Source organism: Epinephelus lanceolatus, chromosome 2 (assembly GCF_041903045.1).
Source record: "Epinephelus lanceolatus isolate andai-2023 chromosome 2, ASM4190304v1, whole genome shotgun sequence".
Lineage (NCBI taxonomy): Eukaryota > Metazoa > Chordata > Actinopteri > Perciformes > Serranidae > Epinephelus > Epinephelus lanceolatus.
Window position 1 is genome coordinate 741,394 of NC_135735.1, and position 144,179 is coordinate 885,572.

Genomic DNA, 144,179 nt, shown 5'->3' on the forward strand with positions numbered 1-144,179 from the left:
TAAATGATGGTCCAACTAAACGCAAACCGGATGGGATGGCATGTCGCTGCAGGATGCTGTGGTAGCCATGCTGCTTCAGTGTGCCTTCAATTTTGAATAAATCCCCAACAGTGTCACCAGCAAAACACCCCCACACCATCACACCTCCTCCTCCATGCTTCACAGTGGGAACCAGGCATGTGGAATCCATCCGTTCACCTTTTCTGCGTCTCACAAAGACACGGCGGTTGGAACCAAAGATCTCAAATTTGGACTCATCAGACCAAAGCACAGATTTCCACTGGTCTAATGTCCATTCCTTGTGTTTCTTGGCCCAAACAAATCTCTTCTGCTTGTTGCCTCTCCTTAGCAGTGGTTTCCTAGCAGCTATTTGACCATGAAGGCCTGATTGGCGCAGTCTCCTCTTAACAGTTGTTCTAGAGATGGGTCTGCTGCTAGAACTCTGTGTGGCATTCATCTGGTCTCTGATCTGAGCTGCTGTTAACTTGCCATTTCTGAGGCTTGTGACTCGGATGAACTTATCCTCAGAAGCAGAGGTGACTCTTGGTCTTCCTTTCCTGGGTCGGTCCTCATGTGTGCCAATTTCGTTGTAGCGCTTGATGGTTTTTGCGACTCCACTTGGGGACACATTGAAAGTTTTTGCAATTTTCCGGACTGACTGACCTTCATTTCTTAAAGTAATGATGGCCACTCGTTTTTCTTTAGTTAGCTGATTGGTTCTTGCCATAATATGAATTTTAACAGTTGTCCAATAGGGCTGTCGGCTGTGTATTAACCTGACTTCTGCACAACACAACTGATGGTCCCAACCCCATTGATAAAGCAAGAAATTCCACTAATTAACCCTGATAAGGCACACCTGTGAAGTGGAAACCATTTCAGGTGACTACCTCTTGAAGCTCATGGAGAGAATGCCAAGAGTGTGCAAAGCAGTAATCAGAGCAAAGGGTGGCTATTTTGAAGAAACTAGAATATAAAACATGTTTTCAGTTATTTCACCTTTTTTTGTTAAGTACATAACTCCACATGTGTTCATTCATAGTTTTGATGCCTTCAGTGAGAATCTACAATGTAAATAGTCATGAAAATAAAGAAAACACATTGAATGAGAAGGTGTGTCCAAACTTTTGGCCTGTACTGTATATACATACATTTATATATATATACACATATATGCTTCAAATAAATGTATTATGCTCTTGTGTTGATACAGTCATGTATTAACAGTGTAAAAAAAAAGTACAAAAATACAGTAAAATGTAAATTAACACGTTTGGTATAATTTCTGTTTTCAGCAACATAATTTGTGGCAGTACTTCAGTTTTTAGGTATTTTTAACATCATATAAAATCATTTTCATGATATTGTTATAATATAAAATCATTTTTCTCAATAAATATTAAAACATAATTACAACTGTATTTTTTTTAAGCTGTTTTATTGTGAAAATCTGGCAGCGGAAGTGTGTCGCAGTGTATTGTGGGTAGCTTGGAGAGGGAGTGTTTCCTGCTTCTTCTCGGTCCTGTCCCAGTAGAACCAGTACAGAACCAGTGTTCCCACTGAGCCCAGTCCGCCCAGCAGACAGAGACAGAGTCCGGGCAGGAGGCCGGAAGTTCCCCCGGGACAGACGGAAGGACAGACGGAAGATGGCGAAGACCTACGACTATCTGTTCAAGCTGCTGCTGATCGGTGACAGCGGCGTCGGTAAGACCTGCCTGCTGTTCCGGTTCAGCGAGGACGCCTTCAACACCACCTTCATCTCCACCATCGGTGAGTCTTCATACAGCGCCCGGTAACATCCGGTAACACCCGGTAACATCCGGTACACTGCTGGATAACAGGCCCCGGTAACGGCCAGAGAATAGTTGGTTTTCTGTCAGCTGTTAACGGGACAGAGTGATGTTAGCTGCGGAGCTAACGGAGTTCACCGGGAAAGTGAAAGTGTTCGTCGTCGGAGGAGGAGGAGGAGGAGAGGAGAGGAGAGGAGAGGAGAGGAGAGGAGAAGGAGGAGGAGGAGAGGAGAGGAGAGGAGAGGAGAGGAGAGGAGAGGAGAGGAGAAGGAGGAGGAGGAGAGGAGAGGAGAGGAGAGGAGAGGAGAAGGAGGAGAGGAGAGGAGAGGAGAGGAGAGGAGAGGAGAGGAGGAGATGGTACAGATGTTAGCTTCACCTCAGAGCCATCTCCCCTTTGACCCCAGCGGCCAGATACAGTCAGGACTCACATGTGAACACTGTCAGTAACAAGTTCTCTGTCAGTGGTGGAAAGTAACTGAGTACATTTACTTAGTTACATGTTACAGGTATTACTTTACCTGAGTATTTCCATTTAATGCAGATTCATAGCAAAGACTCTAACTACACAGAACACGTGAGACAAACTACAGACGGGACAAACAACAGACGAGACAAACTACAGACGGGACAAACAGACGGGACAAATGACAGAAGGGACAAACGACAGACGAGACAAACTACAGACGGGACAAACAACAGACGAGACAAACTACAGACGGGACAAACTACAGACGGGACAAACAACAGACGAGACAAACTACAGACGGGACAAACAGACGGGACAAATGACAGAAGGGACAAACGACAGACGAGACAAACTACAGACGGGACAAACGACAGACGAGGCAAACGACAGACGGGACAAATGACAGACGGGACAAACTACAGACGGGACAAACTACAGACGAGGCAAACGACAGACGGGACAAATGACAGACGGGACAAACGACAGACGGGACAAACAACAGACAGGACAAACGACAGACGAGGCAAACTACAGACAGGACAAACTATAGACGAGGCAAACTACAGACGGGACAAACGACAGACGAGACAAACAGACGGGACAAATGACAGAAGGGACAAACGACAGACGAGACAAACTACAGACGGGACAAACTACAGACTATGCAAACGACAGATGGGACAAATGACAGACGGGACAAACGACAGACGGGACAAACTACAGACGAGGCAAACTACAGACGGGACAAACGACAGACGGGACAAACGACAGACGGGACAAACTACAGACGAGGCAAACTACAGACGGGACAAATGACAGACGGGACAAACGACAGACGAGACAAACTACAGAAGGGACAAACGACAGACGGGACAAACGACAGACGGGACAAACTACAGACGAGGCAAATGACAGACGGGACAAACGACAGACGGGACAAATGACAGACGGGACAAACTACAGACGGGACAAACGACAGACGGGACAAACGACAGACAGGACACAACGTCCTACAAACTTGATTTGATAAATTAACAGGTTAAATAACATTTATGATTTTTTTATAAATTTATTTCATGTTAAAAAGTTTTATATCTGTTGACGAGTGCGTTATGACTTGTTTCAGACTCAGGACTTGAAATTCAAAGTTCATGACTCAGGACTAGAGACTAGAGACTAGAGACTAGAGATGGTCCGTCCAGTGGGGAGCTCTGTGTGACAGTAAATATACGCCTGAACAGGAAGTGAGAGTTGGGTCCATCGACAGTGTTTCCAGTCTGATCCAGTCAACACCTTGTGGCAAATTAAAAAGTGACATCATCAGCCTGTGCTGACGGCGTCACGGCACTAAATCCAACTCCTATAGAGTCTGCCAGTGATGATGTTTTTCTGTAGTCCAACCCTGAAGTTAGCGTGGCTCTGGTTCCCTCGTCAAACAGCTGATGGGATTTTTACCATGAAGTGACGGCTTTGTTCGTCAGTGTCTGACGAAAGAAGTCACTGCCAAAGCGCCGGTGTTTGACAACTTTGGAGTGAGACTGGGTTGTTGCCGTTGCCACGTCACACCCAGGCTGTAAAGGCGTGTTTGGTGTGATGACGTTCTGTAGTCTCGTTTAGACACTTGTCAGAGACACATGAACATGCTAACATGCTAACTCATGTCTGGGTTTTAGGACTTGTTCCTGACAGACTGTACTGTGTTAAGGCCTGAACATACTCGGGTGGAACGTACGCGGAACGGACTCCGCGGAGGTCCGCTCGGACTCAAAGCAGACGTCTGCAAGGCCTGTGCGCGCAAAGCTCAGATTTTACGACCGCGCGGACTCCGCTCCGCACACCAGTGACTGCTCGGCATGTATTTTTCACATCGCGGGGATTTTTCACAGACATTTTTACAGGAAACTACAACGCGGAAGTGCACTCGACTATGAAAGCCCGAATGAATGCGGACATTCCTGGCGGAGTCCGTTCAGCATACGTTCCGCCCGAGTATGTTCGGGCCTTTAGACCTGCACCTGTACAGCTCCTCTCTAGTCCTCACACCTGCATTTTACTCTACATGTCACATTCACACACACGTTCACGCACACGTTCACACATACTTTCACACACACGTTCACGCACACGTTCACACACACGTTCACACACATGTTCACGCACACGTTCCCACACGTTCATACACACGTTCACGCACATGTTCACACACGTTCACACACACATTCACGCACACGTTCACACACACGTTCACACACATGTTCACACACACGTTCACACACAGGTTCACACACACGTTCACACACAGGTTCACACACACGTTCACGCACATGTTCACACACACGTTCACACACAGGTTCACACACACGTTCACGCACATGTTCACACACACGTTCACACACATGTTCACACAGGTTCACACACACATTCACACACACATGTTCACACACATGTTCAAACACACAGTCACACACACATTCACACACACATTCACGCACACGTTCATACACACGTTCACACACACATTCACACACATGTTCAAACACAGTCACACACACATTCACACACACGTTCACACACACACGTTCACACACATTCACACACACGTTCACACACACGTTCACACACGTTCACACACACATTCACACACGTTCACACACGTTCACACACACGTTCACACACATGTTCACACACGTTCACACACACATTCACACACATGTTCACACACTGGTGGCCGAGGCTACCACACAAGGTGGCCAGCCATCAGGAGTACACACGTTCACACACACATTCACGCACACATTCACGCACACCTTCACACACACATTCACGCACACATTCACGCACACGTTCACACACACATTCACACACACATGTTCACACATGTTCACACACGTTCACACACACGTTCACACACATGTTCACACACACATTCACGCACATGTTCACACACGTTCACACACATGTTCACACACACATTCACGCACATGTTCACACACGTTCACACACATGTTCACACACACATTCACGCACATGTTCACACACGTTCACACACATGTTCACACACACATTCACACACATGTTCACACACGTTCACACACATGTTCACACATACATTCACACACATGTTCACACACTGGTGGCCGAGGCTACCACACAAGGTGGCCAGCCATCAGGAGTACACACGTTCACACACATATTCACGCACACATTCACGCACACCTTCACGCACACATTCACGCACACGTTCACACACACATTCACACACACATGTTCACACATGTTCACACACGTTCACACACAGGTTCACACACACATGTTCAAACACACAGTCACACACACATTCACACACATGTTCACACACGTTCACACACATTCACACACATGTTCACACATACATTCACACACATGTTCACACACTGGTGGCCGAGGCTACCACACAAGGTGGCCAGCCATCAGGAGTACACACGTTCACACACATATTCACGCACACATTCACGCACACCTTCACGCACACATTCACGCACACGTTCACACACACATTCACACACACATGTTCACACATGTTCACACACGTTCACACACAGGTTCACACACACATGTTCAAACACACAGTCACACACACATTCACACACATGTTCACACACGTTCACACACGTTCACACACACATTCACACACATGTTCACACACGTTCACACACACGTTCACACACATGTTCACACACACATTCACACACATGTTCACACACGTTCACACACATGTTCACACACACATTCACACACATGTTCACACACGTTCACACACATGTTCACACACACATTCACACACATGTTCACACACATTCACACACATGTTCACACACACATTCACACACATGTTCACACACTGGTGGCCGAGGCTACCACACAAGGTGGCCAGCCATCAGGAGCACTCAGTATCTTCGACATGCACAGTGGAGGAGCTGGGGATCGAACGACCCACTGTGCCTCTGAGCCACAGCTGCCCAACGATACAACAACACGTGACGGGCTGTGAGTCGAGCACGCCATGATGAAGGAGATGATGTTTGGGTGGAGGTATGAGGAGGGCGCAGCGGAGTGGAGCACGCTGTGTTTGTTTAGAAGGAGGTTGGTGTGTTTTTTTTAGGTGACGACAGGACACATGTCAGAGGTCATCTGTCCTGAACAATAAAACTGCACCAACATGGCAACAGTTTGGATTTGATGCTGGTTAAAGAGGCGTCTGACCCGTCTGCAGGTGATGTGGGCGCCGTTTAGAGCAGAGCTTTGGCCAGATGGCCTGTTTGTGTTCATAGCCTCCATGTGACTCGCTCTGAAGGAGGAACAGCTGAGATATGACATCACAACGAGGAGTGGGATGTGAAGGTAACGGCCTGTCGTACAGCGCTCCACACTCACGTGTTACTGTGTTTATTTAAATGTGCACGTGAGATAGAAGAGACAACTGTCTGTCTGTGTGTGTGTGTGTGTGTGTCTGTCTGTGTGTGTGTGTGTGTTTCCGGTGCGTCATAACGAGCTGAGCTCAGTGTGCGTCGCTCATCTGTCTTCCTGGTGGAAACAGGAAGTGGGAACTGTCTTTTTTTTTTGTCTACACCGTGCTGCTGGTTCTGTGTGTGTGTGTGTGTGTGTGTGTGTGTGTGTGTGCGTGTGTGCGTGTGTGTGTTGTTCAGACTCAGATACACAGTGAAACTGAAGTGACAGCAGAAGTGGAAACACTTAGATTTTCAGCTGACGTTATATTTTCTCATGTTTTATTAACAGTTTGAGCTCCAAATCAAACTGAAGTCATTTAAACTACAGACGTCAGTTTGGTTCGACACACATTATAACTGGTGACTGACTGGTTAAACTAAACTAACAGGTTCATTTTGAAGAAAACAAAATGACGTGGTGTGTTGTGTTGTGAAATAGAGGAGGCTCAGGGCTGAACATGAACACAGGAAGTCAGCTGTGTCAGAGCGCAATGACTCGTGCAGATGTCTGATTGGTTGTGTGTAAAATAAATATGATGTGTCAGCTGAATATAAAGTTGGGTCTGTATCACTGAAGCTGTGTGAGTGTGTGTGAGTGTGTGTGAGTGTGTGTGAGCACCAACAGGACTGATGAGACAAATGTGACATGATGATGATGATGATGATGATGATGTGTCCTCCAGTCTCTCCCTGTTCAGCTGCTGTATGAATGTTGAATGAGCTCCCACAATCCTCTGCTGCTGTGTCAGACAGAGGATGCACTGTCACCACGCTGCCAGGGGTCAGCTGACCTCCGACTGTGTGTGTGTGTGTGTGTGTGTGTGTGTGTGTGTGAGTGTGAATGAATGAAGAGTTCATCAGTGATGTGAAACCAGATCTCCTGGATGGAGTTACAGACACATTTGGCTCTATCAACACAATAACACAGTAATATACAGTAATCATAAACAAATATTCAGTAATATAAAATAATATAGAAAAACAAACAATAATAAACAATAATAATTAATAATAGACAGTATTAGCAAAGCTCTTGAGATCACAGACCTGTGCACAGGGGGAGGCTCTACATGTATCTCACCTCCCATCACCTCTGTCGGCACTGTTAGCATTGTTAGCATTGTTAGCATTGTCAGCACTATTAGCTGTTAGCTGCCGGCTCAGCCTTCTCCATGTTGAGAGCCATTTGCAGACAATCCTGCCTCCAGTCCTCCTTTAAATCTGGACTTTAAATAGACAGAGCTCAGCAGCACTGTGGTCACCTGTCAGTCACCCTGTTTATCTGTTGTTATGATTACATCACTGTCATCAACATGTCAGCAGTGTCGCTGCTGTAGCTGCAGAAGGTGGAGAAAGATCAACAGAGAAACCAGCGGAGCTAACGTCCAATCACAGAGACGTGTCTGATTAGTCGTAGCCAATGACAGCACAGTAGGTGTTTTTGCCAGAGTGCTCTGAACTCCTCGAGTTGAAAAAACTTAAGCTCAGAGCAGAGAAGTGCCCCATGTCATCTACGCCTTTTCCACATTGTCCAATGGGATGATTTGAGGGGCGGGGCTTCTGTGGTGGCCATGACAACAACTTTACAGTTGGTAAACAATGGAGGAGAAACTGGTGGTAGTGGTTGCTGGATACCCAGAGCTATATGAGCCGATGATAGACAGCAGGTTGTAGTGCTGCACGATTAATCTAATCGCAGTCGCAATGTCAGGCTGTGCGATGACATAACCGCATAAAAGGCTGTGATTTGTGATTTAATGTAAATAAATGTTAACGTGTGTGCCTGTGAACGTGACTGCCTCTCCTGTAGTGTGTGGAGTTTGTTGACATCACGCCCACAAGCTATCCTGGTGCATGCAGCCGGTGTGCAGCAGTGACCAACACAGACGCTGAAGAAGAGCATGAGCTCGACCATGAACAGGCTGAGTTGGTGGCGAAAAAAACGCCTAACGTCTATCACATGGCGATACTTTGGATACAGGTACGGCGACGTTGAACAGAAAGACGTGCTGTGTAAAAGTTTAAAAGTTAAAGTTGCCACGTCCCGCGGCAACACGACCAATCTATATCAGCACTTGAGACAGCACAGCACAGGGAAAAGTAGGAAGAGTGCATGTGAGAGAAAGCCGAGCCGTGTAACGTTCAAGACAAAGAGACAACTGAACGCCGCTAGAGCCTCATAAACAACATCCAAGCACAGTTACGCAAATGTGTAAGTGTCACAGGGAAATCATGGACTCCATAACAAACTATATAACAAATGAAAAACTGAGCAACTTTGCTCAGGTTCGGCCCACTTGACATGCTGCTGTGTTGTGCTATGGCGCTGGAATTTGTGATTTACGTGACAACGCCTGAAGCAACACAGGCTCGCTCCGCTGTGTGTACAGTGTCGTGCTGCGCTGCTGTGTGAGCAGCGTGTTTGACTGTGCTCAGTCTGTTGATGGTCATTGACTCACTGTCTGTCCATAACAATAACTATGTCAGGTCAGTGCCCCCTGATATAATGTAGGGAAACACTGAGTCAAGCAACAAGACTCATGATACCATTTATTTATTATATTGTAATCGCAATCGCAAATCGCGATATTGTCCATTCAAATCGCAATTGCACATTTTTATCAAATTGTGCAGCACTAGCAGGTTGTCAAACTGCCCCTGAGTCGTCCTAAAATCTGCCTGTAAACGTCCATGATGGAGGAGAAGCTCCTGGACCAACTGGTGGTACTCCCCATGATCCAGCCTCTTTTTTAGGGTCTCATGTAGCCACACAGATCTCTGTTTATCTGCTGACAGCCTACTGTCCGACTGTTTGTTTTATGTGATGGATTGTATGTCTGGCGCTGTGATGTCACTTTTTCTGACATGGACAGTCAATCAGCTGAGAAAAATCTGTCAGAACAGTCAACAATAAAATGAGCTGTAGGAGGGAGGAGAAGGGAAGAGGAGAGGAGGAAGGAGATGAGGAGGGAAGAGGAGGAGGTCATTGACCTGCTCTGCTGCACGTTTCCGTAACAACCAGCAGCAACTGAGTTTCACTTCCTGATAACAGTGTAAGAGGAGAAAAAATAAAAGAGGGAGAAGTTCATAGGAAATGAGAGAGTGAAAGATTTTCTCTCTGCTGGGAACACGAGTTTAGTTTTTTACACTTTAGGCCTTTTTTAACAATTGTTTGATAAATGAGATTAACTTGTGATTAAAGTTAGAATAAGGAGAGCAGACGTCAGTTATGAGTAGATTTAATTACAGTTTGCTCTTTGCACTGTGTTAAACAGGATAACTCTGCCAGTCTCTGTCGTCTGTCGCTGTAACAGACCTCATTATTAATTAAAGTTAATCATGTAGCAGAGTTAGAGCTAAAGTTGATCACTTTTATGTCGTATTTACTGAGACTGGCCCTTCATCCACACAGTGATATACATGAGCCAGTCTGTGTCCCTCTTCCTCTGATTGCTTCTGATGGCATTACATTTTATGTTTTTATTCATGTAACCAGGAAGTCCCACTGACATTGAACATCTCTTTTACAACAGAGACCTGGTCGAGGCAGCAGCCAATCAGAACACATTTGAAATGCAACAAATACAACATATAACACAAAAATCCACAATAAAACAACACTGTTTCAAACCTCAGGAAAAACAAGCTCATGTCTCTGTCACATGTTCCGTATGATGACCTCACATTCATCCATGTGTTTCTCACTTTAAATCTTTTTGAAGATTGCTCCATGTCCAAGGTGCAGAGTAGGAAAATGCAGTTTTTCCTGGATCTGTTAAAACCCTGGGTGAATAGAGTCACGAGCGCCGCACTGAAAACAACCAATCAGAATCGAGCAGTCTTTAACACAGCTGTCAATCATGTTAGTCACTGTCATGAGTCATGAACTGAGGTCAAAGTGTTAAACGAGACAGCGCTGATCACATATTATAAGAGTCTGTGTCGTTTTGTTTCAGCCCTGGCTCGTCTCCTGTCCCTCTGCAGAGACACTTTCAGACAGTTTTCTTTATTAAAGTTATTAACTGCAGTTTGAAATAACGGCTGAGCTGCTGTTAATGATGGTATTTATTTCTTTACTCACACTGACATCATCTCTTCAGACCTCTGTTGACTCTCAGCATGCAGACGGGTGCCTCAGTCACTTTTAGTTTAACATGGGGATACATGATAATATCAGCACGTCATCAGTATCGGCCGATATCAGCTTTAAAATGAACGATCAGAATCAGCCCTGTGTCTTTTTCTTATTCAGCACAATGAGTGAATATCACAGACACTGAACAATGTTTCATGTCTCCATCTGCTGGTGGGCCGTCACCATCATAGTCTGCAAGTATGATATGACGTTAGTTCACCACAGAAGAGACTTGGTGATGATCACTGACATCAGGTTGGAAATAGTGGATATATCGGTATTGGTCACATAATTTGTTACATATCGACACATCAGATATCTGCAAAAAAAAAAACAATATCGTGCATCCTCCGTTTTACAGCTGGATCATGACGTCCACAGACCGACTTCAGATCAGTGAGAGCTACTGTTGTGGTTTCACCTTCATCTCTACAGCTCTGTGTCTCTGCAGCAGCTCTGTGCCTTTGCAGCTCTGTGTCTTTGCAGCTCTGTGTCTTTGCAGCTCTGTGTCTCTGCAGCAGCTCTGTGCCTTTGCAGCTCTGTGCCTTTGCAGCTCTGTGCCCTTGCAGCTCTGTGTCTCTGCAGCAGCTCTGTGCCTTTGCAGCTCTGTGTCTCTGCAGCAGCTCTGTGCCTTTGCAGCTCTGTGTCTTTGCAGCTCTGTGTCTCTGCAGCTCTGTGCCTTTGCAGCTCTGTGTCTCTGCAGCAGCTCTGTGCCTTTGCAGCTCTGTGTCTTTGCAGCTCTGTGTCTCTGCAGCAGCTCTGTGCCTTTGCAGCTCTGTGTCTTTGCAGCTCTGTGTCTCTGCAGCTCTGTGCCTTTGCAGCTCTGTGCCTTTGCAGCTCTGTGCCTTTGCAGCTCTGTGTCTCTGCAGCAGCTCTGTGCCTTTGCAGCTCTGTGTCTTTGCAGCTCTGTGTCTCTGCAGCAGCTCCATGTCTCTGCTGTAACTCTGTGTCTCTGCAGCAGCTCTGTGTCTCTGCAGCTCTGTGCCTTTGCAGCTCTGTGTCTTTGCAGCTCTGTGTCTCTGCTGTAACTCTGTGTCTCTGCAGCAGCTCCATGTCTCTGCAGCAGCTCTGTGTCTCTGCAGCAGCTCTGTGTCTCTGCAGCAGCTCTGTGTCTCTGCAGCTCTATCTCTGCAGCAGCTCCGTGTCTCTGCTGTAACTCTGTGTCAGGGTGTATGTTCACTATTTTCTTCAAAGTTTTAAACTATTAATTAACTGAGAAAATACTTGTTTTCTTTGGTTGGTTTCAGTTGTTACATGTTTAGTTTTTAGTGTTTCTTCTTGTAATCGGACTACTTGTTGTTGACGTTTTCTGTCATTGGTTGAACGTGTTGCTGGAGGACACTGTGGAAGGTCGATCTGTTCAGGGAATCAAACCAACATCCAGCTGGGCGAGCTGAGGACAATGGACCAGAGACGGTCAGTGTGACGAGGGGGGAACATGGACAGAGCTTCAGACTTCAGCAGCTGGTTCTGGGATTTGAACCAGCATCACAAGCAGCTCCTCCATGTTTCCTCCTCTGAGCCCGCCTCAGGAAACGCAGGAGGAAACAAAGCTGTCAGACGTTCAGACTTCCTGTCAGCAGCTTCTTGGAAACAGAGTTATACTTCTCAGAGGCAGAAAGGAACGTTTGCTCCCATTTGTTTGTTAAAAATATCTGACTTCCTGTCAGAGACACGCCCGGTCAGCTGACAGCTTAAACACACAGGGCTGAGAAACAAGCGCACCTAAGGCGGGTGGAGTCAACCGTGTCAAGATTTATTTCACTGTGAGAGGAAGAAACCTGAAGTGTCCCTCAGCAGGACAGAGTTCTGTCCACAGCCACAGACATGATGTCATAACTGAAGACCACATGTAGGAAATCAAACTCATCAGGCTCCAGGAGGCCGTTTGTATTTTTACGAGTCAGAAACTTCAAACTGATGCTGACGAGCTGTGTTTGGACACCCAGCATGCTTTGCTGCACAGCCTCAGGTGATAGCTGTGATGTTTCTGGGGGTTCGTATTATTTAGCATCATGATGACGTAGCTGATGTTTGTCTCTGACACAGACGATAGCTGACAAGTCTGAAGTCAGTTTCTGTGAGTTCAGAAAGCCTTTATTGTCACTGCACATTAACACAGGTGCTGCCTATACAACAAAATTGCGGGGGCTGCTTTTAAGGTGCAGACGAGAAATACAGGTGATAATTATAGGTGCTGCGCAGCAATGGTCGGGGCCGGGCAGTTTTAGGCAAAATTAGGCAATTCTGAGCAACACACACACTAAAACAAAGCATATCACAACATAGAAGTTACATCATATAATTATGGCATGCCCTTCAAATTGTGGATGAGTGGCTGAAGTGATCAGACTCATAATATACAAAGGAAAGAAAAAACTCAGAACAAGAAAGTAAGAATAACAGTAACTGCTAGCAATTATGAACAAACTGGCCTGATCTAGCTTAAAGCTAAACATTATCCATGGTGACAAAGATGAAAACATTTTTTAAAATGTAAAAGTAGCTGTTGGATAGACTCTGCATATTGACTGATAGCTAAGCCAAATAAACAGGGAAAAGAGACGAGGGATAACAGGGAAAAGTGTTGATAAAGAGTATTTGTCTCTCTGCAAAACTGCCTGGATCATAATTATTTTAACCTTGGTAGTCTCTAATCCTCATAGCATGATGCCTGAACATAGGACTTTCACATTAGAACGTCCGTTCTGCCTTAGCTGAGGCTTAAAGTCACAACTTCTGAGACTGAGGTCCGTCTTCTATCTCACTGAGCTAACTGGCAAGTGACAGTTCATGTGTGGCTTCACAGATTGACTAAGCCAAGCATCAGGGTGCCAGACAGCAGCCGTCCATGTCATGGAAAAGCACATTTCAAAGTGAAAGTTCACAATATAGAATAAGGAGCACAGAATACAAGTAATAATAATTCTATCCTCATGCATTGTTGTGTGGATTACAGAGACCACATTGCAGTTGTGTGTGTTTGGGGTGGGGTGGTGTTAGTGTGTGTGTGTGTGTGTTTTTGTGTGTGTGTGTGTGTGTGTGTGTGTGTGTGTGTGAAGAAGCTGTCTCTGAGCTTGTTGGTCCTGGTTCTGATGGACCTGTGGCGCCTGCCTGAGTGTCTCTGATGACTTATGTGATGGTTTACATGTCATCCTGGACACTGACAGCATCTGTAAGAAGGCAAACCAACAGCTGTTCTTTTGAAGGACGCTGAAGAGTTTTGATGAAGATCGGACGATGATGAAAATATTCTGTTCTGCTCTTATTGAGTCCGTTCTTTCTTCTAACGCCATCTGTTGGTTCGTTAATCTGAAGCTTAAAAACACAAACAAGTTGTGCTGTAACATCACTGGTGTTACTTTGATATCCCACAGCATCTGTGTGAAGAGAGGGTCGTCTCTACAGCTCTGTCAGTTGTCTCAGACCTAAGCATCCGCTCCATGTTGAGGTTCAGATGCTTCATCAGGGTCAGCCTCTCTCAGCGCTGTATATATGTCTTTAGTTTGTGTCTTATTGTGACCTTGGACTGTTAATATTTGTGAATAATGTTTTTCTTTCCATGCTCACCACGTTAGCTTAGCGTCGCATGCTAACATGTTGAGGCTACAGTGTTTGTGCTGATGGTATGTGTTGTTAGTCCTGAAGGTGGCGCTGCAGCCTGACATCAGTCTGTTTCTCTGACTTGTGTTTCAGGAATCGACTTTAAAATCAGGACGATCGAACTGGACGGGAAGAAAATCAAACTTCAGATCTGGTGAGTTCGATTGATGAAACACTGATCAGTGATTGTGTCAGTCAGGATCAATACATCAGATCAATAGTCTGTGCTGTCACAAGTTAATAACATGTTGGTGCTTTGTGTCCCTGCAGGGACACCGCTGGTCAGGAGAGGTTCAGGACCATCACCACAGCCTATTACAGAGGAGCCATGGTAAGACACGCCCCCTCCTCTTGACCTCACTGCTGCTGGACACATGAAAACAACAACAACAATAATAATGATAATAATAATAATTAGAACTGTATTTGTACAGCACACTTCATACAGGAAGTGCAAATCAAAGTGCTTCACATATTAAAATGAGTAAATTCAGATGAAAGAGAGAAAAGATTCAAATACACATTCACATACTTAGAAAATACAAATTAGTTACGTAAATAAATCTACATAAATACAAATCTAAAAAGAGGTTTTGACAAAATGCATGAAATGTAAACTTAAATAAAACACAATTTGATAAAGAAGATGATTTAAATCAGGAGGTGTTCGTTGAGTCTGTGCATTGAAAGTATGAATGTTTGGCTCTGAGCTCTGATGATGTCACGTCTGTGTTTAATGATGGAGGGCATTAAATTGTTTTAGCTGCTCACAAGTCACAGTGTTGATATTTGATAAACAACCACATTAAGATTAAATTAAAATGTGTTTACAGGCGTTTTTATTCAGATTCAGATTCAGATTCAGATTCAGAATACTTTATTAATCCCCGGGGGGAAATTGTTTTTGTTCCAATGCTCCGTGCAAAGTAGAAATAGAAATACAGCATGAATGGAAACAAGAGATAAAGATGAAGATATAAATAAGATACTAAAATAGACAGTGAAATAAATAAAATAAAATATTAAAGTAGACATTAAAATAAAATAAAATAAAATAAAATATTAAAGTAGACATTAAAATAAAATAAAATAAAATAAAATATTAAAGTAGACAATAAAATAAAATAATAAAATAGTAAAGTAGACAATCTGAAATATATACAATATACAATGAAATGGTTGTAGCGTTATAAATGAAATAAGAATGAGTAATTATATTGTGTGTTTTGTTTTATAAATAGCCAAATGAGTCCGATCATCAGAGGGAGGAGTTGTACAGTTTAATGGCCACAGGTAAGAATGACTTCCTGTGGCGCTCAGTGGTGCATTTAGGAGCAATCAGTCTCTGGCTGAAGGTGCTCCTCTGTTCGACCAGAGCGTTGTGGAGAGGGTGAGAGCCATGCTGAAGTATCGCCCACACCTTTGACAGCATCCTCCTGTCTGACACTGCTGTCAAAGGGTCCAGCTCCACCCCCACAACGTCACTGGCCTTTCTGATCAGCTTGTTGAGTCTGTTGGCATCGGCTACTCTCAGTCTGCTGCCCCAGCACACCACAGCAAACAGAATAGCACTGGCCACCACAGACTCATAAAACATCCTCAGCATAGTCCGGCAGATGTTAAAGGAGCGGAGCCTCCTCAGAAAATAGAGGCGGCTCTGTCCCTTGTTATAAAGGACTTCAGTGTTCTTAGTCCAGTCCAGTTTATTGTCGATGAACGCACCCAGATACTTGTAGTGTTCTACAATGTCCACGTTATGCCCCAGGATGGAAACTGGGGTCACTGGTGTCCTCGTTCTCCTCAGATCCACCACCAGCTCTTTTGTCTTTGTTGTGTTGAGCTGCAGATGGTTCAGCTCACACCATGTGACAAAGTTATTCACCGCAGCCCTGTATTCAGCCTCCTCACCCTTGCTGATACATCCAACTATAGCAGAGTCATCAGAAAACTTCTGAAGATGACAAGACTCTGTCTGGTAGCTGAAGTCCGTGGTGTAAAGGGTGAAGAGGAAAGGAGAGAGGACAGTACCTTGTGGGGCCCCGGTATTGCTGACCACTGTGTCTGACACACAGTGCCGCAAGCGCACGTACTGTGGTCTGCCAGTGAGGTAATCCACAATCCAGGACACAAGGGGGGGATTCACCAGCATTGCCATCATCTTGTCACCCAGTAGAGCAGGCCCGATGGTATTAAAAGCACTGGAGAAGTCAAAGAACGTGACCCTCACAGTGCTCCCCGGCTTGTCCAGGTGGGCGTAGACGCGGTTCAGCAGGTAAATGAGGGCAAATGAGGCCAGCGACTCAACTCTGCAGCACGTCCCTCATTAAGAACAAAACTGACTGTGAGCATGTTAAAAATGACTCGGGGTGTTGGTGGCTTAGTGGTAGAGCAGGCGCCCCATGTAAAAGGCTGTTGCCGCAGCGGCCCGGTTTCGACTCCAGCCTGTGGCCCTTTGCTGCATGTCACTCCCTCTCTCTCTCTCTCTCTCTCTCTCTCTCTCTCTCTCTCTCTCCCTCTCCCCCTTCACACTTGTCTGTCCTGTCCATTCAAGGCTAAAAAATGCCCCAAAAAATATCTTAAAAAAAAAAAAAAAAAGACTAATGGTGTAACGGTACACACAAGTCACGGTTCGGTACAACGGGAAAAAGCAACAAAAACTCACACATGTATTACACTTTGAATAAATACTTGAAGCCGGGCTCCTCTACTCTGGCATATGGGCGCATAGATGTGGATATGTATATGCCAATAGCTGCGGTGATGTTTTTGGCCCTGTCTGTGTTCATGTCAAGAGGCTGCTTAAAAGCAGTGGGGATAAGTTGTTGCACACAAGTTGTTTTCTGGAGGGACAGTTTGTTTGAACAGCTTGTCATGCACACGTGCTATAGTCTACTAGAACATGTAGACACATAAAGAGATGAGTCATATTTGTATTTATATATACAGTACAGGCCAAAAGTTTGGACACACCTTCTCATTCAATGCGTTTTCTTTATTTTCATGACTATTTACATTGTAGATTCTCACTGAAGGCATCAAAACTATGAATGAACACATGTGGAGTTATGTACTTAACAAAAAAAGGTGAAATAACTGAAAACATGTTTTATATTCTAGTTTCTTCAAAATAGCCACCCTTTGCTCTGATTACTGCTTTGCACACTCTTGGCATTCTCTCCATGAGCTTCAAGAGGTAGTCACCTGAAATGGTTTTCCAACAGTCTTGAAGGAGTTCCCAGAGGTGTTTAGCACTTGTTGGCCCCTTTGCCTTCACTCTGCGGTCCAGCTCACCCCAAACCATCTGGATTGGGTTCAGGTCCGGTGACTGTGGAGGCCAGGTCATCTGCCGCAGCACTCCATCACTCTCCTTCTTGGTCAAATAGCCCTTACACAGCCTGGAGGTGTGTTTGGGGTCATTGTCCTGTTGAAAAATAAATGATCGTCCAACTAAACGCAAACCGGATGGGATGGCATGTCGCTGCAGGATGCTGTGGTAGCCATGCTGGTTCAGTGTGCCTTCAATTTTGAATAAATCCCCAACAGTGTCACCAGCAAAACACCCCCACACCATCACACCTCCTCCTCCATGCTTCACAGTGGGAACCAGGCATGTGGAATCCATCCGTTCACCTTTTCTGCGTCTCACAAAGACACGGCGGTTGGAACCAAAGATCTCAAATTTGGACTCATCAGACCAAAGCACAGATTTCCACTGGTCTAATGTCCATTCCTTGTGTTTCTTGGCCCAAACAAATCTCTTCTGCTTGTTGCCTCTCCTTAGCAGTGGTTTCCTAGCAGCTATTTGACCATGAAGGCCTGATTGGCGCAGTCTCCTCTTAACAGTTGTTCTAGAGATGGGTCTGCTGCTAGAACTCTGTGTGGCATTCATCTGGTCTCTGATCTGAGCTGCTGTTAACTTGCCATTTCTGAGGCTGGTGACTCGGATGAACTTATCCTCAGAAGCAGAGGTGACTCTTGGTCTTCCTTTCCTGGGTCGGTCCTCATGTGTGCCAGTTTGGTTGTAGCGCTTGATGGTTTTTGCGACTCCACTTGGGGACACATTTAAAGTTTTTGCAATTTTCCGGACTGACTGATCTTCATTTCTTAAAGTAATGATGGCCACTCGTTTTTCTTTAGTTAGCTGATTGGTTCTTGCCATAATATGAATTTTAACAGTTGTCCAATAGGGCTGTCGGCTGTGTATTAACCTGACTTCTGCACAACACAACTGATGGTCCCAACCCCATTGATAAAGCAAGAAATTCCACTAATTAACCCTGATAAGGCACACCTGTGAAGTGGAAACCATTTCAGGTGACTACCTCTTGAAGCTCATGGAGAGAATGCCAAGAGTGTGCAAAGCAGTAATCAGAGCAAAGGGTGGCTATTTTGAAGAAACTAGAATATAAAACATGTTTTCAGTTATTTCACCTTTTTTTGTTAAGTACATAACTCCACATGTGTTCATTCATAGTTTTGATGCCTTCAGTGAGAATCTACAATGTAAATAGTCATGAAAATAAAGAAAACGCATTGAATGAGAAGGTGTGTCCAAACTTTTGGCCTGTACTGTGTGTATTTATATATACTTATTTTATAGATAAATATATAAAAATATAAAAAAAATATCCTGAGGAGTTCAGTGAAACAAAAGAATCTATGAATAATTAAAAAAATATTTACAGAGAATTTAAAAGACGAACAGCAGAGAGAATAAAAGATTTTAATCAGCGGTTAGTTTTACAGGCAGGTGAAACATAACGATAAGGAGCCTGTATGTGTGTGTTTGTGTGTGTTTGTGTGTGTGTGTGTGTGTGGCACTTCCTGTGGTGATGTCACAGCGTACATCACTTCCTCTGCACTCACTTCCTGTCTCTTGTTTTCCAGGGCATCATGCTGGTGTATGACATCACCAACGAGAAGTCTTTTGATAACATCAGGAACTGGATACGCAACATTGAGGAGGTAAGCCCCGCCTCCTTTCATGACATGACGTTATCACGTCACAGAGAGGTCATGTGACAGAGGCCAGAGGTCATGTGACAGAGGCCAGGTCACAGAGAGGTCATGTGACAGAGGCCAGAGGTCATGTGACAGTAATGACGTTCATGTTTGTTTTCAGCATGCGTCTTCAGACGTGGAGAGAATGGTTCTGGGAAACAAATGTGACATGAACGACAAGAGACAAGTGTCCAAGGAGAGAGGAGAGAAGGTCTGTACATTTCCTTTTATCATAGATATTATTAACAAACTTTATTTGTATAATAAGAGAAACAGGACATTGTGTTGTATATTAAACCTTATTAATGGAACACTTTTCTTAACTTTCTTGACAAAGTGATTTAAATTGACACAAACCAAAACATGATTAGAATCCCCGCCTGTGGTTGTATGACTCCGCCCACCAGTCCACCCTGTGGTTGTATGACTCCGCCCACCAGTCCACCCTGTGGTTGTATGACTCCGCCCACCAGTCCAGTGTCTCTGACAGTCTCCATCCATGTCAGTGAAAACATGGATGCTTCACACACAGAAGATCTATACAATCAGCACAGTTTCAAGATTAGAGTCACCAATTCAGTATCTGACCAAATGTCTCCCCTTCTGTTCCTGAGATATGACGTTAAAACATGATGATGTCACAGTCAAGCTGACCTTTGACCTTTTGACCTTCATTATTTTATCCTGTTAGACATTTGTGTCAAGTTTGGTCAGAATTAGTGAATGAATTCTTCAGTTATGGACAAAACATGTTTTGTGAGGTCACACTGACCTTTGACCTTTTGACCTTCATGAGTTTATCCTATTAGACATTGGTGTGAAATTTTGTTAGAAAGTCATAGTATGCTATGTTGAAAAAATTCAGAGTATAGTATTTCGACAAAAGTCGCAGCTGTTATCATTAATCATACTTCTACTGTTATTATACACATATGATTATTGTCACATATGTATACTAGGTATGTAATGATATGGAAAATTTGCTATCTTGATTATAGTGACCAAATTATCACGGTAAACGATAATATTGCAATATTTTTTTAAGCGCTGTAAAATGTCCAAAAAATAGATACATTGAAATAACTTCACTAAATCTTGTAACTTCCTTATGATACTAAAATGTTAACAGCCAAAATCTTATAATAAAATGAAACTTTCACATTAAAGGGGCAATTGATTGGCACAGCAACAGAAAAATTTATTTTAAATTAACAAAATATGTAAACAAATTACAGGAACAAAGCTTATTTGTCCGGTGCATTTTAACAGTCAGCAAAATATGTAAACAATTAATATATTATTTATTTATTAGCACGAGAGGAAAAATATATATAAAACAAAACAATGCAAGAGTAGAACAAAAGACATACAGTATATAGAACAGATATCACAAATGTGCAGGAGAAACCAAAAAAACCCTAAGGGCAATGGTCATCATTACACAGAATAATTCACATATTAGAAGTGTGGATGTGAGTCAGAGGATTACCTGTATGAGAAAAGGAGTGCATGCTCTCGGTCAAAGGTTAACACGGCAGCGTTTTATGTTGTTTCCTTGAGCTTATGTCGAGAAAGCATAACTGGCCGTCTATATCGATTCTAGCTCGCCATACAATAACCATTAAATCATAGTTGATCTCAATTAGCGTTACGTTACGTCGGTTTATATTCTGTCGGCTCCGCTCAGTGTTTACAGCTCCGTTTTGTTTTGAAACACTTAACGTTAGCAACATAGCTGCTAATACGGCCATTAGCTACTCAGCTAGTATTAGCTCCTAAGTGTCTTAAACGAAAACGGAAAACCTAGTCGCCGTTTAGGAGGACAGATATGGCTCAAATGTCCCGTATACGTCGAGTTACACATTATGACAATCTTAGTAAAACCGAAGTCCCTCACACAGTAACTGACGTTTGCATAGCATAACTTGCATTGGCTGTAAAGCTGTGGATGACGGTCACTGAGATGAGCCAGTAGATTTGTAGTGTTGCTACCCATTGCAGCAACTTTCTTTCTGCATGTTCTGCACACAGGATAGTTGTCCTCCACCAGCTGTCCCTCGGCATTCTTCAGAACCCAAAGTACGCCCAGACCTCAGACTTTGTGCGTTTAGTTGGGGGGGAAATGTCCTGCGTGCCGCTATCACCACCTTCCACCATGTTTTCATTCTTTGTGAAAATGCTACGCATTCACGCAGCGCCTGCAACGCAAGACTTAAATGAGGCTGTTATTACATGTCTTGATAATCCACCGCGATAATGCAATTAATTTATTAATTTAAATATAAACGGTAATTCTTACCGTGTAAAAATTAACCGAAATTTACCGTAATATCGGCAATCGTTACATCCCTAATGTATACTATCAGATATTAATACATACTTTCAACATATTGTACCACAACAGCCAGAATTATAATCATAATATTATTATTTTCATTTATGTTGTTGTAAGCTACTGTCATTACCTGCATCTCTCTCTCTCTGTCTCTCTCTCTGTCTCTCTCTCTCTGTCTCTCTCTCTTTCTGTCTCATTGTGTCATATGGATTACTGTTAATTTATTATGTTGATCTGTTCTGTACGACATCTATTGCACGTCTGTCCGTCCTGGAAGAGGGATCCCTCCTCAGTTGCTCTTCCTGAGGTTTCTACCGTTTTTTCCCCGTTAAAGGGTTTTTTGGGGAGTTTTTCCTTATCCGCTGTGAGGGTCATAAGGACAGAGGGATGTCGTATGCTGTAAAGCCCTGTGAGGCAAATTGTGATTTGTGATATTAAATAAAATTGAATTGAATTGAAAAAAATCATAGTATAGTTATGTGGAAAAAATTCATGTTGTAACATTACGAAAAAAATCATAGTATAAGGTTTGAAAAAAGTATAGTTTGACTAAAAAAGTCAGTATGGCATGGCGAAATGATTCATACTACAGTATGTCAAAAAAGCCAGAATATTGTATGTCGAAAAAAGTCATAGTATAATATGTCGAAAAAATTCAAAGTGTAGTATGTCGAAAAAATTCATAATATAGTATGTCGAAAAAATTCATAGTGTAGTATGTCGAAAAATTCAGAGTATAGTATGTCAAAAAAAGTCATAGTATATGTTGGCAAAGTAGGGCTATACAGCGGCACAGCATTGTGAATCCAGAAGTTAAAACATCAAGCACCGAATCCAAGGATGAAAGAATTTAAAAAACGTGAATCGGAGACGCTCTGCCATTTCCCCTTTCACCAACACACAACTGAACTCAGCTGCGGGTGCAAGGCCTTTTATTAAACACGCCCACAAATGAAATCAGACAGCTGGCCTGTCAGTTAATCAATCAGTCCTCAATTAACTGAAACAATCAGTCATTAAAAATAACATTACATTAAGTTTGCTCATAAACACAAAATAACAAATAAACATTTAATAATTGGGAGCATCAGCTCAACAGTATAACATTTAGAAAAAAGTCATAGTATAGTATGTCGAAAAAAGTCATAGTATAGTTTGTCGAGAACGTCATAGTATCGTATGTCGAAAAATTCATAGTATAACATTTTGAAAAAAGTCATAGTATAGTATGTCGAGAAAGTCATGGTATAACATTTAGAAAAAAGTCATAGTATAGTATGTCGAAAAAAGTCATAGTATAGTATGTCGAAAAAAGTCATATAGTATGTCGAAAAAAGTCATAGTATATATAGTATGTCGGAAAAAGTCATAGTATAAGATTTTGAAAAAAAGTCATAGTATATGTAGTATGTCGGAAAAAGTCATAGTATAAGATTTTGAAAAAAAGTCATAGTATATATAGTATGTCGGAAAAAGTCATAGTATATATAGTATGTCGGAAAAAGTCATAGTATAAGATTTTGAAAAAAAGTCATAGTATATATAGTATGTCGGAAAAAGTCATAGTATAAGATTTTGAAAAAAAGTCATAGTATATATAGTATGTCGGAAAAAGTCATAGTATATATAGTATGTCGGAAAAAGTCATAGTATAAGATTTTGAAAAAAAGTCATAGTATATATAGTATGTCGGAAAAAGTCATAGTATAAGATTTTGAAAAAAAGTCAAAGTATATGTAGTATGTCGGAAAAAGTCATAGTATAAGATTTTGAAAAAAAGTCATAGTATATGTAGTATGTCGGAAAAAGTCATAGTATAAGATTTTGAAAAAAAGTCATAGTATATGTAGTATGTCGGAAAAAGTCATAGTATAAGATTTTGAAAAAAAGTCATAGTATATGTAGTATGTCGGAAAAAGTCATAGTATAAGATTTTGAAAAAAGTCATAGTATAGTATGTCGAAAAAAGTCATATAGTATGTCGAAAAAAGTCATAGTATATATAGTATGTCGGAAAAAGTCATAGTATAAGATTTTGAAAAAAAGTCATAGTATATGTAGTATGTCGGAAAAAGTCATAGTATAAGATTTTGAAAAAAAGTCATAGTATATATAGTATGTCGGAAAAAGTCATAGTATATATAGTATGTCGGAAAAAGTCATAGTATAAGATTTTGAAAAAAAGTCATAGTATATATAGTATGTCGGAAAAAGTCATAGTATAAGATTTTGAAAAAAAGTCATAGTATATATAGTATGTCGGAAAAAGTCATAGTATATATAGTATGTCGGAAAAAGTCATAGTATAAGATTTTGAAAAAAAGTCATAGTATATATAGTATGTCGGAAAAAGTCATAGTATAAGATTTTGAAAAAAAGTCAAAGTATATGTAGTATGTCGGAAAAAGTCATAGTATAAGATTTTGAAAAAAAGTCATAGTATATGTAGTATGTCGGAAAAAGTCATAGTATAAGATTTTGAAAAAAAGTCATAGTATATGTAGTATGTCGGAAAAAGTCATAGTATAAGATTTTGAAAAAAAGTCATAGTATATGTAGTATGTCGGAAAAAGTCATAGTATAAGATTTTGAAAAAAGTCATAGTATAGTATGTCGAAAAAAGTCATATCGTATGTTGAAAAAAGTCATAGTATAACATTTCGAAAAAAGTCATAGTATAGTACATCTGTATCGTCTTCTTCTGTGGTGGATACAAACGTTGACCTGTCTCTTGTTATTCAGCTGGCAATTGATTACGGGATCAAGTTTCTGGAAACTAGCGCCAAGTCGAGCATCAACGTGGAGGAGGTGAGTGATGACATCTGCATCACGTAAACAGAATAAAGACATTCAGACGTTAACATGATGGTCCTCTGCTCCACAGGCCTTTTTCACCCTTGGCAGAGACATTATGACCAGACTCAACAGGAAGATGGTAGGTTATAAGAAGAACATCAGCTGTTAGCAGCTAGCTCAAACACAGGTCCAGGAACAGGGGCACTAAATGATTGGTATTGTTTATAAAGAGCTGCTGACATGTATGTTATATTTCACACTAGGGGCTGGTGCTGTTGTGTTACATGTCATGCCTCATTTGATACTGTGATGTCATCATGCTGTCTGACATCACACACTGGAGTCACATGATGCCACCTTCGTTTGGTTCTGAGTCAAAATGATAAGGAGGCGTAAAGACGGGACCCTCACAGACCTCACAGATATTTAGGGCTCGTAAATGTTGCGTAATTTAATTTTGAATTTAGTTTAGTTCTTTTGAGAACTTAATGTCAACACTGGTAGCAAAGTTTACCGAAGTCAAATTCCTTGTATGCGGTCAATAAAAATAAGATAAGATAAATCTTTATTGTCATTGTACAGCCATACTTGTGTACCACAGCACAACGAAACTGGGATACTGTCCACTTTGGTGCAAAAGAAGGCATGAAGAAATAAAATATACGAAGAGTAGAACAACATATACAAAATATACACTTCAGTGTGACGTAAAGTGCAGGTATTGTTCATTGCACATGACCCACTGATGAAGAAAAAAGGCAGCTAATCAGATGAGGTTTGTACTGATTAGTGCTATTGCCCTGTTATAAAAGCTGCCCCTGAGTCTATTTGTCCGTGACTTCAGCGCCCTGAATCTCCTGCCAGAAGGCAGCAGCTCAAACACCAGGTGTCCTGTGTGTGTGCAGTCTCTCAGGATGCTACGTGCCCTCTTGACACAGCGGGTACGGTGGAGGTCCTTCAGGGAGGGGAGAGGGACAGTAAAGCTGAGTCTGATTCTGTGGCGCCGCCTCTGTGTGAAAAGGGTCAGGAAGAGCAAATGAGTGATGAGGACGAGGACAGACACAAAAACAGGAAGTGACTTTTCAAAGTAAGATATAATTTAAATATAAAAATAATTGAGACATTATAAACTCACAGGTGTCCTCAGGTGTCTCTGACCACTGGTCATGTATGTTCAGGTTACTGTCTCAGAGGAGGTCAGGAGGGACATCTGTCAGTCGTCTGCTGCTTGAAGCTGATTGGTCGACGATGTTGTGACCTTTGAACTGTTTGTGTTTCCTTCAGAACGACAGCAACCCGTCAGGAGGAGGCGGACCCGTCAAGATCACAGAGTCACGTTCCAAAAAGAGCTTCTTCAGGTGCTCCCTGCTGTAGCTGCTCCTCCTGCTCCTGCTCCTCCTGCTCCTGCTCCTCGTCCTGCAGGAGGACACACCTGTGGAGACATGAGGAGTGTCTTCATCAGAACCTTCTGGAACGTTTCTGCTTTTCTCTCAGCTCACAGCTCCTCCTCCTTCTTCTTCTTCTTCTGTTCTAAACTCTGCGTTACTGCAGCAGGTGAGGACGACACCGCAGCCACCACGATGATGATGATGATGATGATGATGATGATGAAGAAGAGCAGCTGGTGTGAGGCTGTGAGACGTCTCAATCTGTTTCATGTTTTATCTTCATTTAAATTCTGCAGCAGAAAAAAAAAACGAACTCAGAGTTGAACCAAAGAAGTGACGTCTGAAGCTGCAGCTCATCGAAACGTCAACACATCCGTGTGTGTGTCATACATGTGTCATTATTATGAGTGACATCACTGACACATTTAATGAGACACACAAGAGCTGATCAATCAATCAATAATCAGAATCTAAAGTTACATCAGTTTCATGTTAACGACTCGTTTCTGTTCATTAACGTGATTTAATTCATGCGTCACAGTGTCAGCTCAGATTATTGAACAAAAACACAACTAATAATTTCATCTTTTAAATTCACTTTAAATGTGTCAATATTCAATAATCAATAATTAAATTGATCTGATTCTGAGCAGAGAGAATTCATCACATCATAAATTAATATCAGACAAACATGTAAACATCCTGTTTGTATATAAACATCCTGTTAAAGGGATCAAACACATCTGATCATGTTAATAATCATGTTCATTGATTGTCTCTTCAGAGACTCCGCCCCCTTCACACCTGTACTAACACACATCAGTGATCTGATCACAGGTGGACGGCTGAGACATACTTACAGCCCTGCCCACAGTTATGACATCACACTTCTGTTAGCGTGCTAGCTTGTCACGTTAGCATCGTGTTGTACAGCTGGTGATATCAGCAGAGTTCAACACAAGGACAAAATAAGGGACGGTCACACAACACTTTGTCCAACTGGACATGAAATAAAATGAAAAGTGGAAGTTATCGAGCGGCAGCCGGCGTCACCAAAACAACTGCCACATTCTGCACCGATGACGTCGTCCTTGTCGGGGACGCGTCAGGACGGATTAGTGGTTACATCACAAAATGTCCAATGTGTCCTTTGTCTCAGATCACAGTGCGTCTTGGTGGTTGCTGACGCTCATATTCAGCCCCGTCCACGTGTGATCGGATCACCTGACGTGTGTTGGTACTAGGTCTGACCTGTCGTGTCCTTTAATCCTTCATCCTGATGCTGTGACATCGGCTTGTTCATGATGTCATGATGTTAAACTGTGACATCATCATGAGCGCCGCTCGGCTCTGATATTAATGATGTCGTGGGTTTGTGTTTATGGTGCAGCAGAGGATCAGGATTAAAACAGCTGACAGGAAGTCTGACACACCTCAAACTGCGACTGACCTTCAGACGAGTCGAAGTTTCTTCCTGTGAGACAAAAAGAAGAGTTTTGTTACTGCGACATGTTTCTGATGTTTCAGTGAACACACAGGAAGTGAACACGTGTTGTAACCAACGCTGTGGCTCAAACGTCAACACTCCGTTCTTCATTTCATTCATTTCTCCTCATGACTCTGACGCTCCTCGTCGCTCCACATCTGATCTCCACATCCCTGTCTGCAGCTCGGCCGTGAGGCGTTTAGTGTCTGCTGTGTTTCTGTGCTTTAACTGAAATAACTGCTGCTTTTCTATATTTTTATATTTGCTCTCGTTTGTTGACATGAAACCACTCGAGGAAAAAAAATTAACAGAATTTTATTTTTTAACATTTTTTATTCAGCTTTTTGTTGAAATTCTTATTTTTGTATGAATCTGAAAAGTTTCAGGTGTTAAAGAGTTTTATTCAGTTTATAACTTTAATCTTTTCTGCAGCGCGTCACCTCAACATTCACTCATTCATCAGAATTATTACACTCATTGTATTAATCATTCATCACTTCATTACAGCTGGATTTAAATGATTTATTAACTCAAAGAAAAATCAATTCATAATTCTGCTTCCTCTGAATTTAAATATAAATATTAATTGTTGAGGAACAAACAAAGAACGAGGATGAAATAAAGAATAAAAAGTTTGAATTCTTCTGAACGAAGGAATCAGAATTATTGATTATTTTAATCACTGTTTTTGTTTGTTTTTGAGTTTGTGTTTGAAATATTTACATTTTTTACAGTGTTGTTTGTTTGTTGTTCAGATGTTGAAGGAAAAAAGGTTTTGTCCAAACTGAAATATCTGACGTGTTAAAACTGTTTCCTGTTTACAGACTCAGTATTATTATTATTAATATAGTTATTATCACTGTTTTTATCTCCTGTGGATTTTTTCAGCTGCACTTTATGTTCTGTGTTTTTGCTTCTTCTGATAAAAAGGTGCTTTAACTTGTCGACACGTGTCCCCCCGATCAATACTGAACCAATACTGAACCAATCAGCACTGACGGCTCAGAGGTGATGTTCGTGTCTTTTTAATTTCAGGTTCATTTATTAATAATTCTCTGAGGATGTTTCCTTTATTCTCCCTCTGATTAATCAATAAGTCGATCAATCAATCAGCTGTTTGTGTTCTTGTTTCATAAATTCATTAAAAATCTGAATTCATTAACTCAAAGTGATGAAGGAACAATCAGCTAAGCAATCAATCGGTGAGTCAAATAAAACAATGAATGACATCACTTACATAAACAAACAGGAAGTCAAATAAAAAAATAAAAAGTTTGGTTTTATCAGAAACACACACACACACATATAAATATATATTTTGGGGAACACAAACAGCTGCCAGTGTTTATAGGTGAGCAGCTGATCAATAGCTGATAATGATCATTTGACTGGTTGTAGTCTTAATCAATAACTGATAATTCTGAAACTGTTTAAATTGAGTTAAAAATGTTTTTATTTTTCAGCACTTTGCTCTGACGCCTCTATGCAAACACCCACCTGTGTTATTGAGCTCTGTTTACCTGTTATTGATTTATTAGTTTATGTGTTATTGATGGTATTATTATCGATACCGTGGTGTCTGATGAGAGATGATCAGATGTATTGATAATTGAACGGAACAGTTGGAGGATCAGAGTCTTTTTTTCAAACCAACTCATAAAAACTTTTCTTTAATAAACATTTTTATATTTGTGAGTTTGTTTGTTTGTTGACGAGCGACAGAAGTGATGAAGACTCGTTTGTCTTCATCAGACTGACGATTATTAAATGTAAAACAGATGAAGGCTCCGATCACAGGAACCGGATGTTTACAGGTTTTATTCTGCCATGAGGAAACTTTATACGAAATGAAATTATATTTCCTCCATGATGACACAGAAAATATAAAGTCTGTAAAAACTATAGAAAGTAAGTAAAGTTTATAGATGTACAGTAAATATAAAGTAAATATATTAAGTCTAATTAAAGTCAATATATAAAGTAAATATATAAAGTCAATATATAAAGTCTCTGACAGCATGTGTTTATGAGACTATGAATATTAATATCGAGCGGTGACGAGTTGGTTTGATAAAAACTTTTCTGTGGGTTTCGTCTGTTTGACGATAAAAGAAGCTCTTAATGTGAAATCATGTCTGTGACATCACTGTGGTGACCCTTGACCTCTTTAAATCTTCAGTTTTCACATTTGTCTTCCATTTCCTGCTCTGTGATGTCATCACAAAGTCAGCTGATTGTACAATAAACAACTTTTTTCTACCTGCTGTCTGATTTTATTTGGACTGAAAACATTTCAATCACCAGACTGTAAATCAACATCAATCACTGATTATTGATTATCAGAAAACTAATCAATAAACAGTTTATAGTAAAAGTCTTTTTGGACGTCCTCTTATTTTCTGTCTCAGTAAACTGAAGCAGTTTGGACAAAAAGACGTCGTGTTGGACTGAAGACTGAAATTCTTGTTTTGATGTTCTGCAGCTGAGGAAATAATCTGCAGATTAACTGATGATGAATCAATAACGAATCAATGAAGGATCAATAACGAATCAATGATGAATCACTGATGAATCAATAATGAATCAATGATGAATCAATAATGAATCAATAACGAATAAATAATGGATCAATAATGAATGAATAACGAATCAATGATGAATCAATAAAAAATCAATAACGAATCAATGAAGAATCAATAACGAATCAATGATGAATCACTGATGAATCAATAATGAATCAATGATGAATCAATAATGAATCAATAACGAATAAACAACGGATCAATAATGAATAAGTAATGAATCAATGATGAATCAATAATGAATCAATGACAAATCAATAACGAATCAATAATGAATCAGTGATGAATAAATGATGAATCGATAACGAATCAATGATGAATCAATAAAAAATCAATAACGAATAAATAACGAATCAATGATGAATCAATAAAAAATCAATAACGAATAAATAACGAATCAATGGTGAATCAATAAAAAATCAATAACGAATCAATGATGAATCAATAATTAATCAATAACGAATCAATGAAGAACCAATAACGAATCAATGATGAATCAATGACGAATCAATGATGAATCAATAACGAATAAATAACGGATCAGTGATGAATCAGTAATGAATCAATGATAATTCAATAATGAATCAATGATCGATCAATAATGAATCATGATGAATCAATGATAATTCAATAATGAATCAATGATGAATCAATGAAGAATTAATGATGAATCAATAATGAATCAATAACGAATAAATAACAGATCAGTGATGAATCAGTAATGAATCAATGATAATTCAATAATGAATCAACGATCGATCAATAATGAATCATGATGAATCAATGATAATTCAATAATGAATCAATAATGAATCAATGATGAATCAATAACTGTTGATGAGTTTCACAGTTCATGTTTCAGTAACAGAACTAAGAAATAAGAGTTGAAATGAAGCGGACTGAACCTTTAAATGTCAAAACAGCTCATCACAACAAACCAGCTGCAGAAGTTATTTATTATTTATTTGTTTATTATTTATCAGGACCCCGAGGACTGAGCGGTGGGACGGCACTACGGAATGATGATGATTTTTATGTCCTGAGCTCAGACACATTATTTTGAAACAAAACTTGACAAACGTCAACAGTGAGAAAGATTTACGTCTGATTTTGGTCTCAGCGGTGCCCTCTAACTTTTCAAAATAAAAGCCCCACCTTTAAATGTCAAGGTGTCGCTCTGTAACAAACTCCGTCCACATTGAATCCGATTGTCTGATGGCAGCCCCGTCCTGAACTCATCTGCATGCTAATGATCAAAGTTACAGCGCCCCCTGCTGGCAACAGGAAACAACTTGTTTTATGATTCATGTCTCAGAGCAGGTCGATCGGATCCACCTCAGACTTGTTTTGACACGTCTCAGAGACCTCGACGATGTTTTCTGATGAAACTGCCAGTTTTAGTTAAACAGTGTTGCCACGGCGCAGCCGCCATTTTTTATGTTTCGCCATTCTTATCTGAAGTTTTTGTAACTTGAGGGAATGCTGTCTAATCTTCCTATAACATGTCACGTACGATGAGTCTCGTCCTCGTTACATCTACGTGTCAGTAATTATCTATAATTATAGCTCCGCCTACTGCCAACAGGAAGTGAGTGTTGTCTGACAATCATCATGATGTACATGTTGTGGTCGACAACTGATGTGTCAAAATAACCTGTGACCTGTGCACAGTGTCTGATGGACATGATGACGTGATGCACCTGTGTGTGGGTGGGGTTCAAACATTTACCTGTCACATGCAGAGGGGGGCGGGGCCTATCAGCGCCACCTGCAGCTTTAATTATTCATGATCAGGTTTTTTTATTCTGCTCATTATGTGTTTGTTGTTTGTGAGACTTCATCAACGTAGCTAAGAATATCGTGGCGGAATATTGCCCACAGGCTAAATGTGTAAGTGACAAAGAAAATTCAGCATTTTGTTCTATAAATCCTGCATCAAAGGGACAAAATATATGTCGATAAGAACACCTGTTAAATCTGACAGTTCAAGTCTGCCTAATGAAATTAACCACATGTGTAAATTAATATTAGTGAAAGACTGTTTATCACATTTATCTACTGATTCCTATGTAAAGTTCAGATGATGCATTTAATCAAACTATTTTATTCAGTCATCACATTTATCACATCATTGATTGTAGATTATGACATTTCTGAAATGATCAGTTTATAGGAAATAATCACAAGACACTGATCTATTGACTGTAGAAAATGACATTTAGTAAATCCATCAGTTCAGTGAAGATGAGGAAAACTATTAAGTGAATGCAGGTGATAGTGAATCAATGATCTATTTCTCATCATGTGGGAGTCACCTGTGAGCTCTATCTCTTATTATATCAAAATAAGGAAAATGTATGGCATGTGCTATAGGATGAGGAGCAGACAGACCACAATGGTGTGTGTCCCATTTTAATGTGGTTGCTTTGTGTCATGGTTAATTCATAAATATAAAAGATAACCATATGTTAATGTGAACAAATCAAGCCCTATGCATGATGTATGGTGATGCTAGAAGACATGTACTCATGTACAATCTTTCTTTAATGCTCAGTTTCATTTTATTATAGTTTTGTTGTTATTAGTTTGATTTTGACTTTGCTGTTGTGTTTTTTTAATTATCTTATTTTTATTACATTTTAATTTGTTTTTTAATCGTTAATGTTTTCTGATTAATGATGTCATATATTTTATGATCTACATCATATTTTATCATCACAGTTGTGAGTGTGTGAAGCTCTGGCAGAACTGTCCTTTATAGTCCAGGGGCCGAGGCAGATTTTGGTGCTTCCTCTGTGTCTCTAGTTTACATTGTGGTATGACAGACCTGCCTATGGAGTAGCTTAATAAAATTTTTGGATGATCTTTGGGTCCACCCCAAAATTGAAAATAGTTAAAACTGAGGCTTCTCCAAAAGGGACAGTGTCTGCCTGCCTTATCACATGAATCTCAGGAAATAATTATCAGAATGTCACCAAATGTGGACTGAATGTTCACAGACAGTTGCTGCACACGATGCAGCAAAGATGTCATCAGTACCTTACTCCTTTTAAAAAATGTATACAAATGTATATTGCTTCGTTAATGTTGGCGTGTAGTCTGAAAACAACATTTTCACTGAGGGGTATTTGGCTGGAATTTGGCAGGCAACCGGAAGGCTTTTGGATGGCGTGGGAAATTTGAAGTGGCTGCATCTGTATATTCATTGGGATCAGTAACAAAATCCCTTGTCCCATGTACCAGACATATGGCACTAAAAATCGTACAAGGTTCACTGACATCAACAAGCTGAGTCATGCACTAGGAGATAGCTACTCCATAGGCAGGTCTGTCATACCAAAATGTAAACTAGAGACATAGAGGAAGTCAAAAATACCAAAATTTTGTGGTCCCTTTAAGTGATACCAATTTGTGAAAGTTGGCCCCTTGGCCCCTGGACTATCAGCTGTCTGTCTGTTGATCATAGATGGAGCTAATCCTCACCTCAACCCTGCTACAGACCAGCAGAAGTTACCATGGTTACTAGGCTGGGATTCAGGTTAACCATCTTGATGGAACGGAAACCAGAATTTAGCTTGATGTCTCAGGCTTAGCCAGAACTATGGTTTCCATGGTTACCGATGTGAGGCTAATCTTAGCCACTTTGATGGAACAGAAATCATCATCATCATCATCATCATCACCATCACCATCAATCATCAGTGTTTTGTATCTATGATTAGTCTCACCTGTCCTCCTGTCCTGGCTGAGTCCCTTTGGACATCTCTGCAGACAGTCGTCCATCTTCTAAAATACAAACTGAATTATATAGAAGATGAAAACAGAAAGTGAACATCTGTCCTCACCGTGGACACAGTCAGGTCTGTCCAGTGACGAGCTTCAGCTTTGCTCTGCTGACAGAGTTCTGAAGCCTGAATGACCCAAGGACTGAGACAGTGACTGAGGGGAGGTGGTTCCTCCTTCTCCTCTTCCTCCTCCTCCTCCTCCTCCTCCTCCTCCACAGAGAATTCAGAGACACGTGTCAGTTTTGAACAAACTGTGTTTATTACTCAGATAAGAAAAGCGACACTTTATTTACACACATGTACAGTTAGTCCACCTGATCCTAGACCAGCTCAGAGACACAGACCTGATCCTAGACCAGCTCAGAGACACAGACCTGATCCTAGACCAGCTCAGAGACACAGACCTGATCCTAGACCAGCTCAGAGACACAGACCTGATCCTGGATCAGTAACAAGCAGCAGCTACCAACATAAACTCTACTGAACCTGAACATAAATAAAACTGAGCTCAGATCAGAAACTACAGATGACAGGTCGACTCTCCCGGTGTCTCACTGCAGCAGCAACACACACCTGGAGACAGAGAGACAGACAGGCAGAGGGACAGAGAGAGAGACAGGCAGAGGGACAGAGAGAGAGAGACAGGGACAGAGAGACAGAGAGGGACAGAGAGAGAGACAGGGACAGAGAGAGAGACAGGCAGAGGGACAGAGAGAGAGACAGGGACAGAGAGACAGAGAGGGACAGAGAGAGAGACAGGGACAGAGAGAGAGACAGGCAGAGGGACAGAGAGAGAGGGACAGAGAGAGAGACAGGCAGAGGGACAGAGAGAGAGACAGGCAGAGGGACAGAGAGAGAGAGACAGGGACAGAGAGACAGAGAGGGACAGAGAGAGAGACAGGCAGAGGGACAGAGAGAGAGACAGGCAGAGGGACAGAGAGAGAGGTGGCTTTAATGACATCATGTGTGATGTAAACAACAACATAAACAGCTGTGTGGACGATGACATCATGGCAGATATAAATAACTGTAACAAACATGATGTCACAGTCTCTGACTCCTCTCATTTTATTGTGAAACATTTGTTGTGTATTTTATTGTGAAACAGTTTCCTGTCACTGTGGAGATGATGTTCCTCCTCAGTGTCAGCTCTGTGCCTGTTCATGATGTTCAACAGATGAAGTCATTGATCAGTTAACTGAAGAGCTGATCAATCAATGATCAATAATCAGTGTGAATGTTTCACACCAATGATCCATTCATGTGTTCACATCATGTGTTCACATCATGAGTCACTCTCTACTGTCGAACTGCAGGTTAAAGAAAAGGTGAATGAGAGTCAACAGGAAGTGGACAGGTGTCACACTCTTGTTCGAGGTGAGGTTGAGACTGAAGGGCTGTGACATCATCGCTCAGTTTAACAAGAGACAATCAACAGGTTTAATGTGTATGTGTGTGTGTGTGTGTGTGTGTGTGTCTGCAGCTGGAACATTAACATCAGCTGATCACTTCATCCTCTGTGTCCTTTGATCAAGGTTTCACAGCAGCTGTTTTTATGACATCATCATCTCACTGTGCTCCTCTTCCTCTGCTGGAGAGTTAGCGCCACCTGCTGCTCACCTCCATCAACTGACTCCACATATTGTCATGACAGAGGAGGAGAGATTATTGACGATCATGTTACTGACACTAACGTGACAGACGGGAGGAGGAGTCTGTGTGTCAGTGTCTAATGATCACATGTTGTTTAGAGCCTGTGAGTCTGTCAGCGCCCTCTGCTGGTGACTGTAAGGTTACACTGATGATGTTTGATGTTTCTCATGTGACACATGATGATGATGATGATGATGATGATGATGATGATGAGTTGACTTACAGTCGAGTCCATCAGGTCAGCTGATTACACGATGGTGGCCGGACTGATGACCGGAGCTGCTTTCTGAGGGGACACACACACACACACACACACACACACACACACACACACACAGAACACATGGAGAGTTCAGTGGTCACACCAACAGCTGGAGCGGAAACTTCCTGTCAAACTGTGACAGGAAACAAGATTCACCACCCTGTGGTTGTATGACCCGCCCCTTGTATGGCTCCGCCCCTTGTATGACTCCGCCCCCTGTCTGTCTGTCTATGTGTCTGTGTGTCTGTACTCACAGGTGAAATGTACTGGCTGTTGAGGTGCTGTTTGTTGGAGGAGATGGAGGAAGAGGAAGAAGGCTGGCTGAGGGGGCTGGGCTCCTCTGGCAGCGCCTCCTGCAGGTGGGAGGAGACACAACCGCTGTCAGAGCCCGTGGAGCCGGAGAGACATCGAGACGACGAGCCCGAACTCTCTGTGGCTGAGAGACAAACATTATTACTACATTATTGTTAAGTATGTTAATTGTGTGTGTGTGTGTGTGTGTGTGTGTGTGTGGTGCGTGTGGCGCCTGTGTGTGTGTGTGTGTGCGTGTGCGTAGTGTGTGTGTGTGCATACTCATGGAGGGCTGGCTGCTGGTCTCATGTTCCTGCTCGTCTTCCTCAATACAGGAAGTGATGAAGGAGCTCTCAGCAGCAGGAGAGGAGGACGAGGTTTGACTGCAGAAGAGACGACACGTGGTTAGACAGATGTGTACCTGTGCAGGTGTGTGTTGTACCTGTATCTGTGCAGGTGTGTGTTGTACCTGTATCTGTGCAGGTGTGTGCTGTACCTGTATCTGTGCAGGTGTGTGTTGTACCTGTACCTGTGCAGGTGTGTGTTGTACCTGTACCTGTGCAGTTGTGTGTTGTACCTGTACCTGTGCAGGTGTGTGTTGTACCTGTATCTGTGCAGGTGTGTGCTGTACCTGTATCTGTGCAGGTGTGTGTTGTACCTGTATCTGTGCAGGTGTGTGTTGTACCTGTATCTGTGCAGGTGTGTGTTGTACCTGTACCTGTGCAGGTGTGTGTTGTACCTGTATCTGTGCAGGTGTGTGCTGTACCTGTATCTGTGCAGGTGTGTGTTGTACCTGTATCTGTGCAGGTGTGTGTTGTACCTGTACCTGTGCAGGTGTGTGTTGTACCTGTACCTGTGCAGGTGTGTGTTGTACCTGTATCTGTGCAGGTGTGTGCTGTACCTGTATCTGTGCAGGTGTGTGTTGTACCTGTACCTGTGCAGGTGTGTGTTGTACCTGTACCTGTGCAGTTGTGTGTTGTACCTGTACCTGTGCAGGTGTGTGTTGTACCTGTACCTGTGCAGTTGTGTGTTGTACCTGTACCTGTGCAGGTGTGTGTTGTACCTGTATCTGTGCAGGTGTGTGCTGTACCTGTATCTGTGCAGGTGTGTGTTGTACCTGTATCTGTGCAGGTGTGTGCTGTACTTGTATCTGTGCAGGTGTGTGTTGTACCTGTACCTGTGCAGGTGTGTGCTGTACCTGTATCTGTGCAGGTGTGTGCTGTACCTGTATCTGTGCAGGTGTGTGCTGTACCTGTATCTGTGCAGGTGTGTGTTGTACCTGTATCTGTGCAGGTGTGTGCTGTACCTGTATCTGTGCAGGTGTGTGCTGTACCTGTATCTGTGCAGGTGTGTGCTGTACCTGTATCTGTGCAGGTGTGTGCTGTACCTGTATCTGTGCAGGTGTGTGCTGTACCTGTACCTGTACATGTGCAGATTGAGCGGTCCCAGCAGGCTAGTTGAAGATGGTCCTGATGTCATGGGGTCAGAGGTCACCGCTGCTCGTTTGAAAGGGTTGGAGTGATCAAAGACGGAGACAGCGATGGATGCCCGCGTTCTAGCACCTGAACACACACAGACACAGACACACAGATCATTAGCAGCTGTATGACATATTGAACACAGAAACATCTTGAGTCAAACGTCTCAGCGTGCTCCACGTCGTCAGATGGAGTTATTGATAATTAAATGATCAGATAAAGATTAGTGATGCGTGCTTTTATTTTGAAGGGTCAGACCTCTGCTCTTCATGATGTAATGAACGGCTCGGTCACTGATGGCGGCATCGCTTGGCTGGATGTCCAGAAACGGTTTGTTTCCCACTCCCATCGACACCATCTCCTTCAGACGCAGCTCTGAAACACACACACACAGGTGATAATGATGATGATGAGGATGAAGGTCGCAGGTGATGACAGACAGTCCTCTCCTGTCTGTACCTTTGTTCCTGGTGGCCTGGGTCCACAGGATGCGGGCGATGTCAGAGGTCCAGGCGTGTTTGACCTCTGACATGGGGGCCTGAAGGATGAAGGTCTGGTTCTTTGACGTCCTCCTCCTGAACCAGATCTCAAATCTCAGCCCGTTGTCTCCGGTGGACTCTGTGAGACCGACGTCTGCTGTCTGAGGGACACAGAGGAAGAAGAGCTCAGTCTCAGTGTCCTCTGAAGACATGCAGCTGTGACGTCCAGCTGGTTTTACCTTGAAGGAGTGTTTGTAGATGAAGACGTCCAGACCTCCCTCCATCTTCTTAGGTTTACTGAACAGAATCAGCTCCTCAAACAGGAAGATGTGACGCTGACATTTCCTCCTCCCGCTCCAGACCGTGAACTCATCCTGACGCATCAGCTGACCCTGCTCCTTCAGGTTCACCTGGAGACACAGAGACACACAGTGAGACATAGACACACAGAGAGACAGAGACAGAGACAGCGACACAGAGACACACAGAGAGACAGAGACAAAGACAGAGAGACAGAGACACACAGAGAGACAGAGACAGAGACAAAGACAGAGAGACAGAGACAGAGACAAAGACAGAGACACACAGAGAGACAGAGAGACACAAAGACAGAGAGACAGAGACAGACACAAAGACAGAGACACACAGAGACACAGAGACACAAAGACAGAGACAGAGACAGACACAAAGACAGAGACACAGAGACACACAGAGGGACAGACAGAGACAGAGACACACAGACAGACAGAGACACAGAGACAGACACAAAGACACAGACAGACAGAGAGAGACAGAGACGATCAGGGTTCAATCGGGGCTGATCAGGTTTGTCTTCATCATAAACGGAAACAACAAAAAAACAAAAACATTTTCTACTTTTAATTTAAACGACTTCCTGTTCGTCTCTTTGAGTGTTATCAAACTTACATCACAGTCTCTGATGGCGTCCATGGCCAGAAGGTCGTTTCCGTGGCGAAGCTGAAACTTGACCATGTCGGTGGCGGCCTGCAACGCCACAAGCTCCGCCTCCTGGGCCCCGCCCACCTCCTTGATGAGGTCAGTGAGCAGGAGAGCGTATTTACTCATCCTCTGGATGGGCTTCAGCAGGTAGGAGGACAAGTCCATCTTATCTCCTAACTCCATCTGCTTCCTCTGCAGGAGGAGGAGGAGGAGGAGGAGAGGGTGGGGGGGGGGAGGAGAGAGGAGGGAGGAAGATGATGGTCAGTGTGTGCCGTGTGTAGAGTCAGCTGACAGTCAGAGGTCAAAGAAGAAGATGATGATGATGATGATGATGATGATGATGCGTTCTCACCCTGAAGAAGGAGTTCCCGTGATTGGCCAGAAGAGCGTCAGACTTTGGTTTGTTCTTACTGTACAGAGCGTACAGACTGAACTGCTCCTGCTGTTTACACAAACAACAACAATAAACAACAACATCAGCGGCTGATTGGTTCAAACCCACTGAGAACTACAGACAGTGTTTGTGATGCTGAACTGAGAATGTTGCCTCCTCTCTGTGGTGTCCTGTCAGGGCTGATGGGAAATGTAGTCCACTGAAGTAACTGACAAATAAATTGCGAACTCTGGAGTTGTTCCTGCATCCGGTGCCGTCACCTCCTGCTGGAAGCAGGAAGAACTACAGGCTGATTTCTCCTCTGTGCAGCCAGGGGGCGCTCTACAGCACAGAGGGTGTTGTGTTCAAGGACACATTTACTGTGTTCTGACTCATATTCATCCTCAGCAGGAGGCCACAGATACAGACGCTGTGCCGCCATGTTAATGCCGCCAGGTCAGACTGGTTATACTGACTGATGAAGCTGAGCTGTGCTGCAGTGCCTACATGTACCAGGATGCACTGGTGTATCACCACCCGGGCCTGCAGCTGTTACTTTGTTGGTCAGATCATACAGTTGAGTAACAACTTTATTAAATTAAAAAATTAAAAATTAAAAAAAAATTAAATTAAATTAAATTAAATTAAATTAATGTGTCGTACGTGTCGCAGGAAGCAGTGCGGCACTCTGAGCGGGTGTTTCCAGCACGCCTCCAGCTCTCTGAGGAAGAACTGACTGTGGAAGTCCAGAAGTTTCTCCAGGTTCCCGAAGACGACGGAGCGTTTCCCCCGGAGATCCTGAGGAAGGTCGGCTCGGTCCATCTCTGGGAAGTAGTGATGGATGATGTAACGCAGAGAGCGCACGTACTCCCTCTCCGTGGTCACCATCTCCTCCACCACGTGACGCAGCTTACTGCACACACACACACCCATGAAACAAACACACATACACACACAGCAGGCTGTTTACATGAACACATAATATCTCCTCTCTGATCTGTCTGCTGTGAGTCGTCCCTCACTTCTTCTTCTTCTTCTTCTCTTGTACTTAACATGCATCCACACGTCATAACGCTCTGAGCGAGCACATACTCATAGTAATAATTCTACATCCTGAGTTCAGCAGTTACAGGTCACAGGTCACCGCTCTGACAGAATCACTTTATAAAACACTGATGAGTTTGGCGGTCCGTGATGTCAGAGGATCGTTAGTAATGCACTGACAGCTGGTTTCATCTGTGATGTCACATTTTATGAAAAATATTTCCTCTGACATGAAGTCAATGAGAAAAGTATTCGTGCAGTTTTTAGTTGAGTAAATGTACTTAATCACTTCCTGTTTGTGGTGATGATGTCACCACACAGAAGTGGCAGTGTTATTACTCACCTTCCTCGGGGGCGGGACTCTCCTGCTGGGCTCGTTCTGGGGGTCCCGGGGCTGCGGAGCCCCTGTCCTGCCCAGCCGTGAGCGGCGGTCCTGGGACACAGCGTGTGGTCGGCGGCCTCAGAGCTGCTGACCTCCAGGCCGCGGATGAACACGCCCGTGTTTCCACTGCGCACCGGCTCGCTGAGGGCGCGGGGACACGGTCCGTACCGCGACACCTCGGGGGTGGAGGGGCAGTCAAAGCTCTGAGTCTTCCTCAGCTGCTGCCGTCTGCTGGAGGAGAAGAGGGAGGAGGAGGAGGAGGAGGAGGAGGAGGAGGAGGGGGGGGTGGAACTGGCGAAAGAGTCGAGGCGGGGGAGGCTGGGTCTAGAGGAGCAGATATCCCCCCGGTCTGACGACTCCTCTGAGGAGACGCTGCGGAACAGACGCTGGAGGAGCGGCGTGTGCTGGGGGGTGACGGGGGAGGAGGGGTTACGAGGAGGTGAGGAGGCGTTCTGCTCGGGGGGACATGAGGAGGAGGTCTCAAAGATCCCCCAGAGTCCTGACAGTGATCTCCTGGATGAGGCGGAGCTCCTGCTGAGGGCGGAGTCAGAGCGCGGCCTGTGGGCGGAGTCCCGTGTCCTGAGGGCCGCCTCCATCTTCCTGTCGAACATCCTCTTGGTCTCCTGACACTTGGACCAAGCGAAGCTCCACTGACGGAGGCCTCGCTCCCCCCGCAGCTCGCCAGCCGCCACCTTCATCTCCTGGAAGCGCTCATCTGGGATTGGTGGGTGCTGGCGCTGGTATTCTTCCAGGCAGCCAATCACAGCCTGGCATTTGTCTGGCAGCGTGCACTCCTCCATACTGACACCAGCTAGGTGACGCATACCCTCCAATGCCCAGCCATATGCCTGCAGAGAGACAGAGACATGTGACATCAGACCAGGGGGCGTGGCCTCAAGCTGACCTCTGACCTTAAACCCTCCAGTGTGTTCATTATTACATCATGTTTGCAGGGCAGAGCTCGTCTGTCGAGACGCCATGAGAACCTGATGGACTCAGTGATGCAGCTCTGAGGGAACAAACATGGCACGTCCTCCTGTCTGTCCTGCCCACTGACAGACAGAGAGGAGGTCAGGGATGACATCATCACCCTGGACACTGGCAGTGAGAACGCTTTGAAGTGTGTGTGTGTGTGTGTGTGTGTGTGTGAGGGTGCCACAATGGAGCCGACTGCCGACCTCTTTTTAGTTGTGGTCTGGAGGAGCACACACATTACCTCACCACTAAAACACACACAGGTCATGTGACAGCAGCACAGGCTGAAAAGTGTCCAACAGGTGGCGCTCCTCTCACTTCAGATTGATACAAAATGTGTATTTGATGAAATCTGTTCTAACTCCAGAGAGACCACAGGCCTGTATCACAAAAAAAGGAGTGGAAAGAAGTGGAACTTTCATCCCACCCCTTCATAAGAAAGAAACTGATCATTTGCAGACACTTAATAGCACCATTAATTAGTGCCAACATTTTGTTTTGTTGGAGGAAATGATCCCTGTTAAAGATAATGGGCCTAATTGACAGCTTTGCTGCTGGAAATGTGGAAAGTAGCCTATCATGTCTACACTTCATGGTGTTTGAGGGATTTTCCTTTTTGTTTTTTAAAGAGGGACACTAGCTATATTTTTGTGCAGCTAGCCTTCACACACTGAGTCACATTTAGGGCCTTCACACACTGAGTCACATTTAGGGCCTTCACACACTGAGTCACATTTAGGGCCTTCACACACTGAGTCACATTTAGGGCCTTCACACACTGAGTCACATTTAGGGTCGTCACACACTGAGTCACATTTAGGGCCTTCACACACTGAGTCACATTTAGGGCCTTCACACACTGAGTCACATTTAGGGTCCTCACACACTGAGTCACATTTAGGGTCCTCACACACTGAGTCACATTTAGGGTCCTCACACACTGAGTCACATTTAGGGTCCTCACACACTGAGTCACATTTAGGGCCTTCACACACTGAGTCACATTTAGGGTCCTCACACACTGAGTCACATTTAGGGTCCTCACACACTGAGTCACATTTAGAGTCTTCACACACTGAGTCACATTTAGGGTCGTCACACACTGAGTCACATTTAGGGCCTTCACACACTGAGTCACATTTAGGGTCCTCACACACTGAGTCACATTTAGGGTCCTCACACACTGAGTCACATTTAGGGTCGTCACACACTGAGTCACATTTAGGGTCCTCACACACTGAGTCACATTTAGGGCCTTCACACACTGAGTCACATTTAGGGTCGTCACACACTGAGTCACATTTAGGGTCCTCACACACTGAGTCACATTTAGGGCCTTCACACACTGAGTCACATTTAGGGCCTTCACACACTGAGTCACATTTAGGGCCTTCACACACTGAGTCACATTTAGGGCCTTCACACACTGAGTCACATTTAGGGTCCTCACACACTGAGTCACATTTAGGGTCCTCACACACTGAGTCACATTTAGGGTCCTCACACACTGAGTCACATTTAGGGCCTTCACACACTGAGTCACATTTAGGGCCTTCACACACTGAGTCACATTTAGGGCCTTCACACACTGAGTCACATTTAGGGCCTTCACACACTGAGTCACATTTAGGGTCCTCACACACTGAGTCACATTTAGGGCCGTCACACACTGAGTCACATTTAGGGCCTTCACACACTGAGTCACATTTAGGGTCCTCACACACTGAGTCACATTTAGGGTCCTCACACACTGAGTCACATTTAGGGCCTTCACACACTGAGTCACATTTAGGGCCCTCACACACTGAGTCACATTTAGGGCCTTCACACACTGAGTCACATTTAGGGTCCTCACACACTGAGTCACATTTAGGGCCCTCACACACTGAGTCACATTTAGGGTCCTCACACACTGAGTCACATTTAGGGTCCTCACACACTGAGTCACATTTAGGGTCGTCACACACTGAGTCACATTTAGGGTCCTCACACACTGAGTCACATTTAGGGCCCTCACACACTGAGTCACATTTAGGGTCGTCACACACTGAGTCACATTTAGGGTCCTCACACACTGAGTCACATTTAGGGCCTTCACACACTGAGTCACATTTAGGGCCCTCACACACTGAGTCACATTTAGGGTCCTCACACACTGAGTCACATTTAGGGCCCTCACACACTGAGTCACATTTAGGGCCTTCACACACTGAGTCACATTTAGGGCCCTCACACACTGAGTCACATTTAGGGTCCTCACACACTGAGTCACATTTAGGGTCCTCACACACTGAGTCACATTTAGGGTCCTCACACACTGAGTCACATTTAGAGTCTTCACACACTGAGTCACATTTAGGGTCGTCACACACTGAGTCACATTTAGGGCCTTCACACACTGAGTCACATTTAGGGTCCTCACACACTGAGTCACATTTAGGGTCCTCACACACTGAGTCACATTTAGGGTCGTCACACACTGAGTCACATTTAGGGTCCTCACACACTGAGTCACATTTAGGGCCTTCACACACTGAGTCACATTTAGGGTCGTCACACACTGAGTCACATTTAGGGTCCTCACACACTGAGTCACATTTAGGGCCTTCACACACTGAGTCACATTTAGGGCCTTCACACACTGAGTCACATTTAGGGCCTTCACACACTGAGTCACATTTAGGGCCTTCACACACTGAGTCACATTTAGGGTCCTCACACACTGAGTCACATTTAGGGTCCTCACACACTGAGTCACATTTAGGGCCTTCACACACTGAGTCACATTTAGGGCCTTCACACACTGAGTCACATTTAGGGCCTTCACACACTGAGTCACATTTAGGGTCCTCACACACTGAGTCACATTTAGGGCCTTCACACACTGAGTCACATTTAGGGTCCTCACACACTGAGTCACATTTAGGGCCTTCACACACTGAGTCACATTTAGGGTCGTCACACACTGAGTCACATTTAGGGCCTTCACACACTGAGTCACATTTAGGGTCCTCACACACTGAGTCACATTTAGGGTCCTCACACACTGAGTCACATTTAGGGCCTTCACACACTGAGTCACATTTAGGGCCCTCACACACTGAGTCACATTTAGGGCCTTCACACACTGAGTCACATTTAGGGTCCTCACACACTGAGTCACATTTAGGGCCCTCACACACTGAGTCACATTTAGGGTCCTCACACACTGAGTCACATTTAGGGTCCTCACACACTGAGTCACATTTAGGGTCGTCACACACTGAGTCACATTTAGGGTCCTCACACACTGAGTCACATTTAGGGCCCTCACACACTGAGTCACATTTAGGGTCGTCACACACTGAGTCACATTTAGGGTCCTCACACACTGAGTCACATTTAGGGCCTTCACACACTGAGTCACATTTAGGGCCCTCACACACTGAGTCACATTTAGGGTCCTCACACACTGAGTCACATTTAGGGCCCTCACACACTGAGTCACATTTAGGGCCTTCACACACTGAGTCACATTTAGGGCCCTCACACACTGAGTCACATTTAGGGTCCTCACACACTGAGTCACATTTAGGGTCCTCACACACTGAGTCACATTTAGGGCCTTCACACACTGAGTCACATTTAGGGCCTTCACACACTGAGTCACATTTAGGGTCGTCACACACTGAGTCACATTTAGGGCCTTCACACACTGAGTCACATTTAGGGTCGTCACACACTGAGTCACATTTAGGGTCGTCACACACTGAGTCACATTTAGGGTCCTCACACACTGAGTCACATTTAGGGCCTTCACACACTGAGTCACATTTAGAGTCTTCACACACTGAGTCACATTTAGGGCCTTCACACACTGAGTCACATTTAGAGTCTTCACACACTGAGTCACATTTAGGGTCCTCACACACTGAGTCACATTTAGAGTCTTCACACACTGAGTCACATTTAGAGTCTTCACACACTGAGTCACATTTAGGGTCCTCACACACTGAGTCACATTTAGGGTCCTCACACACTGAGTCACATTTAGGGCCTTCACACACTGAGTCACATTTAGGGTCGTCACACACTGAGTCACATTTAGGGTCCTCACACACTGAGTCACATTTAGGGTCCTCACACACTGAGTCACATTTAGGGCCTTCACACACTGAGTCACATTTAGGGTCGTCACACACTGAGTCACATTTAGGGCCTTCACACACTGAGTCACATTTAGGGTCGTCACACACTGAGTCACATTTAGGGTCGTCACACACTGAGTCACATTTAGGGTCCTCACACACTGAGTCACATTTAGGGCCTTCACACACTGAGTCACATGTAGAGTCTTCACACACTGAGTCACATTTAGGGCCTTCACACACTGAGTCACATTTAGAGTCTTCACACAGTGAGTCACATTTAGGGTCCTCACACACTGAGTCACATTTAGAGTCTTCACACACTGAGTCACATTTAGAGTCTTCACACACTGAGTCACATTTAGGGCCCTCACACACTGAGTCACATTTAGGGCCTTCACACACTGAGTCACATTTAGAGTCTTCACACACTGAGTCACATTTAGGGCCTTCACACACTGAGTCACATTTAGAGTCTTCACACACTGAGTCACATTTAGAGTCTTCACACACTGAGTCACATTTAGGGCCTTCACACACTGAGTCACATTTAGGGCCTTCACACACTGAGTCACATTTAGGGTCCTCACACACTGAGTCACATTTAGGGTCGTCACACACTGAGTCACATTTAGGGCCTTCACACACTGAGTCACATTTAGGGCCTTCACACACTGAGTCACATTTAGAGTCTTCACACACTGAGTCACATTTAGAGTCTTCACACACTGAGTCACATTTAGGGTCCTCACACACTGAGTCACATTTAGGGCCTTCACACACTGAGTCACATTTAGGGCCTTCACACACTGAGTCACATTTAGGGCCTTCACACACTGAGTCACATTTAGGGCCTTCACACACTGAGTCTGTTTCTTTCAGATGCATGTTTTAAACCCGTCATTTGAAAATAATCTTTACCCACAGAAATCTCACACCGACTCTGATGTGTTTTATTGTTCTTTGTGAAAATTCACAACAGGAGACAAAATAAAAGACATGCCTCTCCACTGGAGTCACCTATCTGACTGACATCACTTCCTGTCTTTAATTTGCCATCACAGCTGCATGAAGGGGCGGAGCTGTCCTTCACATTCTGTGTGTGGTGCACATCCTCCTCCTCTTCATCATCATCCTCCTGAATATAACTATCTGACCTGTTAGTGAGCTGAGTTATGAAATGTTCCTCTGTCTCGTCTCAGCTGTGTTTCTTCACTGATTCAGTCAAACGTCTCTAAAGGCTCTGATGGACGAGGGAAATGCAGAAATCAAACCTGTTCCAAAATTTTTATGACAGACGAAAGTTTCAGACTCGGTGTTGAAACACGACAACGTGAGGTGGAAATTATTTGTGTGTGAGGCCGAGCGTCTGTTCAATCTAATTAATGACTGAAGGTTCATCAGACTGTGTTTGTGTACACTGACCAACAATCAAACCATATGGACCATCACCATCATCACCCCCCCCCCCCCCCCCCCCCCCCCCCCACACACACACACACACACACACACACACTCCTACAGTAGGCCACTGGGTCAGTGTGTGTGTGTGTGTGTGTGTGTGAGAACTGAGCGGCTGCAGTCATCAGGACACATCAGTCAGTTAATCAGTTTGAAGATCACTCAGCCAACAGAGACACACACACACACACAGCTCTGAAACCTTCTTCAGTGATTAATATCTCCATCTCCAAACATAATATCCTAGTAATATGTGTGTGTGTGTGTGTGTCTGTGTGAGTGTTAACTGAATCAGATGAGGAGGAGGATGAACAGTCTGATGAAGGCTCAGTAAAAGGGTCTCAGCTGTGTAACACAGATCATCAGACAGCATGCTAACAGCATGATAACAGCTATGCTAACAGCTATGCTAACAGTTTCCCTCTGCTGTCAGTCTTTGTGCTGAGTAGCCCCGCCCCCTGAGACTCAGAGATCCCTCTGTCAGAGACCAGTCACTGCTGCTCAGTGTGCTCTACAGTGAACTTCTGAGGACGTTTTGGTCCCCAGATTTTCCTGTAGAGCACCGTCAGAGCAGCAGAGCACCGTCCGAGCACTGTCAGAGCAGCAGAGCACTGTCAGAGCACTGTCAGAGCAGCAGAGCACTGTCAGAGCAGCAGAGCACTGTCAGAGCACTGTCAGAGCAGCAGAGCACTGTCAGAGCACCAGAGCACCGTCAGAGCAGCAGAACACTGTCAGAGCACTGTCAGAGCACCGTCAGAGCACAGTCAGAGCAGCAGAGCACTGTCAGAGCAGCAGAGCACCGTCAGAGCAGCAGAACACTGTCAGAGCACTGTCAGAGCAGCAGAGCACCATCAGAGCACCGTCAGAGCAGCAGAGCACTGTCAGAGCAGCAGAGCACTGTCAGAGCACCGTCAGAGCAGCAGAACACTGTCAGAGCACCGTCAGAGCAGCAGAGCACCGTCAGAGCAGCAGAACACTGTCAGAGCACCGTCAGAGCAGCAGAGCACCGTCAGAGCAGCAGAACACTGTCAGAGCAGCAGAACACTGTCAGAGCAGCAGAACACTGTCAGAGCACCGTCAGAGCAGCAGAACACTGTCAGAGCACCGTCAGAGCAGCAGAGCACCGTCAGAGCAGCAGAACACTGTCAGAGCAGCAGAACACTGTCAGAGCAGCAGAACACTGTCAGAGCACCGTCAGAGCAGCAGAGCAGCGTCAGAGCAGCAGAACACTGTCAGAGCACCGTCAGAGCAGCAGAGCAGCGTCAGAGCAGCGTCAGAGCAGCAGAGCACCGTCAGAGCAGCAGAACACTGTCAGAGCACCGTCAGAGCAGCAGAGCACTGTCAGAGCACCGTCAGAGCAGCAGAGCACTGTCAGAGCAGCAGAGCAACAAGCGCAGTCAACGTGTGATGAAGCTCATTAATTCATGCAGAAACCTAACGCTCTGTTTCCTCAAACAACAACAGCGCTCTCATTTTACCGCAGAGCTTTCTTTACTCATATGAAGTCAGGATAAATCACACAGGACTTGCTGTGTCCGTATGTTGCTGTGTCCGTATGTTGCTGTGTCCGTATGTTGCTGGGTGGAGGCTTTATTGTCTTCACATTTTATTGTTTCTTATCTGTGAGATCAAAGTAAATGAACTCTCTGTTTCCACTGAGGGAAACATGGTTTCAATTTACACAAATAAACAGGAGGTCTGCGTCACCCTGATGTGCGGTTACATTTCTGGGGAGGTGCACGTCAGGCTGAAGCGTAGGCGGAGCTTCTACACAGAGCCTGTGCTGTAGGTGCAGCGTCTGTTCCAAACAGAAGTACAGATCAAGCCAGGAAATCTCCTCTGCTGCTTCTGATGTTAATCTGTTCTGTGACTTTAAAACTGAAACATGAGTTTTAATTTCAACTCCAGTCTGAATGTTTCAGAGGAGGAGAGGAGAGAGGAGAGAGGAGAGAAGAGGGGAGGAAAGAGGAGAGAGGAGAGGAGAGAGGACAGAAGAGGAGAGAGGAGAGAAGAGGGGAGGAGAGAGGAGAGAGGAGAGAAGTGGGGAGGAGAGAGGAGAGAAGAGGGGAGGAGAGGAGAGAAGAGGACTGACCAACAGGCTCTAATGACCATAACATGTGGCTGTTATTGAGCTGCAGAAACTTGAGGAGAAGAGGAGGAGGGGTTAAGAGAGGAGAAGGACTGACCAGGAGCAGTCAGGCTCCATGTTTTTGTGGACAGTGGCACTGCAGGAGTCCAGACCGGGCAAAAACCCTCCAAAACCAGATGAAAGGAGGGGGAGGAGTCAGAGGAGGACTGACACACTGACATATTACTGAGTCGTTGTGTTTGATTTTAAACTTCTTAGGATCCATTTGATTTCTCAGTTCTTTTGGTTTTACAGGCTGTTAGCCACTGTTAGCTGATGTTAGCCACTGTTAGCTGATGTTAGCCACTGTTAGCAGATGTTAGCTGATGTTAGCTGATGTTCAGGACGTTTGTTTTGTTTTTTCTGCTGTTGTTTGGTTGGTTTGTCAGATATGAGAAGAAAAAGAACAACAGAGAACAGGAGGAAGATGAGATGTAAATACGGAGAGAGAAATGTGTCAAACATCAGAAACACGAGTTCACTTTATCTACACATCACTGTGACATGATGAAGATGAAACTAATCTCATCACCATGGCAACAGGTCCTAAGTACAGATCAAACTCTCAGAGGAGGATTCACACCACACACACACACACACACACACACACACACACACAGATCCTTGTGTCAAATCTAAAACCCCTCATGTCACCCCCACTCACCCTGATTACGATGTTACGATGATGTCATACAGGCAGTTGAGTTACATCACCTTCTTCACTGTCTGCCTGTGAGAACCTGAACATCATCATCATCATCATCATTATCATGTTTAGATCTCTGATCAGCATCATCTCCACAGCCTCCTGCTGCTTCTACAAACTGTCTTCAAACTCACTGAACTTTATTTATAAACCCAAACGTGTCAGGATCAGTTCTGAGAACAATCAAACATTGAGTCATCATCAGAGCGCCAGTTCAATGACATCACACACAGTCACCTGTGTGATCCTGTCTCTGCTGATACGATATGATGCTGTCAGTGACCTCACGGCTACAGAGAGAAAAGAGTTTACCAGGTGAATGACATGAAACATCAGTGTCACAGGTGAAGTGATGGATCAGCTTATATTCTCCATGTTGACTGACATCAGCGTGTCAGCAGACCAGATGACATCACAGGTGGTCGATGTTTTTCTGTTGTGTCTCACAATAAAAGCTCCAGACTGACATCGTCCCGTTGTCCCAGGGACAAAAAGAAAGAAAGAAAGAAAGAAAGAAAGAAAGAAAAAAAACAAAATGCAGATCTTCCCCAGGACGCCGTCGGGATGAAAGGACGCAGTGAACTCACTGTCAACACATGACAGGACGCACCTGTTGTTTCCTCTGATAATGTGACATCATGAACAACAAATATGTGATGGCATCAGCAGGAAGAGAGCTAGTTAACATTAGCTGTTAGCTGCTAGTTAATGTTAGCTGCTAGTTGCTAGTTAATGTTAGCTGCTAGTTAACGTTAGCTTTTAGCTGCTAGTTAATGTTAGCTTTTAGCTGCTAGTTAATGTTAGCTGCTAGTAGGGCTGAACGATATGGAGAAAATTTCATATCTCGATATTTATGCCAAATATCTCGATACCGATACGATACAATATGACTATGGGTTCAGTGAAAACTAAGCATTCTTTATAAAAAATTTAAAAAAAAAAAACGAGTCTGAACCATTTTCTGGAAGCCCTCTTTAGTGACTGAATACACGGGAATCATGTGTAGCAATATGGTACGTTATAGCATTTGTAATGTCTTTGTGCCTGCTGGACGTCGATTGGTATGGCATTATGCTACTGAATACATCGGCAATCCGACCTTGCTTGGGCTTGACACAGGAGGACCCAGATGTCCCTGCCGTGTCTTTTAATGCAAGGCACTGTTCATACAGTCCTTGGTAGTGTTGTCACGGTACCAAAATTGGGACCCACGGTACGATACCAGTGAAAGTATCACGGTTCTGAGCAGTGTCAGAAATTAGCAAGGGCCACGGGCCATTTGGCCCGCAATTTATCCAAGAATGCCCCCAAAAGCCATGTTCCGGGGGCCAAAATTGCCCCCAAGTTTTCGAAACAACTATATGTTTTTATATTTTTAACAGTATTACAATCTGACATTAAAGTACAATTTTATTTTCATTAAATTAATTTACCGTCACGTCTCCAACTCATTTTCCAGACATAATCAACAGGATTGCACTGATTACGTGAGCGTAATCTGACAGAGAAGGGGAGGGGGCTTTGCTGTACCATAAGTATAAATTAACCATTTCTTGGGTGATCTGTGTCGACACAATGACAAATTAATGAAAAATTAAGGTAGAATGAATGTTAAATTTTAAATTAACTTACTTCCAGGACTGCATCTAAGGAATTTATAGTAATTTGGCCTTTTTAACAGTAAAAGTAACTGTAATGTGGTGAAACATTAGTACTGCTATCAGTAGATTAATGGTTAAATCATCACATTTAAACTGGTTGAATTATAGGAAATCTGAGTGATATTTTGCAACCATAACTTTATGTAACCCATTATTTATTTCATTTATAGTGGTTTCTACTGAAGAGTGAAGACACTATCTTAGCTGGTTTTGCTTTTCATGTGCTTATTGTTAGAACATAATTACAATTTTTTGATGGCCCCCAAACATTTTGAAAATGCCCCCATTTTTTAGACCGTGGGGGCCAAAATTGCTCCCAAAATATTTTGTTAATTTCATACCCTGGTTCTGAGTAGTATCAGGATACCACAGCCAAAATGAGGCAGATGTGCCTTTTGTCATTTATAAAAAGATAAATCACTTTTCTATAATACATCAATGATATTTCAATGGAATAAATTACTTATTGACTTATTCATACTTCAAAAACAGCATCAATAAGTGATGAACATAGGGGGGATCAAAATAAAATAAATAAATAAGATAAAAATCAACCAGCCACCCTCCTCCGCTGACAAGTAAAGAACAGTCCCTTCATAAGTAAAGAACAGTCCCTAAAGTGCGGTGAGGTTTGTGGAAATGTTAACGGCTCGTTTCTCCTCTGACACGTCACACCTGTGTGCCGCTACGGCTCGGCTGTTCCGGTACTACTGGGCAGTCATGACACCAATTTATTCACCTGGAGCCGGGCTTCTCGGTCACCGGTAGCCTCGCGTCACCAGGCTCTTCACGTACGGCGAAACGCCGGTAAACCACGTTATCTTGCGGCGGCCATAGCGCTCCGCCGTATTCCCGTCTGTGACCCCTGTTCAACCCACAACCGGTAAGTTTCGCCTTTCGTTTCTGCTGCTGGTTGAAATCTGTACTCACACAGCGTGCTGAATGATTTAATTTGCTCGAACAAAACTATTTTTAGTCGCAAATGTGTTGTGTGTACTAGCAAGTTGCTAGCAGCAGCACGTCTCCCTCGCTCAAGGGGATGTTTGTGATTGGCTGGCTTTGTTGTCGATCCAAGGCAAGCAGGAAATGAGGTTTGTGATTGGCTGGCCATAGCTGTACATTTAGAGCAAGCGTAAAAAGGATGTTTGTGATTGGCTGAGCTGTACATGCAGATCAAGCTGGGGAAACTCATGGGGAAATTATATCGTCAATATCGTTGCCTTTTGGGATATTAATATCTTGCATGTTCATATCTCGGTATAGATACGATAACGATATATCGTTCAGCCCTAGCTGCTAGTTGCTAGTTAATGTTAGCTGCTAGTTAACGTTAGCTTTTAGCTGCTAGTTAACGTTAGCTGCTAGTTAATGTTAGCTGTTAGCAGCCGATGGCACTAACACCTAATGGGAGCTGTACTGAGTCACATTATGATGCGTTCAAGCTCTATTCGGTAACAGTGAGTATTGGGTGAAGGTAAGTCATAATGTTCTCATGATGTGTTCAATGTAATCTTGTAAAATGTAGCTTTTTACACTACAGTACTACACAACAACTACTACACAACACTACAGTACTACACAACAAGTTAAGTTTAAGTTAAGTTTAAGTTTAAGTTAAGTTTATCTACTTTGGTTCGGTGCCTTGCTCAAGGGCACCTCGGCAGTGCCCAGGAGCTGAACTGGCACCTCTCCAGCTACCAGTCCACACACCATATTGGGACTCGAACAGGCGACCCTCCGGTTCCCAACCAAGTCCCTATGGACTGAGCTACTGCCGCCTAACCCTAACCCTAACTACACAACACTACAGTACTACACAACAACTACACAACACTACAGTACTACACAACAACTACACAACACTACAGTACTACACAACAACTACAAAGCGTTATGTTTTCTTCAGTTTAAGGTGAATCATTTGACATCAGATCAGAGATCATTCAGTCATGATGGTAACATGTTGACACACCACACTCTAACATCAACCCTCAAACAGCCACAACCCCCCCCCCCACACACACACACACACACACACACACACAGAGGTCCAGCTACAGCCGCTCACCAACACATCAACAGACGCTAACGGCTGTTAGCTCACTAAGACTGTTAACTTTCTGCTGCAGGAAAATCAGCTTTAAGCAACACACACACACAGAGCTAGATGTACATACAGAAAGAAGAGCAGAGGTTTTCTAGTCACAGAGCTCTGAAGTCAAACTGTCGCCAGCAAACAACTGCAGAACTAGATCAAACACACACACACACACACACACACACACTAACTACGGACCTCTTCACTATAAATCTGCACTTCCTCCCAACACAACTCATGAGTGTGTTTGTGTGTAAGTGTGTGTAGATGTGTCATACCTCAGTGTGTGCTGTTGAAGCGCTGCAGACTGACTGAGCTGAGAGCGCCAGTGCGACCACACACAGCCCCCCCCCCCCCCCCCCCCCCCCCCCCCGACCCCCCACCCCTTCATTCACACACTGAATGGCAGATGGGCGGTCCCAGGAGGAGGGGGAGGGGGGGTCGCCACGGCAACAAAGACTTTGTAAAAGGAGTGAAAGCAGGAAGGAGGGAAAACTTGGCACCGGAGTGATACCTGGACTTCACACACACACACTCTCTCACACACACACACACACACACACACACACTTCACATGGACGTTAAATGTTTGAACAAAAGTCCTGACAAATCCATGATGTGGAGATACGAGGTTTCCAGCCGACAGCAGAGCTTCATGCTGTGAGTCTGTCTCTGTGTGTGTGTGTGTGTGTGTGTGTGTGTGTGTGTGTGTCAGGTCAATATTAGCTGTCAGTGTATCAGAGTGGAAACTTCACAATACCCTACAGTCTCTCACACACACACACACACACACACACACACACACACACACGTCTGTGACCTCCATGTCCATCAGCAGCAGAGACAAAGACACTGAGAGGACACGTCCAACACTAACTGTGTTCTGGTCGTGTCCAAAGTTAAATTGAACAGGATGTGTTTAAAGACCGTCTGTAATTCAGAGCTTCATTCTGTCTGTTGGCGCTCTGACACACCAAGACGATGATCTTGGTTTTTGTGGTGTTTCCCACACTGTTGGCACTACACGGCCCTTGTTGGCTGTTTTTTGTCTGATGCAGAAAGTGGACGGTGGCGCCCGTCGGTGAATCAGATCGGTGTCAGCTCAGTGAACGAGAGGAGAGACCAGGAAAGTAAACTCAAGCCTCGTTTCTCTTTCTGAATGATGAATACAGACGACCGGCATCGGCTGCTGTGGAGAGTTACTTCCTCCCATGCAGGCGCAGAACGTACGTGCTGGTTGGCTGTCGGCTGTAGTCTTTGTGGTGAGCTCAGGTGCACCTTTTTGGCCAGGCTACAGACGTTCATCGGGTCAGCTCTCTGGTGTCAGTCTGGTGTGTTGGTGCTAAACCTTCACAGTCGTGTTCTGATCAGGAACTTTTAACCAGACGCCGTTAGCAACATGTGCTGAAGTTAGCATAACAAGCTGATTGGCTGCGAGTCGGTCACACTGTGGACCCGCCTGCAGGCTCCAGATCAGCCTCAGAGAGCTGTGATGAAGACAGTGTGTCAGCATTATGAATGAAAACACGTTCAGCGTCATGACCCAGGTGTTACCATCACCTGGACGAGGAAGAAACAACCTGTGTTTACCATTTTCATTCTGATCTCATCAGAAGTTTTTCAGTCCAACATCCTGCTGAGACCTGATTCTGCCTGACATCACTATGGTTACCGTGATGGTCCATCTGTTAGGAAAGGGTTTGGTTAGTGTTCGTACAGTGGAACACACCATGTTCCTTTAAGATGAAAAGAATCATGTAATACACACACACACACACACACACACACACACACACACACACACACACACACACAGAGCTCCTACAGTACAGGTCATGAGGACAAAGACCGTCCCCCTCATCACAGTCCAGTATACAAAACAATATTGACACTTTGTCCCCCGTCCTCACCCGCCTTCCTCCTGGCCTCAATACCAGCTGTCAGTTTCACTGCAGGAGGACGACATGAGGAGGAGGAGGAGGAGGAGTATGAGGAGGAGGAGGTGGAGAAGGAGGAGGAAGAGGAGGAGGACCGCACAAGAGTGAAGTTTCAGTTCTGCAAATGCACCACTAGATGGCAGTAAACCCTGCACACTGGACCTTTAACAGATGATTGAACACATGAACACATGAACACGTGTGTTGTGCTGCACTATGAGACCACATGTGAGCAACAACCTGTGTTCAAACATCGTGTAACACCATCAGCTGCAGTCTGGATCCTGCTCTGATAGACGTGTGATATCTGATGGATCTAACATACAAACAGTCTGCAGCAGAGTTATGAGACGTCATGTTCACGTTTTACTGTCAAGTCTGAAAACACATACATGAAGTAATGACGTCATGTTTTCATTTACATAAAGATCAGATTCACTCTGGACTCTTTAGAGACTTTGGAGACTCAACTACAGTTTAAATACGTTAATGAAAGAGTTAATATGAATAAATGAAAACAGAAAAATAATGCTGCTCCTCCTCACTGAACCTCAAACTGCTGCTGAATGTGTGTGTGTGTGTGTGTGTGTGTGTGTGTGAGAAGAGTGACAGAGATGAGGGCTGATGGACGGAGCTGGTTGGTCAGCTCTAACTGCACCTGGTCTAAGAAGCTGTAGAGTCGGAGGGCCCGCTCGATGCTCTGGCCCGTAGCGCTGACCCGCTGGGAGAAGTCCTGCAGCTGAGCCCAGAAAGAATGAACTTTGACCTCATAGACTTGGAGGTCGGCTGACGACATGTTGCCCCAACGCTCCAGACGACTCAACAACGCCTCGCCTCGTTTGCAGTACTCCTGCTGAGAGAATAAACTGGTGAAGGTCACTGATTCAAACAGCACTCATCAGCGAATCTGTGTGTGTGTGTGTGTGCGTGTGTGTGTCGTACGTATGCAGTCGTGTGGAAGTCTTTGAATTCTTCTTGTTTCCTGTTGAGAAGCTCCAGAGAATCTTCGGGTTCGTCAAGACTCTTCAGACGAACCTCTCCGACCTCCTGCAGCCACGACGTCACCTGTTAACACACAACATGAACACACACTGTGGGACACACACAGTGACGGACTGGCCATCTGGCATTTGGGCAAATGCCAGAACGGCTGCATGGTCCTGCGGCCGACAAAAAAAAAATAAAATAAAATAAATTAAAAAAAATAAATAAAATAAATAAATAAATAAATCTTTTCTTGGCGGCCTGAAACATTTTTTTCGGGCACAATATACATATAAGTAGTAGCCTAAATATAATTTTAAATAAATATGAGTGAAATGGGGCTACCGGTAATATCAAGTGTTTTTGGTCATCAAGCATTTTCTCGCGATCATTGAGTGATGACATTTGACATGTGACAAGTGACAAATGATGGGTAATGCACTCAACGTCAATGACAACATCACAACAAGAAAAGAAAATGGATCGAGGCACGAAAAGACGAGTGGAGAAGGGTGGAGCGGAGAAAAAGAGAAAAAAAGGAAAGCTATGCTCGCGGAGAGTGAAAAGTATGTGAAAATATCAGATTTGTTTACAAAAAAGTGTTTTCCCGGCAGCGACAGACCGAGCACCTCTGCAGCAAGTGCAGCTAGCAGTACGGCCTCTGCCTCAGAGAAGAGCAAACTCCTTCACAGCCTGCTAACTACTTAAAGGTAAGACATAATAATAATAATAATAATGATAATAATAATAATAATAATGATAATTCAATTTGTATAGCACCTTTCAAAATGGGCTTACAACGTGCTTAACAATAAAAACAATTAGTACATAAAACAATAAAACATCAAATAATTTAAAAACAGTTACAATAATTAATTACCATCAATAAAGAAAAGACCATACGATAAATGTGAGTCTTAAGAAGAGATTTAAAAGAAGACACTGAGAGACACATATTTATTTTTATACTCCAGCTGTGCAGTGCTCTTGTCATGTTTTGCTGAAGCTTTTGTAATATGCATTGTGGTTGGTGTAAGATTTAAATTTGGCTGTGCTGTATTCTGTCCAAGGGGGGCGCCTATGGTTAATGGTGGAAGTAGGCTAAGCCTTCAGGATGAAGTTGTGTGTTGTTTGATTTCAGATTTTCGTGTTTTGGTAGACATAGAGCTAGTATTATTAACTGAGATTATTAGTCTGGCCTTTGAACGTGCCTGAATTTATGGGGGTTCTGCTGCTGCCTTATTATCTTGTGTGCTGTGCATTGTTGTCTACTGTACCAGTGCGACTGTAGTGAGTTGATTGCGTGGTGTGTGTTCTGAATTTCTGCATTCTCATCATATGGTTAGCTTTCCACATGCTCCCATGCAAGCCACTAATCAATTTTATCATTCATACTGACTGTGTCTGTATATCTCCTCTTCTATTGTGCAGCAAGGCAGTGAGTGAGTTTCTATGGTAGCTGTGGAACAGTCTGTGTCTCTGTGGCGCTCTGACACGTTCCGCCAATGGTCGTGTTTTTTATGTTAGTATGTGTAAAATCATCCATCACAGTACCCAGTAATATGTGGGAGGAGGATATGAGACACCATGCCTGTTCTTTCACAAATAAAGAACTGATGATCTAAAATGACGTAAAAATGCATATTTATTTGTAAAATAATATGAAAATTTTTCACCCCTGGCTGGACGATGCGCCGCCGTGGGGCCTCTGTGTCAAAAATGCCAGGGCCTCTTGTTGGTCCAAGTCCGTCACTGGACACACACTGTGGGACACACACTGTAGGACACACACTGTGGGACACACACTGTGGGACACACACTGTGGGACACACACTGTAGGACACACACTGTGGGACACACACTGTGGGACACACACTGTGGGACACACTGTGGGACACACACTGTGGGACACACTGTAGGACACATACTGTGGGACACACACTGTAGGACATACTGTGGGACACACACTGTGGGACACACTGTGGGACACACTGTGGGACACACACTGTAGGACACACTGTGGGACACACACTGTGGCACACACTGTGGGACACACACTGTAGGACACACTGTAGGACACACTGTAGGACACAGTGTAGGACACACACTGTGGGACACACACTGTGGGACACACTGTGGGACACACACTGTAGGACACACACTGTGGGACACACACTGTGGGACACACACTGTGGGACACACACTGTAGGACACACACTGTGGGACACACACTGTGGGACACACACTGTGGGACACACTGTGGGACACACACTGTGGGACACACTGTAGGACACATACTGTGGGACACACACTGTAGGACATACTGTGGGACACACACTGTGGGACACACTGTGGGACACACTGTGGGACACACACTGTAGGACACACTGTGGGACACACACTGTGGCACACACTGTGGGACACACACTGTAGGACACACTGTAGGACACACTGTAGGACACAGTGTAGGACACACACTGTGGGACACACACTGTGGGACACACTGTGGGACACACACTGTAGGACACACTGTGGGACACACACTGTGGCACACACTGTGGGACACACACTGTAGGACACACTGTAGGACACACTGTAGGACACAGTGTAGGACACACACTGTGGGACACACACTGTAGGACACACACTGTGGGACACACACTGTGGGACACACACTGTAGGACACACACTGTGGGACACACACTGTGGGACACACTGTGGGACACACTGTAGGACACACTGTGGGACACACTGTGGGACACACACTGTGGGACACACACTGTAGGACACACTGTAGGACACACTGTGGGACACACTGTGGGACACACACTGTAGGACACACTGTAGGACACACACTGTAGGACACACACTGTGGGACACACACTGTGGGACACACACTGTGGGACACACTGTGGGACACACACTGTAGGACACACTGTAGGACACACTGTGGGACACACACTGTGGCACACACTGTGGGACACACACTGTAGGACACACTGTAGGACACATTGTGGGACACACACTGTAGGACACAGTGTAGGACACACACTGTGGGACACACACTGTGGGACACACTGTAGGACACACACTGTGGCACACACTGTGGCACACACTGTGGGACACAGTGTGGGACACACACTGTGGGACACACACTGTAGGACACACTGTGGAACACACACTGTAGGACACACTGTGGGACACACACTGGGGGACACACTATGGGGGACACACTGTAGGACACACTGTGGGACACACACTGTGGGACACACACTGTGGGACACACTGTGGCACACACTGTAGGACACACTGTGGGACACACACTGTAGGACACACACTGTGGCACACACTGTAGGACACACACTGTAGGACACACTGTGGGGGACACACTGTAGGACACACGGTGGGACACAGTGTAGGAAACACACTGTGGGACACACACTGTGGGACACACACTGTAGGACACACACTGTGGGACACACACTGTAGGACACACACTGTGGGACACACTGTGGGACACACACTGTAGGACACACACTGTGGGACACACACTGTGGGACACACACTGTAGGACACACACTGTGGGACACACTGTGGCACACACTGTGGGACACACACTGTAGGACACACACTGTGGGACACACTGTGGCACACACTGTGGGACACACACTGTAGGACACACACTGTGGCACACACTGTGGGACACACACTGTAGGACACACTGTAGGACACACACTGTAGGACACACTGTGGGACACACTGTGGGACACACACTGTGGGACACACTGTGGGACACACACTGTAGGACACACACTGTAGGACACACTGTGGGACACACTGTGGGACACATACTGTGGGACACACACTGTGGGACACACACTGTAGGACACACACTGTAGGACACACACTGTGGGGGACACACTGTGGGACACACACTGTGGGGGACACACTGTGGGGGACACACTGTGGGGGACACTGTGGGACACACACTGTGGGACACACACTGTGGGGGACACACACTGTAGGACACACACTGTGGGACACACACTGTAGGACACACACTGTGGGACACACACTGTAGGACACACACTGTGGGACACACACTGTGGGACACACACTGTAGGACACACACTGTGGGACACACACTGTAGGACACACACTGTGGGACACACTGTGGGACACACTGTAGGACACACTGTGGGACACACACTGTAGGACACACACTGTGGGACACACACTGTAGGACACACTGTGGGACACACACTGTAGGACACACACTGTGGGACACACTGTAGGACACACTGTAGGACACACACTGTGGGACACACTGTGGGACACACTGTGGGACACACTGTGGGACACACACTGTGGGACACACTGTGGGACACACTGTGGGACACACACTGTGGGACACACTGTGGGACACACTGTGGGACACACTGTGGGGGACACTGTGGGACACACTGTGGGACAGCTCGACGTCTCATCATGTCTAACTGATAAAACAGCAGCAGTGAATTGTGGGAGTTGTAGGAGCAGTTTTGTGACATCACAGTCCTGTTTGTTTCTACAGTCTGATGAACGTCTGAAGACACTTTGTCTCTGTGATGTCACAGTTTCCCTCCAATGACTGAGCGTCACACTGGTATCACAGTCAGTCAGCTGTCAGTCAGATGTGTGTACTGAGCGTGCTCAGACTGACCTCGCTGAAGCCCGTCTCCAGGCTGCTGAAGTTCAGGATGAAGTTGAGCTGTTGCGTCCTGGAGTTGGACAGAGTCACCAGGCGGTGCAGCAGCTCGTCCACCTCGTCGTACAGAGACGACACCGTCTCCACCGCTGCCCGCTGATCTGCCGTCACGCCAACGTTGCTCTCCTCCCTGCGGAGCCGTGACAGCGAGGCCCCGCCCTCCTGCTGCAGCTGCACCAACCGGCTGTCTTCAAGGATGCTGCGCATCACCGCCTGGTACCTGGACAGCAGCTGCTCGGCATCCTGGGAAACAAAGAGACAGAGAGCTCTGTGAGTGTGACTGAATGTGTGTGTGTGAACTGGGAGGACTGGACGTGATGGGATGTCATACTGGAATAAAACCAGTGTTAATATTATGATGACATCTTGTTCAGTTCACTGAGAGAAAAACACGCCATGTTATCAATACGATTACTGATTAGTTCTGTGCGCACTGACTTATTGATCCAGAGATCACTTCAGTGTGTGTGTGTGTGTGTGTGTGTGTGTGTTACCTGGGCTGCAGCAGGTAGAGGTGTGGTCTGCAGGATGTTGATGGTTTTCTGCAGCAGTTTGATGACGTCTTCACACTGATTGGTCAGCTGCTCCACTCTCTGATGGTCACATGATCACACACAGCAAAGATGACTATAGTTTTATATGACAACACAATGACAGCTGGTCTCAGGTCAGCAGGTTCACTGAGTATGACATCATAAAGATGAAGGTCAGAAGGTCGTTTGATCTCCTGATGATGTAAACACTACAGAGGAAGAGGAGGTGATCGATGAAGAGCTGTCTGAGGTTTGGTTTCTGTCATGAACAACTTCACACACTTTATTTATCACTCACCAAGAAAATAAAAACACAGATTCAATCCAACATGAACACACACCACAAATAAACTACACGCACCACACATAAACTACACACACCACACATAAACTACACACACCACTCATAAACTACACGCACCACACATAAACTACACACACCACACATAAACTACACAGACACAAATAAATACACACAGACACAAATAAACTACACACCACAAATAAACTACACACAGACACAAATAAACTACACACACCACAAATAAATACACACAGACACAAATAAACTACACACACCACAAATAAATACAAACAGACACAAATAAACTACACACAGACACAGATAAACTACATACACCACAAATAAACTACACACACCACGAATAAACTACACAGACACAGATAAACTACACACACCACAAATAAACTACACACAGACACAAATAAACTACACAGACCACAAATAAACTACACACAGACACAAATATATTACACACACCACAAATAAACTACACACACCACAAATAAACTACACAGACACAAATAAACTACACACAGACACAAATAAACTACACATACCACAAATAAATACACACAGCACAAATAAACTACACACAGACACAAATAAACTACACACACACCACAAATAAAATACACACACCACAAATAAACTACACACAGACACAAATAAACTACACACAGACACAGATAAACTATACACACCACAAATAAACTACACACACCACAAATGAACTACACACACCACAAATAAACTACACACACCACAAATAAATACACACAGACACAAATAAACTACACACAGACACAGATAAACTATACACACCACAAATAAACTACACACACCACAAATGAACACACACCACAAATAAACTACACACACCACAAATAAACTATACACAGACACAAATAAACTACACACACCACAAATAAACTACACACAGACCACAAATAAACTACACGCACCACAAATAAACTACACACAGACACAAATAAACTACACACAAACCACAAATAAACTACACACACCACAAATGAACTACACACAGACACAAATGAACAACACACAGATACAAATAAACTACACACCACAAATAAATACACACAGACACAAATAAACTACACACCACAAATAAACTACACACAGACACAGATAAACTGCACACAGACACAAATAAACTACACACACCACAAATAAACTACACACAAACACAAATAAACCAACCACACCACAAATATACTCTACACATTACAAATATACTCTACACATTACAAATAAACTACACACAGACACAAATAAACTACACACACCCCACAAATAAAATACACACCCCACAAATAAACTACACACACCACAAATAAACTACACACAGACCACAAATGAACTACACGCACCACAAATAAACTACACACAGACACAAATAAACTACACACAAACCACAAATAAACTACACACACCACAAATAAACTACACACAGACACAAATAAACTACACACACACCACAAATAAAATACACACCCCACAAATAAACTACACACAGACACAAATAAACTACACACACCACAAATAAACTACACACAGACACAAATAAACTACACACAGACCACAAATAAACTACACACAGACCACAAATAAACTACACACACCACAAATAAACTACACACAGACCACAAATAAACTACACGCACCACAAATAAACTACACACAGACACAAATAAACTACACACAAACCACAAATAAACTACACACACCACAAATAAACTACACACAGACACAAATAAACTACACAGAGACACAAATAAACTACACACACCACAAATAAATTCACACAGACACAAATAAACTACACACAGACACAAACAAACTACACACACCACAAATAAACTACACACAGACACAAATAAACTACACACACCACAAATAAACTACACACAGACACAAAGTCACGTGATGGTGGTAATTAACTCCTGTGTGTGTTGAGTACTGACCAATCTGAAGTAGAGCCAGCTGCTCTGACTGAAGCTGAAGGAACCTCCGAACTCTGCAGGAAGCTGATGGAGCTCCATGTGCTTCTGAACTGACTTCAGAGAGCTCAACACCTCCACCTGTGGGAGCACGCACACACACACACACACACACACACATACACACACAGTGTTAGTGTCAGTCAGCGCTCTTCATTCAGTAAATGTTTCTGTGAATAGTTTGAGGACTGATGTGTTCACTGACCTGCAGTTCAGGTGAACATACAGTGTGTGTGTGTGTCCTCTGCTCTGACTGAACTACTGACTGTGTGTGTGTGTGTGTGTGTGTGTGTGTGTGTCCTCTGCTCTGACTGAACTACTGACTGTGTGTGTGTGTGTGTGTGTCCTCTGCTCTGACTGAACTACTGACTGTGTGTGTGTGTGTGTGTGTGTGTGTCCTCTGCTCTGACTGAACTACTGACTGTGTGTGTGTGTGTGTGTGTGTGTGTGTGTGTGTGTCCTCTGCTCTGACTGAACTACTGACTGTGTGTGTGTGTGTGTGTCCTCTACACTGACTGAACTACTGACTGTGTGTGTGTGTGTGTGTGTGTGTGTGTGTCCTCTGCGCCATCTGTCCACACTGCCCTAACACTAATCACATCATCTGCTTCATGATTGGACAGTCTCAGTAAACCTGTCTGTAGCTGCTGAGTTCAGTGTACAGTTTCAGAGCTGCAGGACGAGCAGCCGTCACCTCACACAGTCATTTAGTATACTCACCTGGGAGGTTACCTGTGTGAGGTGTGATCAAGTGTCAGCCCTTACCTGTGTGAGGTGTGATCAAGTGTCAGGTGTTACCTGTGTGAGGTGTGATCAAGTGTCAGGCGTTACCTGTGTGAGGTGTGATCAAGTGTCAGGCGTTACCTGTGTGAGGTGTGATCAAGTGTCAGGCGTTACCTGTGTGAGGTGTGATCAAGTGTCAGGCGTTACCTGTGTGAGGTGTGATCAAGTGTCAGGCGTTACCTGTGTGAGGTGTGATCAAGTGTCAGCCGTTACCTGTGTGAGGTGTGATCAAGTGTCAGGTGTTACCTGTGTGAGGTGTGATCAAGTGTCAGGTGCTACCTGTGTGAGGTGTGATCAAGTGTCAGCCGTTACCTGTGTGAGGTGTGATCAAGTGTCAGCCGTTACCTGTGTGAGGTGTGATCAAGTGTCAGCCGTTACCTGTGTGAGGTGTGATCAAGTGTCAGGCGTTACCTGTGTGAGGTGTGATCAAGTGTCAAGTGTTACCTGTGTGAGGTGTGATCAAGTGTCAGGCGTTACCTGTGTGAGGTGTGATCAAGTGTCAGGCATTACCTGTGTGAGGTGTGATCAAGTGTCAGCCGTTACCTGTGTGAGGTGTGATCAAGTGTCAGGTGTTACCTGTGTGAGGTGTGATCAAGTGTCAGCCGTTACCTGTGTGAGGTGTGATCAAGTGTCAGGCGTTACCTGTGTGAGGTGTGATCAAGTGTCAGCCGTTACCTGTGTGAGGTGTGATCAAGTGTCAGGTGTTACCTGTGTGAGGTGTGATCAAGTGTCAGCCGTTACCTGTGTGAGGTGTGATCAAGTGTCAGGCGTTACCTGTGTGAGGTGTGATCAAGTGTCAGGTGCTACCTGTGTGAGGTGTGATCAAGTGTCAGGCGTTACCTGTGTGAGGTGTGATCAAGTGTGAGGTGTTACCTGTGTGAGGTGTGATCAAGTGTGAGGTGTTACCTGTGTGAGGTGTGATCAAGTGTCAAGTGTTACCTGTGTGAGGTGTGATCAAGTGTCAGGTGTTACCTGTGTGAGGTGTGATCAAGTGTCAAGTGTTACCTGTGTGAGGTGTGATCAAGTGTCAGGTGTTACCTGTGTGAGGTGTGATCAAGTGTCAAGTGTTACCTGTGTGAGGTGTGATCAAGTGTCAGCCGTTACCTGTGTGAGGTGTGATCAAGTGTCAAGTGTTACCTGTGTGAGGTGTGATCAAGTGTCAAGTGTTACCTGTGTGAGGTGTGATCAAGTGTCAGGTGTGATCAAGTGTCAGGTGTGATCAAGTGTCAGGTGTGATCAAGTGTCAGGTGTTACCTGTGTGGCTGCAGGTTTGTCCAGACGCAGAGACGAGTCCTTGTTGACCAGCAGTAACACAGTGTGGATGGATCCTGGGACGTTGTCCTGAGAAAGATACACTTTGTTTTAACTGTCTCCCTCTGCTGGTCACAGACCAATCAAAACACAAGGTGACACTCAGGGACCAATCAGAAGACAGGGTGACAGTCAGGGACCAATCAGAACACAGGGTGACAGTCAGGGACCAATCAGAACACAGGGTGACAGTCAGGGACCAATCAGAACACAAGGTGACACTCAGGGACCAATCAGAAGACAGGGTGACACTCAGGGACCAATCAGAACACAGGGTGACAGTCAGGGACCAATCAGAAGACAGGGTGACAGTCAAGGACCAATCAGAAGACAGGGTGACACTCAGGGACCAATCAGAACACAGGGTGACAGTCAGGGACCAATCAGAACACAGGGTGACAGTCAATATGTTCGTATTGACGATGGATCAGGTGACTGAAGTGTTTCCACAGTAACTCAGTGTGAGAGCAGACACAGACCATCAGTCACTGCTCAGTGTGACATAAATGAGCGGGACTTATTATTGATCTGTGATTAATATAATCAATCTGACATGACAGGACTACCTTCAGCTGTTTGTGTCATAACAAACATCTGGCTCCGCCCACATTATTTACAGAACATATACCATCCAGTTTAACAGAAACAAAAGAACAAACATGTTCCAGCATCATGAAGTTCATCTGTTCTTCAGTGATCTAATGTGGAATCTTCTGTCTTTATCACCATGGCAACACACTTATTCAAGTCGTTCAGTCTGTTTCACTCACAGAAGAAGAAACACAGTGAATGCTAAGCTAACAGTCTGTCCCTCTGTGTGTCTGTCCCTCTGTACGTCCCTCTGTCTGTGTGTCTGTCCCTCTGTACGTCCCTCTGTCTGTGTGTCTGTCCCTCTGTACGTCCCTCTGTCTGTGTGTCTGTCCCTCTGTACGTCCCTCTGTCTGTCTCTCTGTCTGTCCCTCTGTCTGTCTCTCTGTCTGTCTCTCTGTCTGTCCCTCTGTCTGTCCCTCTGTCCTCAGGTGTGTCTCATATGTGTATTCATGTTCCCAGGTGGACTCACCTGCAGGGACCTGAGGGCGGAGAACAGGGCGGGGACAGGAGCAGCTCCGCGGGCGTCCACCAGCACCGTCAGCCCCAATGATCCCACCTCTTTCCTGTTCCACACAGGAAGTGATGTTAAAGAAGGAAGAGTGACTTGAGTTAGAGGGGGGGGGGGGGGGGCCTCCTACCTGAGGGTGGAGGTGTAGTAGAGCAGGAGGCGCAGCAGCTCTGCGCTGTCACAGTCAGGGTTCAACCACACGGAGCTCTTGGTGCAGACGGTCAGCAGAGCTCGACCACTCCGGTCTCTGGATCCTGCACAGACAGACAGACGGACACAGTCAGTCAGAGGTAGGGTTGGGTTGGTTCTCAGTCATACCAGTTCGGATCGGTACTCCTTCTTGCTTCTTGGACCGGGTTTTTTTTTTTTTTTTGGAGACCGACCGGACCGCATACGTCATTTTACAGCCTGTAGGCCCGAACGTACGTGGAGTGGACTCCGCATATTCCGCCCGGACTAAAAGTGGATGTCCACAAGCCCTGTGCGCGCAATGCTCAGATTTTATGACCGCACGGACTCCGTGCACCAGTGTCACATGAAAGACTGCTCGGCATGTATTTTTCACATCGCGGTGATTTTTCACGGACATTTTTACAGGAAACTACAACGCGGAAGTGCGCTCGACTATGGAAGCCTGAATGACTGCGGACATTCCTCGCGGAGTCTGCTCCGCTTATAGTACGCCCGAGTCTGTGAGCACCTGTGTCTGCATCTTCACCAAGCGCACAGCGAGCAGAAGAGAGAGGGGGGTGGGGGCGGGGCAGGGACTGAGCTAGGGGGTGCGAGTGCGCTGCGCTGAGGCCTCTACTGCAGCCTGGAGTTTGTTTAACAGTGACGGGGAGTTGATAATGGCGGACAGTTTAGTCTAGAAGAAATCAAAGAATGCGCCATTATGGCAACACTTTGGTTTTGAGGCAGACGAAGGAGGCAACCCTTGTTTGCACTGATTGAGTAAGCTGAACCTGCACATTTATTTGTAAGGAATAAAAGAAACAACGTGTTACTGTCACTCTGTTGTCCTGTGGTTGTTTTTTATTTTAAATGAGTCAACTGCGCCCCCAAGTGGCGAAAATCCGGTATTACCGACTAGATGCGGTTTGTTTTTTTCTCATGCCGACCCAACCCTAGTCAGAGGAAGCACCTGATGACACCTGATGATGCATTTACAGACTGCAGGGAACTCCACTACACACAGTGCAGACTGTGTCAGTAGTATTATTATCGTCCCCACAGAGCCCTCTGCTTCCGTCCTCACGGTGTGCCGGTGTCAGACGGTGGGTCGCTGCTGCTGCTGACTGTATGTGCTTATGCAACGCCCACACACACACATTCTCACTGACTGATGAATTGGCGCTGGTTATTTATATTATTGTGGTGTATTGATTATGAATACAGTCCATCTGATGCTGGTTTTGTTTCATCACTGTAGCCAGTATCTCACTATCACTATCCTCATTCAGATTTTAAGAAGCTACACACTGGGTCTGAACACGGTTCAGGGTCTGGGTCTGAACCAGGTTCAGGTGAAATCTACATGAGGTTTTTCTCACCAGGCAGACACAGAGCTCCAGATCTTAGCAGCACACTGTAGAAGCTGGACTGGGAGAACTGGGAGGACTGGCTGAACTGTACTGGGACTGTGGGAGCAGCTGACTGGTGTAGCTGCAGAGACGCTGCTGGCTGTTGTGATTCTGCTGAACTGGGACCAGTGGACACACTGACAGGTGACTGGACAGGAGGACTGGTGAGACCTGTGGAGACAAAGAGACACAAACACTGATAAACCTGTACATCACACCTGAGTACTGTCAGACTCTTCACTGTACTTGTGAGGACCGTCTTTCTAAAATCAAATCTCAACCATCATCCTCTGAGGACGGACCAGACATGTCCTCACTGTCAGGGTCTGTCTCTGTGAGGACTCGTCATTGTCACTCACTGACCAGTCCTCCACTCACTGACCAGTCCTCCACTCACTGACCAGTCCTCCACTCACTAACAGTCCTCCACTCACTGACCAGTCCTCCACTCACTGACCAGTCCTCCACTCACTAACCAGTCCTCCACTCACTACCCAGTCCTCCACTCACTAACAGTCCTCCACTCACTGACCAGTCCTCCACTCACTGACCAGTCCTCCACTCACTACCCAGTCCTCCACTCACTAACAGTCCTCCACTCACTAACAGTCCTCCACTCACTGACCAGTCCTCCACTCACTACCCAGTCCTCCACTCACTACCCAGTCCTCCACTCACTGACCAGTCCTCCACTCACTGACCAGTCCTCCACTCACTAACAGTCCTCCACTCACTAACAGTCCTCCACTCACTGACCAGTCCTCCACTCACTGACCAGTCCTCCACTCACTAACCAGTCCTCCACTCACTACCCAGTCCTCCACTCACTAACAGTCCTCCACTCACTGACCAGTCCTCCACTCACTGACCAGTCCTCCACTCACTACCCAGTCCTCCACTCACTAACAGTCCTCCACTCACTAACAGTCCTCCACTCACTGACCAGTCCTCCACTCACTGACCAGTCCTCCACTCACTACCCAGTCCTCCACTCACTAACAGTCCTCCACTCACTAACAGTCCTCCACTCACTAACAGTCCTCCACTCACTACCCAGTCCTCCACTCACTAACAGTCCTCCACTCACTGACCAGTCCTCCACTCACTGACCAGTCCTCCACTCACTAACAGTCCTCCACTCACTGACCAGTCCTCCACTCACTAACAGCCCTCCACTCACTAACAGTCCTCCACTCACTAACAGTCCTCCACTCACTAACAGTCCTCCACTCACTGACCAGTCCTCCACTCACTAACAGTCCTCCACTCACTAACCAGTCCTCCACTCACTGACCAGTCCTCCACTCACTAACAGTCCTCCACTCACTAACCAGTCCTCCACTCACTGACCAGTCCTCCACTCACTGACCAGTCCTCTCTAACTTACTCCTCTATTATTAAACCACCTGACTCCCTGTGCTTCTGTTAGTGCTCCAGTTGTACATCATCTCTACCCAAACAGCAAGTATTAGAGGAGGCTGCTGAGGAGGAACGTGAAGAGGAGGAGGAGGAGGAGGAAGAAGAGGAGGAAGAGGGGGAGGGAGGAGGGGGAAGAGGAGAACTAATTTAGCCAATCAGAGATGAAGGAGGAGGAGGTGATCAGTGAGCACAGACAGATGGTTTGTGGGATGATGATAATCAGGAGGAGGATAAAGAGGTTTCCGTACCTTCAGTCTGAAGATCTGCAGTTCTTCCTCCACCAACCTCCTCACAGTCGCACTCCTCTTCGTCATCCTCCTCTTCATCCTCTTTCTTCTTCTCTTCTGGTTTGTTTACAGACTCCTCTGGTTCAGTCCAAACTGAGTCTGTGTCCATTACTGCAGAGTTGGACTCTTCAGTATGTGTGTGTACAGTCTGACTTTCAGAATAAGAGTCTTCAGAGACTGTTTGTGCTGTGTTCCTTTCAGAATAAGAGTCCTCAGAAAGTGTTTGTGCTGTGATCCTTTCAGAATAAGAGCCATCAGAGTGTGTTTGTATTGTGTTCCTTTCAGAATAAGAGTCTTCAGAGAGTGTTTGTGCTGTGTTCCTTTCAGAATAAGAGTCCTTGGAGTGTGTGGGCTGAGCATAGGACTCTTCCGAGTGTGAGTGCTGTGTATTATTTTCAGAATAAGAGTCTTTAGAGTGTGTTTGTACTGTGTGTTTTTCAGAGTAAGAGTCCTTGGAGTGTGTGTGTAGTGTAGTATTTTCAGAATAAGAGTCCTGTGTGTGTAGTGTAATATTTTCAGAATAAGAGTCCTGTGTGTGTGTGTTCGTACAGTCAGCTTCATCATCTGTGTGTGTTTGTTCACCTCCTGTCTCCTCCTTCCCGTCTTCCTCTTCTCCTCCTCCTCTTTCATCTTGTGTCATCACTTGCTCCTCCTCCCTTCTGTCTTGATTCTGTGGTACAATTATAACCTGCACCTCCTCTTCTACCTCCACCTCCTCTAACTCATCATCTCTCTCCTCATCCAACTCTTCCTCTTCCTCTTCACTTTCATTCAGTAAATCTTCATCCTTCCTGCGCTCTGTGTCCTCCTGCTGTTTTTCTTTCTTCTCTTCACCTTCATCATCTGTCACTGCTGTTTCCTGTCTCTCCTCCTGTCTCTCCACCAGCTCTTTCTCCTCCCTCTCTTCCTCTGTCTCCTCCCCTTTCCACTGCTCCTCCTCCTCCTCCTTCTCCTCTTCCTCTCTCTGTTCTGTGCAGCGTTCATGTTCAGAGTTCAGCCTCAGTCCTCTGTCTGAGTCAGTACCTCCTCTTTGCTCCTGTGACGTCAGGCTGGAGGTTCCCTCCACCTCAAGAGGAGCAGAGAAGGAGGTGGAGGAGGTGATGGGGGTGAGGATGACGGGTCCACAAGAGTCCTGCTTCAACTTCTCCTCAGTCAACCTGGAGCACCGCCCAGAGCTGACGTCCACAGGGGGCCAGGAGGAGTGTGTAGTACCAGCAGTGTGTGTTTTACTGTTGTGAGGTGTGTGTGCAGGTGTGTGTGTGGCAGTGTGAGGTGTGTGTGCAGGTGTGTGTGTGGCAGTGTGAGGTGTGTGTGCAGGTGTGTGTGTAGCAGTGTGAGATGTGTGTGTAGCAGTGTGAGGTGTGTGTGTGGCAGTGTGAGATGTGTGTGCAGGTGTGTGTGTAGCAGTGTGAGGTGTGTGTGTGGCAGTGTGAGGTGTGTGTGCGGCAGTGTGAGGTGTGTGTGTAGCAGTGTGAGGTGTGTGTGCAGGTGTGTGTGCGGCAGTGTGAGATGTGTGTGTAGCAGTGTGAGGTGTGTGTGCAGGTGTGTGTGTAGCAGTGTGAGGTGTGTGTGTAGCAGTGTGAGGTGTGTGTGTTTCAGTGTGATGTGGGTGTGCAGGTGTGTGTGTAGCAGTGTGAGGTGTGTGTGTAGCAGTGTGAGGTGTGTGTGCAGGTGTGTGTGTGGCAGTGTGAGATGTGTGTGTAGCAGTGTGAGGTGTGTGTGCAGGTGTGTGTGTAGCAGTATGAGGTGTGCGTGTAGCAGTGTGAGGTGTGTGTGTTTCAGTGTGATGTGGGTGTGCAGGTGTGTGTGCGGCAATGTGAGGTGTGTGTGCAGGTGTGTGTGCGGCAGTGTGAGGTGTGTGTGCAGGTGTGTGTGTAGCAGTGTGAGGTGTGTGTGTTTCAGTGTGATGTGTGTGTGCAGGTGTGTGTGCGGCAATGTGAGGTGTGTGTGCAGGTGTGTGTGGGCTGGTCCTGGCTCGGTGCTGCTGACTGATGGACTGGGTTAAGGAGCCTTTCTGTGGGGAGAAGCGGGGCAGCTCTGTCAGCTCCGTCAGCTCCGTCAGCTCCACGTACTCGCCCTCTGAGTCCTCGCCCTCGCTGCTGGCTGCTGATTGGAGGAGCTTCACTTCCTGTCTGGAGGAGTCAGGATCTCCATGCAGGTTGTGCGATGTGTTAATTAGCATATCTCCATCCTTAGTGGACGACTCCTTGTCCTCCTTCAGGGAGACCCGGGGCCGGCTGATGAACTGTGGGTAGACCAGGTCCTCCCAGGGGACCCTGAACACGTCTCCGTGTGCAGAGAGGAGGCAGCGCTCTAGCCTGGACGCTCCTCGCTGCTCCCGCTCCCTGTTGACTGAGTCCAGCCACGCCATGCTGAAGAGGGACCGCAGGGCTATCTGCTGCACCTCCTGCTGCTCCACATGACGCACGCCGGCTGACAAGCTGCACAAGAGTAGACGGGGGGAAGACGTGACAGCACTTCTGCAGGAGGCACCGCGTGCTCGGGGCAGAGCAGGAGGAACAGCAGCAGGAGGAGAAACCAGCAGGTAGAAGTCTCCTGGACGGAGGAGGTGCTGGTCCAGAGGACAGAGGTGCACGACTACCTTCTCATGGATGCACAGAGGCCAGCCTTCATGACGAAACAACAGACCACAGTACTGCAACTGAGGAGAGGAGGAGGAGACAAGGAGAGGAGGAGGAAGAGACAAGGAGAGGAGGAGGAGGAGACAAGGAGAGAGAGATTATGATCATTGAATTATTCAGAGTCATGTTTCAGTCTCTCAGCTGATGTGAGTTCAGCTGAGTCACAGAGACATTAATCTCTGCTGCAGGTGAGTGTGACAGATCTGACCAGGATCAGCTGTGCTCTCAGTCTGACTCGAGGAGGCGAGGCTGCTCAGGGAGCAGAGCACAGAGGATCCATTCATGAGGAGCAGATGATACCTGCAGCTGAGTCACCTGTAACTCCCAAACATTCTGCTCCTATCAGAATGAGGCGCGGCGAGGCGCAGCGAGGTGAGGCGCGGTGACGCCCAGCAGCAGCAGGTGAGTGACGATCTCACAGTCACCTTAAATAAACATGACACATCAGCCAACCATGCTCAGCATTCAGCAGGCGAGTACAGACAGAGAGAAGGGGGAGGGGCCTGTTGAGTCATCAGTGAGAGTCCTGACTCAGAGACTCTCCTCCTCCATCATCATCATCATCATCATCATCATATCTATCTGCTGAGTCATGACTGAAGGACAGGTGAGTTCTCTGATGATCTGCTGTGAAGCAGCAGGAACTACTGAATGACATGTCTGAAGACTGTGTGTGTGTGTGTGTGTGTGTGTGAGAGCTGTAATGATAATAATAGAGGTTTAGATGAAGCACAGCTCAGAGAGCTCAGCTCATTATAAAGTGAATATCCTGAGAGAGAGGACGACCTGAGCAATGAGCCTGTGACACGTGTGTCTGTAGTGTCCAAAATGTGAGCACAGCCACAGGTTAGTAAACTGGTACAGTCTCTCTCAACACGCTGTAGAGTTCAATGTGTCAGGTGGAGTTTCTCTCAGTTTCAGGCTCACTGTGCCAAATGTGGAGGTGTGATTGTTTCTGATGGAGAGAGAGTGAAAGTTGTGGGCGTGACATCAGTCAGTGGGAACTGCAGCTATATTTCCACCAGCGGTCCGGTTCATTGTTTGTGTTCCCACAGTGTGAAGATGTGGATGGTACCAACAGAACGGTTCCTTCAGTGCTCATGTTTGGTTCCCCCTCTGTTGGTGGGTTCATGTCATCACCTCACTCAGTGACATCACAGGAAACGTTCCAGCTTAAAGTGAATGAAGTCATTTTATAGTTGTAGTTTACTGATGTATGAACAGAGGTTACATAAAACCAGAGTGAGCGTCCTCTACTGACCAATCAGACTGCAGGGTTTCTAGCTCCACCTTTTAGTACCAGATCTGTGTGCTAGGTACCCCAACAGAGGGGGGACCAAACATGGGGACGCTAAGGAACGCTTCTGTTGGGACCATCCACAACTTTACACTGTGGAGACAGAAACTATGAACTGAACCGGTCTGCTCGGTGGAAACAGGGCTGGACATTGGTCTCTCTACAGAGTGGACATTGGTCTCTCTACAGAGTGGACATTGGTCTCTCTTCAGAGTGGACACTGGTCTCTCTTCAGAGTGGACACTGGTCTCTCTTCAGAGTGGACACTGGTCTCTCTTCAGAGTGGACAGTTGTCCCCACACACACAGATTCAGGGACACTCACGCAAGCATCTTGCTGGATGTTTTCTAAGAACTGCTTAGCAGGCAGCAGGAAGTGGATCAGGTAACGAAGGCCGTCTCCTCTGTAGCAGCTCTCCACCACACTGAGGACCTGACAGAGGACAGTCGGGGACGTGGCCTGGAAGGGCGGGTAGAGGGAGGACAGAGCGGACTGGATGCAGCGGTCCAAAGACTCAGAGTCCTGAGAATGAAACAAAGATGACAGATGAGATCAGCTGTGCAGCAGCTGCAGAACAAAGGAGGACAAAGTGTCAATGAAACATCTGATCAATACTGATCAATAAGATTCAACAAGCACATGGACACAGAGAGACACGTAACCAGCTGACCAGTTTGAGTCACCACTACCTCAAACAAAACCAGTACAGACCAGTGAGGTGACACAACGTGTGTGTGTGTGTGTGTGTGTGTGTGTGTTTACAGGAAATACAGAAACGCATCTGCATCAACATCAAATCTCACACACACACACACACACACACACACCAAACATGTTCCTGTTCCTCTCTGCAGACAATCTGAACACATCTATTCACCACAGACACCAGTATAACACACTGGGACAGACTGGGACACACTGGGAGGAACATCTCAGGGTGTAAACGTTATCTGCAGGCCTACATACAGAAAATAAATCAGACGAGTGTCTCCATCGTCCGTCCTTCTGTCTGAGCTGAATATTGTGGACGTGACTCAGCTGAGCAGAATTCACACACACACCAACTGGCAGCCGAAAGTGTCTGTGAGGCCAATATTAGCAGCAGGATATCAGATGACAGCAGCCGAGGGGATTTCTGTCCCGCTCAAAGGCACCACGACCCACAGACACCACACACATACACACATCACGAGTCCAAACTGTCCACACACACAAACACAACACACAGCGCCTGCCAACAGCCTTTTATACAGCGTCATGAAAGAGCACTGTAACCAGATAAAACACACAGAGTCAGCCAATCATCATCATCATCATCATCATCCTCACACCTTACAGACACATCTGCTGCTCTACTGACACACAAACACACAGTCTGACATCACTGAGCGCCAACACTGAGGGAGTCACATTGTAGGACACATCACTTATAACCTTTAATTATTACACACCAACAGGCAGTGAGTCAGCAAACTAAACAGGCTCTGTAGACCCAATCACAATGTTGGTTTACAACAACTTCCAGATAAAAATCTTCACATCATGAACATCAACTCACAGCGAGCTGAGCAGACGCTGCCTCAGTTAGTACGTCTGTAGCCACATAAAAAAGATACCACCAAAAAAAATAAAAGTTTAAGTGTTCACTCCTGTAACTTGATGTCAGAGAGATTTTACAGACGAGGACCTGGGGCCTGTATCAGGAAGCAGGATTAATGTCTTAGCGAGGTAACTTCAGGGTTAACTCTGGGTTTTCGGTCTCACGAAGCCGGTTCAGTTCTTATCGGGGTAGATCACCATGGTAACTTACTCTGAACGGCTATCCTGCTCCGGAGCAGGGTAAGTTCAGGGTTGAATCTGATCCTATAAAAAGCACCACCCACTGGCCAATCAGCTGTTGATGGCTGACAGAAATGCAGCCCAGTCATGACGGGAAGTTTAATTCATTTGATTGATTTTGATTTGAAAGTTTATTTTGAACATTAAAAAAGAAAAGAAAGCAACAACAACAGACAATGAAAAGATTGTTCAAAAAGGAGTGGAAAGAAGTGGAACTTTCATCCCACCCCTTCATAAGAAAGAAACTGATCATTTGCAGACACTTAATAGCACCATTAATTAGTGCCAACATTTTGTTTCGTTGGAGGAAATGATCCCTGTTAAAGATAATGGGCCTAATTGACAGCTTTGCTGCTGGAAATGTGGAAAGTAGCCTATCATGTCTACACTTCATGGTGTTTGAGGGATTTTCCTTTTTGTTTTTTAAAGAGGGACACTAGCTATATTTTTGTGCAGCTGTTAATTTCTAACACAGCTCAATATCAGGATGATTTTATTCAGACTATCAATTTGGTGTTGATATGATTTAATTGTGGCGTCAGCTTTAAGCTTTATTGTAGCATATATAACGTTATGACAAAGAAGACCAATTTATCAGACGCAATGATGTTAGACGATAATTGTAATACACGCAATTCATCTGCGCAGCATTGATTTCATGGGATTCAAGGGTGTGATCAGTGTCAGATGTACAGGTACAGGTACTGTAGCTACTTGAACCAGTGATGAGTCATTTAACCTACACATCATTTTATTTGCTGCCTTGTTTTGTCTTGATTTTTCCCTCTCTCCTCCTCTATTTCTTCTTTCCTCACCCGTTTCTTTTTCTTCTCTATCATGTGATTTCATTGATGTTTTGACGGGAATTTCTTTGATAAGCTTTTAGTGGCTTCTAACCTCTCCGGCACTTTTCTTTTTTTAGTCTTGTAAATGTTATACTGTCTGTTTTTAACATTATGTGCAAATAAACTAATCTAAACTGAAACTAAACATTATTCATCCCGTTATGCGTTGCCACGCATGTTTCCTCCTCCTGCAGCTGCCACGGTGTTGGCCTTTTCTCTAATGTTGCTTTTCTCCTCCTCATATTTTAGTAGAATTATTGTCTGATCCTCACGAGAAACACTTTTTTTCTCCCTCACATACGGCGCTCTGTGAGGACGCTCAGTGACGCTCAGTGACGCTGCGCTTCTCTCATGATTGTGATTGGTCCGCTGCGTGTGCGTTCACAGCTCTTGATAAAGCAACTCTGGGTTGAGTTACCGAGTTGATATCCAGCGTCGTGACACCGATTATCCTGATTGCCATTGTTAGGGTTAGTCAACCCAGGATAGGTCTGGGTAACCCAGGAAAGGTTGATCTCACTTCGTGATACAGGCCCCAGAGCTGATATTTCACAGCCTCCAGACTCCACTGACACAAAGAAACTGCTGCTGTACAGCTGCCTCCATCAGGGCCTGTGTGAGGCTACGCACAGTTAACAGACAACAGATTTCACCGATCTCTACAAATGTGACCCACTGCCACTTCTCTCCCTGAAGTGTTGTTGTTGTTGTTGTTAGCATGATGTCACAGTGATGCAGTGAGAGCACACAGAGACGTGAGCAGAGACAGTTTCTGACTGTGACAACACACAGACACACTGTGTGTGTGTTTAACATGCTCGTTCTGTCAAATCTTCATCAACCTGATCTATAACATACAACAGTCATATTTACACGGTCAGGTGACCTGGATCCAAACAGCCCGACTCCAGACCAGCCCTCAAGGTCAAAATGAGACCGCTGTCTTAAACCTAATTAAATGTTGTGTTAACAAGGTCATTTAAACAACACTAATCATCAGTGACAGAGAAATATAAATACAGGAAATAAGGGTCAAATACAACTGCAGGAATCACATAGAGCACACACGTGAGGATTATTGTGTCAAGACTGCAGCTTTGCCTCGGTGTAGAGAGGAGGAGGAGGAGGAGGAGGCACATCAAAGCAGGCAGAGAGAGGTTCCCATGGGGGGAGTAAAGAGGCCACCCACTCTGAGGCCCTGCTGAATAATAACTTGATTATCCTCCACAGAGTCCTGTGATAAAACACACACTTCAATTTCACTCAGCTCAGCTCACACTGAACGAACCAACACTGAAAAATAACACACAACATAAACAGGCAATTATACTCAGGTCAAAGGTCAGAGGTCAACATTTAACCCTCGGACAGAGAGGAGACGTAGTTTTAGAGTCGGTAAGCAGAAAATATATGAACGTTACTGAGATAAATCCTCCAACTGAAGCTGGAGGAGTCTGAGTCTGAAGATGAAACTGAACAGTTGTTGACTGATGATGATGATGATGATGATGATGATGATGAAGTCTCATTGTGTTTCTGGCTTTTTACATCAGGCATGTCCTCATCATACAGTCCACTGCCGCCTCCATGTCCTACCTCCATATATTCTCACTGTGTTACCTGTTATACAGTTAAACAATGATCAGAACTGATCAGAGTCCAAACCAACAGACTTCATGTCGTCTCCACGTCAACAATCTCCCTTTGTCACACACGTTAAACTGCCTCACAGCATCGTACCTGTCGTCAATAATTCACATCTGTTCTCTATAAAGTCCATGTGAACCCAACCTGAGCTCAGCCCACTGATACACACTATTCAGGATATAGAGAAACTTTAATAATATCAGACCTGTATGATGTTTCTCTAGATGGCATTGCTCTGGCCTCTAGCACTACCGTAAGAAACCTCGGAGTAACATTTGATCAAGATTTGTCTTTTAATTCTCATTTAAAACAAACCTCACGGACTGCATTTTTTCATCTGCGTAATATTGCGAAAATTAGGCCTATCCTGACCCGAAAAGATGCAGAAAAATTGGTCCACGCTTTTGTTACCTCTAGGCTGGATTACTGTAACTCTCTATTATCAGGTAGCTCTAGTAAGTCCTTAAAAACTCTCCAGCTAATTCAGAATGCAGCAGCACGTGTACTAACAGGAACTAAGAAACGAGATCATATTTCTCCTGTTTTAGCTTCTCTGCACTGGCTCCCTGTAAAATCCAGAATTGAATTTAAAATCCTACTGTTAACTTATAAAGCTCTAAATGGTCAAGCTCCATCATATCTTAGAGAGCTCATAGTGCCATATTATCCCACCAGAACACTGCGCTCTGAGAACGCAGGGTTACTCGTGGTCCCTAAAGTCTCCAAAAGTAGATCAGGAGCCAGAGCCTTCAGCTATCAGGCTCCTCTCCTGTGGAATCATCTTCCTGTTACGGTCCGGGAGGCAGACACCGTCTCCACATTTAAGACTAGACTTAAGACTTTCCTCTTTGATAAAGCTTATAGTTAGGGCTGGCTCAGGCTTGCCCTGTACCAGCCCCTAGTTAGGCTGACTTAGGCCTAGTCTGCCGGAGGACCCCCTATAATACACCGGGCACCTTCTCTCCTTCTCTCTCTCTCTCTCTCTCTCTCTCTCTCTCTCTCATCCTATTACTGCATCTTGCTAACTCGGCCATTCTGGATGTCACTAACTCGGCTTCTTCTCCGGAGCCTTTGTGCTCCACTGTCTCTCAGATTAACTCATATCACAGCGGTGCCTGGACAGCGTGACGTGTGTGGTTGTGCTGCTGCCGTGGTCCTGCCAGATGCCTCCTGCTGCTGCTGCCATCATTAGTCATTAGTCATACTTGTACTGTTATTATACACATATGACTATTGTCACACATGTATACTGTCAGATATTAATACATACTTTCAACATATTGTACCACAGTAGCCAGAACTATAACTATAATATTATTACTTTCAATAATGTTGTTGTAAGCTACTGTCATTACCTGCATCTCTCTCTCTCTCTCTCTCTCTCTCTGTCTCTGTCTCTCTGTCTCATTGTGTCATATGGATTACTGTTAATTTATTATGCTGATCTGTTCTGTACGACATCTATTGCACGTCTGTCCGTCCTGGAAGAGGGATCCCTCCTCAGTTGCTCTTCCTGAGGTTTCTACCGTTTTTTTTCCCCGTTAAAGGGTTTTTTTGGGGAGTTTTTCCTGATCAGCTGTGAGGGTCATAAGGACAGAGGGATGTCGTATGCTGTAAAGCCCTGTGAGGCAAATTGTGATTTGTGATATTGGGCTTTATAAATAAAATTGATTGATTGATTGATTGATATGTCATATCAACAACATGTGATGCTCTTCTTATGTCTCTGACTGATTCAGTCTCTCTTTCAAACTCATTTGGATCGATGTTTGAGCCACTTGGGCAGAGACAGACGGTATTTTGTAGAGGCGTGTCATTGTGTCATTCTGCCAGAGGGGCTAAAATTAGCACGTCCATGTGGGTGCTGTGTTCCCATCACTGTTGATTAGAGCCAAACAGAGGTGGAGCTGATAAATGATCACCTGACCCTGGAGTGAGTTATGACTGAATGAAACAGCCACATGTTGGTGGGTTTACTGTGCAGAAGGAGAGAGACTGCAGTAAACAAATACAGTAAACAGAGCAGGTTGTCGTCGTGCAGTAAAACGCTGTGACACGAGCAGGTGATTAAAGATAATGACAGTTATTACTCAGTAATTTCACTGTAACACCAGACAAACCTGATCAACATGAAAATAGTTTCCACTCAGGACTAATACTACCACACACACACGTGATGTCACTGACAGCGTGCTGCGAGGCGTCTGAGCTGTCTCTGCTCATCATGTGGTTAGGTTGGTTATGTCAGCTCATCTGTTACTATGGTTACCTGCAGTTTACTTACGGCTGCCTTAATGGGAGGAGCTATTCAAGGATTTTATGAATGAAATCCAGTTATTTTTTCTCAGAGACAGGAAACTGCTGAATCATCACAACAACAGAAACATACCAAACATCTGCCAGCTACAGGAAGAACATGACGACTGAAGGGCAGAACTACGACTCCCAGGATGCATCCACCAACAAACAGCCAATCACAGAGCTTCACATTTAACTGAGAGGCTGAGAGGCGGAGACCTCATCAAACATTCAGCAGTTCATATCAGCATAGCAACAGTAACCATGGTGTGTGTGTGTGTGTGTGTGTGTGTGTGTGTGTGTGTGTGTGTGTGACCACGGCAACAGTAACTATGGTGTGTGTGTGTGTGTGTGTGTGTGTGTGTGTGTGTGTGTGTGTGAGACCATGGCAACAGTAACTATGCTATATTTTGGTTGGATGACTGAAATAAAGTCTGTTTAACAGAAGCTGAGGAGACTTTGAATGTTTAGTTCTTCCATGTTAAATACGTCAGTACACACATAGTCTCGTGTGGTGAAACCTTTCTGCTGCGTCAGCTCTGGAGAAAAGTCTGGAATCACTGAGTATCTTTATCAGTAAAAAAAAAACAAAACAAAAAAAAAACGCTCTGGCTAGTTTTTGTTTCTCTAAACCAATCACAGTCATCCTGGGCGGAGCTAAGCCTGGGATGCAGTGACGGTGCCCTTGTGTTGAGGGAAACACACACAGATGGGGCTAACAGTTAGCATGACAGAGTCGAGATGTGTCTGTATCAGTGTCAGTTTGTTGGGACCGTTTCACGACTTGGTGTTAGCTCGTGCTAACCAGGTAGACTCTCCAGGAGGAGAGGGACACCCTGACAGCAGCAACAGGAAGTCTGCTGATCTGTCAGGGTGTCGGGACGTCAGTGATCAGACCACCTGCACAAAAGGATCATATTCTGGAGACGTTTTAAAAGATGAAACAAACAGACTCCCTCTGTCAGAATACAGATCAACATCATGAGGGTCCTGAGAGACGGAGTGTGAGCTGCGTTCACAAGTTGTTTTAGAACGATTCACTGAAACAACAAGGCAGTGTACTGTACTGTAGGTTCTCAGCTCGGAGCGTGTTGTGGTTGTTTCCTGTAGCAAAGAGGATATGGAAATGCTAATGGGCTGACAGAAGAAGGAAGTGAAATGCGGCAGAAATCAGCAGCCTGATGGCAGGTTATTATCACCACAGTCTACGTGACTGAGCCAGACTGAGACTATCTTGATATGCTGAGTGTTACTGAACACAGAAACTCTCCTGCATCACGTGACCATCAAACAGGTTGAATTATTTACACTAGATAGAGCACCGCAGAGATAACTGTATTAGTAGGTCAAACCTGAAATCAGCCTTGCCCTGATTCATGTTTTTGTCACGTTTTCTTTTGAGGAGCCATTTTGATGACAACGCTCGCCTCCTCACATGCACGTTTCACCAAAACAAGTTCACCTCCAACATTATTCACAAAGGTCATCATCACTGCACCCTGGGCTTAGCTCTAACACAAACCTATTCCCTACAGCTGAAAGATGAGTGACTCCAGACGCCTCTCTGACTCTGACACTGCACTGTGCACATCCTTCTGACCACATGAGACTGACATCATCTGTGAATGTGGATATGACATGTAATGTTAAAGGAAACAACTGGTGGTTAAACTACCTATCAGAACAGAGGGGTGAAAGAAACAGACACTTGCCAGCCAATCAGAGAGGAGGGATTTCTGATGTTGTGTCAGCACTAAAGCTTAAAGTGTAGTATGTGTATTATGTGTGTGTTTTTGGCCTGTGTGTTGTTGTGTTATGTATGTTTTGTGCTGCATTAAGTTGAGGGACAGTGTGGCTGCTGTTTAATGACACAGATGGAGCCTCTAAGTTAAACTAATCCAATCTCTCAGGTTGTGCTGGTTCTGATGAATAGTCAGAGGCGGCCTCTCCGTCCCTGGAGGGCCGTGATTCATCAGCTGACTGTTGATGGAAAAACCAGTTCCTGTTGGGTGTGGAGGCCGAGAGCGCAGCAAATAACAGGGTCACTGTCAGACAGGAACCTGAAGGACTCAGCCTACTAATACACACCATGTGTGCTGGTGCACTCTGCGCACACACACACACACACACACACACACACACACACACACACCATCATTATTCAATAGGACGCATCAGACATCCCTCTCTACTCACAGCGTTAAACTAACAGACAGTAAGAGGGGTCGTGGCTTCTAAAAAGCAGAGGTCATGACCTTTTTACTAACCAATCATGGTGACAGGTCACAGGGAGGGAGGAGCTTTAAAGGCCAGCAGCCCCACAGGAGACGTGACCTCTGACCCCCCCACTACTGAGCACAGTGACAGAAGAGGACAGCTGTCCTACAGAGACATCTGGGGCTGAAGATATAAACCAACAGAGTGAAGCGTCTGCTCTCACAGAACATCTCTGATACACAAACACACCTGTTTACTGTGGTTCTGGATCAATATCAATCAGTAATCAGCTGAACATCAGAAGCTGCTGCCTGATTGACATGTGATCCACAGACTCGCCTTTACACCTCAGATTAAAGATGACCTGCAGGGTCGGCCTACAGATCAGTGCACAGACTCACAGTCACTCTGACTCACTCTCAGTGTGGTCGTGGATTTATCTGCCTGAAGTTTATCATTTTCTTCTTATTTTCCAAGTTCAGGACGTTTATGGGCAGGTCGCCTCACAGCGCTCAGGTGAGGGCGAGCTTTATAAAAAGGTGGTGACCAGGTGTCAGACTGTGAGCAGCAGGTATCTGAGAGACACAGCACTGAAACGATGCAGATACGTGAAGAGAAAGACCAAACGAGAGTGAATCTGTGGTTGACTTTACTGTTGAGCATGGTTGAAACAGCAAGGCTGTACTCGACTCAGAGCTGCGTCACTCGAGTCAGATTCAACTGTTCAATACAAATATTTTACTATTTGTTCCCTTCCTCCCTCACAAAGACTGAGAGTTTAAACATGACATTAACTTGATGTAGTACACAAACTAACTGATCTGACCACAGATTGGAAATGTGCAACATGTTTTGCCGACACTAGAAATCAAACTAAAGTCAGACGCTGTTATATAAAAAATGTAATTAAATTAAAATTAAAAAATAAAGTATCTGTGAGCTGTAAATTCTCCACTCTTAAGAAAGCAAATGATAAAAATATCTCAGAGTCTAACCAGGAAAGCTGCTCGTCCTCCAGGCAGCTGCCTCTGTGTCTGCAGCTGTCTGTACTGGACAGCAGTGTGAAAGAGAAGAGCGTCCCCAGAACTACACGGCACACTATCAAGAAAAAGACTTGCGGACCTGAAGGAACCTCAGTGGACTGAGGGGTCTCTGACTGGTGAAATGAATCTCAGACCTTCAACCTGAACAAACAGTAACCAACAATCCTGCAGAGTAAACCTTCAACACCTGGATGAACCTGCAGGGCTTATGAGGTCACAACTAGTCTGAAGCCAATCAGGGTCGAGTGTTAAAATTGTATGTAAACATGAAGCCTCCAGGTGACAGAGTGAAGCAGGAAACATCTTCAGTCCAACAGGTGAACTTTATTTACAGATTCAGATTCTGTGTTTCAGTCAGATCAGTCACAACCGACTGTGTTCAGTGTTCAGACACATTTTCATGGAGAAACTTTCTGAACTTCTACATGATTTTTCACAGACCCATAAAAAAGTTTTTTTTTTCAGATTTAATCTGTGTTGAAACATGAGCCCAGCTGGCAGACATGACGGGGGAGACGAACCCAGGGAGAAAGTAATGAAACGTACCTGAGGGTGAACTAAACACTGTCACACATGGACACAGATCAGAGCTACCTTACATCAACAGCTACAGAAAATTCATCTACCGTTATCTTTCATTACCTGGAAGGTTAACCCCAGAAGACTATTAGAACTACTTCAATATACACAAAAAAACTCCAGGACCTTTCCAGGTTATCCAGGACCATGTGAGCCCTGTCTGAAGCAGACTCAGTGTGTTCACTGACAGGACCACAGTCACTGTTTCTCCCAGGATAAATACAGTCGGTGTTTGAGCTTCATTTGAGCTCTCAGTGCAGATGTTTTCAGACCTCATCACACACACACACACACACACACACACACACACAGCTGCAGCTGTGAGATAAAACATGTCCTGTTTTCTTCTTCTGCAGTGATGTGGCCAACCAGTGGCGGTCCAACATCAAACTAAACAACCTGTTTTTCAGTTTCAGTGACCATCAAACACATGTTCATGTTCTTAGTGTTCATGTTCATGTGAGTGACCATGTCATGGTCAGTTGTCTTCAGACACCTGCTCTCTGTAGTCAGAAACAGGCTTGGGCGGTGTGACCGTATTACCGTCAAAAATACAGACACTCATTTTTAACCTCACACTACAGAGGCTGTACTGAGGATTTCTTTACTTTGACTGCACATCACACACTCCCAGAGGTCAGTCTGGGGCAGCAGGCCGCTGAGCCGACCACGAGCGGAGGAGATAAACGAAACAGGACCGACTGTAAACAACCGGCCATGTCGTACCAACAGCAGCAGAGAGGACAGAGAGAACGCAGGAAGGTAGAGTTTTATTTTGTTTCTGTTGCGCCTGCACTGCACACAAATACTGTCATATTTATATAAAATTCCACAAAGGTATGAAGACATGAGAGATGAGACATGAGAAATGAGACATGAGATACCACCCAGCCTGGTCAGAAACATGATTTCTGTCACTGACAGTTAAACTAAGACGAAGGTGTTTCCATGAGGCGGTCGGTGTAAAGGTGGATCTACAGGAAGAAGGTGAACGTGTTCTCTGATCAGCTGTTTGTCCTGATCATTAGAATTCATGGACACAGCCTGACTGATAAAAAGTTTCCAGCCTCGACACACACAGAGCTGCTGAAACACACACACACAGAGCTGCTGAAACACACACACACAGAGCTGCTGAAACACACACACAGAGCTGCTGAAACACACACACACAGAGCTGCTGAAACACACACACACAGAGCTGCTGAAACACACACACAGAGCTGCTGAAACACACACACACAGAGCTGCTGAAACACACACACAGAGCTGCTGAAACACACACACACAGAGCTGCTGAAACACACACACAGAGCTGCTGAAACACACACACAGAGCTGCTGAAACACACACACAGAGCTGCTGAAACACACACACACAGAGCTGCTGAAACACACACACACAGAGCTGCTGAAACACACACACACAGAGCTGCTGAAACACACACACAGAGCTGCTGAAACACACACACACAGAGCTGCTGAAACACACACACAGAGCTGCTGAAACACACACACAGAGCTGCTGAAACACACACACACAGAGCTGCTGAAACACACACACAGAGCTGCTGAAACACACACACAGAGCTGCTGAAACACACACACACAGAGCTGCTGAAACACACACACAGAGCTGTTGAAACACACACACAGAGCTGCTGAAACACACACACACAGAGCTGCTGAAACACACACACACAGAGCTGCTGAAACACACACACACAGAGCTGCTGAAACACACACACAGAGCTGCTGAAACACACACACACAGAGCTGCTGAAACACACACACAGAGCTGCTGAAACACACACACAGAGCTGCTGAAACACACACACACAGAGCTGCTGAAACACACACACAGAGCTGCTGAAACACACACACAGAGCTGCTGAAACACACACACACAGAGCTGCTGAAACACACACACACAGAGCTGCTGAAACACACACACAGAGCTGCTGAAACACACACACACAGAGCTGCTGAAACACACACACAGAGCTGCTGAAACACACACACAGAGCTGCTGAAACACACACACAGAGCTGCTGAAACACACACACAGAGCTGCTGAAACACACACACACAGAGCTGCTGAAACACACACACACACAGAGCTGCTGAAACACACACACAGAGCTGCTGAAACACACACACACACAGAGCTGCTGAAACACACACACAGAGCTGCTGAAACACACACACACAGAGCTGCTGAAACACACACACACAGAGCTGCTGAAACACACACACACAGAGCTGCTGAAACACACACACACAGAGCTGCTGAAACACACACACACAGAGCTGCTGAAACACACACACAGAGCTGCTGAAACACACACACAGAGCTGCTGAAACACACACACAGAGCTGCTGAAACACACACACACAGAGCTGCTGAAACACACACACACAGAGCTGCTGAAACACACACACAGAGCTGCTGAAACACACACACACAGAGCTGCTGAAACACACACACACAGAGCTGCTGAAACACACACACAGAGCTGCTGAAACACACACACACAGAGCTGTTGAAACACACACACAGAGCTGCTGAAACACACACACACAGAGCTGCTGAAACACACACACAGAGCTGCTGAAACACACACACACAGAGCTGTTGAAACACACACACAGAGCTGCTGAAACACACACACACAGAGCTGCTGAAACACACACACACAGAGCTGCTGAAACACACACACACAGAGCTGCTGAAACACACACACACAGAGCTGTTGAAACACACACACAGAGCTGTTGAAACACACACACAGAGCTGCTGAAACACACACACACAGAGCTGCTGAAACACACACACAGAGCTGCTGAAACACACACACAGAGCTGCTGAAACACACACACACAGAGCTGCTGAAACACACACACACAGAGCTGCTGAAACACACACACAGAGCTGCTGAAACACACACACACAGAGCTGCTGAAACACACACACACAGAGCTGCTGAAACACACACACAGAGCTGCTGAAACACACACACACAGAGCTGCTGAAACACACACACAGAGCTGCTGAAACACACACACAGAGCTGCTGAAACACACACACAGAGCTGCTGAAACACACACACACAGAGCTGCTGAAACACACACACACACAGAGCTGCTGAAACACACACACAGAGCTGCTGAAACACACACACACACAGAGCTGCTGAAACACACACACAGAGCTGCTGAAACACACACACACAGAGCTGCTGAAACACACACACACAGAGCTGCTGAAACACACACACACAGAGCTGCTGAAACACACACACACAGAGCTGCTGAAACACACACACAGAGCTGCTGAAACACACACACAGAGCTGCTGAAACACACACACACAGAGCTGCTGAAACACACACACACAGAGCTGCTGAAACACACACACACACAGAGCTGCTGAAACACACACACAGAGCTGTTGAAACACACACACAGAGCTGCTGAAACACACACACACAGAGCTGCTGAAACACACACACAGAGCTGCTGAAACACACACACACAGAGCTGTTGAAACACACACACAGAGCTGCTGAAACACACACACAGAGCTGCTGAAACACACACACACAGAGCTGCTGAAACACACACACACAGAGCTGCTGAAACACACACACACAGAGCTGCTGAAACACACACACAGAGCTGTTGAAACACACACACAGAGCTGCTGAAACACACACACAGAGCTGCTGAAACACACACACAGAGCTGCTGAAACACACACACACAGAGCTGCTGAAACACACACACAGAGCTGCTGAAACACACACACAGAGCTGCTGAAACACACACACAGAGCTGCTGAAACACACACACAGAGCTGCTGAAACACACACACAGAGCTGCTGAAACACACACACACAGAGCTGTTGAAACACACACACAGAGCTGCTGAAACACACACACAGAGCTGCTGAAACACACACACACAGAGCTGCTGAAACACACACACACAGAGCTGCTGAAACACACACACACAGAGCTGCTGAAACACACACACAGAGCTGTTGAAACACACACACAGAGCTGCTGAAACACACACACAGAGCTGCTGAAACACACACACAGAGCTGCTGAAACACACACACACAGAGCTGCTGAAACACACACACAGAGCTGCTGAAACACACACACACAGAGCTGCTGAAACACACACACACAGAGCTGCTGAAACACACACACACAGAGCTGCTGAAACACACACACACAGAGCTGCTGAAACACACACACAGAGCTGCTGAAACACACACACAGAGCTGCTGAAACACACACACACAGAGCTGCTGAAACACACACACACAGAGCTGCTGAAACACACACACAGAGCTGTTGAAACACACACACAGAGCTGCTGAAACACACACACAGAGCTGCTGAAACACACACACACAGAGCTGCTGAAACACACACACACAGAGCTGCTGAAACACACACACAGAGCTGCTGAAACACACACACACAGAGCTGTTGAAACACACACACAGAGCTGCTGAAACACACACACAGAGCTGCTGAAACACACACACACAGAGCTGCTGAAACACACACACACAGAGCTGCTGAAACACACACACACAGAGCTGCTGAAACACACACACAGAGCTGTTGAAACACACACACAGAGCTGCTGAAACACACACACAGAGCTGCTGAAACACACACACAGAGCTGCTGAAACACACACACACAGAGCTGCTGAAACACACACACAGAGCTGCTGAAACACACACACAGAGCTGCTGAAACACACACACACAGAGCTGCTGAAACACACACACACAGAGCTGCTGAAACACACACACACAGAGCTGCTGAAACACACACACACAGAGCTGCTGAAACACACACACAGAGCTGCTGAAACACACACACAGAGCTGCTGAAACACACACACACAGAGCTGCTGAAACACACACACACAGAGCTGCTGAAACACACACACAGAGCTGTTGAAACACACACACAGAGCTGCTGAAACACACACACAGAGCTGCTGAAACACACACACACAGAGCTGCTGAAACACACACACACAGAGCTGCTGAAACACACACACAGAGCTGCTGAAACACACACACAGAGCTGTTGAAACACACACACAGAGCTGTTGAAACACACACACAGAGCTGCTGAAACACACACACAGAGCTGCTGAAACACACACACAGAGCTGCTGAAACACACACACACAGAGCTGCTGAAACACACACACAGAGCTGCTGAAACACACACACAGAGCTGCTGAAACACACACACACAGAGCTGCTGAAACACACACACAGAGCTGCTGAAACACACACACAGAGCTGCTGAAACACACACACACAGAGCTGCTGAAACACACACACAGAGCTGCTGAAACACACACACACAGAGCTGCTGAAACACACACACACAGAGCTGCTGAAACACACACACACAGAGCTGCTGAAACACACACACACAGAGCTGCTGAAACACACACACACAGAGCTGCTGAAACACACACACACAGAGCTGCTGAAACACACACACACAGAGCTGCTGAAACACACACACAGAGCTGCTGAAACACACACACACAGAGCTGTTGAAACACACACACACAGAGCTGCTGAAACACACACACAGAGCTGCTGAAACACACACACACAGAGCTGTTGAAACACACACACACAGAGCTGCTGAAACACACACACAGAGCTGCTGAAACACACACACACAGAGCTGCTGAAACACACACAGAGCTGCTGAAACACACACACAGAGCTGCTGAAACACACACACAGAGCTGCTGAAACACACACACAGAGCTGCTGAAACACACACACAGAGCTGCTGAAACACACACACACAGAGCTGTTGAAACACACACACACAGAGCTGCTGAAACACACACACACAGAGCTGTTGAAACACACACAGAGCTGCTGAAACACACACACAGAGCTGCTGAAACACACACACAGAGCTGCTGAAACACACACACAGAGCTGCTGAAACACACACACAGAGCTGCTGAAACACACACACACAGAGCTGCTGAAACACACACACACAGAGCTGTTGAAACACACACAGAGCTGCTGAAACACACACACAGAGCTGCTGAAACACACACACAGAGCTGCTGTGAGCTGCATGTTATTATCAGATGACCTCTTGTTGTACTTTACAGATGACACACAGGGTTACCGACACACACACCACCTCTGTGTTCTTCATTAGAATAAATGGAGCCGGTAACATGAGTCTCGTGTGACTCTATTCTCAGGAAGTTTGCTCTGTGCTGAGGTAATTCTGATATTTCCTCTTCTAATGAATCAGGTGTGTTCTCACTCAGCTGGAACCTGCTGCAGCTTGTTTAAAGACACTGATCTTATCTCTCTGTGGACGAGTGACAAGCAGGAATGAAAACTAGATATGAACCCACACAGTGTTCTTACTGTGACAGACCCAGCAGTGTTTAATGTGTCGGAGCTTCAGGGGAACAACACGAGGTTTCCGTTCACACTCCAACACACACACATCAACTCCTTACAGCATGTTTACAGTACGATATCTAAGTGTAGAGCAAAGACTCTGTCTGCCTGTCCTTCACAGATCTACGTCACACTCGGCTGGTGTACGGACGTTCAGTGTTTAAGTTGGTGAGATTTGGACTCACAACATCTTCAGTATTAATAAGCTTTGAAAAACAATCAAACAGCGCCCTGTGCAGCGGAGGGGGCGGGGCTTCAGGGCTCTGCGGACCACACTGTACTGTCACTGCTGGATATTCTGAGGGCAGAATATCACACATGCTGCGTCTTCAACCACATGGAAAACATGAGGTCGGGCGCTGCGTTCAACTCGTGCCAGTTTTCAAGGGCGTGGCAGCAGGTTGCGTCTGAGGTTGCTAAGCAACCTTAACAGGCTCCATGTCACAGCATACTGACATTAAGTCCTGAGGACAGAGCTGATCTACTTCCTGTTTGTCTGTGGGACAGATGTGACGCTCTGACAGCTCTGCACTAACATGATCAGCTTCTCCTCCATATTCATCACACACTGATATTTACTGAAGAAGGAAAGATATCTGTGGGCTGTGATTGGTTGGTCCTCGTCACATGACATTAGCTGCTGCGTTCCAAATGTTGAACTCTGTTTATCTCCGCCGTCGTCTTTTTTTTTGTCCCCCAATAAGGACAAAGCATATGTGGCCACATGCAGCTGCGCCCAGCGTCTTTCTTCAGAGCGCACCAGTGTTTGTGCGGCCGCTCCGAGCACTTCCAGATGAAAATCTCTTAACTTTTCAGACAGGTGCTGATGACATCACTTCCTCTTCTTCAGCGAGGCTGCTGTCACAACAAAGACAGAGTGTCGTACACTTTGTAAGCTTGTCGTCAACTGTGACATCCACCCTCTGTTAACATAGCTTCACATTAGCTACCTATCTAATGTTAATGACAAGATATTGTTGTTATAGAAACAAAACCCAGTGTATCATAAACAAAAGCACTGGGAGCACTGGGATGAAGCGCTCCCACCGCCCTGCCACCATCTTTCTCCTGAGGATTAACACTTTGGACACAGACCCTCAGTGATTTAGAGTCCTCACTGTCCACCCTCCTCTGACTGGGAGTGTTGGTGACGTCAGTGGGAAAAGAGGAACTTAAAACTTTTGCATGTTGTGTCCAGTCTCTGCTTCTTACACTGAAGTTTTCTGTCCACAGTCAAACACCTGAGCAACATGAGGACAGAGTGAGTAAATCTATGAAGAGCTCAACCTTAAACAGGAAACAGGAGGAGAAGAGATTCTGTGTGTCTCCTCTGGTGTGTTTTCACAGGAGTTCACACCTTCATGAGAGCAGCTGGGGCTGATGGGAGATGGGAGGTGGGGGGGTGGACGCAAACGTCTCACCCTGACAGGAAGACAAAGACGTCCAAACCTCAGTGGCTGTTTAGAGGTGGGCGCCACAGAGCTGAGACTGATGACCTTGAAACACAGCCAGTTTCTAAAACAGCAGATTAGATTAGAAGGTTTCACACACACACACACACACACACACACACACACTGCTCTGTAGAAACAAGGAGGAGACGTCTGGGCCCTCTGAGACCTGAGCTGATGTTTGAGCTTAAGCTCCGTCAGACACCTGCATCCAGATCAGGAGACAGTCTGTCTCCAGGAGCAGGTCCCTCTTCAGAGTCCTGCACGGGTCCATTTCTGAAAACCCCGCCCCTCACCATGATCAAACCCCCCAGGCTCCAGTCCCTCACATGAAGCTGGTTCTCTGTTCTTGAATTGGACGTCTCTTTGACTGGATGGTGAAAACATTCAATCACTGCCAGGTTAGGAAACATGTTAGCATGCTCCTTCCACCACCATCAAACCTCCAAAGGATCTGAACTCCATGTAGGCTGCCACCTCATCCTCGGGCTGCAAAGTGTCATGGCTGGAGTCCTCCACGTCAGTGACCAGTGTGACCACGGGGTCAAAGGTTACACTGGTGTCAAAATATTACACACATACTGCACATCTTTTTACTGCACTTTATTATGAAAAATAAAAAGTACACTGTTGTTCTCACCTGCTGCCCGACTGGAGCTCAGTTTTACTTGTGCCTGTACCAGTGAATTTATACACAGACATATTTTTACCCGTTACACAGCTTTGTGTAAGCTTTGGTTACCTGTCGGGTACCTGACCTGGTGCAGAACTCTGGAGCTGCAGCATGGACCCACACATCCTTTAACTGGACTATCTGCTGATACCAGTCTGTTCCCAGTCCTCTCTTCCTCCTCCATATAAAACCAGCACAGCTCACTGGCATCATGTTAACGTTCAGTAACATGGATCAGAGGTCGTGTTCATGAACCGTGACGGGCAGCTCCTACAGCTGGTTAATGTTCACATCTGTGATGGCAGAAGAGGAAACCTCTCATAGAAATATTTCCTCTCCAATAACAGAGCAGGTTGTTGTTACTCAGACGGAGCAACAGTGCGCTTGATGATAAGCTCCGGCTGTTTGCTCTGACATCAGCAGGACAAAAGATTTGTGTTCCCTCTGCCTCCACTGAACAAGGAAACTGCTGAAACAACCTGAAACCTCTGAACACATCAGCACCTCATCTCACCTCGCTCTGTGTGAAGTGGTTTGTGGGTGACGGGCAATCCACAGCTGGCTGCAGTGCACATCTCATGGGTGTGAAGTGATGAATGTTGGTGTGTGAATGTGTGTGTCTGCGTATGAGGCAGGTTTCACATCACACTGAAGTAGGTCAGAGAATTTGATGGTCTGGGGGGAATCTTCCTCGCTGGGTGTTAGGTTCAGGTTGGGGTGTTTTCCCAGAAGATGTGGGGGTGGTGGGTGGAGGTGGGTGGGGGGGTTGAGGCTTCAGGTTTCAGGCAGGCCGCAGCAGGAAGATGACAGACTGTTTAAAACACTGGCTCATTGTGTCGGAGTCTCCGACTGTGGAGTCCGTCGCCTCAGGTCTGTCCCGTCCAAACAACACAGCTCTCAGCAGCAGGGACAGAGGACACTTCCTGTCCCCGACACGTCCTCAAACATGTCTTTTTCTATGAGTGAGTTGTAGCCTGCAGGTCTGAAGGCTGCGCTCCTTTCCCTGACATGTGACATGAGAGGCAACGTGACAGCTGCTCCCATCAGGATCTGACGCCCAGTGGGTCAGCGTGTTAAATGTGATACAGACGATCAGCTTCACCGAGACGAGAGCGACGGCCTCGCAAATATCTGCAGACTGAAACGTCTCCAAACAACCTGCTCCTCTTCTTATGACACCAACATTACAGTCAGAGGAGACACCGGTTCCTGTTCACAGCTCCTCAGTCTGAATTAAACACAACAAAAATCCTCTTCTTTTCATTTGGAATTAGAAATTAACTTTTTATTTAAGGCAGTGAAATGATGATGGGCGAACGGGACACGTCTGCCGTCTCTGGAGGACAAACAGCTTCAGCCTGGTCTCATTTTTCAGACCCACTGAAATGTGTCCCAACATAGCGTCCATGTGTTCCCGCTGCAGACGGCTCCTCCCACGCCTTCATGATCCTAACATCAGATGTTGTAAACACCAACAGTTATTTTTCACCAGATATCAGAAAACAGGTTGCTCTGATGCTTTTTATTGTCTCTGAACACAGTTTGTGTTGATGTGTGCGTCTCTATCTGAACACACCTCTCTGTGTTTCTGATTATTTAAAGTGAGTTTGTCTTGGTTCAGCTGAAGCTGCTGGTTCCAGTTCAGTTTGTTCCTTGTTGTCAGACAGCAGAGTGAACTGTGAGTGACTGCACGTTGTTGTCTGCATCCATCCATCAGTACGAGTCCATTATCTGAGTGCTGGGAACATTCCTGCGCTCCTTCAGCCCCTCTCAGCCCCTCAACAAGTCTCAACATCTCTGATGTGACAGAGTCTCAACACGTCTCCACACTTCACTCCTCTTATCTGTGCCTCTCATTTACAACCCTGCTGAGTCTGAATCACACACACACACAGACACACACACACACAGAAAAGACTTTTTATTCCGTCCTTGTGACTGTTTATGACACACAGCAGCTCCTCCTCCTCCTCCTCCTGTTCACTCCAAACATTTACAGAGAGTCTTCATCTGCAGAGTACGTGGGAACAGACGAAGTCATCTGAGGCTGCGCTTTGTTTTAGTCTTCACTGGAGCTGCTGTTCAGTGTGGAGGGATTCTTCCTCTGATAGAAGCATCTGAGCTGGTGTGGGCGTGTCCCTGCAGGTACAGATGAGGTGTGAGCTGGTGTGGGCGTGTTCCTGCAGGTACAGATGAGGTGTGAGCTGGTGTGGGCGTGTCCCTGCAGGTACAGGTGAGGTGTGAGCTGGTGTGGGCGTGTTCCTGCAGGTACAGGTGAGGTCTGATGAAGGAAGTCCACCACAGAGCCACTCAGTCAGACTACAGTCCTCTGATGGTCAGGACTACAGTCTACAGTAATAGTATGCAGGGATCAATGCTCCAGTCAGAGTGGGGGGTCAGAGGTCACTGAAGGGGTTAACTATAATAAACCCAGCTGTCACATGTCAGAGACATGAGGGTCTGACATCATTAACATGATGGCACAACAGGACAGGACACCGTCAGCTCAGAGACACAAACACACACTGTGTTTCTTCACAACAGCAGAGCTGATCTGTCACAGTCACACTGACACACCAACTGTGAACTGATCATACTGATCACTGATCAATATTTTATTATCAATTCATCTGCAGATTATTCTGGAATATAAACTGTTGTGATTACTGTTCTGACAGTCCAGATTGAGTTATTATAATCCAACCATAAGATACTGAGCTCATCATGTGACACAGATTTAATGTTTGTTTGGAAAACGATTAAAACCGATTTATCAATTATCAGTAATGACTGATCGACTGATCACTGCAGCAGGATGACTGACAGCACCACACCTCCTGATATAAGATACACACACACACACACACACACAACAGGAATCAAACTGAAGTAGAGACACGTCACCTGTATCTGAAACACACCCAGTGACTGTGTGTATACAATCACTCACTGTCTCCATGGTAACAACAACACAACTCCATCACTGCTCAGGTGTGTGTGTGTGTGTGTGTGGGTGTGTGGGTGTGTCACTGACAGACAGAATAAAGGGACCTGAGGCTGTTTCTGTCTGTATGTACCTCCACACACTTGAGTGTGATGTTCTGAACTCGGCTGTGGGAACAGATCAGATCCAGAATCTATAATCATCAGACTGAATCAATAGAAACATGATGATTATTAATTCACTTTTCCTGTTATGGAAAATTTAGCAGCTGCAGGAAGAGCTGAGTGTGTTTAATTCAATGATGTTATATTGTCATGATACAGCAGATGAACACACAGTGACATGTCCCACACACACACACACACACACACACACACACACACTTAACATGTGTTAAAACAACATGAACAATAAACAGAATCTACACCCCATATTGGTCTGTAGCTACAGTCTCTGTGTCACATCAGGTGATTGTGGAGCTGATGACACGTTGTGAAAGATGACCAATCATTGCTGGTCGTCTTTCACAACGTGTGTGATGTCATCGGTTTATTCTTGTCCTATTTGTATTATTATTTTACACACTGTGGTTGTTCATGTTCGAGTTGAAGTGTTACTGTGGTGCCGCTGTGATGTCATCAGGGACCACTGTGATGTCACCAGGTACCACTGTGATGTCACCAGGGACCGTTGTGATGTCACCAAGGACCACTGTGATGTCACCATACTGATATTTCTAACTTTAAAAAACCTTGATATTAGAAATGAATACTGTTTTTGACACCACAAGGAAAACTGACACTGAGGGCATGAAATGAATGCAGATAAACTTCCTGAGGCTGTAACATGTTAACGAGGACTTTTCTTTTGTTGGCTCGTAGCAGCGATCAGCAGAGTGACTGCAGCAGAGTGACTGCAGCAGAGTGACTGCAGGAGAGTGACTGCAGGATAGTGACTGCAGGAGAGTGACTGCAGGATAGTGACTGCAGCAGAGTGACTGCAGGAGAGTGACTGCAGCAGAGTGACTGCAGGAGAGTGACTGCAGGAGAGTGACTGCAGGATAGTGACTGCAGCAGAGTGACTGCAGCAGAGTGACTGCAGGATAGTGACTGCAGGATAGTGACTGCAGGATAGTGACTGCAGCAGAGTGACTGCAGGAGAGTGACTGCAGGAGAGTGACTGCAGGATAGTGACTGCAGCAGAGTGACTGCAGGAGAGTGACTGCAGGATAGTGACTGCAGCAGAGTGACTGCAGGAGAGTGACTGCAGCAGAGTGACTGCAGGAGAGTGACTGCAGGATAGTGACTGCAGGAGAGTGACTGCAGGATAGTGACTGCAGCAGAGTGACTGCAGGAGAGTGACTGCAGGAGAGTGACTGCAGGATAGTGACTGCAGGATAGTGACTGCAGCAGAGTGACTGCAGGAGAGTGACTGCAGGAGAGTGACTGCAGCAGAGTGACTGCAGGATAGTGACTGCGGCAGAGTGACTGCAGGAGAGTGACTGCAGGAGAGTGACTGCAGGATAGTGACTGCAGCAGAGTGACTGCAGGAGAGTGACTGCAGGATAGTGACTGCAGCAGAGTGACTGCAGCAGAGTGACTGCAGGATAGTGACTGCAGCAGAGTGACTGCAGCAGAGTGACTGCAGGAGAGTGACTGCAGCAGAGTGACTGCAGGAGAGTGACTGCAGGAGAGTGACTGCAGCAGAGTGACTGCAGGAGAGTGACTGCAGCAGAGTGACTGCAGGATAGTGACTGCAGGAGAGTGACTGCAGGAGAGTGACTGCAGCAGAGTGACTGCAGGAGAGTGACTGCAGGAGAGTGACTGGAGCAGAGTGACTGCAGGAGAGTGACTGCAGGAGAGTGACTGCAGCAGAGTGACTGCAGCAGAGTGACTGCAGGATAGTGACTGCAGCAGAGTGACTGCAGCAGAGTGACTGCAGCAGAGTGACTGCAGGATAGTGACTGCAGGATAGTGACTGCAGCAGAGTGACTGCAGCAGAGTGACTGCAGCAGAGTGACTGCAGGATAGTGACTGCAGGAGAGTGACTGCAGCAGAGTGACTGCAGGAGAGTGACTGCGGCAGAGTGACTGCAGGAGAGTGACTGCAGCAGAGTGACTGCAGGAGAGTGACTGCAGCAGAGTGACTGCAGGAGAGTGACTGCAGGATAGTGACTGGAGCAGAGTGACTGCAGCAGAGTGACTGCAGGATAGTGACTGCAGCAGAGTGACTGCAGGATAGTGACTGGAGCAGAGTGACTGCAGCAGAGTGACTGCAGGAGAGTGACTGCAGGATAGTGACTGCAGGATAGTGACTGGAGCAGAGTGACTGCAGCAGAGTGACTGCAGGATAGTGACTGCAGCAGAGTGACTGGAGGATAGTGACTGGAGCAGAGTGACTGCAGGATAGTGACTGCAGGATAGTGACTGCAGGATAGTGACTGGAGCAGAGTGACTGCAGGAGAGTGACTGCAGCAGAGTGACTGCAGGATAGTGACTGCAGGATAGTGACTGCAGGATAGTGACTGCAGCAGAGTGACTGCAGGAGAGTGACTGCAGGATAGTGACTGCAGGATAGTGACTGCAGGATAGTGACTGGAGCAGAGTGACTGCAGGAGAGTGACTGCAGGATAGTGACTGGAGCAGAGTGACTGCAGGATAGTGACTGGAGCAGAGTGACTGCAGGATAGTGACTGCAGGATAGTGACTGCAGGATAGTGACTGGAGCAGAGTGACTGCAGGAGAGTGACTGCAGCAGAGTGACTGCAGGATAGTGACTGCAGGATAGTGACTGCAGGATAGTGACTGCAGGATAGTGACTGCAGGATAGTGACTGCAGGATAGTGACTGGAGCAGAGTGACTGCAGGAGAGTGACTGCAGCAGAGTGACTGCAGGATAGTGACTGCAGGATAGTGACTGCAGGATAGTGACTGCAGCAGAGTGACTGCAGGAGAGTGACTGCAGGATAGTGACTGCAGGATAGTGACTGCAGGATAGTGACTGGAGCAGAGTGACTGCAGGAGAGTGACTGCAGGATAGTGACTGGAGCAGAGTGACTGCAGGATAGTGACTGGAGCAGAGTGACTGCAGGATAGTGACTGCAGGATAGTGACTGCAGGATAGTGACTGGAGCAGAGTGACTGCAGGAGAGTGACTGCAGCAGAGTGACTGCAGGATAGTGACTGCAGGATAGTGACTGCAGGATAGTGACTGCAGCAGAGTGACTGCAGGAGAGTGACTGCAGGATAGTGACTGCAGGATAGTGACTGCAGGATAGTGACTGGAGCAGAGTGACTGCAGGAGAGTGACTGCAGGATAGTGACTGCAGCAGAGTGACTGCAGGATAGTGACTGCAGCAGAGTGACTGCAGCAGAGTGACTGGAGCAGAGTGACTGGAGCAGAGTGACTGCAGGAGACTAGCTTGATATTTGTGACAACACTGGTGCTGCAGCATCTTCATGCAGCACTCTGGAACTCTGAATGTTGTCAGTGAAATATAAAACTGGACTGTTTAAAGCACAGTTTATATGCAAACCTCACCACCTCCCTGCATGTTACACCAACAGGTTTCAAACACTGTGAAACATGTTTATATTAATAATAATATCTGCAGATAGAAACCACACAACAGCAATAGGCTGCTGACTGTCATGACAACCAGTCAGGACTGAAACCATGAAAACACCACAACATACAGAGGACGAAGAGCAGCTGACAGTCAACTATCAAACAAAGACTCAAACTATCAGACAGACTACAGGAAGAGCTGAGGGACAAAATAGAGAGACCACCTCAGTCCAAACCAGCAGCTCTGAGATGTTCTGACAGACCCACTGTGAGTCAGGAGTCATTCACATCATCATCATCATCATCATCATCATGTGTGTCTCTGGGTCCAAACACAAACATCTTCAATAATCTGCAGCACAATCTAGATGTGAAGATGAGATGATATTTCTGACACAACTTCACCTTCTACTGACTCTGAGCTGCACAGAGAAGAAACACGGATCAAGGGTTAACCCTAACCCTATTTCTCTACAGTTTGAAACAAAGCTGCACGAAACACAAAAACAACCCTAACATCATTATTCTAACCCGAGACATGATTTTAGTGGGAATAATGTCTGTGAACAGTGATGATTATGATGTGATTTTCTTCTAGACCTTTATCAAACTTCAGCTCCTGTGATTTTGATCATATTTAGGGGTTCATCATCATCTTCATCATCATCATCTTCATCATCATCACCAAACTTACTTGTTGAATAATAATAATGATAAACGTGTGTTAAATTACTTTACAGTTAGTACCGTAGGTCTGATTTCTACCAAAGTGTCTGTGGTTCATCACGACTGACCTTATCACAAGTTATTAAAAACTTAATAATTAATATGACACTGTGTCATTATGATACTGTCCAGTGAACTTTAAAGGGGGCGTGGCTCAGCACATATACAGACCAGAATCATTGAGCCAATCATCAAAAAATCAGCAGGAACTGTCCACACACACACACACACCAGCTACATATTCAAATTGACCACTGGGGGGTGCCACCAATTTAAAAAATGGACCATAAATCAATGACAGTTTATTCAAACGTCACCAAACTCTGTGGGTTTTTTAAAGTAAGCTCTCGAGGCACTGCCCCAAATTGTTTCTGCAGTTGACGAACAGGAAGTGGCGGTGTTTCCAAAGAAGAGCGTGACCCCACGTTAATGAATGAGCATCTGTCCGATCATCATGAAACCTGTTGGTTATCTTTAATGACGGCGTCCTGAACTGTCAAAGGCCCTGATCCTACCAGCTTTTTACTTTTAAAGGTCTGTGCTGGGTTGAATCACCGTTTGCAGCGTTATTTGGATTCACTATGCAGCCATAGTTTGAAAGAAGGAAACTTGTTTCCTGTTGTTGGAGATCTGTGTTGTGTCCACTGACTCAAACTGTCAAACACACTCTGTGTTTTAGATCTGCATCGCTCCATCAGGTGGAAATCCTGTTCATCCTAACAGATTTGAAACAAACGAGACTTTGTTTACACTCCAGGAATTAATCTGCACCTGCCGAGTCAGTTTCTGTCCTGCAGCCTGCTGTTTATCTGCTGGTTTCACCTCTTTAATTATTCCACTTCTTCTCATGATGTTGTATTATTGTTTCTAAATGATGTTTCTGTCTTTGAACCGTCTCACTGACAATGATTTGGCTGCACTGACTCTGTTTGTGTCTCCAAACGTCTCACTCAGGACAGTAAAGACTGAACTGAACGCCACAGGGTCAATTACAAGTCAATCTGGAGGAAACTTTATTTATTTCACCTGACAAACACTCAGCAGTTTCCTCCCTCTGCAGCTCCAAACCACACACACACACACACACACACACACACTGTAATGACTGTTTAACCAATTGTAGACACACACACCTCAGGACAAACGTTTACAGCAAACACCTTGGTGGAAACCCTACACCCCTGCAGCCCCTCCCCCTCCAAACCTGGCTTCAACACACACACACACACACACACACACACACACACACACACACGCAGTCTGTAGCTATAGCTTGTTGCCCATGCAGCGTGTGTGTGTGTGTGTGTGTCAGTGGTCTTACCATGGTGTGTGCAGCGTGTCTGTAGTTGTTTTATATTCCAGTTTAGGACCATAGCTCCTCCCTGTCTGTCTCTCTCTCTGTCTGTCTGTCTGTCTGTCTCTCTGTGGTGTGTGTGTGTCTCTGTCCCAGCAGGTCTGATTCTGATTTAACGCCGGTGCAGTTTCTCACATATTAAGCCCCGCCCATCAGCTGTCACTCATTCTTCCCTGGCCCCTCCCTCTCCTCTGTCTCCCCCTGCTAGCAGTGTTGTGTATGTGTGTGTTACTCCTTAAATTATTCACTCATGTCTCAAATGTTTGATCAATTCATAAGTAAAAATTAAATCAGAACAAAACACAGAAAACTCCGCAAACAGCAGCAGAGAGCGTCCTGCAGCTGGAGCACATGAAGTGACAGAGTTCCTCCTCCACCAGGAGGTGCATTACTGCACTAACACACTCCACATGGGGACAAAGACCTGAACTGTCACAGTCCAGTCTGAGTCCAGTCTGAGTCCAGTCACAGTCCAGTCACAGTCCAGTCTGAGTCCAGTCTGAGTCCAGTCACAGTCCAGTCACAGTCCAGTCTGAGTCCAGTCTGAGTCTGGTAAACAACATGAAATAAAACTGTGATTTTGTAAAAATCGTACGAGATATCAAAGAGCTGATTTGGTCCAATAAAGTGAGCTGTTTAAACTTTGAATCATGTTTCTAAGTTAAAGCTGGTGTGGCCTCAGAGAGGAGGGACTGTTGCTGCTTTCATGTCGTGTTCTTGACAATCTCCTTCATCTGAACGGGAATTTTATAAAAAGCGATTGGTGAATCTCTTATAAGTCGTAGCACACATTTTGATGTATGTGTAGTGAATGTGTGCAGCGCTGCAGGATGAAGAAGAAGAAGAAGAAGTATGATGAACAGTAACAGGTTGATCCTTGTGTTGTTCAGCAGGCACCTCTAAAGGTGTGATGTTTTCCTGCTGTGAGCTGAGCCAGTGGGGCTGTTGGTCGTCACAGTGAGGACACCGAGGGGTTAATTTAATTTAATTTAATCTAAACACTGACAGAGTTGAAATGTGTGTTTGAGTCTGAATCATCACTTCTGTCTTTATATCTCTTCAGCACAGGAAGGATCTGCACATTTTAACACAACCGTCAGGCTCAAACTGTCCAGTAAAGTTGTAGCGATCTCAGACAGAGAGGACGTCCAGCAGCACCAGTGAAACCAGTAGTGAGTTGGTTTCCAGGGAACTGCTGGGAGCCGGTCAGTGAGCTCTCAGAGACAAACTGGCACAGACACAATGAGTGTGTCTTTAAAGAGGTGACATGTTGGATTAAATGCTCCTCCTCCCTCCTGTCACAGCTTTAATGGGAGCACTGGGAGCTCTGCTGGGTCTGAAGACTCTCTCCTGATCCCAGACCAGCTGCAGGCTCTGACACTACTCTGACCACAGACTGGGAGAACTGGGACAGAAACCTACTCTAACTCATGTTTCTGTTTCCTGCAGCAGCAACTAACCAACTTAGAGTTCACATGTTGAACATAAGCTCAGTGGCCGCCAGTAGAGTGTCCGCCCTGAGACTGGGAGGTCATGGGTTCGATCCCCAGGACCCATTGCCTTCCTGCTTGGCACTCAGCATCAGGGGTTGGAATTGGAGGGTTAGATCACCACATGATGCCCAAGCGCTGCACCGCTGCATCTGACCGCTCCCTCAGGGGATCGGTCAGATGCAGAGAGGTGTGTGACAATCAGTGGGACTTTAACTTTGAACCTGTGGACGCAGAGCTCAGGTGAGACGCTGCAGGACGGATCAAACCAAAATGTGTACAAATCGATTTTATTGATTAATTCAAATTTGTAGTTTAAGTCGATTTGTTTTAATGAAAATCGAGTTTCTCTTTAAGATCCGCCACCGACACTCCCCGCTGGGCTCCCGTAGTTCAGAGTGGATTATTGCAAGAGATATGGTGCCAATATATACCATGGAAAAGCCGAGGTCTATTCACATGCTGAAAGTTTTGGACCCCAGGTACGTGCTACCAGGGCCCAAATATTTTTCTGAAATTTGATTTTAAGTAGAGGAAAAATCGATTTAAATTGTGAATCAGATTTGTTGTTTTTTTTTTTTTTTTTGGGCCATATCGCCCAGCCCTAACTGGGGGACATGTTAACATCAACATGTGTGTAAAGTGTGACCCTCCACAGCCACCGTACAGTCTGACCAACATATGAGGAGCTGGAGCTTCATCACACCAGACAGCTGGAACAGTCCGCTGACTATTAACACAGCTGCAGATTAATATTCATCAGCATCACTGTTACACCACTGTCACCACATCTGCAGCCCCACCTGACCACACTGTGTACACACACACACACACACACACACACACACACACAAACGTCCATGATGATGTAACTGAGTGAATAAATGCTTTAACATAATGTAACTGGCCTCGCTGCTCCTTTGTTGCTCATAGTGTGAACCGGACACAGACGCGCTGACCTGGCTGCTCGTCTCTCTGTTGAGACTCAGCTGACTGATAGGTGGAATCAGTAGGCATGGATGCATGTTCTGTGTGAACAACCCAGCTGGTTAATATGGTCGCTGAGAGGTCGCAGCCCACAGAACACTGGTGCACTGGCCTCCACGTCCAGTCCAGAATAAAGCCGTCTTGAAAACGACTCAAATCCAACTGAGCACATCGTCACATCAAACTGACACCAGAGAATCACATCCGTCACATGACTGAGTTTCTGATCTATTTCCTGTTGAGGGACTCAGTCAGGATCTGGTGTCCTGCTCCACACATCTGTACGTCCTGCTGTCTGTCTGAACATGTCCATCACCTCCATAAAGCTTCAGGGTGAAGTTTCCTTTGATACAGACATGCGAGCTGTGACCCTGAGGAATGAGTCTGTGCACAGAAACACATAATGAGCTCTGTCTGATGGAGAGGACACACAGATCCATCTAAACCCTGTTCAAAACTGCCCACACCAAAGACGGACATTTGAACTAGTTCCATATTACAGTGCCTGCGCGCAATTACCAGGTACTGAGTACTCAATACTTTTAAAGATCAGAGCAGGGTCTGAAATGAACATCCGCAGAGGTTAGTTTGAGCCCAGCTCAGACCAAAGATTCATGACGGGATGAACACGGTTTAGAACATTACAGAGAAAAGTAGCAGCGGTGTGAACTGACCGGTCGGAGCTCGACTCAAGCCGGAGAGTTATCTTTAATAACTCTGTCACAGCAGAGTTATTAAAGATGAGGGAAGGTCATGATGAACCTCAGAGGAGGAACGTCTGAACGTCTGGAGGAAACAGACTCAACACTGATCATCTGAACTGACTGCAGGTCAGTTTGGTCCTTCACACTGAGCTGATACATTCATCACATAAAGGTAGGGTGACCTCTGACCTCTGCTGTTGCCTTTGACCATAGAAGGAGGGACATGAGGGTCTCCAGTGGACTGAACCAGTCTGTTCCTCTGGTTTAAGACCCGCAGGTCAAAGGTCAACACATCAGGGTCAGCTGTAATCACAGAGAAAGCTCTAAACCAGAGCTGCTCCACACACACACACACACACACACACACACACACACACACACTACATAATGAGACACAAAGAAAAGACAAAATGTGTTACAGAGCTGATTTGTGTTCAGCAGCTATTCTCCATCACTCAGTCTGTCTCCATGATAACAGTGAAGTGGAGCTACAGTTCCAGCTGGACGAGGACATCTAACTGGCCTACTGTCCTTGTCCCAGTATACAAGCACGGGAGGGGAATCCATTTATTGAGCCAAGTATGTGCGACTCCTCTACGATAGGTGGAGATATGCCCCCTTTCAGCTTGTTAGTATTGGACCTTTTTCCTGTTGACCTATTACGTCACAGACCAAACAATGGACAAACAAGTTAGCTACGGTTAGCTATGGTTAGATATGGTTAGCTACAGTTAGCTACAGTTAGCTGCGGTTAGGTATGGTTAGCTACAGTTAGCTGTGATTAGCTATGGTTAGCTACAGTTAGCTACGGTTAGCTATGGTTAGCTACAGTTAGCTACGGATAGCTGGGTGAGCAGCCAAGCAGCAATATTGGAGTTTTTTTTAGGACTTTTGACGACGTACCATAAAATCGGATCATCTTAAGCTCGTATGGCGAACCTGACCAGCAGCTGTGTTGTTCCTGTTTTTACCTCCGTTTGTGTCTGTGTGAGTTCACTGAGAGCAACAACAACCAGAGTCAAACTCCTCCTACATGTTCACACCAGGAACACCACTCAGTCTTACAGCTGGATTTTCCCAGAGGCCACTCCTCCACAGGCCGCCATTATAACAGAGACATCTGTAAACTGTCGACACCTCCACCTGTGAACACGCTCAGTTAGGATTCTTTGTATTCTGAATATTTGATCCACGGAGGTTTTATGTTTGTAAAACCTTTCTCAAGCAAAGAAAACGTATTTGACATCATGACAACATGAAGGCTATGAGCGGAGCAGGAACTGGTGGGCGGAGCCAGCAGGAGAAACAGATAGAAACTTTTTTTTGACATATGGACTGAGCAGGCGTCATGTTGGCGTCAAGTATCTAGTTACTATTATAAATCTATGGTTCAGATATTTGGCCAATGAAGCTGATCCAGAGTCAGATTTCACAGAGTAACTCAAACCTCTGTCTGTTAGTGAACGAACCAAAGGAGAACCAGCTGTTAGCTTCTCTCTGATTGGCTGCAGAACATTCACAGCTCCTCTCTCTGTCTCCATCTTCAGTGTGACTTCACGTCCACTCTGATATCTGTGGGGGAGGGGATTCAGTCATCTAAGTCCACACCAACACTCCTCACACTGCACTCAGGCCGGGGCTAACGAATCATTCACACAATTCAAAGTGGCCTCACTCTGACTTCAGACCAGGACTCACTGGTTCTGCTCCTCAGCAGGTCAGACTTCAGTTTGTGGGGTTAAACCTCTGAAAGTCCAACACAGGGCTAGAACTGACCAATAAAGTTATCTATCTATCTATCTATCTATCTATATAGCTATCTATCCATTCTTCCTTCTGTCCATCTGTCTATCCATCCATAAAATTTCCCCGGGTCATTCAGTATATGACGGTATGAGTGTGCAGCACTGTTGTTGGGGTTTAAAGAGCAGAGCAAAGAAAAACAAACTGGGATGTTGGGCAACATTATGAGGACATGTTGATTCAGAGCAGCCTCCACGGCAGCGCCTGTCTCGTCTGCAGTGGTCACCATTGTTGTTATGAGTCCTCATTGGTTCTGATACACCACCTGACCACAGCTCTGGTCCCACCTGCGATGCTGATCGTCTAATCATTAGTCTCCCTACAAAACTCTCTGGACTGTTGGACTGTTAACTGAGTAACTGCTGTCTGATGTCACAAAGCTGGACAAATCAGACAACTTGGTGGAGTGGGCGGAGTCAAAGGTCTGGACCCAGATGAGGTCACATATCATCTGTGAGGAGGACAGGAGACGCTCTGAGGCTTCAGAGGAGGAAATGAAAGAGAGACGGACACAAACTGGAGTTAATATCCTGTCACTAACAGACACATCATGTCTGCCTGTAAGACAAAGAGCAGGTCAAAGTCAACACACAGGTTCAGTTCAACCAAACACAGCGTTAAAATTATTGACGGTGTGTCAGTGTCAACACCACGTCCAACATGTCCCTGTCCTCATCAGAGTCCTTCATACAGTCTAACACCGTCACACTAACACGTCACACTAACACGTCACACTAACACTGTCACATTAACTCTGTCACACTAACACCGTCACACTAACACCGTCACACTAACACGTCACACTAACACGTCACACTAACACCGTCACACTAACACGTCACACTAACACGTCACACTAACACCGTCACATTAACTCTGTCACACTAACACGTCACACTAACACCGTCACACTTACACCGTCACACTAACACGTCACACTAACACGTCACACTAACACCGTCACACTAACACGTCACACTAACACGTCACACTAACACCGTCACATTAACTCTGTCACACTAACACGTCACACTAACACCGTCACACTTACACCGTCACACTAACATGTCACAGTAACACCGTCACACTAACATGTCACAGTAACACCGTCACACTAACACGTCACAGTAACACCGTCACACTAACACGTCACACTAACACGTCACACTAACATCGTCACACTAACACCGTCACACTAACACGTCACACTAACATCGTCACACTAACACCGTCACACTAACACGTCACACTAACACGTCACACTAACACGTCACACTAACATCGTCACACTAACACCGTCACACTAACACGTCACACTAACACGTCACACTAACATCGTCACACTAACACGTCACACTAACATCGTCACACTAACACCGTCACACTAACACCGTCACACTAACACGTCACACTAACATCGTCACACTAACACCGTCACACTAACACGTCACACTAACACGTCACACTAACACGTCACACTAACATCGTCACACTAACACGTCACACTAACACGTCACACTAACACGTCACACTAACATCGTCACACTAACACCGTCACACTAACACGTCACACTAACACGTCACACTAACAAAGGCCACAGCTGAAAACGGTGTAATCTTTGCACTGGAGATTCTGAATGGTTTCTGTAGCACAAAGTGTGCAGAGGTGGATAGTGCCCAAAAAAAGGTGCAAAAAGGAGTTGAAATAGTAGATCATTAGTGCAGAAGCATCCACACTTATTATCAACAGTTATATCTGATTGGACAGACTCTCTCACACACACACACACACACACACAGGCAGGCATCCACCTGCAGCAGATATGCAGCCTCTGGCTACTGACTCTTCACATTTTTTAAACCCCTCAACAAGAATGTAGAGTGTGTGTGATCAGTGAGTGTTTGTGTGTGTGTGTGTGTGTGTGTGTGTGTGTGTGTGTGTGTTGGTGTTTGTGTCATAGTGGTGGGTGATAAAACCATAACATATCATCTCGCAATAAACAGTTATGCACCGTCAATAGAAAAAATGTTCCCTGGTAACCTAGCAACGGTGTCATGCAAACAGCTAACAATGTCAGGTTGACAGGAAGTGACCACCATGAGACGGCGTATCATCTCTAGTCAACAACTCTCTGTGCTTCGTTCTGATTTGTAGCTTTTCAGACTTATTTTGTGGCTGAATATAATTTGTAGCTTCTTAAAATCTGAATGAGGATAGTGATCGTGAGATACTGGCTACACTGATGAAACAAAACCAGCATCAGATGGACTGTATTCATAATCAATACGCCACAATAATATAAATAACCAGCGCCAATTCATCAGTCAATGAGAATGTGTGTGTGGGCGGGGCATAAGCACATACAGAGCATCTGCTGCTACCTTTTGAATTCCTAGTGTTGGAGCTGAACAGTTCATCAGGAGCTGTTGGAATATAAATACAGTTTTCATTACAGAACACTGTCGCAGCACAAACGACTCTGCACGCAGACGAAGCAGCAGAACATCAGGGGCAGTGAAAGTGAAACTAGGTTTAAGTTTGCTTTCACTCACAAACAGCTGCTCCTCTCATCCATCCATCTGATCAGCTCTATTCAGATCAACTGATCAATTATCCACTCCACAACTCAAAACTCCACAAACTGCTGCTGAGGAAAAAATAATAATGAAGAGTTCCATCTGTGCTGCATTCAAGGACCTGAACCCCTGAACAGAACTGACAGAACGTCTGTCTGTCTGTCACTTTGTGTCTCTGCTGCAGTTCTCATAATTTCCAAATAATCCAAAAAACTAAACTGTCAAACAACTCTCCAAAACTAATTTACATTTTAAACCTCAGAGCCAAAACCGAGGACAATTAAAGTAATTCTGATGCTGCATCTTGGCTGCAGCATCAGAATGTAGAGCCAGTTTGTCCCCTTCAGGCCTCAGATTGTGGAAACACTGTCCTTCTGTCTGTCCGTCTGTCCTTCTGTCTGTCTGTCTGTCTGTCTGTCTGTCCTCACCTTCAGTACAAACACACACTGAACATGTCTGTCCCCAGCTCAGCTCAGACCAGCAGCAGGTACGATGTCTCCTCCTCAGCTCAGTCTGACCCTCGGTGTCTCTCACACTCTGTTAGTTAAAGTTTAGTTAGGTAAAGATTCAGATCTCCTCACAGTCACCAAACCATCCAGCTGCTTGTTTACCTGTCCAAAAAACTCCTCTGAAAAATCCCCTGACATTCCAGGAATTCCAGGACCAGTGAATTATGTTCAAAGGGAGTCCTGCAGGTCCCTGACCCGCAGCCTGAGAACAAATGCAAATTAAACTCTGTCTTTTCTTTCTGTTCACTGCAGAACCAACAAAAACACAGCGACTGAGACTGAGACTGTTTAAGATTCTCACAGAGACGACTGCAGCAGAAAATAAGAGCTGTTTTTAATCTGTGAAAAACATTTCTCATCAGAGCAGTGAATTCCAGATGTCATGAAACTGAGTTTAAGACACTACACAGTGTTACTGTTTGCATAAATCTAAATCTAAACTCTATTTCTCCTTCCTTTTAAATTCAGCAGACACAAACATGAAGAAGAGTCAAAGTGAAGTCTGACTCTGTGTCTCTGATCTGTTCACAGGTGATGGACAAAAACATTCCTCTGACTCTGAATCAAGTTTCCAGCAGAGACAAATAAAGCTGCAGAGTGTGACGGCTGAACGAGCAGAGCACTCACCCTCTGAGACCGGAGCCCCACTCCCCCTCAGCTCCTCTCTGTGCTCAGGGAGACTAAATCCAAACAGGACAACAGCGACGGGACAGACTGAGCACCAGGAACAGACACAGTCAGTAGAGCTCCACAGTAGAGTCAGAGGAGCTCCAGCAGGGAGAGTTTAGTCCAGCGTGTGTTCACAGAGAAGCTCCCTGACAAACTCTCAGCCTGCAGGCTCTCACAGCTCCGCCCACAGCTCCCTGTCTCTACCCTCTGTGTGTCTGGTTAAAGCATGTGAGTCTCTATCAGATTCTCTGAGGTCACCAAACAGCTGCTAACACACACACACACACACACACACACACACACACACAGTGTGAGTGTTGGCAGCAGTGTGCAGGACATTCTTTGGACAGTGAGTTAAATCTTAAAATAGTGCAGAATCCTTGTGAACACCTTCAGCACACTGAGAGCTGCTCAACAACAGTCTGATTGTCTGACCCACTGTTTCATATGAACTATGACTGAGTGACGTTCAGGTGTCTCTGGATGATCGTCTCAGGCTGAGAAGATGGAAGTAAACGGCACTTAACCCTCCTGCAGACTGAGAGATCTGCTCAGTTTAGTGCAGCTCCACTGTGTCACATAGATCTAATAAACATCCAGTGTGATGTCAGCAGACTGTACGATGACAGCGCTGACTGAATCACAGGCTACGACGTACGATGTCACAGCTTCATGTACTGAGTGATGCTGCAGGGTTATTACTGAGACTGTGAAGCTCAACATGGAGGCAACATTAATAACATTAATACAGTTATTATCATCAATAACATGTCAGACAAGACAAATTTATCTAAAATATGAAAACTAATATAAAGTTTTGTGGGCACTATCCACCTTATTTTCAAACACGGAAGTAAATAGTGATCAACTTCCGTTTTTTTTGTGCGTGACTTCCGGTCAGCCGCTTTCCCTCATGCTTTCCCTTACCGGAGCTAACGGTGCAAGCTAATTTTTTTTTTCAATTTTCAGTTGTTTATGTTAGTCAATCAGTTAGTTAGTTAGTTAGTCTGTGTATTTTGTATAACGTTAGATAACTGTGCCCACGTTTCCGTTATAACGGAAATTTATTCCCTCTAAACGCGAATAAATCGCACGTCAATCATAAACTATGAACCAAAAAAGCACAATCTATCCCGAGTGAGACAAACTGCTTGATCCCTGTCTCCAGTGTACCAGCAGAGATGGTTCTGTGAATCTGAGTCGCTCTTATATGACGTCAGTCACCAGCAGTCCGTCACTGAACACATGTGACAGGCCACAAGATATAAACAGGAGTCGAACACCAGACACGCTAAATGAGAACTGGTGTGTCACAAACCAGCAGTGAGCCTCGGCACAAAGCACCTGAAAACTTTCAGTAAGAGCTTTGCTTCTCTTTTCTCCAGCAGGTATAACTCATGTGTGACCTGCGTGTTGTTCCTCACTGAAGCTTCCACGCCCAGACGCTGATATTTGGGACTACAGGCTACACACGGACACACACTGACACACACTGACACACATGGACACACTAACACACGGACACACACGGACACACATGGACACACACGGACACACACGGACACACACGGACACACATGGACACACACGGACACACTAACACACTGACACACACGGACACACACGGACACACTAACACACGGACACACACGGACACACATGGACACACACGGACACACATGGACACACACGGACACACTAACACACCACTGCTGCAAAGTGCAGACCATAACAGAATCTAAAACGGGTTTGATGTCATGAAAACTGCAGGATTATCATTTTTGGGACACTTGGGAAAAGAGAGGTTAACACCTGGAGGAACAGTTGAACAGATTTATGGAGCAGACGCATATTTTTAGGAATGAAAAGAGGTTATTTTCAAATCTGAGCTCAGCTATTTTGGAGAGTTGATGGTGTGGTGTGAAAAGCTTTTACAGGACTCCAGGGTCAGGAAATCCACTCAGCACGTCTGAGGAGAAAATTTAGGTTCCAGCAGAAGAAAGAAAAACAGCTGAGGTGTTTTTATTTCTTCTGACAGCAGCTGGAAGAGATCAGACCGACATGTCTCAAACATTCCTGCTGTTATCAGCTCTGTTAGGATTCATGTGTTACACCATCACACCGTGTACACTGACTGTCCTCACAACATTTATATTAATCACAGGACGGAAACATGTTTGATTTAATCACAGATCAACATTAGACACACAGTAAGGTCATCATGATGTCACAGTAAGGTCATCATGATGTCACAGTAAGCCATCATGATGTCACAGTAAGCCATTGTGATGTCACAGTAAGGTCATCGTGATGTCACAGTAAGCCATCATGATGTCACAGTAAGGTCATCATGATGTCACAGTAAGCCATCGTGATGTCACAGTAAGGTCATCATGATGTCACAGTAAGGTCATCATGATGTCACAGTAAGGTCATCGTGATGTCACAGTAAGGTCATCATGATGTCACAGTACGGTCATCATGATGTCACAGTAAGGTCATCATGATGTCACAGTAAGGTCATCGTGATGTCACAGTAAGGTCATCGTGATGTCACAGTACGGTCATCATGATGTCACAGTACGGTCATCATGATGTCACAGTAAGGTCATCGTGATGTCACAGTAAGGTCATCGTGAGGTCACAGTAAGGTCATCATGATGTCACAGTAAGGTCATCGTGAGGTCACAGTAAGGTCATCATGATGTCACAGTAAGGTCATCATGATGTCACAGTAAGGTCATCGTGATGTCACAGTACGGTCATCATGATGTCACAGTAAGGTCATCATGATGTCACAGTAAGCCATCGTGATGTCACAGTACGGTCATCATGATGTCACAGTAAGGTCATCATGATGTCACAGTAAGGTCATCGTGATGTCACAGTAAGGTCATCGTGAGGTCATCGTGATGTCACAGCTAAAGAGACTGTGACACAGAATAAAACAGACTGTTACTAAGATGTGACATGTGTCCTGTTTGTCATCTGACATAAATCTTTGTTTCGTACTGAGGGACGTCGGCGGCAACCTGAGGACTGAAACATGAATCCAAAACCTGCAGTTCCTCTACTGTCCACTAGAGGCTGGCTCCTACAGTGAGTGTGTCATGTTCACAGCCTGTCTGGTCTCTGGAGATCATTTCAACATTCATAACAACTTTTATAAAACTCACCTGTTCACATTTTATTAAGGCTTAAAGTTACACATCATGAAGGGGGCGGGGCCTCTTCCAGTGGTTATCTGCTGACAGTAGACAGCGCCACCCTCTTGCCCAAATATGGTCACTACTGGCTCTAAAAAACCAAGATGGTGACGGCTCAAACGCCGAACTCGAGGCTTCAGAACGGGAGACCACAAACCAGTGGGTGAAGTCACGTTAGCTATGTACATTATTTTTACAGTCTGTGACATCCCTGGTTCCACCGCTGGAACTGCGTCACCAGCTGTAGTAACTGAACGAGCAGCACCGCATGATAGCTCCCACCTGACCCAGGCGATGGACACACTGAGCCAATGGAGCGCCGGACTGAATGGCAACGCCTCGTGTATTTCACATCATTTTAGTTGCCAGTGAAACAAAGAAACACTGAAAGGGAAACAGCCTGGAGCCAAACCTGACGCTCGCCATGTGCCAAATGTGTCTGCCACATTGGCTGGTTAACGTTAGTGACACAGTGTTCTGGTGTCATTAAGACACACACTGCTCCTCTGTCCTGTCCTGTGTACACACACACACACACACACACACACACACACACACGTTGCTACTGTTGTGCGTGTTATTGTTGTGTGCTAACACTAACTGGCAGGTGGGCCTCCTAACATCAGTGACCTTTGACCTCAGAGGGTCTTCAGTGGTCACAGAGGGACTCAAAGTGTCTCTGGGGAGAAGACACGAGGGTGAATGTGAATGAATGAATAATAATCAGTGTCTCACAGAGAGAGGACTCAGCTGTGCTCCGACACTCACTCAGAGTTCACAGTCAAACACATTCAGCTCTCAGACTCATTCAGTCCGTCAGCAGCTCCAAGTTCTGGTTCTGGATCATCTCATCTGATCCACTTCAATATCAATACAAATATAACTTCAGGATACTGACAGTATCATTCAGTCTACAGAATACAGAGACAATAAAATACAGTTATTATGAACTAGAATCCCCGCCCCCTGGTTATATGACTCCTCCCACCAGTCCACCCTGTGGTTGTATGACCAATTCAGTATCTGACCAAATGTCTCCCCTTCTGTTCCTGAGATATGACGTTAAAACATGATGATGTCACAGTCAAGCTGATCTTTGACCTTTTGACCTTCATTATTTTATCCTGTTAGGCATTTGTGTCAAGTTTGGTCAGAATTAGTGGATGAATTCTTCAGTTATGGACAAAAACAGGTGTTGTGAGGTCACACTGACCTTTGACCTTTGAGCACAATATTCTGATCAGTTTATTCTTCAGGTGAACGTTTGTGCCAAATTTAAAGAAATTCCATCAGAGTGTTCTTGAGATATTGTGTTGACAAGGTTGGGACAGAGAGACAGACAACCTGAAAACATAATGCCTCCAGCGGCGTCTGTCGCCGGACGTATTTAAAGTTTGGTTGATTCAGTGATAGCGAGCTGACAGCTCAGCCACGACGATCAGAACTCTGTGTGTGTGTGTGTGTGTGTGTGTGTGTGTGTGTGGAGCTGCACTCACAGTGAAGCAGCTGTTACACACTGAGATTAGACGTAAGACGCAGTGGATCTCTGAAGTCACATGACAATAACAACACAATAACTGTACATTTACCACCAGTGATGATCATCCATCTGTGTGAGGTTAATGACTCTTACCTTTATCTGTAGCTCCGCCTCCAGGGTGGATGTTAATAAACTGACCTGTAAAAAACACAGAACAGGATCATATTAATACACACACCTGAACACACACCTGAGCAGAACACACACCTGAAGAGAACACACACCTGAACACACATCAGCTTCATCTGGCTTCTGTAACATGGTGACAGTGTTCTACATGGATCAACAGCCTGTCACAGGTTAGAGCGAGGCACCAGCCTGCTGTGACCCTGGACGCTGAGGGGGCTGAATCTGTGTTGCTGCAGCCACTTACTGAGGGTCTGTCTCCAGAGCTGTGGCTGTTCTCCACCCAGCAAAGTAGTCTGTGAGGTGCAGTGTGAGGTTGGAGGGTGTGCAGGGTGCAGCTAGCTAACTTATCTCATCAGTGAGGAGGAGCTGAGAGATTCAGCAGTCTGTGAGCAGCCTGAAACATCTCTAAACACTTCACTGTACGTCTCCTCTCACTGACTGCAGGCTGCAGGATCCTGTGAGTGAATGAATGAGTTGGCTGAGAGCTGCATTCATTCACACAGGCCTGGACATGAAGTCATGATGTTGGCAGGCTTCATGTCACCATGTGCTTTGTGTAGTACTGTAGCAGGAATGTGTGGATTCAGCCAAACGGAGCATGAATGTGGAGAACTCATACACATTAACTGTCTGCTGTAACTCCTCCAACACAGCCTGCAGCAGCAGCAGAGCTCGGGCCAACACTGGCACAGCTCGTGATCAACGACTGTTGGCTGCAGAGAGTGAAACTAAACCAAATGACAGACTGTTAACACGCCTGGAGAGGATCGAGTATTGTTAGTGACAGTAAGGAGATAAGGAGAGGACTCACACTGTCAGCAATATGACCACACACACACACACACACACACACACACACACACACACACACACACACGTTTCTAAAGGTTCAAACATGCTGCACATTTTTCTTTCATGCTCTGATGAGCTGCAGCCTATGTGACTCGACCCACTGAGTGCAGGTCATTTATGTTGCTGCGGCACATGAACCTCTGCACATTATAACCATGAAGGTGTGAAGATAAAAACCTGCTGCAGACGGTTAGAGAGGCCATCACACTGAGCATCACATCTGTGGATTCAGATCAGGATTATACACCTCAGGTTCAGGGAGGTTTTCTACAGAACACAGACGTGTCTGTAACTCTGAGAAACAACACGTTTGAGTCATCCACTAGCTCACCTGGTAGAGCGGGCATCCCATGTGCAAAGGCCATGTCCCAGCCACAGGTTCAATTCCAACCCTTGCTGCATGTCCTCCCCTCTCTTTCCACCAATGCTAACCCTTCCTAACAGAAAGCTCAAAACGACAGTCACACATAATTAAGTGGCTGCTCACCACCTTGTTTAGCTTGTTAGCATCCTAGCTAGGGACGTCCCAGTCAAGACTTTGTGCCTCTGATCTTGATACACCGAGTACCTATTGATACAAAGTCCTGATCCAATACTTAAGGAAAGATCCCTGCATCTAAACTGTTTCTACATGAAGTGCCCCAGAAAAGGTCCTAAAACCAAACAGTGAGTTAGCATGTTAGTAGTTAGTTTACAGCCTAACGTTAGCTTCTTACCTCTGCTGATTGAATTCATTCTTCAATAATCATAGAGTGGTGTTCATTAGTGAAGATTATCTCACTGAACAAAACCTGGAAGGATCAGAAACGAGTTTAGAGTTTATTTTCTGTAATAAACAAGAATCCAAAAGAAAAATGTCATTGGCTGTTTGAGGAGGGAACCAGCGCGACGCTGACTTCAGGGTCAGACTACAGAAAAACATCATCGCTGCTGCACTGTATCTTTTATCTTATTTTTCTACAAAATAAAGTATAAAATAATCATTTGGCCTCGTCAATGTCTCAAGGGAATCTGTAACTCTTAGCAGAGTGCTCTCAGTGGTTGTTGCCTCGGTGCCGCTTTTCTTAACTGAATGAACTGTGGTAAATTGACAGTTTATTTTCATCACCTGTACGTCTTTACCATGGATCACATGAACAAACTAGCCCACTCTTATGAGCTCTTTGCAGGGATTGTGTTGAATTTACAGTGGTGCGGTGACAGTGACAAACCGCTGTCTGTCTGTCTGTCTGTCTTCTGCCCGTGTTGAAACACAGTGCTCCAGAGACGAAGGTCAGACACGAGACTCTCACACTGAGCTGAAAGGAGTGACATAAATAAGCACTGCACTGTGCTGTCTTTTACGGCGTGCTGTGTTTCTCAGCAGGCGTGGTGCACAGTGAAGGAGAGACAGATTTTGAAAGTTGACAACAGCTGCACTTGTTGCGTTGCTGTGCACAAAGCTTCACCAGTAAAAACGCCTGTGTGACAGCTGGAGTAAAACAAAGGACCAGATCAGACTCAATAGAACTGATCAGTTCAAAATGCCTTGATCGGCCCGTTATCCATCTTTGAGATCAGACTGAGACATCACTAATTATCAGTAAACACGGTGTCCAGCTGAGGCGGGTGTGAATGTCATCAGTTCTGCAGGTACATATTGAACCAGAGTATTGGACACACCAACATGTTGACCTGATGATGGCGACAGATGAAGGACAAAGCTATTACAGTTCATCCTGAGGGAAACATGAATGATGAACCATATTTCATCTCAATCCATCCTACAGATGTTTCAGCCTGAACAAATCTGCTGACCTGGTTAAAATCTGGAAGATGAGGGTTTGATTTGGCTTCAGTAAAGCTACCTGAGTTTAATAACAGGCCAACGAGCAGAAGATGTTTTTATATTTTAACTCTACACTTTAATCTTAAGCTGACGGATCTGTCTGTGACTTTCTTCTTCTTCTTCTACACCTACAGAGACATTTACTCTCTGAATTAAACAGCTCCCTGCCGTCTCTCTGTTCTTGCTGTGAGTGCAGATTTTGTCCTGCTGTTCTGTTGTGGTGAGCAGCTTCAGGCCTTGAACGGGCCTCTGTGGAGTCCGCCTTAAATCCAAACCTTTGAGGTGCCCGCCAGGCTTCCCTGGAGGACTCCCTGAACCCCACACTTCAACCTGACTGCAGCTTCAATGGCCTCAAACAGCCTCCTTTCAAACAACTGATGAATATGCAGAGAGGAGGACGGGGGCACGAGGTGAGACGGGTCAGCTGACTGACTGCACAGTAAATGACTGTTAACTCTTACAGGCCCAGTTTCACTGATGCAGGCTCGTTCTTTTCACACTAATGTTTGTTCAAGTGTTTATTTTTCTGATAAGTGTTTTTATTTAGCTATCTGATGCTGTAAAAACGGGGAGGTGATGTCATGATTGACAGCTGCATGTATCAGTCAGGTCTGCTTGCAATCAATAGCGTAGCTCACGATTGGTCAGACGCTGTATGAGCGGGAACCCCAAAACACGGATCCACTTTCCAACTATGGGTGTGCCGTATGAACTCGTTCATGATTATACCACAATACTTTTTAATATCACATGAAAAATTCATACCGTGATATTCGTGATATTTGGACTTGTTGACATATTGACATCATACTGTTACCCACAGCAACAACAAGCACGTCTGAAAGTGAAATAAGCGTGGCGTCGTTAGGCCTGGACGTCCTGAATGTTTTATCAACAGTCCCAGATTTCTCAGACTGTCTAAGCGAGTTACCGTGAGTTTCCCTCCCTGCAGAGGAAACTCAGTCAGCGGCTCCTCTGGCAGCAGCACAGCGTCTCTCCTCTCTCGGCATGCGCACACGGGAGTCACTGTCATCAAGTGATTAAACCTTTAGTGATGTAAAGCTACGTCGAAAAACTCAATACATGTGAATGTCTCCTAACAGGCTGTCACAGCCTGATGATCAGAGATGATTTATAGATCCCAGGGGACATTTGTTTGAATAGGTAATTAGTGGCAGATTTAATTTAGTTGAACTATGAATATTGTAACAAAATCTGAATCTGACTCTGAGTTACTGCTGTTGTTCACAAACTGAAGAAATGAAAGAGTGATGACAGGTTATTACTTGTGACGTATTACCAATCAGATGGTGCTGTGAGCGTGACACTGAGCCAGGCTACAGAGTGGTGACATAATTAATCAGCGATCACATTTTCAATTAAAAAACAAAACAAAACAAAGAAAAACGATGCACCTCCATCCATCCATCGCAGACAGGAAGTTACCCATGATGCACCTCCATCCATCCATCGCAGACAGGAAGTTACCCATGATGCACCTCCATCCATCCATCGCAGACAGGAAGTTACCCATGATGCACCTCCATCCATCCATCGCAGACAGGAAGTTACCCATGATGCACCTCCATCCATCCATCGCAGACAGGAAGTTACCCATGATGCACCTCCATCCATCGCAGACAGGAAGTTACCCATGATGCGCCCCCATCCATCGCAGACAGGAAGTTACCCATGATGCACCTCCATCCATCGCAGACAGGAAGTGACCCATGATGCACCCCCATCCATCGCAGACAGGAAGTTACCCATGATGCGCCTCCATCCATCGCAGACAGGAAGTTACCCATGATGCGCCTCCATCCATCGCAGACAGGAAGTTACCCATGATGCACCTCCATCCATCACAGACAGGAAGTTACCCATGATGCGCCTCCATCCATCGCAGACAGGAAGTTACCCATGATGCGCCTCCATCCATCGCAGACAGGAAGTTACCCATGATGCGCCTCCATCCATCACAGACAGGAAGTTACCCATGATGCACCTCCATCCATCACAGACAGGAAGTTACCCATGATGCACCTCCATCCATCACAGCTGCTGGTCCTGGAGGACAGGACGTCCATGATGGACTGGTCAGAGTCCATGTCAGATGAGCTCGAGCACAGAGAAGTGGGCGGAGCCTGGTAGAGTCTGAACTGTCATTGGTCGATGCAGCGACGTGTTTACTGACAGTGGTTTCTGACAAGTGTTCCTGAGCCCATGTAGTGATATCCTATATACAGTCATGTTGGTTTGTAATGCAGTGACATCTGAGGGGTCAAAGGTCACCCACATTCAGCCTTGTCCCTTACATGCAGAGATTTCTGCAGTCTCTGAATCTGTTGATGATATTATGGGATGTAGATGTGAAATCTGTTTCAATTTCAATCAATCAATTTTATTTATAAAGCCCAATATCACAAATCACAATTTGCCTCACAGGGCTTTACAGCATACGACATCCCTCTGTCCTTATGACCCTCACAGCTGATCAGGAAAAACTCCCCAAAAAACCCTTTAACAGGGAAAAAACAGTAGAAACCTCAGGAAGAGCAACTGAGGAGGGATCCCTCTTCCAGGACGGACAGACGTGCAATAGATGTCGTACAGAACAGATCAGCATAATAAATTAACAGTAATCCATATGACACAATGAGACAGAGAGAGAGAGAGAGAGAGAGAGAGAGAGAGAGAGAGAGAGAGAGATGCAGGTAATGACAGTAGCTTACAACAACATTATTGAAAGTAATAATATTATAGTTATAGTTCTGGCTACTGTGGTACAATATGTTGAAAGTATGTATTAATATCTGGCAGTATACATGTGTGACAATAGTCATATGTGTATAATAACAGTAGAAGTATGACTAATGACTAATGATGGCAGCAGCAGCAGGAGGCATCTGGCAGGACCACGGCAGCAGCACAACCACACACGTCACGCTGTCCAGGCACCGCTGTGATATGAGTTAATCTGAGAGACAGTGGAGCACAAAGGCTCCGGAGAAGAAGCCGAGTTAGTGACATCCAGAATGGCCGAGTTAGTGACATCCAGAATAGCCGAGTTAGTGACATCCAGAATGGCCGAGTTAGTGACATCCAGAATAGCCGAGTTAGTGACATCCAGAATGGCCGAGTTAGTGACATCCAGAATAGCCGAGTTAGTGACATCCAGAATAGCCGAGTTAGTGACATCCAGAATGGCCGAGTTAGTGACATCCAGAATAGCCGAGTTAGTGACATCCAGAATAGCCGAGTTAGTGACATCCAGAATGGCCGAGTTAGCAAGATGCAGTAATAGAATACGAGAGAGAGAGAGAGAAGGAGAGAAGGTGCCCGGTGTATTATAGGGGGTCCTCCGGCAGACTAGGCCTAAGTCAGCCTAACTAGGGGCTGGTACAGGGCAAGCCTGAGCCAGCCCTAACTATAAGCTTTATCAAAGAGGAAAGTCTTAAGTCTAGTCTTAAATGTGGAGACGGTGTCTGCCTCCCGGACCGTAACAGGAAGATGATTCCACAGGAGAGGAGCCTGATAGCTGAAGGCTCTGGCTCCTGATCTACTTTTGGAGACTTTAGGGACCACGAGTAACCCTGCGTTCTCAGAGCGCAGTGTTCTGGTGGGATAATATGGCACTATGAGCTCTCTAAGATATGACGGAGCTTGACCATTTAGAGCTTTATAAGTTAACAGTAGGATTTTAAATTCAATTCTGGATTTTACAGGGAGCCAGTGCAGAGAAGCTAAAACAGGAGAAATATGATCTCGTGTCTTAGTTCCTGTTAGTACACGTGCTGCTGCATTCTGAATTAGCTGGAGAGTTTTTAAGGACTTACTAGAGCTACCTGATAATAGAGAGTTACAGTAATCCAGCCTAGAGGTAACAAAAGGATGGACCAATTTTTCTGCATCTTTTCGGGTCAGGATAGGCCTAATTTTCACAATATTACGCAGATGAAAAAATGCAGTCCGTGAGGTTTGTTTTAAATGAGAATTAAAAGACAAATCTTGATCAAATATTACTCCGAGGTTTCTTACGGCAGTGCTAGAGGCCAGAGCAATGCCATCTAGAGAAACTATGTCATCAGATAAAGAGTCTCTGAGTTGTTTGGGGCCAAGAACAATAACTTCAGTTTTGTCTGAATTTAACATCAGGAAATTGGTGCTCATCCAAGTTTTTATGTCTTTAAGGCAGTTATGGAGTTTAGTTAATTGATTACTTTCTTCTGGTTTCATCGATAAATACAACTGTGTATCATCCGCATAACAATGGAAATTTACAGAGTGATTTCTAATGATGTTACCTAAAGGAAGCATATATAGAGTAAATAGGATTGGTCCGAGCACAGAACCTTGCGGAACTCCAAAACAAACTTTGGTACGTAAGGATGATTCATTATGAACGTCAACAAACTGAAAACGATCAGATAAATAAGATTTAAACCAGCTTAGTGCAGAACCTTTTAGGCCAATTAAGTGATCCAGTCTCTGCAGTAGAATTTGATGGTCAATTGTGTCAAACGCCGCACTAAGATCTAATAAAACAAGTACAGAGACAAGTCCTTTGTCTGAAGCAATCAGAAGGTCATTTGTAATGTTTCTAATGTTTGTCCTCACAGTTTGTATCAAAGTGTCCGTCCTGAGCAGCTGAGCCTTTAGAGGGCACTGCGGTCAGAACATTTTGTTGTTGCTCCCATCACAACTTTATTTCAACCTACTGCAGCATCAAATTCAGAGTGAGTGTATGTTTACAAAGAAACAAAAAAAAGAAAAAAGTTTATTCAATTGAACACGGGTCAAAAAGGATTTACAAATCATTGCGTTCTGTTTTCACTCACATTTTTGGAATCAGTTGTAAATGTGACATGTGATGGTAACATGATGAAGATCTTTACTTCATCTTCATGCGTTTTCAGTTACAGCACTTTGAGCTCTCCTGGCCACCGTACTTCACAGAGGTTTGGCACTTTGTATTAGTTGTATTGCTACTGGAAACAGTGAGTCTCTATTTTTCAGATTACATGTTAATCTTTTAATTGTGCAGCAGTTTGTTTTGTAGAGATCCTGCTGCAGGTTCTCATGCTCTCTTATGTAATGTGGCTGTGTACAGCTGTATGTGACATCTTGTGCCTGAGGTTTGACGGCAGCGTTCAGTGAAGTTGGAGCGTCCAGCGTGCAGTCACATGCAGCGTGGCTCAGAGGAAAGTGGTGATTATGCAGCACAGGCTGCCTTGGTGGGCCAGCCTGTGTGTTGTTGTGTATAATTACTGGAGCAGTGTGAGTGTGTGAGCTGAGGGGGACTGAGGCATCGACGGGATGACAACACATCTATAAACACCACATCGCTCTGCTCTGATGGAAAATTACTGCTGTGTGCTCGCAGCTCTCTGAGCGACAATACAACTCATCAGAGAAGAATGTGAGCAGGTTTTCCACCTCACAGAACAATTTACAGGCAGCCAATGAGGATGAGGAGGGCCGGCCTGCAGCTAAGCCCTCACAGAATAGATTCATTCTTGGCCGGCTGGTCCGAGGCCTGCCGTCCTGTTTCCACAGAGACACAACAACCTCCCAGCTGGGCCGCCACATTCCCCTGAGGCTCGAGGATTATTGATAATAGATTATTAAAATGGGAATCATCACCAGAGCTCGTGTTTGCAGATATAACAAGGGAACAAGGCATCATTTGAAACCATCTGGTCCCTGTTACGGCCTGCAGGCATCTTCTCTAATGCCAAATATAACACCAAACATTAACTCCAGTGTTTCCAGTCTATTCACTCTGCAGCAGCAGCAGCAGCGTGCTGTGAATTGCAGCACATCGCTGTGAGTCCATGAAGGCAGCATGTGTCTGTGGTTAGTTCACATGTCTGTAATAACAGCAGGACATTTGACTGACTTCATCAGATTAGATCACAGACACTCGACTAAGTGAAATGAAGATAACGTCATCAACAGGCTCCCAAACACACTCAGTGGTTACTGACACACTGACGTGCTGATGGAGTCAGTGTTTGTGTGACTTTGGGCCGTAACTATTAATTAGATTTTTCTCATTTAATCTGATTATTATCTAATTATCTATCTAATTTTTTTTTTTCAATTAGCCGATCAATTTATCAATTACTCTAAAGATTTTTTTAAATTATTTGATGAATATAAGAATTATTTACCCCAAAATAAATATCAAACACTTGTCTCATTAATAGTTCAATAAAATAATTCAATCATCTCTTGAAAACAAGATAACAGAAGCATATTTTAAAATCAGTCTAACTTCCACATCACTGCTGTGTTACAATGATGTTATTATTATTATTATTATTATCATTATTATTACTGACCCTGTTTGTCAGCGGCCTGATCAGAAAAATCTTGGACCTGAATTTTAAAAGCTGTGACACAGATCAATTTAAAGAGCAGTCTTTTCCCTGAAGTGGAGAATCAGTAAAGCTGCACAATCACAACTTTGGCTTTCTGCAGTTAAATGAACAAGTGCTTCATAAACTAACAGCAGCCTCCACTTCTGAGGAGCCGTCGGGCCGCTCTGTGTTCAAGCATCATCATTGACTGTTAGGACACAGGAGAGACTAAATCATATACAAAGAGTGCATGAGACTGACGTCTGCTCCACAAAGCAACTCCTCTAACTCATTAAACCATTTGAAAAACACCACAATCTGCAGTACGATGAACACATGAAGGCCGTGAGGAATAATGACACTAATGTTACCGTACTGTTGCCGGTAATCTCCGTCTTTGTCCAGCATCAACTGAGACATCTATAACAGCATCGCAGAAGCAACTCACAGTAACGTGACCGCCGTGAAAAACAGACACAGGCTGCACAGCAGTGGAGACGTTTCCTGGAGGACGCATTGTTATCAGCAGAGGAACCTGATTTTAAGTCTTTATTGTTAATTAGCAGGAATGTAGCTGTTAATTTAATTTTGGTTCAAAAGTCTTGGTACAATTTTATTTATATTTTGTTTCTCAGAGATGCTCTGTGATTTATGTCCTGTCTTATTCTGATGCACAGACTTGTACATTAGCAGGACTGTAACACCACACTGAGGTGAAAGCAGTGCTCTGTTTATCTAAATGTGAAAGTGCAATAAAAGTAAAGCAGCCAGTGCAATCTGCTGCAGTCTTGACGAGCGTGAGGAGCAGCTGTTCTGCAGTTTGTTCACCGGAGGAATCCACGCTCTGACCCGGTGCAGTTCACTGTACTGCCACACGCCAATGCACTTTATTCTAAAACAGGGTTATAACAGTATTCCAGTTTCAAGGTATACTATGATATGAAAACGTATGTTTATCACACCGTGTACATTTACTCAGCTCCCATATTAAAGAAAGCAACTGGACAGAGAATCTTCACTTTAGTTTAGTTATTTTTAAAAGGGAGACTTTTAAACAAACGTCATGAACAAGTTTCAATTATAGTAAAAAAAAAATTTGGTCAACCAAAAATAAGTCTTCTGTTTTCAGTCCTTCAAAGGTCATTCTGATGGATGATAATATAAATTCTGGTTCATGATACCACAATATTTTCTGTGACTATGAATCTTACGACCATAATTAAAATAGATCATGTTCTTTAATCTGCTCCAGAGTCAGTCTGAAGCCCACTGACGAGGGAACATCCCAAAACTGACTCTGGTGAAATCTGACTGGTTATTTTGTTTGCACATGTCCTCAGCAGCTAATGTCTGTGGTGGACCTGAATCAGCATCGCTCCTTTATGGCTGTTTGAAACCTGTTTGGATGAGAAAGTATCTCGACACCTGGGCCGTCTGCTCCTGAAGGAGGAGCCATGTGATTGGCTGATGTTGATCCTGTCAACAGTGTCTAAATGTTCCTAATTGTCTGGTGGAGAAAATGTTTCTATCACAATCAGTGTTGATGTGATTTCACCACAGGGTGAATGCCCTGATGTCACTGTGGATGTCTGAGACGTTCACCACAGAGAATCTTTCTATCTGCAGGTTCCTCATGTTTAAAGGTTGTTTTATAGTGATTGTCTGCATCTATCCACATCACAGCAGCTGAATGAGAGAGAGTCTGAGCGGGTGTGTCCTTCTGTTCCTTCAGCCTGCTGTTTATAGCTGCCCTGCTGTCTGACACAACCAACAATTAGCCTGTGATTTACACCCACCAGTCCAGGTGAGGCTGCTGCGCACACAAACAATTACACCCATTTAGCTGCTGTGTAGAAACAAAGAGAGAGGCCCACAGTGACCCTGCTGACCTGCAGCCAACAGGCATCCATCTCTCACCTCCTCCTCCTCCTCCTCCTCCTCCTCCTCCTCCACCTCCTCCACCTCCTCGCTGAGAGGACGGTCTGTGCTGCTCTGGTTCAGGTCCAGACCTGCAGCTTGCTGATGGTCACAGTCCTGCAGGTAGAAAGTGACAAAGAAGCTTCAGGGAGAGCCAATCACAGAGTGCCGAGTCTTCAGCCGCTCTCATCAGTCTTTAAAACACACCCACTCTTCTCCACAGACCAGCCTTCATATAAAACACCAGGAATAAATCTGATCCCTGTTTCTAAGCTCAAACTGAAATGTGTTTCAAATTAAAGGCTGAGTAACACTGAGTGAATTATATTCTTACCACCACTGATTTAAATCTCTCAGCTGACGTCCTCCTCTCTGTAAAGTCTGTGTAGCTGCCTGTGTTCTCTTCTTCTGTCTCTGTTGATTGTTTGTGTTGTTGTTGTTTATTGTCATGTGTTTGTGTTGCCGAACAGGAACCTGCTGGAAACCAGTTTCTAACTGTGTCATACCAGTTTTTACTCTGACACACAATGTCACATTTAATCCCTTCCTGTATAAATAAATGAACTGAAACATGTTGAATTAAAAAAGAGAAACTACATGTCTTTTACAAATCATTTAAAATGTATTGACTAAACTAACAATAATAACTAATACATTAGCACATGATCATTGTTTCTCACAGGAGGGTGAATCTGACTGCAGCCCGACAGTCGCTCACTTTAATGAACGCTACACAACAAACAAGAAAAACAACAAGAAGACTAACTGATGGGGCGAAACGATCGATCCATCTGGATCAAAATATCGATATAATATCGTATCGTGATGAAACTGGTGATTTACACCTCCACTAACTGATGATTAAAATAACAATCAGTTGAAACACTAATGCAACATGTCTTTGCATGTTAATGAGACAGTGAACAGGCCCACCACACACACAACTGTATATTCTGTTAAGATACATCAACATTAAAGACATATTTCACAGCTGACAGATGGTCTGAAATCAATCAGGTTTGTCTCTGCAGTAGAAAGACACAAATACTTTTGAGACTGGAGCGACACGACCAGAGAACATGCACTGCACCACACCAGACAACAGTCCCGCTGTTTTTTCTCCAGGAAACAATATGAAGAGCTGAGTGTGAAACATGTCAAAACACCACACATCATAAATGACACTGAAGTATGAGAATGTTTACCAGAGTTATTAGCATTCATGTCATCTGGAGCTAAATGACCCACAGTCCTAAAGACAAAGGTAAGGTAAGGCCTGTTGAGTCACAGCTCTTCACATGAGAAATTAACTTTAATTAGTAGATGTCCACACCTGATTTTAATCTGACGCAGAGGTGGAATAGCTACAGATCATTCAGTGAAAGTAGTAATAAGTTTGTGTGGTCATCCGTTAACGCCTACAGCGCGTGCTAGGAGCACCACTTGTTGTGTGTAATATGACACGCCGCTGCAGTGCTGGTGTGTTTTCAGCTTCGCTATCAGCCAGCAACAATCACAGCCTCCTCAGAAAACTACAGCCAATCACAGTCAAGCAGGGTCAACCACACATACTTCTTTCCTATTGGCTGAGGCCGCGATTTTAGCAAAGTTCATCAAAGTTTAACTCAATGATGTGAATACGGTTTGCCACCGCAAGTGACTGTTATAATCTCTTGACTTGAAGCTTCAGACTGTGACCCAGCAGCTCAGTGTGAGGAGGAGGAGGAGGAGGAACAGTTTGAGGAGGAGGAGGAACAGTGTGAGGAGGAGGAGGAAGAACAGTGTGAGGAAGAGGAACAGTGTGAGGAGGAGGAGGAACAGTGTGAGGAGGAGGAGGAAGAACAGTGTGAGGAGGAGGAGGAGGAACAGTGTGAGGAGAAGGAGGAACAGTGTGAGGAGGAGGAACAGTGTGAGGAGGAGGAACAGGGTGAGGAGGAGGAGGAGGAGTGTGAGGAGAAGGAGGAGAACAGTGTGAGGAGGAGGAACAGTGTGAGGAGGAGGAGGAACAGTGTGAGGAAGAGGAACAGTGTGAGGAGGAGGAGGAACAGTGTGAGGAGGAGGAACAGTGTGAGAAAGAGGAACAGTGTGAGGAGGAGGAGGAACAGTGTGAGGAGGAGGAGGAGGAACAGTGTGAGGAGGAGGAGGAGGAACAGTGTGAGGAGGAGGAACAGTGTGAGGAGAAGGAGGAACAGTGTGAGGAGGAGGAACAGTGTGAGGAGGAGGAGAACAGTGTGAGGAGGAGGAGGAGGAACAGTGTGAGGAGAAGGAGGAACAGTGTGAGGAGGAGGAACAGTGTGAGGAGGAGGAACAGGGTGAGGAGGAGGAACAGTGTGAGGAGGAGGAGGAGAACAGTGTGAGGAGGAGGAGGAACAGTGTGAGGAAGAGGAACAGTGTGAGGAAGAGGAACAGTGTGAGGAGGAGGAGGAACAGTGTGAGGAGGAGGAACAGTGTGAGGAAGAGGAACAGTGTGAGGAGGAGGAGGAACAGTGTGAGGAGGAGGAACAGTGTGAGGAGGAGGAGGAGGAACAGTGTGAGGAGGAGGAGGAGGAACAGTGTGAGAAGGAGGAACAGTGTGAGGAGGAGGAGGAACAGTGTGAGGAGGAGGAAGAGGAACAGTGTGAGGAAGAGGAACAGTGTGAGGAAGAGGAACAGTGTGAGGAGGAGGAGGAACAGTGTGAGGAGGAGGAACAGTGTGAGGAAGAGGAACAGTGTGAGGAGGAGGAGGAACAGTGTGAGGAGGAGGAACAGTGTGAGGAAGAGGAACAGTGTGAGGAGGAGGAGGAGGAGGAACAGTGTGAGGAGGAGGAGGAGGAACAGTGTGAGGAGGAGGAACAGTGTGAGGAGAAGGAGGAACAGTGTGAGGAGGAGGAACAGTGTGAGGAGGAGGAGGAGAACAGTGTGAGGAGGAGGAACAGTGTGAGGAGGAGGAGGAACAGTGTGAGGAGGAGGAAGAGGAACAGTGTGAGGAGGAGGAGGAACAGTGTGAGGAGGAGGAGGAGGAACAGTGTGAGGAGGAGGAACAGTGTGAGGAGAAGGAGGAACAGTGTGAGGAGGAGGAACAGTGTGAGGAGGAGGAGAACAGTGTGAGGAGGAGGAACAGTGTGAGGAGGAGGAGGAACAGTGTGAGGAGGAGGAAGAGGAACAGTGTGAGGAGGAGGAGGAACAGTGTGAGGAGGAGGAAGAGGAACAGTGTGAGGAGGAGGAGGAACAGTGTGAGGAAGAGGAACAGTGTGAGGAGGAGGAGGAACAGTGTGAGGAGGAGGAAGAGGAACAGTGTGAGGAGGAGGAGGAAGAGGAACAGTGTGAGGAGGAGGAGGAACGGGGTGAGGAGGAGGAAGAGGAACAGTGTGAGGAGGAGGAGGAACAGTGTGAGGAGGAGGAAGAGGAACAGGGTGAGGAGTAGGAAGAGGAACAGTGTGAGGAGGAGGAGGAGGAGGAGGAACAGTGTGAGGAGGAGGAAGAGGAACAGTGTGAGGAGGAGGAGGAACAGTGTGAGGAGGAGGAGAACAGTGTGAGGAGGAGGAACAGTGTGAGGAGGAGGAGGAACAGTGTGAGGAGGAGGAAGAGGAACAGTGTGAGGAGGAGGAGGAACAGTGTGAGGAGGAGGAAGAGGAACAGTGTGAGGAGGAGGAACAGTGTGAGGAGGAGGAACAGTGTGAGGAAGAGGAACAGTGTAAGGAGGAGGAGGAGGAACAGTGTGAGGAGGAGGAACAGTGTGAGGAGAAGGAGGAACAGTGTGAGGAGGAGGAACAGTGTGAGGAGGAGGAGAACAGTGTGAGGAGGAGGAAGAGGAGAAGTGTGAGGAGGAGGAAGAGGAACAGTGTGAGGAGGAGGAGGAACAGTGTGAGGAGGAGGAACAGTGTGAGGAGGAGGAGGAACAGTGTGAGGAGGAGGAAGAGGAACAGTGTGAGGAGGAGAAGGAACAGTGTGAGGAGGAGAAGGAACAGTGTGAGGAAGAGGAACAGTGTGAGGAGGAAGAGGAACAGTGTGAGGAGGAGGAGGAACAGTGTGAGGAGGAGAAGGAACAGTGTGAGGAGGAGAAGGAACAGTGTGAGGAGGAGGAACAGTGTGAGGAGGAAGAGGAACAGTGTGAGGAGGAGAAGGAACAGTGTGAGGAAGAGGAACAGTGTGAGGAGGAGGAGGAACAGTGTGAGGAGGAGAAGGAACAGTGTGAGGAGGAGGAGGAACAGTGTGAGGAGGAGGAGGAACAGTGTGAGGAGGAGAAGGAACAGTGTGAGCTTCAGGATGTCTGAATAATAAATGTTCTGTATGCTTCAGACTGTGACTCAGCAGCTCAGTAACAGTAAAGCTCTCCTGCAGACTGCTGACTGTTGGTATGTGCTGCTTTCATGGACGCTCGCAAGCTTATGGGACTGTTGGGACTGACGGAGGGTGAGGCTGGGATTCAGAGGATAAACTCTGAGCAACAAAAACAGCTGAGGGCTTAGAGCAGACACAGATCTGAGAGCAGTTGTTATAAAACAGCTGTGTCATGCTCCCATGTCTGCAGGACAGGTGGAGTTTCCATTACGGCCAGACGTCCTCCACCTCAGAGCAGAGAGCTGCTCTCTGGAGGGAAACACTGAGAGCAGCTCGTCAGCACTGTTCTCAATAAATCCTTCATGTTCTGCTGATATCACAGCGTCATGCTGGAATTAATGTGGTCATAAATATCACAGTAACCGATATTCTCACAGTCATCATCAAACTTTCCACATGTACAACTATCACAGCTGGAATACAGTGAACAGACCTCACACCAAGTCGGCCTGGAAGTTATTAGAGCTGACATCAAGTATTATAGTTAAAACACCAGGAACAGCAGCAGGCTGCTGCAGGCTGACTGGGATTAGCTCTGAGTGCAGCTCAGCGTCTGTCTTTACAATTTAAAGCACATCCTCATGTTTTCATACATGAAGTGACTTCTTTTAAATGTGTCAGTGGTTCATTTGTAAAAGCATGAATGAGAGATCATGACACAGACAGAACACCGCCACCTGCTGGAACATACAGGAACACATCTGGACTGTATCTGACTCATCATCTCTTTACACAACACGTACACAAGCTCGACATGATTCACATTACAATAAACAACTCTGTGATCTGACAGAAAAACTTCACTTCAACTTTGTGTTTCTCTTCACCGTGAATGGAGAATCCAAAAACGGAGGACAATATTGATGAACTAAAGTAAACAGGGACGAACTTAAACAACAGCGAAACTACATCAACACATCTGTTTACAGCTGTCACACAGCTGGTGCAGAATAATCAGAGTCTCATTTATCCAGGACTTTATAAACACATTAACGTCTCACTAAAATGAATAATAAATAAGTTTAAATAACTCCTACCCTTCCAGCAGCGCCCGAAGCATGGCTGGGCTTCATGTGTGACCTCCTGACCTGAGTGTTTTCAGCTTGAGAGGCTAAAAACAGAAAAGGTTTGTCATTTTTGCCTGATAGTTAGTCAACTGGCAAAGTAGTTGTCAAAAAAATCTGAGAGAAACTCATCAATTAATCATTTTACCTCTTTATTTATTCATTTCTACACTGTAGCCAAAGCAGACAGGAGCCACGTGCTCAACTTGTCTTTAAACCTTTAGGTGAAGTCTGTTTAATTCAAAGCAGGGGCGTTTCTCAGCCACACACACAACCAACAGATCCCAGATTTTAACAGTGAAACATTACAGTGTGACTCTACAGTATGTGAACAGCTCAGGACATGCTGCTACACCACTGACAGAGTTACGCAACACACACACACACACACACACACACACACACACACACACACACACATACACGTACACACACACACACACACACACACACACACACATACACGTACACACACACACACACACACACACACACACACACATGGCCGCAGGGAAAACTGAGGAACCACATCAAGAAAATCACAGACAGTTTCACAGGAGGAGCTGAAAGTCACACCTTCAGGACATTTACATCCTTCTTCCCTCCCTTACATCCTCCTTACATCCTTCTTCCCTCCTTTACATCCTTCCTCCCTCCTTTACCTCCTTCTTCCCTCTCTTACATCCTTCTTCCCTCCCTTACATCCTCCTTACATCCTTCTTCCCTCCTTTACATCCTTCCTCCCTCCTTTACCTCCTTCTTCCCTCTCTTACATCCTTCTTCCCTCCGTTACATCCTTTTTCCCTCCTTTACCTCCTTCTTCCCTCTCTTACATCCTTCTTCCCTCCGTTACATCCTCCTTACATCCTTCTTCCCTCCTTTACATCCTTCCTCCCTCCTTTACCTCCTTCATCCCTCTCTTACATCCTTCTTCCCTCCGTTACATCCTTTTTCCCTCCTTTACATCCTCCTTACATCCTTCCTCCCTCCTTTACATCCTTCTTCCCTCCCTTACATCCTCCTTACATCCTTCTTCCCTCCTTTACATCCTCCTTACATCCTTCCTCCCTCCTTTACATCCTTCTTCCCTCCTTTACATCCTTCCTCCCTCCTTTACATCCTTCTTCCCTCCTTTACATCCTTCCTCCCTCCTTTACCTCCTTCTTCCCTCTCTTACATCCTTCTTCCCTCCGTTACATCCTTTTTCCCTCCTTTACATCCTCCTTACATCCTTCCTCCCTCCTTTACATCCTTCCTCCCTCCCTTACATCCTTCTTCCCTCCCTTACATCCTCCTTACATCCTTCTTCCCTCCTTTACATCCTCCTTACATCCTTCCTCCCTCCTTTACATCCTTCTTCCCTCCTTTACATCCTTCCTCCCTCCTTTACATCCTTCTTCCCTCCTTTACATCCTTCCTCCCTCCTTTACCTCCTTCTTCCCTCTCTTACATCCTTCTTCCCTCTGTTACATCCTTTTTCCCTCCTTTACATCCTCCTTACATCCTTCCTCCCTCCTTTACATCCTTCCTCCCTCCCTTACATCCTTCTTCCCTCCCTTACATCCTCCTTACATCCTTCTTCCCTCCTTTACATCCTCCTTACATCCTTTACCTCCTTCTTCCCTCTCTTACATCCTTCTTCCCTCCCTTACATCCTCCTTACATCCTTCTTCCCTCCTTTACATCCTTCCTCCCTCCTTTACCTCCTTCTTCCCTCTCTTACATCCTTCTTCCCTCCGTTACATCCTTTTTCCCTCCTTTACCTCCTTCTTCCCTCTCTTACATCCTTCTTCCCTCCGTTACATCCTCCTTACATCCTTCTTCCCTCCTTTACATCCTTCCTCCCTCCTTTACCTCCTTCATCCCTCTCTTACATCCTTCTTCCCTCCGTTACATCCTTTTTCCCTCCTTTACATCCTCCTTACATCCTTCCTCCCTCCTTTACATCCTTCTTCCCTCCCTTACATCCTCCTTACATCCTTCTTCCCTCCTTTACATCCTCCTTACATCCTTCCTCCCTCCTTTACATCCTTCTTCCCTCCTTTACATCCTTCCTCCCTCCTTTACCTCCTTCTTCCCTCTCTTACATCCTTCTTCCCTCCGTTATATCCTTTTTCCCTCCTTTACATCCTCCTTACATCCTTCCTCCCTCCTTTACATCCTTCTTCCCTCCCTTACATCCTCCTTACATCCTTCTTCCCTCCTTTACATCCTCCTTACATCCTTCCTCCCTCCTTTACATCCTTCTTCCCTCCTTTACATCCTTCCTCCCTCCTTTACATCCTTCTTCCCTCCTTTACATCCTTCCTCCCTCCTTTACCTCCTTCTTCCCTCTCTTACATCCTTCTTCCCTCCGTTATATCCTGTTTCCCTCCTTTACATCCTCCTTACATCCTTCCTCCCTCCTTTACATCCTTCTTCCCTCCCTTACATCCTTCTTCCCTCCCTTACATCCTCCTTACATCCTTCTTCCCTCCTTTACATCCTCCTTACATCCTTCCTCCCTCCTTTACATCCTTCTTCCCTCCTTTACATCCTTCCTCCCTCCTTTACATCCTTCTTCCCTCCTTTACATCCTTCCTCCCTCCTTTACATCCTTCTTCCCTCCTTTACATCCTTCCTCCCTCCTTTACCTCCTTCTTCCCTCTCTTACATCCTTCTTCCCTCTGTTACATCCTTTTTCCCTCCTTTACATCCTCCTTACATCCTTCCTCCCTCCTTTACATCCTTCCTCCCTCCTTTACATCCTTTTTCCCTCCTTTACATCCTTTTTCCCTCCTTTACATCCTCCTTACATCCTTCCTCCCTCCTTTACATCCTTCCTCCCTCCCTTACATCCTTCTTCCCTCCCTTACATCCTCCTTACATCCTTCCTCCCTCCTTTACCTCCTTCTTCCCTCTCTTACATCCTTCCTCCCTCCTTTACCTCCTTCTTCCCTCTCTTACATCCTTCCTCCCTCCTTTACATCCTTTTTCCCTCCTTTACATCCTCCTTACATCCTTCCTCCCTCCTTTACATCCTTCCTCCCTCCCTTACATCCTTCTTCCCTCCCTTACATCCTCCTTACATCCTTCCTCCCTCCTTTACATCCTTCTTCCCTCCTTTACATCCTTCCTCCCTCCTTTACCTCCTTCTTCTCTCTCTTACATCCTTCTTCCCTCCGTTACATCCTTTTTCCCTCTCTTACATCCTCCTTACATCCTTCTTCCCTCCGTTACATCCTTTTTCCCTCCTTTACATCCTCCTTACATCCTTCCTCCCTCCCTTACATCCTTCTTCCCTCCTTTACATCCTTTTTCCCTCTCTTACATCCTTCTTCCCTCCGTTACATCCTTTTTCCCTCTCTTACATCCTCCTTACATCCTTCTTCCCTCCGTTACATCCTTTTTCCCTCCTTTACATCCTCCTTACATCCTTCCTCCCTCCCTTACATCCTTCTTCCCTCCTTTACATCCTTTTTCCCTCTCTTACATCCTTCTTCCCTCCGTTACATCCTTTTTCCCTCTCTTACATCCTCCTTACATCCTTCTTCCCTCCGTTACATCCTTTTTCCCTCCTTTACATCCTCCTTACATCCTTCCTCCCTCCCTTACATCCTTCTTCCCTCCACAGTCTTCTTGTTATGTAACTGATATATTATTTGCTGTGATGTTACATTCATATTTTTCACCTCCCTCTCAGCTGACTGTTTCACAGCAGTAAGCCATCATTAACATTAGCTAACTGACTCACCTACGGCTCAGCTACTTGTTATTATTTCAGTCAGAACAGATTGTCTTCTGACCCAGTCAAACTCAAAGCTAACGTTAACTCAAGCTAACTGAATCACGGACTCCTCTGATGACAGAACTAATGTTCAAAGTCAGTTAGCTAGTTACCGTTAGCTAAACCGCCAAAACCGTTAGCTACTGGCTAAAGTAAAGACAGGTTACTGACGGGACTCAGCGGCAGACGACATGTTAAACACTTACATGTAATCATCCACTGAACTACCTGGCTGACGTTAACGTCACCTACCTGACGAGGAAACAGTAATAACACGTGATAACCGCTGTCAGCTGACGGTAGCGTTAAATGACGATGCTAACTCGCTAACCAGGCTAATGTACATTGCCACAGCAGTGGCACATAAACAGACAGGTTGACTCAAACTGTCTCACAACTAACGTTAACTGCTCACTTAAATAATGGAAAGAAGAGTTAGCTTAGCATTAATGACAGGCATTGACTCACCCAACAACTGTCAGCGGTTTATTAGCCGACGGTGCTAACATACTAGCTAAGCTAACAGGTGCAGAAGGAGGTAAACTAAAGGTAATACACCTGTACAGGTGTTGTGTTCACACTCACCTCTGCCCTGCAGATATGTACACACTCTCCAAAGTGTCTCAGTCCGGCAGGAACACAGAGTCCAAACTGAGATCAGTATTTAATCCTGTTTTCTTCAGCTCTGACTCATCCAGCCGGTAACGTTAATTTTCTGAATTCATCTGTGTTGATATAACTCTCCTTCATATTTTATTCATAACAACCAACAGCACGTTCATCTTTTTCAAACGGCATACGTTTAAAGTACTTCACGTCACTTCCGGCCGCCATCTTTGGTCCTTTTCTTTTTAATTGATGATATTTTACAGCATGTTGTACAGAGAAATACTGTATATGATTAATATGATAACACTAAACATGATCATTTAAACACCACATATCAAACAACAGAATTAAACACAGACAAAAAAACTAATACAATGTTAAACTGTATGAATTGTGAACCTGGACATAATACACCATATTTGTTTTTTATACTTTTCCCGATTGTTTGATGACTGCAGGATTTAAGTCTGTAAAATAACTCAGCAGTAAAGACATCAGTTCAAACTGAACGTGACTGAACGACTGGTATGTGTCAGCTGATGTTGTTCACTGCTGTTGAGGTGAAGCACAGTAACAATGAGTCATGTGACAAATATGTGTTTATCAGTGTGTTGGTTCTGCTGTTGCTACATGCTGTGTTTTCTTCAGGCCGGCTGGTATGTGATGGTTTAAAAAACCAGTGTGACCACACCTGTTCAACATCAGCCGGCTCTGTGCAGGTGAACTGCTGTCGCACCATCACACACTATTTATAGTTTTGTCCTCTTTGACCTTTGTTAACTGATACACGTCTCCCTCAGGACGTGTTGTCCACATCCTGTCACAGTGGTTAAAGTCAGACCCCCACCTGGACACCAGCCTGGTGCAGGTGTAGTCTGCCACCTTAGTTACCATGGTAACATAGCTTGTTTTGAACCATCATGCCACCATGGTTAAACCATGAGTTCTAATCCTGCTTATTCTTCCTTAACACTGTCTGAAGATTATTACCACCACCCAGGACCTTATGATACCCTGCTTTGGGTTGTCTGTCTGTCTGTCAGCAGGCATGATTTTTATACAACATAGTGGAGGGTTGAAGCACAGGCCCCCATGCCTAATGAAGACCCCCGTTACATTTTTGAGTGGATCTCAATCAATTTATTTTTCATTTTCATTAACATTCTCTCTGTTGGCACTGTACGTTTCTGCAAACTGTAAACACCTTGCATTTGTATGTTACATACATATCACATCAGTGTCTCGTAAGTGACGTAGTATCTGAGCTGACTGTCATCAGGAGGTGGAGTGGATGGTGGCTGGTGTGACACCTTGGGGAGACACCTGTTGAGCTGCAGACACAGTTCAACACCAACTAACTGCAAAATGGTTTGTTTTTTATGAAGTCGTCGCTGTATTTCCAGAAGCTTTTAAGCCATCAAACGTGGATGTTTGTTAGTGACCTGTTACTGTCTTTCTAGCGGGGATAGTGCCACAAAAAGCTGTTGTTTTTTTTACTGAGACATTTCCAGCAGGGATTGTGCCTCCAAAACAAAGTATTTTAAGCCCAAACATGATCTTTTCTAAACATAACCACATAAAATGTTTGCAAAATGGTTATGGTCAGAAAAAGATCATGTTTGGGCTTAAAATACTTATTTTGGAGGCAAAACACCCAGTCCTGAGGGCTAAAAAGCTGCTAAAAAAACAGCCATGGGTCGATAAAAAATACCCACGTGTAGGGGCTTAAAAGCTGCCAGACAAACAGCGACGAATCAATAAAATCCCACAGTTTCTGTAGTTTGTTGGTGTTGAACAGTGTCTGCAGCTTGGCAGGCTGATACACCATCACTTTAGAAACACTGATTTGATATGACGTGTAGAAATGTGACATATTTGTGGTTTGCAGAAATGTACAATGCCAACATTCTCAGAGACTGGGTTGACCCCACAGTTTGTTGAGCTGGTTCACACTAAAGCAGGAAGCAGTAAAAACACAGTCAGCCGAGTTCATTCAGAAAAACACACCTCACGTTTATTGACTTGTAGTTCTCTGGGCAGAAGCCGACGCTGACAGATATTTGGCACAAAGACAGATTAGTTTCATTCGATTTTCCACACGACGACCTGAATCACAGACGAGACAAAGACAGCAGCACATTCCTGTGTCTGTGTGTTCAAATACAGAGTGATTAAAGAGCCACACTGACGCCGACAGCTGGATGAAACACATTCAGGTCTCTGTGGTGGAACCAGACGGTTAACCCCTCCTCACGACTGGTCTGGTGTCATTTCAAGTATCTCATGAGCAGAACAGCCTCTGTGCAAGCAGCGGCATGTTTCTGTCTGTTGTTTCAGTCACTGCTGCACAAAGAGGCCACGACAAAGACACAACACACAAACAGCCTGCTGCACCAGCTCAACATTCACTCCACCCACAAATCAATACTCAAGTTCATCAGGAGGTTAAAGCCACAGCAGCTAACAGGGCTAACAGAGCTAACGGGGCTAACAGGGCTAACAGAGCTAACGGGGCTAACAGGGCTAACAGAGCTAACGGGGCTAACAGGGCTAACAGGGCTAACAAAGCTAACGGGGCTAACAGGGCTAACAGAGCTAACAGAGCCGTTTGAGGCCGCAGTGACTTGTGGAGGGACGGGGAGGATGGACTCTTATTGCTGCAGAAACAGAGCTCTGAAAACAAAACACTGATCATTATATTATACAGCATTCTGAATTTCTTTACACAGGGAAGGACTTCTTCATAGGTACATGCTACTCTGTGACGCGTTCACATCATGTGGAATTTTTTAGAATCAGCGTATTCCATCCAAGTCACAATTAAGACTGGGAAGTTGGATTTTTCCTGACAGATCTGACTTCAAAATAAGGGTATGTACATTCAGTCATCTCTCCGCAAAGTGTTTCGACAGTGAGGTAGAGTTACTTTGAAATACGTGGAGCCAATATTTGTGTCTCTTATGTTTTGATACCAATATGAGTCAGATAATGAGACAGTGAGACTGTCAGAGAGCTAAATTCTGCAGTACTGAGTCTGACAGCTGGAAGCAATCACAAACATCTTCTGTCCCACATGACCTGAACGCAACATGAGCAGTATTTTTCCTTTAAAGCTGGGGTAGGCAGTTTAGTTTTGGCATCATTTGGCAAAAATCCCATAATTACCTTTGATCGTATTGTAACTCACTGAGAGAAAACTTGACTCCTGCTCCTCCTCTTGTTTTCAGGAGACTCGGTCCAATCACAGGTAATTTCAGAGAGACAGCATTTCTATTGGCTGTACTACACAAGCAGATGGGCGTCAGGCTTTGAAGCCAATTTTCATGGTGGCCAAACAGTAGAATTACAGCTCCCTAGTCCGTCACGTGACACCCTGCAGCGCAGAAAAACTTTTTCCCAACGACTTACGTGGCAAAAGAGACGTGGATACATTTTTTTTAGCATCACAGCACCGCACTAGTTTAACCTTCTGCTAACTAGAGCTGAAGACTCATGTTTATGTAGCTAACGTTAGCTAGAGCCTCCAATCCCAGTGTGTCCTCCGCCTCACTCTCCACCACCACAGACCACCTCGCTGGGAGGAGAGCAGGTAGCAGCTCCAGAGACTGACCTCCAGTCAAATCAAACCCCAGCTTTGAGGGACCAGACAGCCCCGCCTCCCCACCAGATCAGCAAACTTTCTGTTGCTGCTGTTACACAGGTTAGACCTGACACTGCTGCTGGACACCAGCTTACTGTGACACCTGGCACTGGAGGGTTTGAGCTGGCTGAATTTGAGCCGAAGCAGTCCCAGTGATGCGGAGGGAACGTGGGCGGAGCTAGCAGCTAATTCTTGTCTCATCTGTGGTCTGATAAACAGAGAGAGAGAGGGGTGCAGCGGCGCTGAAAGAATGAGATAAGATTAAACAAATCAGGTGGGAAACGCTGGGTGACTGTACGAAGCGCGGACAGAGAGGGAGGAGCTGCAGGAGGATTATTTAATTCTGATGATTTTTTCCGCCTTTATCAGATTTCTGCCTCCCCAGCTTTAACAGCATCAGCACAGGAATGTGTGATGTCATGATGTGAGCGTTGGACTGAGACACTGCGTCTGTCTATGATTGGTTGAATCGTGTGTGTGCAGTGACCTGCAGCAGCAGCGTGTGAAAGCAGCTCTGACATTAAGGTGAACACATTCTTTGGCAAAACAAGGCGACAGAGTGAAAGTAAAGAGATGTGCACAGCCTGCTGGTGGAGTAATACACCTACACACACACACACACACACACACACACAGACACAGGACGATGGACACGCAGCAGAGTAAGGCAGTTATAGACAGATACACACTGTATAAATGTTCTTATGCTCCTTTTTACACACTTTGGTCGTTTAAAATAAACTCCTCTGTAGATCTAAGATATCTGCAGCTTTATAAAATACATTTCAGATTTAAATGAGAAGCTCTGATGGGATAAATACAGGTGAGAGGGTTCATCAGCTCAGAGTGAAGCAGGTGAGGCTCACTGTCAGCCTGACCTCCATTAAAGGATCATCATCACAACACATCGTACCGTGTGTCAGTAACATGTTTGAAATGAACAGTCATCGTCAGTCAGTTTCCCCCTCCAGCACATGATTGATTACATTGTATTGATTGTAGATATGATCAGTGCTACACTGTTTATCTTCTCCTATGACGACGTACAGACGAGCAGCAGTGTGAGGCTGATTCTGTCAGCGGGACGTGTCGGGCCGATGGACTCAACGACCGATAATATTTCCTCAAGTCTCTCTGACAATTAAAGTTACAGACAAAATGTCATCAGATGTATAAAATAAGGGTTAAAAAGACGTCACCTGTCTGTTGTGTGTGCATTAATCTTCCCTCGAGAGCTGGTGATGTAGAGCAGCAGTGATTGGACGAGAAGGTGACCTCTGACCCCTGCAGTCACATGTTAAAGATGTACTCTGCACCAGTTTCCTAAAAACACACTGATACAGCAGTAATCATCACTGATGACCTGCTCTCAGTGACAGGTGGGTGCTGGTTCCTTAATGACCTGTACCTACAGGAGCCAATCACAGCGCAGATTTTGATGCCTCATTTCTCATTTTAATGTCAGATTGTTTACATAGCAAATCTGCGCAGTAAAACAACATGTGTGTGTGTGTGTGTGTGTGTGTGTGTGTGTGTGACAGCGATGCTGCAGCGAGCCGAGCAGACAGAGTAAAGTTAAAGTGTGTGAACCGTTCACGTTGTTTGTCAATGAATAAATAATAAATGCTACAAGTTCCTGTTTGTCATCACCTGCTACGGTGACGGACGTTAGCCCTGAAGCTAGCCTCCCACTAGAAACTGACCAGGCTCATATAAGGTGGACTGTTAAGGTGGACCATGGTGATTTTTTATCATAGAGACGGTCTCAGCTGCTCCTAAAGAGTGAACACAGAAATGTCTGTCTGCAGAGTCTCTGCAGAGTTATTGGAGATCATTATTGATCCTGACACAAAATGTATGTTGCCATTATTAGCAGAGGTGGCTGCACGTCATACGTGTGCAAGTCTCAAGTCTCAAGTCTCAAGTCTTAAGTCCAGTTCAGACCAAAGATTGGTGACGAGATGAAACTGTTTTAGAACGTCACAGAGAAAAGTGTCAGCAGTGTGAACTGGCCCATCTGAGCTGGACTCAAACCAGCTGATGGTGTCACCTGACACTCAGCTGGTCAAATGGCCGGCGGCTGATTTTAAAGGGCCAGTGTGTAAAATGGGTTGAAAACAGTGACATCAGTGGTCAAATTCTAGATTGCAGGGCTCACTCGCTCACCCCTCCCATCAGGTAAATGACGGCGGCCTCGTAGGGACAAAAAGCCTTGCGCACGAGTTTTTCAGGAGTAGGTCTATCTAGCGACGAGGTGAATGTTTATTTAGAAATCTAAACCATGTTACGATATTGTAATGAATCCCTCACGAGCAGGAGACCAGAGGAGCGTTCGGGAAAAAGGCCCGTTTATTTGAGCACTCCAGAAACTCTGGTAACACTCCAGAGGGTAAAAGACTCCGTCCCAAACTCTGACTCTTCTAGCGTAACAGACACACTTCATACACACATACTCGTTTACCATTCCGAGTGGGGACCCCCCTCCCCTCTCTGCTCCACCAACCTCCAGCCCGCACACTGACTGACAGCGTAGCCTGTAAACAGCGCTCAGCTGTTTATTTAGCCTAGCAATATCTCCGGACTATAGTAGCTGCAATGGACGACTTTGAACGCGATTTTGAAGAGTTTCTCGTAGCGGACACAGATCCAGAGCCATACCTGTTTGAGCCGGAGCACACAGATGAGGAACTCCATGTGTTTGATGCTGAGCGGGTGAGAAGAGAGGCTGAATGCACAGAATGGGATTCGGTGCTACTGCTGCCATCGTTGGGGAGATATATCATCATAAGGAAAAGCGCCGCAGAGAGTGCATCACAAGGAGTGAAGTTGCGTCTTCTTTTCCTCGCAGATGACGGTTCGGGTTAATTCTCTCCTGTTGCGTGGTAAGTGTGGTCCATTCGCAAACTTTATAACTAAAAAAACTTTTCACTACTCTCTATCGACGAACTACTAACACTCTGCTGTTTCCTCCTCCTTCTTCCTTCCTTCCGCTGTCTTCGTTGGTTCATTTATACACGCGAAACGCGTTCTCTGGCTGGCTGGATTGTCCGCTCGGGCTGCCGTACATACATGGCGGCGCAAGATGGCGACCTCTCTAAAGCAAGGCCCTTGATATATATATATATATATATATATATATATATATATATATATATATATAAAAGCATAATAATAAGGTTACGAAAACCAAACAAATTTTATTTTATAGCAATTATACACTTATATAAACATATTAATGGGTAGAATATTATATTATATATTATATTATATTATATAGCGTGTTGGCTTGCTGCAGCAGTCGATGTTGTGGTGGTCGTATCAGTGACGTTAGCATACAGCTGGTCTCTTACTATCGTCGTCGACATCTCAATCCTCAAATCCTAAGTTTATTATATTTGGCCCCGCCCCCTTTGATAGCTGCCTTGTGTGTTGACCTCTGCTGGTCGGCTGCGTCCTAACAGGTCGTCAGGTTTGTACACACATTAGAAATCACCTGATGATTAAAGACAAAATGTAACTTCTTAAGATCTAGAAAAATGCAAATATTTAATTAAAATTCCAGACTTGTCTTCTTCAGGCTCATCAGTCAGGTGAAGACATATCACATCTCCTTCTTTAAAAGTCCCTGACGTATCTATATGACATATAGACTC

At 45.4% G+C, this 144,179-nt stretch overlaps 3 protein-coding genes across 6 annotated transcripts in view; 1 reads left to right on the forward strand and 2 right to left on the reverse strand.

The window, feature by feature from the left end:
- The first annotated feature begins 1,463 nt into the window (after window positions 1-1,463).
- Window positions 1,464-28,431, forward strand: LOC117252924 (ras-related protein Rab-8B). Its single transcript, XM_033620208.2, has 8 exons — window positions 1,464-1,770; window positions 14,575-14,635; window positions 14,752-14,812; window positions 19,369-19,446; window positions 19,604-19,693; window positions 24,560-24,625; window positions 24,702-24,752; window positions 25,898-28,431. The coding sequence occupies exons 1-8, from the start codon at window positions 1,647-1,649 to the stop codon at window positions 25,985-25,987; spliced, it is 621 nt and encodes a 206-aa protein (XP_033476099.1). The 5' UTR covers window positions 1,464-1,646; the 3' UTR covers window positions 25,988-28,431.
- A 5,659-nt stretch (window positions 28,432-34,090) lies between these two features.
- Window positions 34,091-111,460, reverse strand: plekhg4 (pleckstrin homology domain containing, family G (with RhoGef domain) member 4). 4 transcript variants are annotated; one of them, XM_078173016.1, is made up of 24 exons: window positions 111,252-111,460; window positions 75,201-75,398; window positions 70,899-73,599; window positions 69,202-69,402; window positions 67,782-67,905; window positions 67,613-67,706; window positions 66,496-66,582; window positions 64,423-64,539; window positions 62,095-62,193; window positions 61,556-61,843; window positions 56,812-56,934; window positions 56,528-56,722; window positions 40,738-41,624; window positions 40,014-40,263; window positions 39,330-39,419; window positions 38,945-39,169; window positions 38,257-38,427; window positions 37,998-38,178; window positions 37,797-37,913; window positions 37,481-37,622; window positions 36,343-36,443; window positions 36,024-36,205; window positions 35,731-35,793; window positions 34,091-34,427 (listed from the first exon to the last, which is right to left on the reverse strand). In XM_078173016.1, exons 3-23 carry the CDS (start codon window positions 73,306-73,308, stop codon window positions 35,755-35,757), a joined length of 6,123 nt encoding a protein of 2,040 aa, XP_078029142.1. In that variant the 5' UTR covers window positions 73,309-73,599; window positions 75,201-75,398; window positions 111,252-111,460; the 3' UTR covers window positions 34,091-34,427; window positions 35,731-35,754. The 4 variants fall into 4 exon arrangements, with proteins under 4 accessions (XP_078029142.1, XP_078029138.1, XP_078029137.1 ...); XM_078173012.1 differs by lacking the exon at window positions 111,252-111,460 and adding an exon at window positions 102,522-102,691 and having other exon boundaries at window positions 56,528-56,719; XM_078173011.1 differs by lacking the exon at window positions 111,252-111,460 and adding an exon at window positions 102,522-102,691.
- Window positions 111,461-138,874: 27,414 nt separating this feature from the next.
- The window catches only part of slc9a5 (solute carrier family 9 member A5), a 67,938-nt gene continuing 62,633 nt past the window's right edge, over window positions 138,875-144,179 (reverse strand). The window contains exon 16 of the mRNA XM_033619999.2: window positions 138,875-144,179. This exon is cut by the window's right edge and continues 2,579 nt beyond it. The gene's annotated coding sequence lies outside the window, so the exon portion shown is untranslated.

Coding starts and splice junctions, on each gene's coding strand:
- plekhg4 (XM_078173011.1), bottom strand. Junction 39,170..39,329: donor ACGGGAACTCCTTCTTCAGG/GTGAGAACGCAT, acceptor CTCCTCCTGCAG/AGGAAGCAGATGGAGTTAGG. Junction 37,623..37,796: donor TTACATCATGAAGAGCAGAG/GTCTGACCCTTC, acceptor GTGTGTGTTCAG/GTGCTAGAACGCGGGCATCC.
- LOC117252924 (XM_033620208.2), top strand. CDS start 1,647: ATGGCGAAGACCTACGACTATCTGTTCAAGCTGCTGCTGATCGGTGAC. Junction 14,636..14,751: donor AAAATCAAACTTCAGATCTG/GTGAGTTCGATT, acceptor GTGTCCCTGCAG/GGACACCGCTGGTCAGGAGA. Junction 24,626..24,701: donor CGAGCATCAACGTGGAGGAG/GTGAGTGATGAC, acceptor TCTGCTCCACAG/GCCTTTTTCACCCTTGGCAG.